Below are 116,629 nucleotides of genomic sequence, written 5' to 3' on the forward strand. Positions count from 1 at the left end.
GTTGGTGGAGGTTCCAAAACGGACCAGATTAGGTGGATTGATGGAGGTTGGAAGATGGAAACATGTGATAAGGAGGAAGAAGCGAGGTCGACTGGTTATGGTGACAGAAAAGGAGAGTTGGTTGCAGGTGGTTGAGAGAAATTAGAAACTAGGGGAAGTGGTGGAGAAAAATTTGTAGTCAAGAGTTGGGTGTTGAAAGATGTGGAGCAATTTATGGGAAGAATAGGTGGCAATAGCACGTGTAAAGGGGATGAGACATTGATCGAAGCGAAGAGAGGTGGACTGAATATGGATGTTCCCATTATGGGTGGAACAAATGATGTGGTGGGAGGGTGTTAAGATGGTATATCATTGGACACTAAGAAAGAAAGAGAAGTGGTGGCCGAAGAAGGGGAGATATTTTCCGAGGAAGAATGAGTGGAAATAGGAAGGGAATAGGAAAGGGAGTTTGAGGCAAGACGTGGTGAGTTGAAATACCAACTATGGAGAATGTGTAAGTTAATTTTGTCATGCTTAGTAAAAGTAGGTAGAGATGGAAACGAGGCCTCATCAAATTGAACACGTCTAAAAAAATAAAACTTGTGAATAGGCTCAAAACAAATGTAAGAGTTATGAATATTGGAGTAGCCTAAGAATAGACAAGCTTTCAAATATTGTTCAAGTTTGTGAGAGGAATATGACCACAGAAAGGGTAACGCTAATACCCAAAGATTTTCAGTTTGGAATAGTTGGGCTTAGAGTTGAAAAAACATTCAAATGAGGATTTGTTCTCAAGAACAGGCGTTGGGAGTCTATTGATAAGACAAATGGAAGTTTTAAAGGCAAAGAACCACAGGGATAAAGACAGGGAAGCTTGACGTAGGAGGGTGATTGGTTCAAAGTATTGTATTCATGATATACATTACAACCTTTAAATATATCCATGATTTTCCGAAAGACACATGAACTATACAAAGCAAATGTATGATACTCCTAAACATAAGAATTGAGCGTTGATTGTGCTTGAGTTGTGAATGAGAATAAGAATAAGAATAAGAATTGAGCGTTGATTGTGCTTGAGTTGTGGATGAGATTGGTTCTCTTCTAATAATCAAGAAAAAAAAAAAGTCTAACTAGCACCGTCCCTAAACCTGGATGCGTCATATTCAAACTATATTTGATCAACCCATCTGTCAAAACTTTTCCAGCAATCAAAATGAAACCAAACAAGCATCCTGGCTTCTCCAAATTTTTGCTAATAAAACAAAATTTACCAAAAAAAAAAAAAAAGAAAACAGAAACAACACAAACACAAGCTGTAGATCTCAATGAATCAAAATTAATTCCTTGCTCAAATCTAAATCCCTTTTAGCAATTCAACTCATTTAACCGCCATGAACTTCTCAACAATTTTAGAACTTCATGCACGAGACTTGGCTCACAGTGGCTACAAAATTAACATATAAAGATTTAAAGGAGAGTAGCAAAAATATACCAGGACAATTGTGCAGTCTGCCAGATAAGGCCCGCATGATATTGATCGCGTTCCTCTTTTCTGCTGCGAAGGACTCTGCCTTTCTTTTTCTTTGATCTCTTCTGTTAGAAAGAAAGAACCCTCCCCACCAGAATGAGAAAGACCCTTCGACTTTCTGATTTTTTTTTCGCCAAAATCTCTTCTCTCTGCCTTCTGTCATCTTTTCCCATTTTTGTTTAGCCCTTTTAGAACCTAAGATGAAAGAACCCTCTTCCAGAAAGTCTTCTTACTGTATTTCCTTTCTCAGGAATCTCCTTGGCCGGCTCCCTTTCAACCAAAACCCATTCAGCCTTTTACCTTTCTGTTTTTGTTTTCGCAGCCATTATTCCCAAAAAAACAAAGACATCACCACCTTGTGCACTGTCCCCTCCTTTCCTATCACAGTCCTCTTTTCCGCATAGCCTTCTTTCTCAAAACAATCTTCCCTCCCTCCCCTCAGTATTCGCGAAAGCCTTCACCCTCCTCCGTAAACCCCCACTCCCCCACTTCAAAAACACCCTCGGCAGCGAGAAAGAGAACAGTGCTGCTGAAAATAAAAAACTAGAAAGAGAGATCATCCCAAAACACTATCCAGTAAATCTTCACACAGCCGCCGGGAGAAAAATCCCAGAAATCCCTCTCCGTGTCCCACTTTTCCTTCACCCAAAACCACCCAGAGTTCCATCCTGCTCATCTAAAAAACTTTCCCGCTCCAAAATACCCATCAGAGCAAAACCCCTCAAAAACCCCTACTGCTGCTTAAAACTCCATAGAAGAGCACCCAAAAACCAACTTAAAACCCTGACAGAAAAGATATTCCAACCTATAATAGCCCTTTGGAAAGACTTCTGAAAAGTTAAACTTGGATTTAGAATATTCTAATTATTATAATTAGATTTAGAGTCTAAAAGTCGAGAAGAATATTATATTTGGAGTAGTTTCTTTAGCTTTTATATTTGAATGGTCAAGTTCTTGAAGGTTTCCTACAAACCACACACAAGGAAGTTGATAAGATACGAAAAGTTCTGAGTTTGAATATAAAAATTATCCGAATCAATCTCCTATTATTTTTCTAGAGTATTGGTTATTGTGGATTTACCAAAAAGAAATGGTGGAAGTTTAAATGATATTGTAAATATTTAAATATTTTATCAATGATTCCTTTTGGATTTGACATTTAAGATATGAATATCTTAATTTTGGAGGATTGAAATTATTAAGAAAAATATAGTGAGGATTGCCTTCTATAGGTGACCTAGATCAATTACATGAAGAGTGCTTACTTGGAAAATACATTTAGAAGATTTTTCCAAAAGAAGTAGAGACAAAAGCAAAGAAGGCCCTGCGACTTATTCATGTGAATGTATGCAACTTAATTCATCTAAACTCTTTTGATAAGAATAGATATTTTTAGTATTTAGTGCTTCTAAGAATTTAAAACACTAGTTGAAAAGGAAAGTGACCATAAAATAAAATGACAAGATTCAATAGAGGAGGCAAATTCATATCAAAACAAGTTGAAGAATATTGATAAAATCATGGGATTCACTAACATTTAACAGTTTCATTTCTCCATAATAAAATGGTGTAGTTGAAAGAAAAAAATATAACTATTTTTTACATGACTCTAAATATGTTTAAAAGTAAAAAGATGTCTAAAGAATTTTGGATCAAAGTGGTTGATTATGTTGTTTATTTGTCAAATCGTTCCCATTATCAAAGTGAATGAAGTAAAACACCACAATGAGCTTAATATGGAAAAAAGCGAGACATTTCATATTTGGAAGTATTTAGAAGTATTGTATATGCTCATGTGTCATATCATGAAAAACAATCAAAGTTAGATGAAAAAGTGGAAAATATATCTTCATTGGTTGTGACCCTAGCTCAAAAAGCTACAAGTTACAGAATCTAAAAAATTGAAATATCATCCTAATGCCAAGTTTAATGAAGAAGAAACTAAGATTAGAGTGCTCAAGAAGAAAACTATGATACTCCTCTCCATGAAGAAAAAGAACAAACAAAAGTAAGCAATTGCAAGAGATTGCTACTCCACTTTCATCACCTCCTTCATCAACTCGTCTCTAACAACATCATCTTCATTAGAAAACTCAAATGAAAGAACATCATGTTTAAGAAGTCTACCAGAGATTTATGAGGTGATATAAAATCAAAATGATCAAACCTTTTTTTTTTTCAAATTATGAAACAATAGGTTTTGAAGAAAGAGTTCAAGATAAAAGATGGAAAGATGCTATGGATGAGAAAAAAAAACAATACAAAAGAATAAAACATGAGAACTAAAGTAATTTTCAAAAGAGAAAAATGTAATTGAACTAAGATGGGTATACAAGACAAAGAAGAATGCAAAAGGAGAAGTAGAGTGATACAAAGCAAGATTGATGGCTAAGAGTAACAAACAACAAGGCATTGACTATGATAAGACATTTACTTCTATTACTCATTTAGAAACTATAAGATTAATCATCTCTTTATCAGCTCAAAATAATTGAAAGATTTTTCAAATGGATGTGAAACTTGCCTTTTTGAATGGTCATCTTGAAGAAGAGGTATATGTGGAACAACCCATGTGTTATGTCATGAAAAGGCATGAGAAAAAGGTTCCAAAATTGAAAAAAAAAATTAGGCTAAAACAAGCACCAAGAGCATAGAATAGTATAATTGACAAACATTTTCAAGATAATAATTTTATTAAATGTCTTCATGAACATGCTCTCTACATAAAAGTGAATGAAAAAAATGATCTATTACTTATTCTACTATGTGCGGATGATTTAAACTTCATTGGGAATAATTCAATTATGTTTGATGAGTTCAAGGAAGTAATGATTTGAAAGTTTGAGATGGTCGACATTGGTTTCATGTCATTTTATCTTGACATAAAAGTGAAACAAATAAAAAAAATGGTATTTTTATTTCTTAAGAAGTATGCAAAAGAAACTCTCAAGAAGTTTGACATTGATATGTATGTGTAATCTAATAAACACAACAATAAAACTTGGAGTTAAATTGTTAAGACAAAGAAAGGGAAAAAGTGGATCCAACACAACACAAAAGCATGGTAGGAAACCTTTTCTATATGACTAGTACAAGATAAGATATTGTTTTAAGAGTTAGACTTACTAGTTATTACATGGAAACACCAAGGTAACTGTTGGGCTATGTTTGTCCAGCCATGAGCACATATATTAGGTTATTTTATATTTGGGTATTCCCTAAGCCTAAATATGGATATATATATATATAAATAGCATTAGGCTTTTAGTATTATGAGAGAAATGGCATTTTGATTGAGATAAGGAAAAAAGATCAAGGTTGTTTTTCTGAGCATTGTTTTAAGGCTCAAGAGTGAAGTTATAGGTTCCTTTCATCAACCTTTTTCAGAAATTCCTGTGGTATGTTTTCTCCCTCATTTCTTTCTATTCATGTTTCCTAGGGTGATGGATTCCCACCTCAAGTGAGAACTTAATTATTGTATCCCCATTTATTGAAGTGGAAGAAAGTTTCTCTATGGTTTTTTTACCTCTATACAAAGGGTTTTTCCACGTTATATTTGGTGTCCTTTTTTATGGTTGAATGTTCTTGATTGTCATTCTTGATTCTTTTTAAGTTGTTATTATTCTTAAGAGGTGATTATTATTGTTGAGTGGTTGTTATTCTTGTGGAGGAATCTTTTAACCTTGACAGGTTAATACTCTAGATCTCTTCCTTCATCTTCCCAATAGTAACTCACTTGAAGACCGTTAAGTGAATTCTTCGCTACATTAAAGTTACATTTGATTATGCTTTATATTATTTACCTTCTAACAATTTTAAGCTTATTGGATATAGTGATAGTGATTGGGACATAAACTTAGATGATCGAAAGAGCATCACTGGATTTGTGTTTTTTATGGAAGATATTGCATTCACTTGGACCTTAAAGTAGCAACCTATTGTGACACTTTCAACTAGTGAAGTGGAATTTATTTTGATAATATCATGTGTATGTTATGCATTTGGGCTTCGGAATTTATTGAAAAAAACCTAATTTATCACAAAACCAACCAAATGGAGATCTCTATGGATAATAAATCATCAATTGCATTATAAAAAAAAAAAAAATCTAGTTTTTCATTATCAAAGCAAACACAATGATACATCATATCATTTTATTAGTAAGTGCATTATGAAAAAAGAAGTGTAATTATAACTTTCAAAATATCAAAATCGAAATGCTGATATTTTTACTAAGCCTCTCAAGTTTGAAAATTTTAGAAGGTTAAAAATTTTACTTGGAGTTACAAATCAAATTAAAGGGGGCATGTTTGAAAAGTTAAACTTGATTTAGAAAGTTTAATTTTAAATATTAGAATTAGATTTAGTCTTTAAAAACCAAGGAGAGTATTTTATTTTGAGCGATTTTTTTAGTTTCTATACATTGTGTGACTCATGTTTGGTCAAACTAAAAGGGTGGTTACCAATACCCACATTTACTAAGAGTTACGACATTCTCTCTATCAGTTCAGGGAAACATGCATAGTGGGACAAGATGATGATATATGGAGTCTGAACCTAGAATATATGAGAATGAGGGAAATTATTTGTTCCAAAGGTATGTGTGAGAATAGCCATAAGTTAAAAGAGTGCTAAGGGAGACAATCTCAAATGTTTTTTCTTAAGAAGATCACTATTGTTGCATTATAAGGTGTGTGCATAAAAGTTTAGTTCGTATAAGAGCCTTGAGAGTGTAATCTTTTAGTGATAGTACATCATCTAAGTCTCTTTCCCCCTGAGGATGTAAATCAAATTAATCAAGCCACAATGATTGTCTGTTTTACTTGTTTTACTTAGATTACACTGCAAATTGAATTCATGTGTTAATTTTCGCACATCACATCTTTTTGTTTAGTTTTTTCAATAGTTTAAGATTTAACACTGTATTTGAGTAGTCAAGTCCTACAAGGTTTCTATAGTTTATTATTATGAATTTCTATTTAGTTAAATGTGAATATTTATAAATAAGAGATCATGTAATATTGGAAAGAGAGATGGATATAAATTTTTAAGTCTTTCCAATTTTTTTCTTGTTTTGTAATTATTTGAGTTCCACTTTCAACCTTATTACTCCAACAAAGAAGCCCGTGCAACCTCCTCAATGTTTTTTGCAAGGGAAAACTTCACTACCAAATTCCCTTTGGAAGAAATGCTAGTAAGCTACGTGTATCCCTTTCTCCTCTCTGAAAAAAGAAGAAAAAAAAACTTTCATAGGCCAAAACCTGAGAGCCTCATCACCAGATCTATATTTCTCCTTTTTATTGGTCCATGCAACTTCCCTTTCACATCACCCCTCTCACAGCTCCATATCTTCTCCTCATCATGCATCATATTCTCCACCCAATGGTCACCACGGTGTGACTCTCCTCTTCTTCGTCTTCATGAGACCTAAAAATACATGCTGCCATGAGTACTCCATTTGATTTCCATCTCAAAATTAATCGATCATTGCCTCATGTTGCTTCCATGTGTACACAGCAATGGTGAACCAATCTAGACCGTCCACATCATCCTTCAACCTTAGATGATCGAACACCTGAAATGGGCCATACAGGTTTGGTCCTTGGCCTGGTTTACTCTTGGCAGTTTCTCAAACAGGAGGAAAAATAAATAGCTCCCAACCACAGAAGAATCGCTCAGATGTGTTAGATGCCTCCTACTGTACATAGAACTCATTCTTAAACATGTGTTGCATTCTTCCAAAGTGTGTTGATGCATGAGAGATGAAATTGTTTTCTTTTCGGGGTTTTCTTTTTCTTTTTCTTTTTAAATTATAATAGTAGCTACAATGAACTGTGGGAATAAAAAAAAAATGGAAAATGCACGAAGATACGTGAAGAAGAGATGTTTTATTTCAATAAAAAAATGGTTTGGGTTCAATGTGCAAATTTGCCTTGGCGGAAATAGATGTAATGCATGGATGCTTTGATGGCAACATTATTATCAAGAGAAGAATAAAAATGAGTGGTAGGGTAGAGGACATAGAAATTATAGAGAAAAATATGAGAATTGAAAAAAAGGAAATGGTCAAGAGTATAACTTTTTCTATAATAACCTCCTTTCCACAATTAACTAAATCATTATCACAAAGTAATCAACTCCCATTTCTTTGAGTGAGTCCACATTAATTCTGCTAATTATTTCTCATCCTAGCAACCCCTGTCTCTCTAATTTTGCCATGTCTGTAGTCTAGGTTACTAAAAATTTCAATACCCTCGGGCCATCACTTACGATTTGCCACCGTCTATCCCATCTTACATGTCACTGCAAACTCCCTCTACCATGTGAATTCCAAACAAAGCACCTCATCATTTTTATTTTTATTTTTATTTTTGGAATTTTGAAAGGTAGTACAGTGTGAACTCAACTATCAAATCAGGTTTGTTTTCACTTTGAAGACTCCTTTCCTAAAATTACTTCCCTCATTTTATGGCTTTCTTCATCTTTCTAACCTTAATTTTACTGCCTTACTATTCCATTGTGTGATCTTCAATCACTTTTTGTAATCAAATACTAATGATTCAACCTCTAAGAAGGTAATTCCTCCCTCCTCAACTCTTGGCATATCCTCCTTGCTTATTTTTCTAGACCAAGGTTGGAATGTGTTAGAGCCTCACTTTACTCCAAAGATTCATCTTTCTCTACTTTGTACTTTTCTCTTACACCGTGCCAAGTCCCCTCCCTTTTTTGGGAGTTTCATTTTATTTTTTTTTTTGGTGTGTTTTTAAGAGTTGAACCAACTCTCTAGGTGAGTGCTCAACATGGGTTGATCGAGTTTTAGTCTCTAAAGATAGTTTTGGAGGAAAAAAAAAAGACAAAAAAAAAAAACAAAACTAGGTATCTACATGTCATGTCATCATCTTCTACAAGTGAGATTCCTAGGAAATGATGTTTTGATCCATTCTACGTTGTGTTTTTAGTCTCTTACCATGAATGCCTTCGTTTTTTTGGTGTGGTACACTGTTACCCTTGATTTTTTTAGATGTTAGTGTATTCCTAGCCTCCTAAACTTGGATGACCATGTTAATACAGACCATGTGCCTATCCATGTTCCTATTGATATTTCAAAGAAGGCTAAATTATCATATTCCAACTTGTTTTTGGCTCTACAAAGGCACTACTATTGTTGCCTCTAAACTTTCCATTGGCCATGAGTAAACATTTGGCCCTTACTTTCTCTCTTTCTTATATTGATTTGATGTATCTTGTCTTTCGTGATAAAGACCTAAACTTACTTCAATGGGACCAAATAAGCTCATTTGTGTGTTTTGTAAATAAAGTCGTAAAGTTGTGTGTGTCTATATATATATATAGTCAAGTTTGATTAGTTCGAGTTACCTAAGCCAATGGACCAAGCCCAACTTGAATTTAAATTGGGTTGATAGAAATGAACCCAAGCCCAACCCAAGTCACATAAAAGGGTGTCCAAGCCCACCCAAACACTAGGTTGGGTTTGGGTTATATCAGGCTAACCCACCAAAGTTGCAACCCTAAGTTGTGTCATCTTCATACCCTCTTGAGCAATATGAGTTTTGGCTTATTCCTTCATTGATGAATTGAAACTATCTCTTCCTTTATTGTCTTAGCCACATCCACGATCACATCTATGATTATTTTAGCTTCTTCTAGTAAAATTTTCTTCATTTTCTTTTAGTGGAAGATTTTTTTTTTTTTGAAGAACTTGTTCTAATTGTTCTTGATTCTTCCTTTTTAATCTCTCTTCATGGGCTTGCAATGATCCCTTAAGTTGATCAATAGTTATGGAATCTAAATCTTTAGATTCTTCGATGACTACAACAATATAATCAAACTTCAAATCTAAATATTGAAGTATTTTTTCAATCACACAAGTGTCCTTTAAACTCTCACCTTTTTTTTTAATAAATTCACAATAGCCAATAGTCTAGAAAAATAATTAGAGATTGACTTTTCCCAGACCTTTTCTTTGGATCCTAAATCGTTCAAAATTTAATTTTTTTGTCTTTGCTTATGTTGCATAGGATCTAGAGGCCTAAGGTAGTTTTGCATGCACCTATAGGATCCAAGGTATGGGAACAAAGAGCTTCAAGGTTCCTAAGAACCATTACTCATCAACTTGCCTAATTGCACAAGGCATTATACCTTTGTGCCACTCAGCCTTGTCATAGGCCACTTAGAGACAAAGATGTCACCCCATGAGGCCTTGGTGCCACATACTCCGAGTCAAGGAGATAACACTAGCTTAATGGGTCATTGTGTATTAATAAAGGAATGATAATAAAGTTAATTTTGTTAATTTGCAATATATTTAAAATTATCTAAGAGAAAAGAAAGGCAACCAACATGGAATTTTAGCATAAGTAATTTACCTTACAGAAAATTAATAAGGCTATAAAAAAATAGAAAATGGTTCAAGAATTTCTATAAATAAAGGTGTAGAGCCGCGTTTTCCACATGCTTCCCCACTCAATGGCGAGACTCATTTTTTATTTGTAAAAAATGATTTTTAGAAAAAGACTTGGAGTTGTCACTTATTTTTGTTTTATTTTTTTTTAAAGGAAAATAAAATAAGAAATAAAACCCTAAAAAATAACTCATGATTTGAAAAAACGTGTCTTTGAAAACTCGATTCTAAGTCTAAGAATCAAATTACCTATCAAGAAGGTATAGTAAGAAGTCATAGCACCCCCCAAACCCTAAACAGGTCTCTACTAACAGGTCAAGGTAATTATGGCAATTGATCGGGGAATCAATGGATATTCAGGAATTACTATAAAATACAAACAAGCCATGCATAAAGAATAAATAAGTAGAGTGAGGCTAGGAGCATATCTTGGCAATGAATCAATAATTTGCTATCATAGAAACAGGATTAGAGTACAAGTATACATGTATACCATAGAATAAGGCAAATTCAATCAATATCGAATAGATACAACAATTAGGATCAATGGTCACAAGAGAATATTAGCTATGTTGGGCCCTACCACTACCCAATTCACTTACATAAGTTAATTATATAAATTCCATTAATTTAGGAATTATAAAATTTATTTATATTTATTTTAAAAATAGAAAATTATTAAAAATTAAAGAAAAGAAGAAAATGCATGTCGAAAGGCAATTTGGCAACAGACAAGTTATTAAAATTAGATTTTTAGTGACTCATAATTTCTAAGAAAGACTTATAAAAGGTTAAGGAGTTAGAATTATATAATAACTGGATTTAAAAATTAAAAAATAAATAAATTTTTGAAAGTACGCTTGGAGAATTAAGGGATAAATCACAAGGCTTTAAGATTATGCACAGGAAGATGGCCATGCAAGCCATTCACAAGTGGGACCCGGGGTATAACTGAGAGTGCATTGTTTGGTGATCTCTTTGCCAGTATTGGGACCACACTTTTGGCTGAAATCCACATGTATTCTCCGGTCATAATTAATACATTATCCATCTTAAAATATACAGGTTCACATGCCTCATTGGTCTCAAAATTCCAGGATCCAAGTCAATAATAGTGGTTTCAGAAATCAATGAGACTTTACGTACCTGGAAAATTTTTGATGCAGAAAGCAGGATGGATGAGGCTATGAAACAATGATATGATTGCAGTTGGGCTCAATTCAGGAACTCTGAAATCCTTCGGGTGCAGCCAAAATAATCTCTAGTACACTTCCAATATGTTCTGAAATAAAGCGACGCATAAATAGCATTTCCCTCAAGCAGTGAGCACGAAAGTGTCCACAAGAAACTGATTTCTTGAAATTACCGGCATTTTTCTCGTTCCTTCCACTTAAACCAGAACTGTTACAGGTGGTAACCGTGTTAGCATCTCATCACAGGCATTGTCGATGTATTGTAGAGATCGATTTCGCTTGTGGCAGTGGTGCTGGCATTCCATTGGAGTCACGGGGAACCTAGCTGGACCGATGCAGTAACCATAGACCAAGTGATTAACTCGAACCCATAGGAGCAGGTGACTCGGGTGCAGGTTCAGCTCAGCCAATGTGAACTCATCCCACCAGTACCCTCTTTTTTTTTATCCAGCTGGAGGGATGTTAGGCTACCAACACAGCAAAACCCTTCTATTGCCCTCCTAAAAGGCTCATTATCAGTTCGGAAACTGATGCCTAGGGCATACTTGAGCCAATCGGGAAACCCTCTAATACCAATAATAGCATCAGAATCACCAAGAAGCACCACCTCAGCGACATGCACCATAGCACCATGAATTCTGTATGGGTTCTGCTTGCCGTCTTCTGAAAGAGAAACTTCTTTATCTAGTTCAGCAACTTCCTCGCTTATGAGAGGATGAAGATGAACTGCAGCTTGCCCCTCATGCAGATTGGGCATGTTCAAAGGGCCGAGGGATCTTAATAAGGAGTTATTCCGGTTTTTCTGTAACAAGATCTTTCATATTAGAAATGACGATACACCTTTCGGGTGGTTCCAGGTTGCTCTGTATAATCCTGTGAGAATGTAAGCATTCCATTGTTCGAACAATGCCCAGTGCAGAACCGTAGGCAAACGAGCCAGAGAGGGCCATTGAGGTGTTGGAAATTTCAACGACTGTGGCGGAGGTTGAGTCACGGACTGGTGCAGAGTACTATTGAGACATGGATCAATTACTTCACGTAAGCTCTGTAGCTGCCCTCTCACAAGTGGTTAAGTGCCAAGGCTGATGAATGGGAAGCTTGGCATTAAGGGAACAGAAAATGAGAACTCCAGAGTGTTGGGGATCATCAGCGTTACAAGAAAGAAAACCCACCAGATGCCAAGCAAGGTGTTGATGGCACAATGCTTTTCATATCAGAAGCAAATGAAGCATTATCACTAGAGCATTTATTCTGCTGGTTTCCATATGAAATAGATGTACTGCAGAGAAATGGTGAAAGGAGTGGATCAGGTGCAGATTCATTGCTCATGTTCCTGACATGGATTGTGTTGTCCAAACTTCCGCTTGCCAATATCGAGTTATCAAAAGACCAATTAAGATCCTCCACATCAGCAGTGTGGCCTCTCAGAGTCATGGCCACTTTCCAATTCTCAACATCAGCGGGCCTCCACTGCCACAATGAATCGAGTTGTCCCATCCTTTCCTAAAGAGTGATCCCATACTGCGAGTTGTAGGATGAAGAGACTGTCACGTGGAATATTTCTAAAGACTCCACTCAATGGACACGATGAGCTGTCCCATCATTAATTTCAGAGAGATGGATTGATGTTTCATCGCATCAAAATAAAATTTATATCCTGTGCTAAGGTAACTCTTATGGAATTAAAAAAAAAAAATAACAAAAGTTCCTATATTGTACACTAAATGAATTATTTTCAATAATTAAGGCTTGGCCGAGGAAAAAAAAAATATTGTAATAAAGTAAAATTGAATTAAAAATTTATAATAAAAAATCAAAATAACAATGACTTCAAATTGGGAAAAACAAAAAAAATGTAAAACAAAAAAATATTAATAAGGAAATAAAATTATCGAAATTAAAATTTTCTAAGAAAACAATCTCTATAATGAATAGATTTGAGATCTATTTTTCATCAAATTAGATTAAAAATTTAAATTGTCATCTAAACAATATTTGATTTAACTTTAAGTTTGATCTAATTTCACTTCAAATTAAGTTATTTAATCCAAAATATCAATTTAAACCATATATTCAATTTATCTTAAATCATCTTCCAATTATTCACATAATGCAATTATTTAATCTCATCAAATGGAACTTTAAGAATTTAATAAATCTACCTAGTTTGCATTGTAGTAGTCATTCAAGACAATTTAAAGAGAAAAATTATTAAAATTCAATTAATCAATCAATTGGATTAAATTACCTTGGCAATTAAAATTCATTTCTCTAATTCAATATAGATCCTCCTTCCTCCGAGAAAAACGGGAATTACTCACTCATACTTAGAGATTTGATCTCACAAGGCATGTTTGGCTAGTGAGAAAATGAAAGAAAATAGAGAATTCTATTAAAAGAGAGTTTCTAAAAAATTCTATAATCAGAAGTGTTCAAAAGGTTTTTACATGAGAAATTCAAGTTTTTATTTATAGGTCAAGGTCAAGTGGACACTTGACAACTTCTCATTGGTATTTTAGAACCTTTCGAATTCACAAATCTAAAATTTAGTATCAAAATCACCATTTTGTCTGAGCTTAGATCATTTTGCAAGAGGGCCATCATTTTCACACAACTGTGCGAAATTCGGTTGAGCAGCAGCAGCAAAGAGCTTTTTGGACTATTTTGCATGATTGTGCGAAATTTCATATGTTCATACAAAATCACTTCTAACATCCTTCTTGCCCTACAACACAAATTTCCTCTTCTGGTCCAATTCGCATAGTCATGTGAAATTTTTGCGTACTCATGTAACATCCTTCTTACCCTACAACACAAATTTCCTCCTTTTGGTCCAATTCACATAATCATGTGAAATTTTTACATGATCATGCAAAGTTGCAATATATGATTTTTGATCTCCTCTTTGTCATTTTTTTTCTTTTGATTCCAAGCTAACTACCTCCAATCAACCCAAATCCTAATCCAAACTATTTACATTACTTCTTCCATTATACATTTGGATCATCATCAATATTATTTGTCTTCTTTAAGTTGATTCATCTCTTTTGTCACTCAATGCATCAAAATCACACCTTGAAATGACTTTAAACCCATAAAAATAATTAGTAACTCTTACAAGGGCAATAACATATTAATTGGGTATTTTAGACATAATTAGCTTTGTTTTAAAACTCAAACCGGACCAACTGGTCTAATCGGTCCGACCATTGGCAGGTGACCTTTCTGGTTCAGTTCACCCTTTTGGACCGATGACCTATTGAACCGGCCTCGAACCGTCAAAACCGATGATTGGATCGGCGAATTGAGTGAACCGAGCAATTTGTAGTGAACCGAACAATTCACTACATGTCTTTTTTTTTTTATGAGAGATAGTGAGATGGTGGGAATGGGAGATTGCTAGTCGATGATTGGTAGTCATACTCGAGTTGCCGCCGACGGTTAGTTGACCCCTGGTCAGGGTAGGTATGGGTATGGTGAGAGAGAGAGGGAAAGAAAGAAAGAAAGAAAAGAAAAGAGAAGAAATGGAGAAGAAGAGAAAGGGGGAAAAGGCCAAAAAGGGGAGCAAGTGGCTGGAAGAGCAAATGGAGAAGAAGAAGAAGAGAAAGGGAGCAGCTGAAAGAAGAAATGGAAAAGAAGAAGAGAAATTGGGAAAAGGGGCGACGACTGGTGAAAAAATAGAGGGTTTTAGGGTTTTGTTTTTTAAACGAAGGGTGAAGATCAAGTACGAAAATGGAAGGTGTAGATGGCTTATCTAAAAAATGAGTGTAAATTGACCTAAAAATTGGATTATCTAAAAAATGGGGTTTTTTAAAAATACATTTATATTTATTTCTATCATTTAATTTTTAATTTTATTTTTATATATATTTAATTACTTATAAATATTTTTATTTTATTAAAATTTTAAATTATATATATTTGATTTTTTATAAATATTTTTAATTTTAATAATATTAAAATTATATATTTATGGCATCATCAGTTTGACTCCGATTCAATCACTGGTCCGACTAGTGAACCGTGAATCAGTAATTTTTTCGATTCAATGACCGGTCCAACCCGATTATGAAAACATTGATAATTAGTACTTAAAAGATGTGAAATGCATGACCCTTGTTATTTATAATATGCTATTTTTGAATAATAATCAGCTAGTCAGCTCTAAAAACTTCAAGAACCAGCTTCAAAAAAGACCCATGTCTCAACTTTTAGGGGGTCATCAGGTCCTCACTGTCTAGTAGTCTGCCCTGTGCTGTTTGATCAGTGGATTCTCAGGAAATGACGAAAATATGAGACTTTGATGGAGACTTGGGAGGGTTGCGTGGAGATGAGAGATTGAGGTGGAATGCATTTGGACTGGTAAGCGATGGTGGAGAGATAGAGAGAAAGGACCGGGCAAGAAATGGGTGAAGAGTGTGGACTACGGTTGGTGGGAGCATGTGCATGAGGAGTTGCATCGAAGGGTGACCATGCATAAGGAAGTGACATGCATGTGGGGTAGGAATGGATTTATTCCTTTATCAGATGTTGGGCCTTGCAAGTATTTATTGGCTGCCTCGAGGGATAAATCAAGTGAACCAATGGTGGCCAGCCTGTAAAAGAAAACTGTAGCTTCCAATTTACCACATGCAGACATCTTTCCTTGAATTTGGTGCAATCTATGTTTTTTCAGCTATGTGCAGGCTCTCTCCATCATCACAAGCAGGCAATCTCATTTCTCAAAGGCAATGTAAGACTTCTTTGGATTCACAAATTTTCTGGGAGATTTCCTGTTTGGAAAACATCAATGCCGCAGCCTGAATTGTCTTTCCCATACCCAGGTGACAATAGTTTCATTTAGTATTTACGCCTTTGACTGTAGTTGGGCCATCAGCAAAGTTTTTTGCTATCCCTCCTCTCATAGCTCATGGACTTGATAAAGGGGATGTAGTAAGCAGTGGCGCATCACAGATTTCTAAAGAGGGTTCTATTGGACGGAAGCCTTTCTATGAATGATCTCCCTTCCATTGGCGGTGGCCTGAATACAGGAGCCCCCTTCTACTGACCATAATATCAAGTTGGATTTTGATAACCAACTCCCTAATGCATTTCCACACACCAGCTACAGATGGATGACTTTTTGGACCCAAATTCAAACACTCTCATATGAAGAATGCACTAAGAGCAAGGGCCACTCAAGCACATATAAGGCATCAGCTTTATCTACTGGAAAGATTGACATGAAGCTTAATCCAAAATTAATGAAGACCAACTGATAGGCACCAGTCTGTATCAACATGCTTGATGTGGGGAAATCATCAAGAATAAGACCACAATCATGCAAGCTTTCTTATTGCGCCACCAGACTGCTTTGCACTATCGTACATCCATTCTTCAGCAAAATCTGAAACCCAAAATCAAGAAATATATCTTTGACCGCTAGATCCTCCATATACTCAAATGATAGGGCCTGTAGCTTAGGGTCTGATAAGGGAGAATCAAATTCTCCATGATACGTGCTGCATTCCTTTTCTGTTAGCATAATATCCGCTTGTATAGCTGTAGGGATATGCTCAATATTCATATTTGATTCTTTCCTATTATGTAGGAGTTTACAACTGTAATTATCGTGTATATAATGAAGAGTTATCTCCTCATCCGGGAAGGAGGATTTCAGTCATTTACCGTGTTTGTCAAACACCTTTATGGTATCAGAGCAAGAGTTTTTCTTTCGATTCTGACCATGGCTGTTTCGTCTTCTTCACCTCCCACCCTTCCGCTCAATACAATGGTGCATATGCTCACCATTAAACTGACCTCCTCCAATTATCTATTGTGGAGAAATCAGTTTGTTCCTCTGTTAGCTAGTCAAGAGCTTTTTGGTTATTTGGACGGTAGCATCACGGCTCCTTCTCCCATGATTACTGCCTCTGATGGCACCCCAAAATCCAATCCTGCATATACCTCTTGGCTGCATACCGATCAGACACTGCTCAGTTTACTCTATTCTTCTCTCACAGAGGAATCTATGAGTGAGGTACTGGGTTTCCGTCACTCCCACGAGGCCTGGCATGCGCTTGAAGTCTCATTTTCGCACCGATCAAAGGCTCGCGAACTGCAACTCAAGGATGAACTCCAGCTGATGCACCGTGGCTCTCAGTCCATTGCTGAGTTTTCTCGCACCTTCAAAGGCCTTTGCGATCAACTGGCTGCTATTGGACGTCCCATTGACGACATGGATAAAGTCCATTGGTACCTACGCACATTGGGACCCGACTACAACATCTTTTCTACCACCATGATGTCACAACTTCCTCTACCATCCTTTGCTGAAATTGTTCCGAAAGCTTTGAGCCATGAAATCTTTGAACGGTCAGTTTCCTATTCATTTTCCAACTCTGCTTATTTTGTGCAGCAAACTTCCAAAGTGGCTGGTCATAAGCAAGTGAAGCATCGGTCTTCAGCTTCTCCTACACCGTTTGCCAACTCAAAGTCATCATCCAACTCCTCCGTCCACTGTCAGTTGTGCGACAAAGAGGGCCACTTGGCTAAACGTTGCTGGAATTTCCTGAAACTAAAGAAGAAGCAATCGGCTAACCTTGCTGAGGCTTTTTCTGCCTGCTCGATTCAGGATTTTAATGACTCTAAATGGTTCCCTGACTCTGGTGCAACGTCCCACATGACTAGTGACACCGAAGGTGTGGATCAACCGGCTGTCTATTCTGGTAATGAACGTGTCATGGTTGGCAATGGTCAGTCCTTAGAAATCTCTCACACTGGTTCCATTTCATCTCTTGTTCCATCTAGTCCTCTTCTTTTATCTAATGTCTTAGTGGTTCCTGGAATTAAGAAAAATCTTATTTCTATTAGCCAACTTACTAAAGACAATAATTGTTGTGTTACCTTTTCTTCCTCTGGTTTTACCATACAGGATCGGGTCACAAGAGTGGTACTGGGAGTCGGAAGATGTGAAAATGGTCTCTATGTGTTGGATCGTCGTCATCATGCCTTAGTGTCCACTACTTCTTCACCGCGAGCATCTGTTCGTTTATGGCATACTCGTCTTGGTCATCCACATTATCGTACTGTTGCTTCTCTTTCTAAATTAGGATCTATTTCTTGTAGTAATAAATTGGTGAACAATGATTCTGAAATTTGTGTTGGTTGTAGACTCGGCAAAAGCCACCGTTTACCTTTTTCTCTAAATAATGAACGTTGTGCTATGCCTTTTGATCGTTTACACTGTGACCTATGGGGTCCGTCACCAGTTTCTTCCTTTAATGGATATAGATACTATGCGGTTTTCATTGATGATTGTACTAGATTTAGTTGGATATTTCCTTTAAAACACAAATCTGATTTCTTTGATAATTTCATTAATTTACAACGTTTTATTGAGACACAGTTTTCCGCCAAAATCAAATCATTTCAGTGTGATGGTGGAACTGAGTTTACTAATAATAAATTTCGCTCTCATTTGCATTCGTGTGGCATTGATCTTCGTCTGGCATGTCCTTACACTCCTAGTCAAAATGGAATTGCCGAACGTAAGCATCGTCATGTCACAGAAACAGGTCTTACTCTTATGTTTCATGCTCGTGTGCCGCTCTTCTTATGGGTTGAGGCCTTCTCTACTGCCGTCTTTCTCATTAACCGACTCCCGTCACCATCTCTTGCTGGCAAAACACCTTATGAGCTCCTGTTTGGTAAGCAACCCGATTATTCTATGCTTCGTACTTTTGGGTGTCTTTGCTTCCCTTATTTGAGAGATTACTCACCTAATAAATTGTCTCCAAAATCTACTCCTTGTGTCTTTTTAGGTTACAGTACCCTTCATAAAGGATTTCGGTGCTTAGATCGTAAGACACATCGTGTCTATGTTTCTCGACATGTGCAGTTTTATGAACATACATTTCCCTATAATGGTGATTCTATGCAAAATCTGCCATCTAACATTGACTATATTCATTTTTCTGAGTCTCAGGACTGTGTTTCTAGTTCTTCTAACGTTAGTACTTCAGATTCTTTGCCTTCACCATCTTTCTCGAATTCACTATGTCTGCCTTGCAATGATATTCCACACTTGTCTTCGACTTCTTCTCCTGGTCCTCAAGTTCCTCTTAATGAGGACTCTCTCTTGGATTCTGTTGCTACAGATTCGACCACTCTTTCACCAGTTTCGTCCTCTCCTCGTGTGACCACTTCCAGCCATCCGATGATTACTAGAGGGAAAGCTGGTATATTCAAACCACGGTTGTATCATGCTATGAATATCTCATCTTCTTCTCAGTTGTTTCAGGCTCTTCTTGCTCTCAAAGAGCCCCGAGGCTTCAAGTCTGCTGCAAAGCACCCTGAATGGCTCTCGACTATGGATGATGAAATTCACGCACTGAAGAAAAATGATACATGGGTTCTTGTACCTCGTCCTCAGCATCATAATGTGGTTGGCTGTCGCTGGATTTTCAAAACAAAGCTTCACTCTGATGGGTCTATTGAGCGTCATAAGGCACGTCTTGTGGCTCAAGGATTTTCTCAAGTTCATGGTCTTGATTTTGGTGACACCTTTAGCCCTGTGGTGCGTCCTGCTACAGTCAGAATCATTCTATCCTTGGCTGTTACTTCTGGATGGCGTTTACATCAGCTAGATGTTAAAAATGCCTTTCTTCATGGCTTTCTCCACGAAGAGGTGTACATGGAACAACCGCCTAGCTACACTGATCCACAGTTTCCTCAGCATGTTTGTCGACTAAAACGTGCTCTTTATGGCTTGAAACAAGCTCCTCGAGCTTGGTTTAATCGATTTAGCTCATTTTTGCTCAAACTTGGTTTTCACTCTAGTCAGGCTGATTCTTCGTTGTTTGTCTATCACTCCTCGCATGGTACTGTTTACTTACTTCTTTATGTTGATGACATGATTATCACTGGAAGTACTCCTTCTCTGGTTCACACCTTTATTACTCGGCTTTCCAACGAGTTCTCCATGAAGGATTTGGGTGATCTTCATTATTTTCTCGGCGTTGAAGTCCAAACTAATGAGAAGGGTCTACTTCTCAGTCAAACCAAGTATGCTCTTGATCTCTTGCAACGTGCTTCAATGATTGATGCCAAGCCTATTTCTACACCTTTTGTTGTTGGACAACATCTATCCGCCGAAGGGACTCTATTCTCCGACCCTACTCTGTTTCGTTCTCTTGCCGGTGCTCTTCAATACCTCACGATCACCAGGCCTGATTTGTCCTTCAGTGTCAACTCCATTTGCCAGTTCATGCATGCTCCCACTGAGGATCATTTTCGTGCTCTCAAGCGTATCTTGCGCTATGTTAAAGGCACTGCTCATCATGGTCTTCAACTTCACAAACAGTCCACTCGTGATCTTCTTGGCTACTCTGATGCGGACTGGGCTGGATGTCCTGATACACGTCGTTCTACTACCGGCTATGCTATCTTTTTTGGAGCTAATTTAATCTCTTGGTCTTCTAAGAAACAAAGCACTGTCTCTCGTTCAAGTGCAGAAGCCGAATATCGCTCCTTAGCTGTTGCTACTGCTGATATTGCATGGATTATTCAGTTGCTTCGGGACCTTCATGTTACACTCTCAGTGCCACCTAAAATTCTTTGTGACAATCAAAGTGCAATTTTTATGGCAGTCAATCCGGTTACTCGTCCTCGATCCAAACATATTGCAATCGACTACCATTTTGTTCGTAAACTTGTTGATAAAGGCACTTTGCACATTGATTTTGTTCCTTCACATCTACAGCTTGCTGATTCTCTGACCAAAGGAGTTACCAAGCCACAATTCTATCTCTTTCGACGCAAGCTCAGCGTTCTCCCTTCTACCACGCTCACCTTGCAGGGGGGTGATAAGGGAGAATCAAATTCTCCATGATACGTGCTGCATTCCTTTTCTGTTAGCATAATATCCGCTTGTATAGCTGTAGGGATATGCTCAATATTCATATTTGATTCTTTCCTATTATGTAGGAGTTTACAACTGTAATTATCGTGTATATAATGAAGAGTTATCTCCTCATCCGGGAAGGAGGATTTCAGTCATTTACCGTGTTTGTCAAACACCTTTAGGGTCCACAGTGTACATATCGGGGTTGCTACCCCCAGAAGCACCCCAAACACACCAGAAACAGGGGAGTACCAAAAACAGTAAAAAGAGAACAAAACAGAGCATAAATAAACGAATCAAAGATCACTAAATAGCCTTCATGGGTGCCGATGGGTTAGACACAGATGAGATCACCAGAATATGATCCATGGAAGTAAGGACAGTAACAAGATGTCCAGGTGACACAGTAAAGCTGAAATAAAGCTATGATGCTCTCAAACCAATCTCACAAGAAAAGAAATGAACCAGCAAATAATAAGCTCACAAGCAATCCGAAAATCAACATAGACAAATCCATATCTTCTAACATCCATACCCAACCAAATAATCCACAGATATAGCAAGAGAAGAGGGAAAACATATGACAATGAAGAAGAACAGGGGTTCATGACAGTCATACCTGAGACTGCTCCCATTCAACAAGATCAACCTGGCTTCAAGTGACTGTATCCCCTTCCAAAACAGGAGCTGCTAATGGACATGACACCCTCCTCCAGATCTGAAAACCTCCAGAAGTCCAAGATCTCTGGTTGCAGAAAAGAGGAATGTGCCATCATCAGAATCCTAATTCTCCTGCGGGTGTAGGAAGATAATCTAGCTAAAACCGATGTATGATGGAAGTGATCAGATGGATAGCAGAGAGCTGATCTTCTTCTCTGCTGCTTAATGGAGACCTCTCCTATCAGTATGCGATGCTGCGATGATTCTCCTGAAGCTCCCGGAATTCTCCAGACCCCAAAACGGTTGTGATGTCATGTTTTTTCTGTTTCCCCAAAATGTCCAGCTCATCTTCCCTCCACAATTTTCCACCAAGAATATCTTCCAAGTGTCAAGCCCCCTATCTGACGTGCCCTCAAGAAAAAAAGAATAAAAAAAAAAAAAAAACCAAGTGCCCTCAGGAAAAAGAGAATAATAATAAAATATATATATATATATATATATATATATATAAAACAAAACAAAACCAAGTATTAATAATTAAACATGCAAAATAAAATAGAAATACATTCACATGCAATTCCAAAAAATCAGAAAGAATTTTCAAGTAACAAAAAAAATTAAAAAAAATCAAAATTATGTGATTAATGATTAAAATATCAACCAATATATTAAATATCATAATTTCCATATTGTGCATACAAATTATCCACCACCAACTATCCAATATAAAAAATGGTCTACACATAATCAAAAATCAAAATTGATCCAAATTCACCTAATTCTAAAACTAAGAATCAAGGGTCACCAAAATTAAGGTTGAGATCTACCTAATCCCTCTGAAATATCTTTTATAGAAAATCCAAAAATAGTGATCGAAATAGTTACAATGAACCACTGATAAGAGTTCAAAACAACTCAGAAAATGATTACAAATGTACAATAGGGCAACAAAGGATGTAGGAAGACAATTTTGGATGGAATATGCCAAGAAGGCAAAATAGAGGGTTTACAAAAGGATTTATAAAAGGGAAGTGGTCTTAGAAAATAGCAATATGGTTTGATCTAGTTTAATCCAACAAAAACAAACCCTTTACCTTCTCAATTAATTTATCTTTTCACTGATAGTATTTTTTTTCTTTTCATTAGAAATAATGTAACTTAGTTTAGTCAAGGTTTTATCAATAGGAAACTATCTTATATATGTTCTTATCCGTTGGTTTCCAATTCGTGGATTAATTAGGAGGCAAGTATCTAGCCTTTGCACATGAAGATTAGGGCATCTAGTACTATTAATTAAGAGATCATGGAGGGTGAATTTCTCTAGGATCAATTATGCTACATCAACCTAATTAAGTAGAAAGATTAGTATGTAGTGCATACACCAATGGAGGGTAATTTTAAATCATTATTCATGAAAAATCTCTAGTCATCAAGTACGATCAGATCAAAGATAAATATGAACTTCTATAGTAGGAGAACCAGAACCAGGAGACTCTTGTAGCATAATCTAGTGCACTGCAACATGGTGACTTTCATGAGTGAAGAAGCTCAGTAGTGTGTCTGGGAGTGCATGGGTTACAGCCGTGCAATCTCCTTGTTTTGACTTGGCCTTTTGAGTGACTAAGGTGGTATTTGTTTTTTTCACTTAATTTTAAATAGAACCTTAATGCTTAATAGTGTTAAATATTATGATGTTTGTTTTTATACTATTTTATTTTTATTAAGTATTAAAAAGTAAAAAAATTAATATATTATTTTTTTTATTTAAAAAAAGTTACATATTTTAGTTTTTTATATTTAGTAAAAAGTTTATAATAAATCATGAAAAAATAGAAAAACAAATTACCTAAATTCTGAAAACAAATTATTTTTAGCAAAAAATCAAAAAAATAAATACCATCTAAATCTTCCTTATTAGAGGAAAGAACGTGTCATGTGTCAATGTGATTTTTGTTTAAAATAAATAAATAAATAAAAATTTGTTAGTCACTCAACAATTTTTAAAGAGTTTCGTTAAGTCTTCTCCCTATTATAAAGTAGCCCCTTCAGAGATTTTTTTCCTTTTTTTTATCATCCATTCTATCCAATTATCTCTCTCTCTCTCTCTCTCTAAGTATTTGTCTCTCACTTTCTCTTTGTTTGCTCTTTACTGCTATAAAAGGTGTAACCATTACTTGAACCATCAGTGCGTGCTACAATTAGTAGCATCACATGTTGCAACTTGCTTTTATTATAACAATTAATCACATGTCGTATCTTCCATTTGCAGCAATCACACACTGCATCTTCCATTGCAGCAACCCTTCTGTAGCATTACCTTTGCAACACCCACATTGCTACAATTATCCACTCAAGGCTACACCTACAAGTGCTACATTCAATCATACTACACCTAAGTCACTATTGGAAGCTAGTTGTAGCCTTCCAAATCTACTACATCCCTATCTAATTGCATCCCTCTAATACTTTCCTTAATTGTAGGAATTATATTTAGAATATTTTGAGTTATACTATATACCTCACCATGGGAATGCACCTAAGGCGAGGTCTTGACTATTGTATCCTAAAGGTAAGGCACTGATTACCCTTCTGCATTGAGTTCATCTTTGAAGAGGGCGAGCCTACTTTAAAGACAGTGTTTTGTCATGCTTCAATTTGATTATTCAATAAGTAACTCTTCTTATTTGTTTTGTTACTTGTTTGTTTGGTATTGGGCTAGGTCATTTTGATTAATTATTTTACACTTTGGAAACAGAAATCTTAAAGTAGGTTCCATAAATGAAGATTTCCCTAGTTCACACCTATCTTGACACCTTTAAAATAGATCCCTTCAACATAACACTCTTCAAAAGATGACAGGAAAGGTTATTTTTTGCTATAGATGTTGTGAACTTTAGACATATTTTGATTGACCCAAAACTTGAAAATGATTATGAATTTTTGCCTATTTACGAAATTGGAAATAAACAAGTTAGACATGTTATTCTTAGCTCACTCACAAATGAATTGTTTGATTTTTATTGTCAATATAAAATTGCAAAAGATATTTGGGATGTCATGAATAAAAAATATATTCTAAAAGATGTAGGAACTTAGAAATATGTCATAGGGAATTTTAGGAAATTCCAAATGACTAAGGATGGAGATGTATCATCTCAAATCTACAACTACCACCTTCTTATTAATGACTTAGCCAACAAGGACATAAAATTACATAAACCTTTTGTGGTTAGGTTTTTAATAGAGACTCTTCTAGATTCTTAGAAAAACTATACATAAGAAAACAAATGTCCTTAAAAGATGTTATAATCTATATTAGGATTGAGGAACAAAATTAAAATATAGACAAGGCTGAGAAAACTAAAGAATTGTTTTCCAAGGCTAATGTGGTAGAAGAAAAACCTAAACTAAACAATAGTAGGTCTAGAAAACAAAACTTTAGGACCAAGCACAACACAACAAACAAGGTTTAGAACCAACCATTTAAAAAAAAAGGTAACAGCTTTGTCCATGACAAACCTAGACATCATGCAACTCAGTGTCACCACAAAAAGAGAATTGAGAAGACCAACTCAAGGGAAAACCTAACAGAGACAGAGGTGATCACAACAGTAGTCTCTTCTAAGGTGCACATGGTCACCAATGCGAAGGATTGGGTGGTAGACTCTAGGGCTATGAGGCACATATGTGGCAACAAAAGTGCATTCACTTCCTATACCATGGTATAGGAAAGAAAGGAATAAGTGTTTATAGGCAATTCTAGATCTTTCCCAATGATTGGTAAAGGGAAAGTTCTCCTCAAGCTAACCTCAGGAAAAATGCTTACCCTCAGTGATGTCCTTCATGTGCTAGATATCCATGGGAACTTAGTGTCATTATCTTTGCTCGGGATAGCAAGAGTAAGAATCTTGTTCGACTCCAATAAAATAGTCTTAACCAAAAACGATGTTTTTGTTGGGAAAGATTACTATAATCAAAGTCTCTTTCTATTGAATGCTTTGGAAATTATCAATAATAATACTTTTTCTTCTGCTTACTTAGTTAACTCATATGATCTTTGGCATGGTAGACTTGGGCATGTAAACTATCCTTATATAAAGAAAATGGCTAGTCTAAGTCTAATTCTTAAAGTATCCTTAGAAAACCATGAAAAATGTGAATCATGCATGGAATCTAAAATCACAAAGAAATCTTGTAAATCCATAGAAAATGAATTAGAACTATTAAGTTTAATTCATAGTGACTTAGGAGATTTAAAAAATACAATAACTAGAAGTGGTAAAAGATTCTACATAACTTTCATAGATGACTATTCAAGGTATACACGGGTATATCTTTTGAGAAACAAAGATGAAACAAAAGATGCGTTCATCAAATATAAAAATGAAGTAGAAAATCAATTCAATAAGAAATAAAGAGACTTAGAACTGATAGAAGAGAAGAGTATGAGCTAAGCCCCTTTAACTCTTTTTGTGAAAATCATGGAATCATTCACAAGACTACTCCTCCTTATTCCCCTAAATCTAATGGAGTAGTTGAAAAGAAAAATAGGACCTTAAAAGATATGATGAATGTTATGTTGGTAAGTTCAAGAGCACCTTTGAATTTGTGGGAGGAAACTATCCCCTTCGCTTGTCATATTCAATATAGAATACCGTACAAAAAGACTGGTAAAACACCTATGAGTTATGTTCCTAATATTACATTCTTTATAGTGAGGGGAAGTTTGATAAAAGTAATTTTACCTTAACCTAAGAAATGAAAATTAGGTCTTAAAACCTTTGTAGTATCATTGGGTATGCTAAGAATAATGCGACATAAAGATTTATGGTTGTTAAATTAGAAAACAACCTTGTAGAAGTGAACACCATCATGAAAAGAATGTCAACTTCTTTGAAAACATCTTTCCCTTGAAACCAAGTAGTGAACAACAACTTCAGAGAACAACTAGAGACGAGTCTAATGAACCTTTTAAATTTGAACTAAGAAGAAGTAAAAGAGATAAGAAAGAAACAAATCTTAGGGATGACTTCTACACCTTCTTAATAGATGAGAACCCTAGATTCTATAAAGATCCTATAAAGAAGCTATAACTTTTCCTATTGCACCATTCTAAAATGAGGTCATTAACAATGAACTTGAATCAATCATGTATAGCTATACATGGGAGAATATGGATTTGCTTCTTGGTGTGAAGACTATAGACTATAAATGGATCTTTAGAAGAAAGTTAAGCCAAATAGGTCCATAGAGAGGTATAAGGCACATCTAATTGCTAAAGGCTTTAAACAAAAGAATAATATAAATTACTTTGACACTTTTGCCCCTATAACAAGAATTTCCTCAATTAGAGTGTTGATCGCTCTAGCTTTTGTTCATAACATTGTGATACACCGGATGGATGATAAAACTGTGTTCTTGAATGGGGAATTGGAAGAGAAAATTTATATGGACCAACCTAAGGGTTGCATAGTTTCAGGAAAATAGCAAAATGTTTGTAGACTAGTTAAATCACTTTACAGGTTAAAACAAGTATCCAAACAATGACATAGAAAATTTGACCATATGTTTGTATCTAATGGATTTTCCATTAATGACGCTGATAAATGCATTTACTGGAAGGTTGAGAATAACACCTGTTGTCATTTGCTTATATGTTGATGATATGCTTATCTTTAGAACTAGCCTATTGATTGTTTGTGAGACCAAGAAGTTCCTAAGATCTAAATTTGACATGAAATACCTAGGAAAGGTAGAGGTGATTATAGGGATCAACTAGAACACCTAATGCACTTAAACTTTCTCAAGAACACTATTTGAGAAAATCTTAAGGAATTTTGAATAATTTGACTGTAAACTAATGACAACTCTATATGATCCTAGCTCACAATTGAAGAAAAATAAAGAACATAGGGTTGCCCAAACAAGTATGCCCAAATCATTGGGAGACTAATGTACTAGAAAATTTGCAAGACCTAATATTGTTTATGCAGTAAGAAGATTGAGTTAGTACACCCAAGGTCCTAATCAGGATCACTAGGTTTCTATTTGTAGAGTACTTAAGTACTTGAGAGGCACCATTGACTATGGTTTATGCTATAGTGGATTTCCAAATGTCCTTGAAGGATTTAGTGATACCAACTGAATCTTTGATTCAAATACGATGAAATCCATTAGTGGGTATGTTTTAACTCTTAAAGGAAGTGCATTTTCTTGGGAATCTGCTTAGCAAACTTGCATTACTCGATCTATTATGGAGACTAAGTTTATTGCCTTAGAAAAGACAAGTTTTGAGGATGAGTAGCTTAGAAACATTTTAGCAGATATCCCTTTATGGATGAGACCAACTTTGTTTATATATATGCATTTGTGACAGTCAAGCTGCAATTACTAAGGCTAAGAGGAAAATATTTAATGGGAAGAACAAACATATACGCTTAAGGCATAATATTCTATGACAACTCTTGAAATAGGGATTATATCTATGGAATTTCTAAGCTTAGAGTTGAACTTGGTCAATCCTTTGACAAACCACTAAATAGGAAATTAGTGGAAGAAACATTGAAGAGGATGAGACTTATGCCTATTATAAAAGTCAAGAGTGATGGTAACCAAACTTACTAGAATAGAGATCCCATAAAGTAGATTCATATTATTAATAACAAATCAATTGTTGACTATAAGGTGCTCTATCAATTATGCTTATTAAAGAGTTTATCCCTATGGTGTAGACAAACATATTCTACATCGATTGAGGTTGAATATTTGCTCTTAATGAATGTCATATTCCTTATAGACGGTGTGTTTAGCGCATAACACAATTGATGGATTCACCTACATGAAAGTGGAGGTGGGGCTGCTTCCTATGAGAACTTAGGCAAATTCTCTAGAGCTCTCATGAATATCTAGGCAAGGTGCATGACCTATTAGTGTCAACCCGTTATGTACAAATCGTAGTTGAGAAACCAATGTGGATAATAGGTTCCTTGAATTATATCAAGAAATACTAGTTCATAGAAATATATTTTTCACCATGTTTCTATGACTCAATACCTACTTATTCTAAGACTAGTTCATAGCTTATGACCACTAGTACTAATGCATTAGATTCTATTTTTTTCCTCTAGTCATTCTCTTTTTCACTCATACACTTTGTGGGGGATTGTAGGAAGAGTGCATAGTGTGTGTGTGTGTGTTTTAAAGTGTTCAAGTTTGTCCCACATCGGAAAAAAAAGAAACACGTTTAGTGGGTATATATACTAACCCACTTTCCTTAGCCTCATGAACTTGTGGAGAGGCAAGGGGGAGCCTTACGTGCCCAGAGGGCCAAAACCTATTTTAGTGGAAATTCAACGCCTTAGACCAAAAACCCCTAATGCAAGACATGTCTGCACACATGTCCTGCATAGGGGGGCTGGGGAACCCACCTGCGTACGCACACGAGTCCAGTGGCTTTTTGCAAATCCAAATTATTATTATTATTTTATCTTTTTAATTCCTTTTGACTTGGTCATTTAGTTGGGCTAAGTTTTCAAAGTGTCTTCTACCCTCTCAATTTGTATTCCATTCCTATTTCTTTTTACAACTGTTTTCAGAGATCAATGAGTGTGTTTTATCTACTACTCTCCTTTTTGCCACATCAATTGTCGCTTTTTGCAATTCTACAGTTGGCTTGTGCTCCACTAATCTACTTTGCCACTTGCCTGTTGCATCCATGACCACTAGCCTATGCTCCACTTATCTGTTGCTTCCGTGGGCATTGGCCTATGCTTGACACATTGTGTTGTACCCTTACAACAAACTTCTTCCATTGCCCCTTGTCTGGAGGAATACCACTTAAATTGTATAACATCTTACCTACGAAGTGCACCTAAGGTGAGGTTTCATTAGCTATTGAATCTTGGAGGTAGAATGTTAGTTCCCTTGTGCATTGAGTTCATCTTTGAGGAGGTGGAAATGCCTTATCACACCTCAGCCGATATAGTTGGATAAGTTTTTTTACTCCTCTTTTCTTATTCTTGTTTGTTTGTTTTAAGCTAAGTTAGATTTGCTTATTTATTAGAACCTTGAACCAACATTGAATACATGATAGATGCTCTATGCCGCATGGATCTACTATTTTCTATTGATTTGATATTTTTAGGTCTAGGAATGGGATAGGAATGAATCCATGCATGCAAGAATTATTATCTTAGTTCTAAAAGAGGATGTCAATAGAAAAATAGGAGTTTCTATCCTATATTGTTTATATTTGTTTGTGAATTGAGCTTTCCAAATACTAGCTAGTCCTTATCATTTGTGCAAATATTTATTCACTACTTAACTTTAAAAACTAAAAAGTCTGCTTTTATTTAATCAACTATGTTTTCTATTTTTTTGATAGAATAATCTCTAGCTAAAATTAAATTGACTATTATTAGAAATATGACTACTTATAATAAATCCCTGTAGAGATGACCTAGCCACTAAGCTAGCTAAAAAATCCTTTTTAATTTCTTAAGAAGAGATTGTTTTGGTTTTAGATCTTTGAGTATCAACATTATATTAGTTGAATGAGTGAATTGAACTATTGAATAAATTTTTAAAGATAAAACCTTCACTAGAATTTTAGAAACTAGTAGATATATGGAGCACCATAGAAAAATCTATTAATAAGTAGTGAAATGGTTACTTCAATGCTCAAGAGGCATATAAGAGTTGAATTAGTATTTGAAAGAAGTAGTAATTAACGTCTTTAGAAGAGTTGTTACTTATGTTGCTAGAGGAGAAAAAAAAAAAAAAAGGCATCTCATAAGATTAGATGGAAAGCAATATGCAATCAACACTTGCTTTGTCAATTAATATTTGTAGCCACAAAAGTAGTGAGCGAAGTTATGTGGCTATGGAATTTGGTTGGTGATCTGGGCTTACAATACAAGATTTGACTATTAATTGAATATTGTCAAAGCGAAAGTTTCGTACATCTAATTAAAAGCTAAATGTTCAATGTGGAGACCGAACATATTGATATCAAGGTGCATTTCATCAAGGATGTGATTGCTTATGGTATTAGTATAGCAAAAAAATATTTCTACAATAAATAATCTAGTGGATATATAATTACCAAACTTTGATCTTGTAGCTAGGCTTAGACATTGCATGTACTTAATTTATATCAAAGTATGTAAGAGCTCTTTTATAGGCATGAATTTTCTTTATCATCTTCACTCATGGGGTTGGCTTTAGACCAAACCACATAAACTATTATATGCTTTATGTGTTTTTATTTTTATTTTTTTGTTTCCTTTCAAAAAAATTCTCATTATTATTTTTCTAATCATTTTTACCACCACAATAATAGTATTTTCATTAATAAAGATAATAAATTCTAAAATAGGAATACACAATAGATAACGTATTATAGTATAGTTAATTAATTTGAAATTTTCCATTGCAAGCCCATAATCAATTTTTTATTATTTTAAACTAGGCTACTTTGACGTCCTTTTGGCAATAAGAATTGAGAAGGCTTCCATGTCAATGCCTTAAAAATCAATTAGTAAGTGTCCAATCGAATACATTTTGTCTCTTTTGTTTTTAAAAACATTTAGAAGCTTACATTAAAAATTTAATGATTTTTAAAAATTAAAGTATTAAAAAAAAAATTCTTGTCTTAAATTTTAAAATTTTAAAATTAATTTTTAAAATTTTTTAATATTATTTGATCGTTGTTCTATAAAAATAATTTTTAAAAATAAAGTAAAATAGAAAATAATTTTTAAAGAATTAATAAAAATTGTTTTCATCAGTTTTTAAAACATAATAGAAAAACAGGGATTGTTTAACAATGTTGTTTTTAAATTAAAGAATAAAAAATAGTTTTTAAAAACAAGTTTCAAAAAACATGATGAAATGAACCCTTATATTTTTGTACAAAATATTCAACTTTTATATTACTTTATATATATTTAAAAACGGAAAATAAGGAGTAGCACTAAATATAAGTAATTTTTCTTTAAATGAGTGTGCATAAATAATCTATTACATTTGTGCAAATTCTTTTTTCTGCTTGTAAATGTGTTTTCGATGTGGGATGCATCATATTGAGTATTAGAAAATTTTTTAAAATAAGACATCATGGGTTTTGAACCTGGACCTCAAATCCAAAATATGCCATGTTTACCACTAGGCTGCCTATGTTTTATGTAAAATAATGTAAACAAATAATATTCTTTACAAAAAATTGTAATATTTGTATTTTAATAACATAAGTAAAATAATATAATATTTAAAAAAAATATAAATTAGAATATATAACTTTTAATATAAGTTAAAATTAAATAATTGAATTTTCTTTCATTTTCAATAAATTTATATTTAAATATTATATATATATATTTCATTTAATAAAATTTAAAACATTAATACATTGATTTAATTTGATAATATCAATAATAAAAAATAAATATTATTGATTTTTAATTTATTTATATATTTTTAAACTTTTTTAAATTATTTAAATTTTAATAATATATAAATTATATATTTATTATGTGACTTGTTCTATTGTGATTCAACCATTATTACAATCAGGAAACAGTCCATCCATAACTTTTTTTTTTTTTTTGGTTAAATGACTAATGCGAATTTTAAAACATTGGTACTACCTTGCTTCTTGCACCTTCTCTTTGAATTGAGTTCCACTCACCTAATGTAAATAGCACTAATAAGATGGTCCAAAATTCAAAGGCTGTGACTCTGAACATGTCCAACCCCTCTCTCTCTCCCAATATACATGTATATATATATATATATATAGATATTGCTTAATCTTTTTCTTTTTTCAACACCTACTAAAAGGGACTTCCAGATTCTTCTAGAGTATTGGCCTACTATTCTTGATTAACAATTGTATCAAAAGTCTAGCCTTCATCAAACTTCCTGCGCAGTGAGTCGAGCATGTTGACAAATTAACCAACAAAGCACCGCATGTTTTCGGATGCCCTTTTGAAATTTAGCTCCCTTAACTAATTGGGGGTTGCATATGCTTTGAGGAACATGAAGACCTTGGTTTTTTCATCTATTAGTCAAACAATTTGCACCTTCTTGGAAAGCTTTTCACCTTCAATTGTCATAAGAAACAATCAAAAGTAGTTAGCCCAAAGAAAACAAAAGAGAAAAAGGAAAAATATGATCACCTTGGACTTGGTGTGGATTGTCGAGTATTAAGGAAGAGGAGTAGATTTAGGCATTAGGATGATTGATTTGTTTATAATGATTTAGATTATGTTTGGTTCTTGGAAAGTATCAAAGAAAGAAAAAAAATGTTAAAGAAATTATTTTTTTATATTTGATTTTATTATTTAAAATACGAAAAAAAAAATCAAATATAATTAAAATTATTAAGGGATTTTTATATTTTTAAATTATTTAACATTTATTTTTCATTCATTCTATTTTTTTCATAGAATAAAAGTGTATCATTTATATTTTGATAAAAAACTAAAATTAGAAAATAAATTAAATTAGTTTGAGGTCAGGAGTTTGGAGCTCTATTGAAAAGTATGCAAAGGACCAATATCATGCCATTATAATTAAAGCAACATTAAAAATTATATAAAAAAATTTCGTATAAGTTACAAAATTAGATAATGTAATTCTTGTATTAATTTTTGTACAAACATATTTTTTTAAGTTACACTCTTGAAATAATATTTTCTAAAACATTTATTCACTCAAAAATAAAAATTTTCAACCCATAATCAAACACACTTCTTTTACCTCTGATATAGATACAACAAATATAAGTAGAAAATTAAGAGTATTTTTTATGGTGCTTCTACTTAAAGTGTTTTTTTTTAAGTATCCAAAAAACACTATAATTGATGTTTTATATTTTTAAAAGTATTTCCTAAAATTTGTTAAACACCTAATTATTTTTTAAAAACACTTTTTAGGTTTAAAGTACTTTATAGAATTACGATCAAACGGACTTTAAGTTTTAAGATTGAATTCTCTCATTCACTAAACAATTGTCCAAACCAACCAATTTAATTATTAATACATGATAAAATGCCTAGCATGGGAAGCCTAAATCAAAGCTCTCTCAGGACTCAATATCACTAATTTCCTTAGTTGCTGATTTAGAGTGCATTAGTGTTTCTATTTAAAATATTTTTAGTAAAGTGTTTTATGTTCGAATGTTTTTAAAAAAATATCTTATAAATGTGTCTTCAAAAAACGTTATAAGTGATATTTTAATTTTTAAAAAATATTTCATAAAATTTATCAAATACCTAAGTTTTTTCAAAAACATTCTTTAAATTAAAAATATTTCTTAGAATAATTATCATACGAATTATTAATAAAGTCATTCCTCACTACGAGTTAACGCTCATCTTATAAAATATTTTATACTAACAAAGGATTATACAATGATAATTCACTTTACCATCAAATAAGGGGAAAAAAAGAAGAGAAAAAGAAACCTCAAATCAATTATTTATGGATGATACAATTAGCCCTTCATCTCATTCTCCTTGCTCTATTTTTTAGTTAAGAATTATACAAATGGCAATTCTCTCTTCTAGTTAAGTATTAATTAACCATCACACATCCTCCACATCCTTGCAAACTTCTATTCATCATTACAGGATTTAATCTTAAGGGTACGGAGACACAGAACTGAGTTGGCAAAATTTGACTTTGAAGTCAAAAATTCAAAGTTTGAATATATATACATAGACATTTAATGGGACGCTAAATTTTATGAATTACAATTTTAGCACTGTGAATTTATAAATTATATTTTATTCTTAAGCTCTATTTGGATAAGGAGAAGTTGAATGCCATGTTTGGTTCAAAAAATTTGAGGAAAAAGGTGAGAGAAAAATAAAAAGAAAAATAGAAAAAAAAATAGTTAAATCCATAAATTATTTTTATTTGTTATTTTAAATTTATATTTTTTAACTCATTAATATAATGATTAAATAATTTTAAAATATATAAAATTTTAATTAATTTTATTTATATATATTTTTTTAAAATTCTATAAGATGGCCCACCGTGAGAAAATAATTTTTTAATATATATGTTTTTTTAATACATTTTGAGAATCAAATATTGCAAAAGAATAGGGTGAAAAAGTATCAAAGAAGAAAATGAAAAAAAAAAAGTAAAAATAAATTTAGACTAAATCTTCTTTATTCTATAATTTTTACATCCTTTGATATTTAAAAGAATTAGATTAGTATAATTGTGTCTTGCAGGCATTCAAATCCAAAAATTTAGCTGAAAATTCAAAATTTTATTTTTCAAATATGTTTTACTTTTTCAACCTCTATTTGATGTGATGCAATAATTGGCATATTTAATGGACTGCGGGAAGGAGAAGACTACGATACAAAGTCATGTCCTTCACGTACCTTCGTATCTATTGGGATGGTTTTTATGTAAGGCTGAGATGATCCAAAGAAGACTTTTTCTAAGATCTATCGTCTTCATTAGCAAAGACTCAAAATTCATGACTTGACCGGTGCCTTTCCCATTATAAAGAAGTTTCTCCCAACTAAAAAGGGCGAGACAGCTAGAGAAACAAAGAGGTGCAACAGATGATGATGAGGAGGAGCATGGATGCTGATAAAGAAGATGATCAATTTTTGTTGCCAGGGTTTCGGTTTCATCCCACCGATGAAGAGCTAGTGTCCTTTTATCTTCGCAAAAAGATCGAGAAGAAGCTGACCGCTATTGAGCTTATAAAACAGATTGACATCTACAAATATGACCCCTGGGATCTTGCAAGTATGCAATTCTATAGTTCTAACTTTTCATTGTTTTATTTCATTCCTGTTTTCTTTCGATTTCTGCACCAGTTCTTTACTTAGGTTCTCTGTTGATTAGGGCTTGGAATGATATTTAGTGCATATGAAGGAACTGGCTTCATATTTACCCAACAAAAATAGAAAAGAAAAAGAATAGGATTTGTAGCTTTTGCATGGTAAAACAAACAATAATCCAAGCACCTCCAGCTTTTATAATTCTTGGGCATGCATGTTGTAAAAACAAATCCTTTGGCACCTGTAAACTGTCCATTATAGAATTTGAGATGAGTTGAATATGGAGTTTCAGTTTATAAAAGGTTTGATAGGAAGAGGTTGTTCCATCCTTTTTCTTCTTTGATTTTTCCATCGTCAAATCCTGAGAAAATCTATGCATGCGGTTTCTCTTATATATTAAGCTTAACCATTCATTCCTTTTCAAGCCTTTTTCATCTTCCTGACCCTAGAAAATTATGTGGATATATCTTAACAGTTGGGTATTTTCTTATGACATCTACAATGAAGATCCAACTTTCTTTCTCTCTCTCTCTCTCTCTCGCTCTCACATACCTATTTTTTTGTAAATATGCAGAAAATAGCCGGACTGTTACAGACAAAGAGTGGTATTTCTTTTGCAGAAGAGGGAGAAAATATAGGAATAGCGTAAGGCCCAATAGAGCCACGGGGTCTGGATTTTGGAAAGCAAGCGGCATAGACAAGCCAATATATTCTGTTGAAGAAGGACACAGCCGCGGTGACTGCATTGGGTTAAAGAAATCATTAGTGTACTATTGTGGAAGTGCAGGAAAAGGCACCAAAACTGATTGGATGATGCATGAGTTCCGCCTCCCCGCAGACCAGAAAAATGCTACTCCCCCCACTGCCAAGGCTGCTGATCAAGAAGCTGTAAGAAAAAAACAGTTCCCAAATATATATGTGCCATTGAATTTACCATTTCCTCAAAATCTCTAGTACGTTGGTTAATTTTGTGTTATGCTTTGTGGGATTGTAGGAAGTATGGACACTTTGTCGAATTTTTAAGCGAAATGTGCCACATAGAAGGTACACACCAGATTGGAGAGAAGTACCTGCTAAACGCAACCCAACGAATTCAAAACCTAAAACATGTGATATGAGTCTAGAAAATTGGGAAGGCTACATGAGTTCTGGGGCTCCAGTTTCTCTTCATAAAGGGAAGAAGCCTGTTGGTAGTCACATTGATGAAGGGAACCCACTGCCCGCAGGCCAGGTGAGCTCGATTGTTCAAGGTTCACAACCAGAGTCATGTTCATCAAGCATTTTGAGTAACGATGCTAGGGAGTTCTTTGCACATGGAAATTGGGATGAGATCGTATCATTCATGGAGCTTTCTTTTGATCCATCATCTATAAATAATTTTAAAATTATGCATTAGTACTGAATTTTAGTTATATATGGTCTTCAACTAGGGGTGCAGTTTTACTGTTTGATGTATGCTTAAAACTAATTTCGTGGTTGAATATTGCTCTCTTTCTAGTAACTTACTGCTCATCACCTTTAGCAGAATTAGTGTGGTCGTATTGGGAAAATTAATTCATGGAAATCATGGTCACCACACAAGTTGATAGATTTTGTGGCTGCTGGGGTTTCAAGATTGGATTTGGGGGCTGATTTAATAATGTAAACCTACAAATACCTTGGCCCTGATCAGTGGCCGGCTTCACCATCTAGCTGTTAGAAACATAAATAGCTCTAGGTTTAGCTGTATCGTCAACACACACACACATAAATAGCTCTAGGTTTAGTTATATAGTCAAAACACACACACACACACACAGATAGATGTACATGTATACTGACATAGGATGCTACAGTATTTTTCTTGTTATTTCTATGTTTTCATTATTTACTATGTATCTTAATGGGATTGATCATAATGTCTTCTTAAATTTGTAAAATTTTTGGTGTCTTGTATAGTTTTCTTATCTTTCATTAGTCACACTCAATGATTAAAATATTGCAATAACGAAAATATCAATCCTTAGATTTTACATAAAAATCATAAATATCCTAAATATTGATGAAAATTTTGAAAAAAAAAAAAAAACTCAATAAAATTAAAATTAATCAAAATTTATATAAATATTATAAAATTTTTTAAGAAATAATAAAAATAATAATATAAATAGTAAAGTTATTTTACTAGAAAAAATATTGCATAGATATATTGATATAAAAAAAGAAGATGATTTACGTAATTTTTTTTTAAATGCTTATGACTTATTTATTAGTTTATATTTATATACATTTTTTTTATTTAAATTTATTCATTATAAAAATTATCACCATGTTTTTATATCATGAGATAATTAAAATTAATTGATTTATCCTTTTTTTATATATTAATTTCATTGGTTTTGGAAAAAGCTGTAAATGACATAATCAGCATATCTTTAATATATGTGATTATAAATAATTAAGGGCAACTTGCCCTAGTGGCAAGGGTTATGTTTTGCATACCCAAGGTGGGCTCAAGCAGTGGCTTGTGTTTTGAATGTGGAAAGAGGAGGGGGAAAAAACATTTGGCCACACATGGGCTGAGGCAGGAACCATACTCCTAAGAAAGACAATAGTGGTTCCATAATGGGAAAGAGACTGATGTAGCAATGATGCATGGAGGTAGTTACATTAAAAAATTTATTAACTATTATTTATCAAAATTAATTTATAATTTGTTTTGATCTTGTATGCGAAATAACATTGAATCATAATATAATGTAATTACAATTTTTAGTTATATTGACAATTTTATTTCATTTACCGACTTTGTATATTTTTATATGATTTATACTACTTTTATAGAATCGAGGTTGTTGCAGAATCAACTTGGATTACACAAATAGGTATGATTAAGTTAATTGAAGATAATAACGTAAAAATGAACTTGTATAGAAATTAAAAATATAATTATTTTGGAAACAAATTTTTATGTACAAATTGTATATCAAGGAAAAGGAAAATAGACATTTAAAAAAATTTAAAATAGAAATATTAATCTCAGTACTTGAGCATATAGCACTCAAGCGCCCTCATAGGTTCGTCCAAGAGTTCCCAAAGCATTGCACTCAAAACACCCTCAAGGGCCACTCAAGGGTTCCCAAAGCCTTGCACTCAAGCGCCCTTAAGGGCCACTCAAGCGCTCTCCAAAGCCTTGCACTTAAGCACCCTTAAGTGCCGCTCAAGCGTAAGCTGCGCTCAAGCACCCTCAATGGCCACTTAAGCGTTTCCAGTACTCAAGCAACCTTACCAGGAGCTTAAGCATTCCCAGCACGCTGTGCTGAAGCGCCCCCAATTGCCACTTGAGTGTTTCCAACACCCAAGCAAGGTACCAAGTGCTTGAGCACTCGGCACCCTAACCCCTGAAGGCTAAATCCATCCATTTCCTCCACGAACTCAACCATCCTTACCAAGTCCAAGTTACCTCTTATCTTTTGTTTTGTAGCTAACAAATATATAAAAACTAAGGTATAAAAAATGTGCCCCAAAGTAATTAACGGAGCTAAATTTGAAAAGCCATCTGAATGCATTTATGTGGGTACTGTACTAATGATGTAGTAATAACTTTGACCTTATAAATTATGAAGAGTGGAGCAATATTGAAAGGACCTTACACTAGGTGTTGAAAAGAAAGACTAAGCAGCATCTGATCTCCTTTTAAATTCTCAAATTTAAAATCATTTTTCCAATTAATTTTATTATTTGGAAAAAAAAATTCTTTTTAAATTATCAATTTAAAATTATTTTCAAATTAATATTATTTCTAATTTTCATGTAAATCCATTACTTTTTTTATTCTCAATCATTGAACCATACTTACCTATTTAATCCCAAGTTGATTCTATAGCAAGTTTGAATCTTCAAATGAATGTAAATTATAAAAAAGTACACAAAGTCCTAAATTAGGATGATGAGAATAAAATTTTCAACTTAATAAAAATAATTTATTAAGTTGTACTTCAAAAGTTAGATGATCTTATGTTATATTGTTTATTTCCCTTTCTAGATTCAAACGAAGGCACGGTGTTATTTATTAATGGCAGATTGTCCATTATACTATTGATCATTACTAGTAGATTTCTTGCAAACTTTAATTTCAAAACCTGCTTTGACCATCAAAGATAAATCATTATTGACAAACATCTAAGTATTTCCCAAGCTCGATCAAAGTTTTCTTGATTCATATGCATTTAAATTTCAACTTTCTTTTGCAAAAGAAATTCAAAAATAATAATAATAATAATTAAAAAAAAAACTACTAAAAAATAAGGGCTCGTTTAGCTATGTTTTATGTATAAAAGAAACAATGAATCATTTTAGATCAATTTTTACTCATAAATTTACAATATTAATTGAATCACTATTTAAGTCTCAAGTTATTTTTAAAAATTAGTAGATTCATGAATGAATCCAAGATATTAAGTCTTACTTAATTTGAAGTTTATTTTCCTAATGAACATAATTTGTAAAAATATAATTATATGCAAAGAAGAAACTAGCCAAGTCATTCAAAATAAATTTTAGTGTATGACTTTTTAATATTATTGAGTTTTAAGACCTTTTAATACTAATTAAATCGGTTTTTGAGTTTTAAAACGTTTCTTAAGCCCCTTGATTGATTCTACCATAAAGGCCTAATGGAATAATTACCTATTCTATCTTATTCACTACCAATAGTCATATTCAAATTAAACTGCTATCAATTCTAAGCTTTAGTCATCTATTCGATCAATGTGTCTTTATTTTTAAAAATTGGTGAAAACAATTTCTATTTATTCTCTAACAATTGTTATCTATTTTATTTTATTTTCAAAAATTTAAAATAAAGAACAATAGTTAAATAGTGTTATGAATTTTTAAAATAGCTTTTTGTTTATATGAACAAAAAACTATTCTCTAATCACATAGCCAAATAAGCCCTGAAGAACAAAAATCAAGACTAATTACAAAAATACCTATCTTAACAATGCAAGAGGGAAGCTAGTAGTTGAAATAAGTGGGCATTGGGGCCCACTAGCCTTTCTTTTATATTAATCTATTAAAGTAGTTCCATTGGTTATTCACATTGCAAATTGTCACTTCCATAAAATTAGCAGTATTTTATTAAAGGTGGTTCCACTAATTATTCACTTTGCAAATCGTCACTTTCTAAAATAATGTATCTTCACTAACTTAGTGAACTTTTAGGTCATCACAATGTCAATTGGGACAAAAATCACATTGTAAGTGTAATCTCAACCTTAAACTCTCTTCTCCCCCAACTCTCTTACTTTCCCAGTGGAGTACAAATTGGAATTTTTATTTTATACATTGGAAGAATCCGTTTATTTATATCAGTTAATGAAAGAGCCCAATGCAAAAAAAATTACGAGCATGAGAAAGTGAAAATGGGACAAAGACACATAAACCAAAGCAAAGAATTCACACTATAAAAAATGGTACAATCTTCAAGGTGTGCTTTCTCTCGAGACACTAGAATTCTCCTAGGCTTGCATGATTTCTTTGTTTACCACTTATTGGACCGCCAACTGCTTTCCAAGATGCTACCACTTAGCCAAATGACATAGGACAAATATTGTCCCACATCAGTTAATTATCAACATTGGTTGGGCCTCATGTGGGGACTACCTCTATCCTCCATTAGCTTAGACTTTTAGGAGTGTATATGGTTCGACATCATTTAATATTAGACCGATATTTGGGTTGGCTTACCTAGTAGTTGTTGATATGGACATCAAGAACTAAATGAGGGTGTTTGACATAGGATGAATGGAAGTCAATGTTCCAAATTGATTGATTAGTGACATTGGTTGGGCCTTATATGAAACTACCTCTACCCCCCTTAGCTTTGGCTTTTGGGAGTGTATATGGTCCTACATCACCAAACCTTTAAGACAACATTTTGGACCTACAAAATCCCTCATAGTAGTTGGGAATGAGGCTTTTGGGCAGCTCCAAAGAAGAAGAGAAGTTGAGGGATTTTCAGCTACCATCCTCATGTAGTCTTTCTTATTCTCAAGCTAGCTCCCTTAGTAATTTTCGTTGCAATATTATATTTATGTAATTAGTTTTTCAAGACTTTAGTATAGTTCCTTATTGTGTAGATATTGAGCACTTTGAACTCCAATTTAATGTATATCTCAATTGCAAGTTTTGACCTTATTTTCTTTGTTCTTTATCGTTTGTTACTAGAAGTTCTTCAAAGGTAGGGAGAGTGGTCCATGAGGTCCCTTCGAGAACAATTAATACACATCATGGGAGGAATTGATATTGTCTTCACCATGTAATTGAAGATTCCCCATTGGAAGGAAAACCCATTTTGCTCCTTGGAATGAAAACTTAGAAGTTACCTTTTAAGGTATTTTAAGTGTTGAGGGTTCTAATCCTTTTTGAACTTTAGGCTACTTTGTTTCCTAAAATTTGAGGGAAAACATGAGAAAAAAAAAAGTAAAATGAGAGTAAAAAACTAAACTTAAAATCAATAAATTATATTTATATGTTATTTCAAACTCATTTCACTTATTTTAACTTTTTTTATATTAAGTTCAAATAATTAAAAAATACAAAAAATTTAATTAATTTTAATCATATTTAATTTAAAAAAATATTTTTAATGATAAAATTGAATATTAAAAAATTATTTTTCTTAATATTTTTTTTTCTTCCCTTAATCCTTGTTTAGAACCAAATATAACCTTAACACTGACATTGGCATCACAAGGACAATAAGGCTTTTAAAATGGAAAGAAGGTTAAGGTTGCAAGGCAAAGCTACTTAGACAGAATCACTTCAAATACTCTACCTAGGTATAAATGCTATTGGTTGTAGGCTTTGAGTTGTGCATTGGCTATGAAAGAAGGGACCTCATTAGACCCCCCCCCCCCCCCCCCCCCATGCTTGGCATTTAAATTTATTCGTTTTTTACATAGCTATAAATCATTGTTTTCACTTTTTCTAACCAAAGATTTCCCAGGATTCTCTCAATATCTCCTTATTAAATAACTCTCTTTCAACCATAAGTTAAAGAGAAAATCAGCACCACTTTTGGAACTAATTCACGTCATACCTCTCAATGTCCCCTGCCTGCCACTTTGGAACATTATACCTTAGAAAACCATACCTATCCTACCGTATTCTTTACTTGCAAAGACTCCCTGTACTTGGGGAATCGACACAGTCAACATTCAGGGCTTAAGAATTCTTTTCATTTTAGGCTTTTAGAGTAACAAACCCACAGTATGCAAGTAAATGGGGAAATAATTGGTGATTACAATATACAGAGAACAAATAAATGAACTAGAATAAAACAAATAAAAAAATTTCAAATTTAATTATAAAGCGCAGTCAGTATGTTAGGCTCAATATTAGAATCTAGAAAAGATCATAAGGAAAAATGAACTCAATAAAAGATTACATACAAGCAAGTCAAAAACGACCCAAAAAAATAACAGGCATTAAAGAACCACTCTAAGATGTATGAATCCACAATAATTTTGGGAACAAAAACTGACAAACTAAAATTGCAAGTATAAAGACTGAAAGTCATCTATTACTGTTTAGAAAACAAATACACTTGAGGAAGATTTAGAATCCACAACTGCTGTCGTCTCGTGTTTGGGTTTGAACTAAAGCTTCAACAATCACTCATGATAGAGATGATGGAGAATTTTGAATCCACCATCATTTTCTCAATCAGACATCCTCTAAATCCATACATTCGTTTTTGACTTTCCATGTTTCAGTAATGCATTTTATGGTTTTGAAATATGAGGTTGTCTGTTGGTTCCCAAGTGTAAGAGATTAACACTTTCATCTTCACCCTTCATTATGAGAAATTGCTCTCATATAGGCAACACCTATTTCAGCAAGGAAAGATCAATGGTATCTTTTAGGCCTTCAGAAATAAAAAGGACAGAACAATCTTTAGAAATATAAAATAAATTAATAAAACCACACTCTTCAGTGATCTTCAACATAAAAATCAGCATCTTTACCTTCTCTCGTTAACTTTGGATATAAATGAACTTCATTTATATAAGCAACCTATTGAATAAATATATCTTATTAGACTATGAGTCATGTCTTTTTTAAAATTCTTATATTAAAAGAATGGTACAAAAAGAACGAATAAGAACAATGTCTATCATATATTGTGAAAACGAACGATTCCTACCCACTTTTATATCAAACACTGAAGTGGTTTATTTTTCCTATAAAAAAGAAAAGAATTTATCATTTGAAATTCAACACAAAAAATAAAAATAAAAAAAGCTAGGCTTCAATAGTATTTCTCAATAGTTGAAACCTTCAAACTAGTGATTTATAGGTTCAACTAATATCATCAAAGCGTGTCAATAAAAGGATAACTATGCTTATAAATGTTTAGTTAAATCTAGAATCAAAATTTTAATTCAAACATTTATAGGAAAATTGTCTAATTAATTATATTAAAAGTGAACAATCTCTAGGAAAGAAAAAATAAATTGATAGAACCATACTCTTCAATGATCTTTAACATAAAAATCAGCATATTTCCCTTCTCTCATTAACTTTGGGATATAAATGAATTTCATTTCTATAAGCAACCTGTAAAATAAATATATCTTATTAGACCATAAGTCATGTATTTTTTAAAATTCTTATATTAAAAGAATGATATAAAAAGAACCATAAGAACAATGTCTATCATGAAGCCAAAGCATCAATCAAAAGTACAGAAAGGTTAATCCTCTTTCATATCAAACATTGAAGTGTTTTATTTTCCTTATAGAAAAAAGAAAAGAATTTATCATTTGAAATTCACCACAAAAAAAAAAAAAGTTAGGTTTCAATAATATTTCTCATTAGTTGAAACCTTCAAACTAATGATTTATAGGTTCAACTATTATTATCAGAGCATGCCAAGAAAATGATAACTACCTATAAATATTTAGTTAAATCTACAATTAAATTCTAATTCGAACATTTATGGAAAATTGTCAAATTAATTATATTCAAAGTCTTGAGTAGCATATCTTTTAGGCCTTCAGAAATAAAAAGGACAAAACAATCTCCAAGAAAAATAAGATAAATTGATAGAACCATACTCTTTAGTGATCTTCAACCAAAAAAAAAAAATTAGCATATTTCGCTTCTCTCATTAACTTTGAGATATAAATGAAGTTCATTTATATAAGCAACCTCTCGAATAAATATATCTTATTAGACTATGAGCCATGTCCTTTTTAAAATTCTTTTATTAAAAGAATGGTATAAAAAGAACCATAAGAACAACGCCTATCATTAAGCCAATAATAAGAATCAATCAACAGTATAGAAAAGTCACCATCCATATATTGTGAAAACGATCAATCCTACCCACTTTCATATCAAACACTAAAGTGGTTTAGTTTTCCTTTTAAAAAAAAAAAAAAAAAAAAGAATTTGTTATTTGAAATTCACCACCAAAAAAAAAAAAACATAAAAACTAGGCTTCAATAGTATTTCTCAATGGGTTCTTCTAATATCATTAGAGCATGCCAAGAAAGGGCTAACTATGTCTGTAAATGTATAGTTAAATCTATAATCAAAATTCTAATCCAAACATTTATAGTAAAATTGTCAAATTAATTATATTAAAAGTCTTGAGTGGCATATCCTTTAGGCCTTTAGAAATAAAAAGGACAAAACAGTCTTCATGAAACATAAAATAAATTGATAGAACCATACTCTTCAACGATCTTCAACATAAAAATCAACATTTTTTCCTTCTCTCATTAACTTTGAGATATAAATGAACTTCATTTACATAAGCAACCTATCGAGTAAATATATCTTATTAGATTATGAGTCATGTCCTTTGTAAAATTGTTATATTAAAAGAATGGTTAAAAAAAAAAAACCCATAAGAATAATATTTATTATGAAGCCAATAGAAAGCATCAATCAAAAGTACAAAAGGGTACTTCCATATATTATGAAAATGATAAACACTACCCACTTTTATATCAAACACTGAAGTGGTTTATTTTTCCTATAAAAAAAAAAGAGAAAAGAATTTATCATTTGAAATTCACCACAAAAATAAAAAATAAAAAAAATGAAAAAAAGCTAGGCTTCAATAGTATTTCTCAATAGTTGAAACCTTCAAAGTAATGATTTAGGTTCAATAATATCATTCTACCATTTACAACTTGTCATTGACTCATTATGAGCCTCGGGGATAGAAATGAGACTTTGTCAACCTTCATTATTATAGCTTTTTTACATTACCTAGGATGTGACTACATCAACAAATATTTACTTAATTAATCTAATATGTTACCTAGACATGTTGAAATAGTTTTTAAAGTATCTATTGATGGTTATAGGCATAATTCTTCACATAATTAGCAAATGATTTTTGCTTTTAACATAAAAATGGGAAATGAACAAAGACAAATAACTACTTTTTGTTTGAGTCGCAAAAATGATGCTTAGTGTCAAATTGTTAAATTTTCAAGTGTGGTAATTGGAAATATATTGAATCTCTTCCATGAAAAGACTCTAGTTTTAGAATAAGCTGAATATTCATTTGATCTTATGCGGAAAAACATAAATATTAAAACACTAGAAAGATGTTAAGCCTCTAAGCCATAATGTTGGAAATTTTAATAGAGTATGTTCCTATACCGATGGATATATTGGATCCTTGATGCTTTCAATATGAACAAAAATTAATGTCATATGCACAAAGAGAGATACCCTTTTGTGTAGATTGTTTAGATGTAGATGTAGTAGCATGGATATCAACTCGGGGAAATGATATCAGTATTAAGTGTTGTTGTAATTGTCACTTGCTTTGAGAGTGGTACTCACCATTAACATATCTTGAAGTTTGTCAAACTATTATCTTCAAGAATGGGAAAAATAATTCTATCAATCACCTTCAATTGAAAGAAAGAAGAAAAAGAATACTTGTTACTAATATTTTTTGTGCACTCTAGACCACTTAGATTGCTAAGCTTGAGAAGCTTGAAAAAAGTGTTGACTAAAATGTTATACCAATTCAATAGAACATGAAAATCAATGGATCAATGTTGCAAACAAAGTATACTTTTTTTTAACAAACTAGTTGAGAAGTGATACACAATAAAGAACATCAAAGTTAGAAAAAGAATAGAAATTATAAACTTGAACAATGAAGTTTATGACGGACAGTAACAAAAAAATAAGAGAGCATAAATCACTAATGCAATTGAGCTAACCTTTTCCATGGGTGTCACCCATCCATAGCTTGTCAACATTTGCCTCTAGAGTATTGAACAATGCTCAACCAAGACTAAGTATTATGTCTTTAGTATTGGCATTGATACTGAATTAATTTGCAAAAAAAAAAAAATGATTAATCCAAGTACCTTTGTAATCAATGCTTAATTATTCCAAGTAAGATATTATGGAGCATTAACAATTGATTTCTTTTACCAAAAAGCCCAAGAGACTATCTTCACTTCCAAGCATATCTACTCATGTATGCATGTCCAACCTACATGGCATGGCTAGTCTTTATTAGAACAAGACAACAATCTTAACATGATGACTATAAAAACAGTAAAGCATGAAGCCAACAAAAATGGTAAATATGGTTGGCATTGCAAACCTGAAATATTTGACAGAAGGCAAACCTGAATTAAAGAGAGCATGAGTCTTTAAGCATCAGTCTTCCCTTACCTATCAATATAAAGAGAGCATAAAGCAAACAAAAGGGTTTTCAACTTTCAAATCAAAATGCACATGCACAACTCAACTAACTTCCTAAAAATAGGAAGATAATTAAGAAATTAATATTTAAAATGAACTAAAAAAGAATGAATTTAAGCTTCAATAGTGGTTCTTAAGAGTTGAAACCTATAAACAAACACAATTCATACTTAAGTTTTCTCTGGAGAGATCTACCTATTGTAAAAAGAGAAGGAAATCATCACCATCTCATGTTCTATAAGAGAATATGAACAAAGAAGAATATATTTATATATCCTGATTTATAAACATATAAAATCCTCATAGACAAGACACTTGAAGAAAAACACACTTGTGAACAGTGATTTGAAATATGTGTCATGCCCTTAAAGCTTTATTGTTCTACTACCTATAAGAATCAAAAGATGAAAAGTAAAATAGAGTGTAACAATCAATAATAAAACATAAAGACACAAAATGAGGAAGAGATTGGAATTGTAAACTTGAATAATAGAGTTGGTAATGAGAACCTGAATTGAGAGCAGAAATCCTTAATGCACTAACCATGTAGTAACTATGAATGTGAGACGTGAGAAATTTTTAGCCTAATCCAAAACTTGTTTTATTTTGGCATCAATTTTTTCAGTTATTTTAAGCTAGGGTGATAGATGATTGCAAGCAGTAGTTTCAAACATACAAGCAACGTTCTCAAAACATTTATGACATCATCACCATTATCCAACAAAAGTATTTCTTCTTACAACAAAAAAACCTACCTTCTTAGGACAATACATGCTCAATTCCCTAACACAAATGTAAATTTCCAAATTCATAAACATATCCTTAAGATAACACATATACAACCTGTTGGTCTGTCGTATGTGAGAATTAATAAATCATAACCAAAACCAAAGTTTTTAAAGGCGAAGGCATAAGGTGAGGCGTTTTTGTGCCCATGAGGCGAGGCGTAAGCCTCGAAGCGTTGAGGTGTAAGCTTTTTGAGACCCTCATTTTATAATTAATAAATATTTTACAATATATAAAAAATAAAAATAAAATAGCATAAATTAAAAACATGAAAACAATCCATTAGAATTATAAAAAAAACCTTACTAGTTCCATACTTTCACAATAGAAAATAAAGGCAACCATACTAATAGTTCCAAACAACCATAACCAAGTCACAAAATATCAAATAGAGTTCAACACATATTACTAGAACGTTTCAACTTAAATCATCCTCTCCAATGTCATCATCATCCTCGTCCAATGTATCAATAGTTGGAAAGTTCCCACAATCAAACCCTCCCAACTCATCTAACTCCTCATCTTCATGAATTGGTGTCAAATTCAACTCCTTCCCTTTGCCTTTGCCTCCACTTTCACCTAACATAAAGTATAAATTAGGTGTAAATATTATAAGTTCATTAATAAATTTAACAAAATTTATAACTTAAATTTTGAGTACTTACTTGCAAATTCATCATGTTTTCTTTTGTTGGAATGTGAAGAAACCATGTTGTCTAATGACGCTTGAGTCTCTTGGTTTTGGGATGACACAATTCTAATAGCATCAACATTAAATAGTTCATTATCTTCAAGCGGACAAAGATCAAGCGGGAGGAGGGGATCTTCTTTCTCCGCAATCCACTCATCATCTGAATCAATCTCATCTACCAAAATTGGATCAACATTTTGTTTCCTTTGTAGACTTCGCTCTCTCAATCTAGTGTTGTACCTCACATACACTAGAGCATTTAACCTCTTATGTTCGAGTCTATTTCTCTTTTTGGTATGAATCTACAAATAATAATATAAACAAATTTATATATTAAAATTAAATTAAAGTTCTCTAACATTAGAATAAAAATGCATATACTAAAATTTTTTAAAAAGTAGAAATATTACTGATGCAAAAGTGCTCCAATTTCTCTCACATCCTGAAACACTACAAGTGAGGCTAAGGACTTGAACAACAAACTTCTGCAACTCCAGTGTGGAACCCCCAAAACTCATCCACCAACTCGTAAGACTTCTTAATCTTCGAGAATCAATTGCAATTCAGCTTCCAAATTCACCCATTCTTGGTCATATGAATCCAACTGAATGTCAGCTTTTAAACGTTCTTGGTAATCCAACATCCTATCCATGCATTCAAATAATCCCTTCCTCACCTCATCCACATCAGAGAACTTATCTTCATAGCGCAATTGCAGATTAAGATAATAATCTGCTGTATGTAAAGGCTGATGAAGTTGCGGAGTCTATCTTGCATCTATTTTTCTCCAAATTGGGTCATATTTCCTCTCCATGCCCCCACAATTAAATGCAATTTTCTCCTTGGCTAAATCCATCAAATCATAAATATAACCCATGGTTGGTCTTTCCTTTGAATCAACCTCTCTTAAGACACTTACTAATGGAATAGTGGTCTTAATACAAAAAGCAACATGAGGCCAAAAATTTGGATCGAACAATATTGCACTTCGAGCTTTTACACCTTCTACCTTTTTGGCCCATGTACTAGAACACCATTTTTCAGATGAGAACATTGCTATAAGAGCTTGTTTTTGCTTATAAAGACTTTGGAGAGTAAGAAATGTAGTAGCAAACCGTGTAATTGCTGGACGAATGAGTTCATGATTTTTTGTAAATGTTGTCATCAAGCTAAGAACCCAAGTATACCCATATATGAACTTCACCACTTGTCTAGCTCGCAAAAGTGTATTAGTATGAACATTTCGCTTCCTAACATCCTCCAACATCAAATCTATGCAATGAGCAGCACAAGGAGTCCACCACAATCTTCTCCTCTTTTCCATAAGCCTCATTCCAACATTCACATAATTAGATGCATTATCAATAATAACTTGCACAACATTCTTCTCTCCAATTTCTTCAACCACCTCATCAAGATGCTTGAACATCAATTCTTCATTTTTTATCGTATCAGATGCATCAATTGATTTCAAAAACCATGTGCCAATAGGACTATTTACCAAAAAATTTATAAGACATCTACTCTTTCCATCTGTCCAACTATCTAACATAATTGAGCATCCATATTGCTTCCAAGCTTTTTTGTGCTCTTCCATTATGATATTTATATCATTCATCTCTTCTTTCAAAATCCATGTCCTCAATTCATGCATAGATGGAGGCTTAAACCCGAGCCCAAAATTTGCAATTGCATCAACCATAGGAACCCAATAAGGATCATTCACTGTATTAAATGGGAGACATTTTGAGTATATAAACCAACCAATTTTTCTACACACTTCCTTTCTTCTAGTTTGCACTTAGAATTCAAAGTACTTTGTCTAGGTTGTGAAATTGTGAATTTATCCATGGGTCCCCTAGGTATAGGTTCCCCACTCCCATTTTCACTCCCACTACCACTTTCATTACCACTACCACTCCCACTCTGCAATGTCCCCATTGTTTTAGATAAAACACTCTCATTTGGACCCACACCAATTTCTTGGAACAATTCATTTCTTTTTTATTTTTGTTCCTTATAATTGCTCAATGCCTCTTGGCATTCGAATCTAACATCTTCACTGACTTTAGTACATGGTTTCATACCATGATGAGTTCCGGTAAGGTGATGTTTTAGTCTATTCACCCCTCCCGCGCATCTTTGATTACAAAACTTACATCGTATATAATTTTCCTTAGAGACTTCAATAACATATTTCCACATAAAATCTTTTCATGAAGCTTTCGAATCGGAGGAACTCATTCTAAAAATTAATAATAACAATAATAATTAAATTTCATTATATAATTGACCTTAAAAATAATTATAAAACACAATTGAAATATCAAACTAACAATTAAAAATTAAAAATAAAGCAAGAAAGAGTGAGAAAACAGTGTCGGGTGCCTCTTTAAAATTTTAGTGTTGTGCATTGTTTTAAAAATGGTGCAGCATCATTTAACTTTATTGCATTGTGCATGCATAAATGTTGTTGCCAGGTGCAATAAAGGCTGTTGCTGGGTGCAATTAAGGTTGTTTCAGGGTGCAATAAAGGTTGTTGCAGGGTCAACAAAGGTTGTTGCAGGGTCAAGAAAGGCTGTTGTAGGGATTTATTTGAGATGGTTGTGAGGAAAAAAAAAATAAAGGTTAAGAACCAGAGAAGAAAAAATAGTGTCGTTGAAACTATGAGAAGTTGGACAAAAAGAGTGAAAAACAAAGAGAAAGAGAAGAGGAGATGAGAAGGTTGGGACTGTGTGAGACTAAGAGAGGGTGAGCAACAGAGAGAAAATACCTACCTATTGAGAATCGAGATGAAGTCGTCGGAGTGAGAAAGACGAGTTGCCGAAGAAAAAGTCAATCTTCAGGTTGTCAAAGAAAAAGCTGATCTTCAGGTTGCCGAAGAAGAAGCTGATCTTCAAGTTATCGAAGGTACGAACCACCAAGAGCTAGGGTTAGGGTTACATTTCTTCCCCAACTTGTTCCCTTTGTTCCCTCTTCAGTCTTCAATGTGTTTGCGGGGTTATAAAGTCTTCAACGGTAAGTTGTTTCTATTTTTTTTTTATTAGCCACCTCAGCAAACCAAAGGCTCACGCTTTAGTGAGCAAGGCGTCAAAGGCATTTCCTTTTGTGTTCAACGTTGTTGTGCCAACGCCTTAAGGCGTTTTCTGGATGCCTCGCCCTAGAGCGCGCCTCTAAGAGCGCCTTTCAAAACACTGACCAAAACCATAGTGCAATAGTTTTTATCAAATTAGTTGGGAAAAGATAATGACGACATATCAAAAGCAAAATGAAAGGCCAAAAGCATTAACCTAAATAACAAAGACATATTATGGATGAGACACAAATTGAAGAGAGGTTAGCTTGAGGAGTTGATGGAAATCCACATGCAACAATATCCATGCATAGTTTTTCAACATAAATCTCTAGGACATTAACTAAAATTTGGTTGATCTTCACCACTATTCCTTTTAGATTGGCCTAAAATATTTAATAAGCTAAATAACAAAGACATATTATGGAGGAGACACAAATTGAAGAGAGGTTAGCTTGAGGAGTTGATGGAAATCGACATGCAACAATATCCATGCATAGTTTTTCAACATAAATCTCTAGGACATTAACTAAAATATGGTTGATCTTCACCACTATTCCTTTTAGATTGGCCTAAAATATTTAATAAGCTAAATAACAAAGACATATTATGGAGGAGACACAAATTGAAGAGAGGTTAGCTTGAGGAGTTGATGGAAATCCACATGCAACAATATCCATGCATAGTTTTTCAACATAAATCTCTAGGACATTAACTAAAATTTGGTTGATCTTCACCACTATTCCTTTTAGATTGGCCTAAAATATTTAATAAGCTAAGCACTTCACAATCATGGAAAATTAAAGATAAGATAAATTATCTACATAAATCTTTGATGCTATGTCTTGTATATGTCTTATGATCTCTAATGTTGATAAGAATCATATTATTAAACCCTTACATAATTTACTAGAGTACCAAATCTTATAATGTGCTAAAATCCTATATAATAGTTGATGATTTTTTTATTTACAATTTCTATAGTATCTATTTTAAGTGTTAAATTATATAATATTATAATAGTTTGTATGTTTTATTAGGAGTAGCTATGTGCACCCCCTTTCTAAATTATGTGACATTAACACTTCTATAACTACTTTCATTTAATTTTATTTTATTTTTGTGTTATTTATAATTTCCATGATTTTTTAAATAAAGATCAAAATTTTGTAAATGTTTTTTATACTTCTGTTTATATCAATATTTTGTTATTTGCTTACATCTCTAATATAGAAAACAGTTGAGGCAACTAATGGTCTCTCTCAGCCATATGAGTTTGTGATATTACTCAAGCTAGTATAAGAATGATGCCCAAACTCAGGAAGGACAACATGTAATGGGTTTCTCAAGAACCCTAAAGCCTATTTGGTAGTAAATGTAAGAACAGATTTTCCCAAGATATTTGCACCATTATCCCTTTGGCAATAGGGACACTAATTAAATTTGTGATAAATTATGTAATCTAAGCCAGCATTTCCATAAATTCTTGGAATTCAAAACATAAAATAACATGATCATTTTTTATCCATAACATTAGAAATTGGTTTGAAGATGCACAATTCTTATTGTATAAGCTATCAAATGTATAAGGTGTAACTATAAATAACAAAGCTATCTTTTGCTTCATATGTTGTCTCATGCCATAATTATGAAAGTAGAATATAACAAGTGCATATTGATTGTCAAATAATTAAAACAAGGCTAAAGAGAATGAGAAGAAAAGTTGGAATCTTAGACTTGAAATGGCTTTATGTATTAGTAGAATTTTCACAAAAATATAAATTTTTGAGATATAAGCGATCTTGGGTCAGACTTGACCAATTCCTTTTGGCATCTTTCCAATAGACATAGATAATTGTAGATTTGAGTTTCTGGAGGGTGATAAGGAATGCATCTCATCCTGCAGTGATGTCAATTCAAAGAAAGAATGAACTTGAAGCTCTATGAGTTTAAGTGATAGTAGTATTGCAAAAGCAGAACAATTGTCAATTGTGAGTGTGGAGGGTGATAACATGTTGAGCACCTCCTTTTAGAGAGATATTACGATTATTGTTTGTGTACTCCAAAGCATTCCAATCCCAGAGGTCAAGAAACTCAAGTGAAGGGACGTAACTAGATTGTCATATGAATTGGTAAGATGTGAAACTCACTCAAATTGTTGGTGTTCTACTGCATATGAATCTCAGAAAAAATCAGAACTCCAAACAAAGTAGATCAATTTAAACAAAATGAATGGGAAGTAATAAATTAAATATTAAGAATTCTGAACACGCTTGCATATGCATATGAGAATCAGGAAAACAGAACTATAGAAAAAGTATAACACTCTTATAACATTGTAAAATAATAACAAGAAAATTTGAAGCCATCAAAAAATAGGAAAAAGACTGCATTGTAAACCTGAAACATTGTTGATGGCATGCTCAAATTAGAGAGACTAGGAGTAGTTTATGAATCAGCCAATCTTTGCTAGTCGATATCTCAAGTAGGCCCTTTGGTGTAGTTCTAGATTCTCTTGGATAAAAATTTGAACTGAAATGAGCCTTATTGCTCCAACCACTCCCCTAACCACAGGATTTACACATGGACAGGCTAACCCTTCCATGTTTATATGACACTTATAACACAATTGCAGGAATTATAGAAATCTTAGGCCAGTCTTAACCTTTTCCTTTTGTCATGTTTCTAGTAAGTATAACAACAGTGGATTGTGACTTTTTGTAAAGTGCTCATAGGCAGATCCCTTCTCACCACCATTTCAATCAGAGCAGTTAGCAATCTAAAGCCTCAATTTTCAAGACAACTTAAGGCTTAAAGGGTTGTAAGACAAAGAAATTAGGCTACCCCCTCCCCTCACTACCATTTCAATCAGAGCAGTTAGCCATTTAAAGCCTCAATTTTCAAGACAGCTTAAGGCTTAAAGGGTTGTAAGACAGAAAAATTAGGCTACCTCCCCTCTGCATTTTCAATAACGTGGGAGAAATGAGGTGCTAGATAGTAGGAGATATATTAGTCTATGACAATTCTCACTTTCTAGTTACCTTAAAAGGTGAGGTGGCAACACTAGGAGACATATTAGTCTATGAAAATCCTCATTTTCCAATTCATTTAGAGAGTTGAGACAACAGCTTCAATATCCAGTTTTTCTTTGACTTGGCAACAATTACATCTCAAATAAAAGTTAACCCAAATTTCCAAAACTTGTAGAATGGTGAACGAAGTAACAAGATCTTATATTGACTTATAGTCATCCAAGTACAAAGCACTAGCAAGTTATATCTTTGAAGATACAAATTTCTAAATTTACCAATCTAATGAATTAATGAAAGAGGTGAAAAATGACAAAAATTACACAATTACTTTATCCAAAAACTATTAATTAACAGAATTAGACTCTTAACAGATGTTGCTCATTTTCAATACTTGGTTAATGATTTCTAGCCAAACGATCCCTATATTGCTCATAAAGGGACAGTCCTATACCTAAAAAAATTACAAATAGGGTGGAATAATAAGGAAGTCTTTTGCCTAGTTTTGTTTGGTTAGAATGACATTTTAAAAATAATTAAAGGCATAGTGATAGACTTTTGTTTTGTCTATGCTAATACACATAGGGAAAAGACAAGAGAACTACTCTACAAATTTACACTTAATGTTTGTGACTTGTTCAATTTGATTACAGTCCTAGTAAATATGAGAAATAACAAATGAGCACAACAGTCTTAACAGATTGATAATTAAATTAAAAAATTATACAACCATCCATAGTGGGGATATTACCTAAAATATATGGTACAAAGCATCTAGGATTGAAAAAGATAGCAGGAATTCTTTCTACATCAGACATCTATAAATATGAATTTCAGGGGAATGAGAAATGTTTAAGCCAGTTCAAAACTTGTTACCTTCTTGAAGTGCTTTCAAGCTCAAACAGGCTACTGTAGGGAGTGATTTCACGTTGGGCCAAGGACTAATCACAAGCTTCTTAAGTAAGGTGCAATCTGTGACAAAATACTAAATAAATCAACCTTAGCATTTTCCTAAACACTCAGAAAGCAAAAATTAAAGTAACATAATTACTTGGTACATGGTATAAGTATTTGATTGCATAAAATGCAAACATAAATAACAAAATTGTTATTTTCTATACATGCTAATGAATACAAAGAATTGTCAAGGCAGAACTGTAAATACAACATACTGATTGGAAAATAGTAAATATGAAGCTATAAAAATGAGATGACATCTTGAGAATTTAGACCTGAAGTAGCTTTCTGTATTAGTCTTTGTAGGGCGCTACGGGAATGAATCTCTTCTGGCAGTGATATAAGGGCAAGAATAAATTCAAAGCTCCATAGGTGCTATAAGCCTGCCTATCCAATCTGGTAATGTTATCAATTGAGACCAGTGAAGAAAGAGTCTGATGCAAGTAAGAGAAGTCTTTACCTTTGCACCAACCCTCAATAGCTTTTTTCCAAGGCATGGGCAATATTCAGCCCATCCTCCTCATCATCCTTATTTGCAATGGCATATAAGAAACCTTTGGGCCAATGAATAACCATGAGTTTCTTACACAAGGTGAAATCTGCAAGAAAATAGTAATCAAATCAACCCTAGCATTTTCCCGAACTCTTATAATGCAAAACTTAAAGAGTAATATGATTAGCTTGGTCCTCAATGACCATTTAATGACTTGTCTAAATTGTACATTGATTTAATGATGCAAACCTTTCAACTTAGTGACTTCTTCAAAATTATAATTTTATCAAATAATTGGCAGTAAATAATAAAAATTGCAGCTATTAAAAACAAGAAGAAACATTGAATTGTAAAACTGAAATATATTGTAGATGACATGCTTGAATTAAAGAATATCCTTCATGAATCAATCATCCATTACCGGTCAGTATCAATTCTGGAAACATTGAAAAACTGAGGAGCACAGTGATTCAAATTCAGGGCAGACAACATTCTGTAGCTCATTAAGAGATCTTTGGATGCTTATCCAATCTGATAAAGTTGCTAAACAAGAACAGTATTTTAAGAATTTCCAGAATGGTAACATTTTGAGGCATCAATGATGGAGGCACCAACTCAAGCTTCTGAGTCCTTGCAATTTGCATGTGAACCTCATCCCCATTATCTGACAAAAGAAGTTGCCTACAACATTTATTCAAGGTCTCAAAGTTAATATTGAATCCACTGGTGGAGATGTCCAAGCACTACCATTATCACTTTTTACAGCAAACTGAAAACAATTATGTGTAATAAAACCATTAACCTATTCCAAACATAAAATAGAAAGATCATTTCAGCAAAGAATTATAATAGTTAATTTTAACCATGAAAATAAACATCATTAGTAATTGATATCTTTAAAGATATGATTTTCAAGCCAAACAAGTTCAACTAAATTATAATACATGATGACTAAATCATAATATCAATGGACTACTATTTCTCTCTATTCTAACTCTATCAATGGCTAACATAATAATCAAGTGTATTTATCTATGTTGTGTTTTGGTTTGAGTTGATATTGTAGAAAATAGTATAAAGCATAGCAATAGACTACCATTTTGTCCATCCTAATACATACACAGAGAGTAGAGATAAGACAAGTAGTATAGACATTTTTTTCCTTTATATGATCCATTAATAAAAAAAATTATCAATGAGCATAACACCCTTAACATATCGATGGTAAAATTTATGATGCTGCAGCCATCCCTACTGGGAGAAGGATTACCAGAAATATACATGCCCCATCCCTACTGGGAGAAGGATTACCAGAAATATACATGCCCACTAGCAGACCTGAATTGAAAACAGAGCAAAAGTCCTTTCTGCACTAGTCATCTAGTAGATATGTTTTTATGGGCGATGTGAAATCTTTAGGGCAACCCAAGACTTATCCCCTTTTAGCATCCCTTTAGGCATTAAGCCAATCATAAAGCTTCTTAAGGAAGGTGAAACCTGTGACAATGGTTAAAGATGGAAAAAAAAATTCAAACTTGCTGATCTGAGCAGTTTAACAGAGCAAATATAAAGAAGTGCCAAAGCAAATGAAAATAGGGCATTCTGCATGTATGATAATAAAATTGAAAAAAAAACTAGGGAATTTCTGACCTGAAATGACATTCTGTATAAGTTCACTCTTCACTAATGCAGGTACATGTTAATTTATAGGATATAATCAATCTTGGGCCAGTTCCCTTCGACATCTTTCTGCAAGGTGCTCATAATTTTATATATTAAGGTGTGCAACTGAGGTGAGACTGCCAATCCAATGTGGTAATGCTGTCAAACCACAATAGTTGTAAATTGAGAGACGTTGAAGAGTTGAAACATGTCGACGCAGCTCATCTAGAAGAAATATCAAAATCACATATCTTCTATATGGACAAAGACTCCAATGGAGAATCAATAACAAGTATTAACTGCCACAATACCTCTTCTCTCACTGTAGACAGTAGCAATTTCTTAAGACAAGGTAACAAAGACACTTGCAAGGATGTCTAAAATAGAAAAAAGACTGTGAGCTCAGGGCATTGCGAGATCTTTAAACTAGAAAGAAGAGGAGATGAATGCAGTTCCAAGGATGCTAACTCCTTAAAATACTCGATATCTAATTGTGAAAGATAAGGAAATGAAGGAGGTGGTTGTGTTGGTAACATTTCCAGGCCCCAATACCAATAACAAGTATTAACTGCCACAATACCTCTTCTCTCACTGTAGACAGTAGCAATTTCTTAAGACAAGGTAACAAAGACACTTGCAAGGATGTCTAAAATAGAAAAAAGACTGTGAGCTCAGGGCATTGCGAGATCTTTAAACTAGAAAGAAGAGGAGATGAATGCAGTTCCAAGGACGCTAACTCCTTACAATACTCGATATCTAATTGTGAAAGATAAGGAAATGAAGGAGGTGGTTGTGTTGGTAACATTTCCAGGCCCCAATACCGGAGACACCAACTCAAGCTTCATCTTCATTATCTAACAAAAGAAGCTCACTGCAACATTTATTCAAGGTATAAAAGGTGATGAAATATTGAATCCCCTCGTAGAGATGTCCAAGCTCCACCTTTATCCCTTGTACATTCAATTGACAACAATTACATCTGCAATAAAATAGTTCATCTAAGAAATTTCCAAACATGAAGAATGCAAACACAAAATAGCAAGATCGCTTTAGCAAGAAATGATGAGCTAATTATAATTATGAAAAGAGACAACATTAAAATTGACATCTTTAAAGATAAGATTTTCAAACTTTACTAAATTATGATAAATGACAGCTAAATCGTAATATCAATGGACTACTCTGTTTTTGTCTATGCTAATGCTATCAATGGCTGACATAATAATCAAGGGTTTTTGTCCATGTTGTGTTTTGGTTAGAGTGATATTTTAGAAACTAGTACAAATCATAGCAATAGACTACTATTTTGTTTATGCTAGTACATACATAGAAAGCAGAGATAAGACAAGAAGTATAAAAATGTTTTGCTTGACATGATCCATCAATAACCAAAATTATAGATGACTCTGACATTCTTAATAGATCAATAGCACAAAGTACAAACAATGATAATGATGATGCAACCATCAAAGGTCAGAGGAGGATTTACTAAAATTTATGTCTGATAGCACACCTGAATTGAAAAGAGAGGAAAGGTCTTTTTTTGCATTGGTCATGTAGTAGAAATGAATTTCTGGCAGTGATTAATCTCAAGGCATGTAAATGATATCAGGCTGCCTAACTAGAACAGTCCTAAATGATAAGTCTGCAGGGTATTGAGGGAATGCATCTCTTCTAGTAGTAATGTCAATGAATGGCAAGGATGAATTCAGAGCTCCATAAGTATTGAAAGGCTTCCTATCTAGTCTAGTGATTTTGTCAATTGAGAGCAGAGGAGAGAGTACGTTGTAAGTGAATGGAGTCTTTTCCTTTTCACCAGCCCTCAAAAGCTTGTTCCCAAGGCATGGGCAATATTCAGCCCATCTTCACCATCATCCTTTTTTACATTGGGATATTAGACACCTTTGTGCCTATGAACAATCAGAAGTTCTTAAGCAAGGTAAAATCTGCAAGAAAATATTGATTAAATCAACCCTAGCATTTTGCCAAACTCTTAGAATATGAAACTTAAAGTATAATGATTAGGTTGGTCCCAAACTACCAATTAATAACTTGTCTAATTGTACATGATTTGATGATGCAAAATTTTCAAAAACTTAGTGATCTAAAATCAAACATTATAAAAATTGAAGCTATTAAAAACAAGACAGAACATTGGATTGCAAACCTGAAATATATTGTCAATGACATGCTTCAATTAAAGAACAAAAATCCTATATGAATCAGGTACCATTGCTAGTCAATATCAATTTTGGGAAAATTGAAGTGTTGAGTGACACATCCCTTCTGGCAGTGATTGCAATTCAAGGCCAACAGCATTTTCAAGCTCATTAAGAGATGCCAGACTGTCTTCTAGTTTGATTAAGTTGCAAAACTAGAGAAATTGATGATTGTAAGGATTTCCAGAATGTTAACATTTTGAAGCCCTAATAGTGGAGGCACCAACTCCTTATTTGACAAAAACGCTCTCTGCAATATTTATTCAAGCTCTCAAAGATGATAAAAAATTGCATCCACTGATAGAGATGCCCAAGCCCCACCATCATCCCTTTTTTACATTGAATTTACATCAATGACATCTGCAATAAAATAGTTAACTTGAGAAATTTGCAAACACAAAATAGCAAGATCATTTTGGCAAAACAGAACTATGAATTGATATCTTTAAAGATACATTTTTCAAATTACTGTTACATGCATGCTTTCAGGCCACAAAAGTTCAACTAAAGTATAATACATGACAACTAAATTGTAATATCAATGTAACATTGTATCCACTGATAGAGATGCCCAAGCCCCACCATCATCCCTTTTTACATTGAATTTACTGCAATGACATCTTCAATAAAATAGTTAACTTGAGAAATTTCCAAACACAAAATAGCAAGATCATTTTGGCAAAACAGAATTATGAATTGATATCTTTAAAGATACATTTTTCAAATTACTGTTACATGCATGCTTTCAGGCCACAAAAGTTCAACTAAAGTATAATACATGACAACTAAATTGTAATATCAATGTAACATTGTATTTTCCCTATGCTAACCCTATCAATGGTTGACATAATAATCAAGTGTCTTCGTCTATGTTGTGCTTCAATTCGAGTGATATTTTAGAAAATAGTATAAAGCATAGGAATACACCACTGTTTGGTTTATGCTAATACATACACAAAGATCATAGAGAAGACAGAGAGTAGAAAATCAATGATGATGCAGTCATTGATGGTGGGAGAAGGATTACCTGAATTCAAAAGAGAGAAAATTCCTTTTTGCATGTGTCATCTAAGAGATATAGCTTTCCGGGCCATGTAAAATTTTAGGCCAATTCAAGACCGGTCTTCTTTGGGCTTTAGGTCAATCATAAGCTTCTTTAGGAAAGAAAAATCTGAGACAAATAACATTCAAATCAGACATCAGTATTTCGTAAAACTCTTAGAATGTAGAACTCCAAGTAAAATGATTAGTTTAGCACACAACACAAGCAATTGGTTAGATAGAAATAATTTTCAAACTTACTGATCTGAGCATTTTGACAAACATATGATGTGCAAATATAAAAGCAAAATGAAAACAAACTATTTTGCATGTAAGAAAATAAAATTGAGAAGAAAGTTGTGGGATTTTGCACCTGAAGGGCTTTCTGTATCAATTCATTTCTTATAATCGTAGATATAAATGTATGGGATATGAGCAATCTTGGGCCAGTCTTTACTAGTTCCCTTTCTACATCTTTCTGCTAGGTGCTCACATTAGATATGTGAAGGTTTGTAAGTGAGGTGAGGCTGCTTATCCAGGGTGGTAACGTTGCCAAACCAAAACATTCGCGAATTTTTAGATATTGAAGAGTTGAAGCATGTTCTACTTAGCCCATGCGGGAGAAATATCATTTCATCTATGATGCAAATATACAGAGACTCCAATGAAGAAGCAGTGACAAGCATTAATTATCGTAATACCTCCTCTCGCTTTATGCAGTCCTAGTGTCTTAAGACAAGGTAACGAAGACACTTGCAAGGATGTCAGCTTAGGGCATTCCCAGATGTATAAACTAGAAAGAAGAGGGGTTGAACGCAGTTCCAAGGATGCCAAGTCACCACAATTCCAGATATCTAATTGTGAAAGAAGAGGAGAAGGATATTAGCTAGTAGACACCATAGCCACCTAGTAGATATACAAATGATCACAAGCTGCTTAAGCCATATGAAATCCATGGGGAAAAGAGTAATTAAATCAGCCACGACATTTTCCCAAGCTCTTAAAAAATGCAAGAACCTAAAGTAATGATGGAAAAGGCTTGCATTATGTGTTATATGACTGTCACATGTATAACACAAGTGATATCTTGAACAACTAAAGGCACATCATACGACTTTGGCTCCAAATTTTCTCTTCATATGTACAAACATTTTCTCTTAGCACTTTAACTGCAATGTAATAAAAAAAATGAAGCCATCAAAAAAGGGAAGAGAGTTTAGATCATGGTCTTGAAATAACTAAAGAACCTATGAGTCCATGAATTAGGTAATATCAATATAAGGAACATAAGAGTGCTAAAGGTCATATCCATCCAGGGCAGGCAGCAAATTGTAGTTCATTAAGAAATGTGCATGAAGTGGTCTTTTGCTAAACCAAAACAACTGATGATTTTTATAATTTCCATAACAGTAACATGTTGAAGCCGTAATAGTAAAGACAACAACTCAAGCTTCTAACTCCTTGGGATTAGCATGCCAACCTCATCCTCTTTATATAATAAATGAAGCTCTGTGCAAGATTCATTCTAGGATCTTAAGGGTGATGAATTGTGCAATCAATTGATACAAAGACATTACTTTATCTCGCCTTTGAAATTTAAAATACTTGATAGAGTCAAGTGTGGAAGCCATTGATATCAAAACATTAGTCCATGGAAACCCTCAATTTTTAGTTACTCAAGGAAGTTAAGTGTCCAAGCCACACATGCTTATCCCTTTCTGCATTGACTAAATCTGCGATAAAATGCTTTACTGAAGAAATTTCCAAAATATAGAATGCAAAGATAAAGTAATAAGATCATTTTAGTAAACAATCGAAATAATTGATCAGATGTAACTATCGAAGTTCACAACTTTAACAATTGACATTTGAAGATATGAATTTAAAACTTTAGTCATCTATAAAACAGGGAAGAGCAAAATGAGATAAGCAATTTGTTTACCACCTAATGGTTAGCAAAATAAAATAAGTTTCTAATTCCTTGGGATTAGCATGACAACTTCATCCTCTTTATATAAATGATGAGGCTCTAAGCAACATTCATTTTAAACTCTTAAGATGACATAGAGAATCTATTGATACAAAGACATTATGTTGTCACATCTCTGAATTTTCAAATACTTGAAAGAGTCGAGTATGCTAGCCACTGATACAGAATACTAGTCTAAGCAACCCTTAATTTCTAGTTACTAAAGAAAGTCAAGTGTCTAAGCTCCATGCTATGAAAACAATCACATCTACAATAACATAGTTAAACTATGAAATTTCTCAAATATGAAAAATACACAAAAAATGGACTTCTGTTTTGTCTGTGCTAATAAACACAGAGCAAATACAAAGGAACAAAATTTCTGCTTTACATGTTTGTTGTCCCACACGATATGTTACTATGAGAATTAAAAAACCAAATTTTAGTAAGTATGACACTTTTAACTAATCAGTATCAAAATAAAAGATGATGTAGCTATTAATAGTGGGAAGAGAGTTATGGTAGATTGCACACCTGAATTTAAAAGGGAGTAGAAGTCTTTCCTACGTACATTGGCCATCTATATGAATTTTTGGGCCATGAAAAATCCTTAGACCAAACTAAACTTTTGGCAGTGATTTTATGCTGGGGAATTGAAGAATGCAGGTAGTGATTTCAAGGTGGGCCAAGGAATAATCATAAACTTCTTAAGTAAGGTGGATCTGCTGTAGTAACTAAATCAAGGTCAATCTATGAAGTATAACTTTGTACCGTCAGTAGCAATCTTTAAGGTTCATCAAATGGATAAGGTGTGAACGTAAATAACAAAATCAAATTTTGCCTTATATGAGAATATAATATAAACTTTTGCTTCACATGAATAACCTAAATAGAATTCATGTTGTTACAGGATATTGATTGTAAAAATAATAAAAACTAAAGCAACAAAGAATGAAAAGAAAGGTACGTTTCAGACCTGAAATGGCTTTCTGCATCAGTTCGTTTCTGAACTAATTTCTGAGACACGAGTAATCTTGGGCCACTCATTTCCCGAATTGTTAACAAATGATTTCGACTGTGTAACGCCTCTCTTCCGGCAGTGATGTCAATTTAGGGCATTTACAAATTCGAAGCTCTTCAAGTGAGGAGAGGTTGCCTATCCAATCTGGTAACGTTGTCAAACCAGGCCAGTCGTGAATTGTGAGACTCTTGAGGATTCTAAAAGAGCACAATTCTTCTGGCAGTGATTGTCAATTCAGGGCAAGGACCAATTTCAAGATCAGTTAACGAGGTGAGGCTGCCTATAACCAGACCAGTCGTGAATTGTGAGACTCTTGAGGATTTCAAGAGAACGCAGTTCTTTTGGCAATGATGTCAATTGAGAGCAAGAACAAATTTCAAGATCAGTCAGTGAGGTGAGGCCACCTATCCAGTTTGGTGATGATGCCAAACCATAAGAGTAGTCAATTGAGAGTGAATGTAGGTTGGTGAGGGAGCGCATCTCTTGGGGCAATGATGTCAATTCAGGGCAGTATCCGATTCCAAGCTCTGTAAGTGAGGTAAGGTTGCCTCCAGCGTGGTATTGTTGCCAAACGAGAGCAGTCCCAAATTTTGAGAGTTTGGAGAGTGGAAACATGTTGACGAAGCTCGTCTGGCAGAGACCTCAAATCATCTATGCTTTCAACAGACACAGACTCCAATGAAGAAGCAGTAGCCAACATCATCTCCCGTAGTACCACCTCTTTGACTTTACATAGGTACAGCTTCTCAAGGCAGGGAGATGGAGGAAATAGTAAAGATGTCAGTTGGGGGCAATTCCTGATGTCTAAACTAGAAAGAAGAGGAGACGAATGCAGTTCCAAGGATGCCAAGTCACCACAATTCCGGATATCTAATTGCGAAAGAAGAGGAGAAGGAGGCAGTCGCAGGGATGTCAGCTTAGGACATTGTGTAATCTTTAACTTGGAAACAAGAGGAGATGAATGCAGTTCCTTTTTCTCTAATGTGTTTGGACAAAAATAATTTCTTTAAAACAATAATATCATAAAATAATTTGATTCTCACAATAATTTCAAAACTATTATGTCTTATTCCTTCGAATATATAAATTATATTATTTTTATTTTTATAATTATTTTAATTTCAATAATATATAAATTATATATTTATGAAGTCATCGATTCAATATCTTGAACCAATAACTTTTCCGATTCAATAATCGGTCTGATTCTAAAAAGTGGAGGTGGAGGTGGAGGTGGAGGTGGAGGTGGAAAAAGTGGAAGTGGAGATGGAGGTGGAGGCAGAGGTGAAGGCGGAGGTGGAGGTGGAGGCGGAGATGGAGGTGGAAAAAGTGGAAGTGGAGGTGGAGGTGGAGGTGGAGGAAATAGTCGAGGGCAAGTCCTGATGTTTAATTGTGAAGGAATAGGAGAAGGCAATCGCAGGGATGTTAGTTTATGGCATTCTTTAATCTCTAACTTGGAAAGAAGAGGAGATGAATACAGTTCCAAGGATGCCAACTCATCACAATTTGTGAGTGTTAATTCTAAAAGACAAGGAAATGAAGGTGGGTGTGTTGGAGATAAGTCCCTCCTCCACAACTCCTTTAACTTTGGCATGCGCTCGAGTTCAAGGTACTCAAGTGATGGGAAGAATGGCCTTTCGGATGAACAGTAGTCCATGTACTCCACCTTTTCTAAACACTGAAGCTTCAGAGACTTGAGGTGAGGGAGTTCAACAAATGGCGGTAGAATCTGGCATCCTAAACAACTTTTCAAATTAATTGTGCTGAGGTTAGGGAGTCTGCATCTCAAACCACCATTCATCATCCAACTTGGAAACCCCTACCTCCATATCCTGTTATAAAAAACTCCTTCAGGTTTCGATGTGGTCGTAGGCCTACCATCACAGACTCAGCATCCTCACCCGATTGAGCTTGAGCTTCTTCACCATATGACCATTCTAATTCCAAGGACTCAATGTATTGTTTTCCCCCAAATTTGCTTCCTCGGATTCTACGTTAGCATCCCTTACGTTTTCAAGCTTTTTAATCCATAGCTTTCCTCGAAGGTTGTTCAACCTTTTCAATTCACTCAATCTGCCAACTTTACTCCCAGTTCCAATAACAAACAGTGGTAGGCTTTCAAGCAAAGTCAACCTCCCTATCCCACATGGCATATAACTCAAACTTTCACACCTATCATTCTCCAAGTGCCTAAGATTAATCAATTCCCTTATGTCTTTGGGAAATTCTTTTAGATTTCTACAATCAATAAGTTTTAATGTTTGCAAATTATATAACCTTGTAATAGCATTTGGGAGTACCTTGAAATCATTGTATGAAAGATTGAGATATCTTAGATGACTCAATTTACCTATAGATTTTGGTATCTTTTTTGCAACGGTTCCATTTAGGCTCAACACACGGGAACACTTAAAATTTGGAACAAGTGTATTGCGAATTGAATAATTAGCTTCAACCCATTTATCAAATTTCAAAATGGTCCTTATGTGTTTCAAATCCTTCCAATGGATATTCAACATCATAAAGAATGACACATGATAAACTCTTTCTGATATCTTCTCTTTCTCCACATTTTCTTTTAAAACGAGGAGCTCAGATCCAACAATAGATTGTGCAAGATCATGTATAAGATCATGCATTTTACAACTTGATATATTATTATAAGCATCTTTTTTAGCCTCCTCTAGTAATGATCTAGACAATAATTCCTCAAAATACCGATCTCCTATGTGTGAAGCTTGAATATATCCTTGTGCCATCCACAATTGCACCAACAATTTTTTCTCAATTTCATAGTCTTTTGGAAATAGTGCACAATAAGCAAAACATTGCTTCAAATGGAATGATAGATCATCATAGCTTAACTTGAGCACGGATAAAGCCCTATCATTATTTCCACCTTCCAATAGCAACAAATTTTCATTGTTTCTAATGGACAACCACGGATGTTCCTCTGTTTTAAAGCGCAATATTGCTCCTAGTGTTTTGATGATAAGAGGAACTCCATTACACATATTCACAATCTCTTTTCCAATTTCTACAAGTCTTGGATACATTCTCTCTTGTCCTTCTTCAAATGCTATTTTTGAAAATAAATTCCAAGACTGGTTTTCTTTCAAACCTTTCAAAGAAAAAGGAAAATGATCAATACCCATAGTTGATGCAACGTTTCTATTTCGGGTGGTTACTAGAATCTTACTCCCTTTAGCACCAACCATCAACAAGGTCCTCAATCTATCCCAGTTTTGGAAGTCATCATTCCAAACATCATCTAGTACTAGCAAGTATCTCTGCTGCCTTAGTTTTTCATGAAGGGAAACTTTCAAAACTTCCAATGACTCAGATTTTTCTACAACTCCACTTAAGGATTCCAAAATTTTTTTAACCAGCAACTTTACGTCAAAATCATCAGAAACACAAATCCATATCTTAGGCCCAAAAAAGTCTACCACTCTCTCATCATTATATACCAGCTGAGCAAGAGTGGTCTTGCCCAACCCCCCAATTCCAATAATGGCAACAGCAGAAAGATTTTTTTCATTCCCAGATGACACCAACAATTTTATTATCTCTTCTTTATCTTCATCTCTTTCTACCATTTCAGAGGTCAACACAAATGAGTGAGTCTCTCTCCAACTACTCTCTACCTCCCTCTGAACTATGTTCCCTTGAACAAGTTTTAGCAGATGGATTTCTTTTACAATTTCATCAACCTCTTCTTTGATATTCTTGACTCTACTACTCATCTTAAAACGAAATACAAGTTGATTTGAAGATGAGAAGAAGTCACTGACCTGCCTTGCTACTCCTCCACGCTGCAGCTGATGGGTTGCAAAGTCATCCAACAAGTCATCAGCATCATACACGACATCTTTGAGCCTCCTCACCCAAGTTTTTACTGCATGGCTTTTCTCCTGCTTCTCCTCAGCATCAAGAAGTACACCTCTGATAGCGTCCAGTTTCTCCGTAAGCTTCGTTAACTCTTTTGCCACACCAAACGCAGATCCAATTTGTTGAATAGCCGAGGAGCCTAACTTGGTTAAAACGTCAGCTATAATATTGAATGGGATTTGTTCAGCCATTTTTTGAAGAGCTGAAACAGGAGAAGACCAAGAAAGTATGGTAAGAGAAGGAGAAGTTGAGAGAATTGTAAGAGAGAATACCACCAGACAAGTAGCGATGACATACAGAGAGCTAGTGAGAAGTCAGATGCAGTGGGCCTAATATGATATACTTTGATTAGTCAAAAAGCAATGTGAACTTATCATATGCTCATCAACTAATTTCTAGAAAGAGATTTCAATGTATTATGATTATAAATGAATATTTATATAGTAATGAGGCACATGCTCTTCAAATTTATGATTTTCAGGCATGCATTTTTACATCACATTATGGCATTATTTTATATTGATTAGTCACACTCCTTCTATTAAGGATGAATTAAGATAAGATAATTATATATATAATTGGTCACTTGTTAAAGCTCAAATAAATTGGTGATTTTATATAAATAAAATAAAATAAATATTGATGATTGGATTTTATGAATAGAAATTAATCAAAAACTTATGAAATATTAAAAATATTTTAAAAAATAAGCAATGAAGTAATAATACGGATGTGGAAGTACATGATAAACCACATAAAATTATATCCAATGAAATCAAATATTTAACTAATATTTAAATTGAATTAATTAATTATAGAGTTATCTCAATAAGTAAATAATTAAATTTATAATAATGAAGCATAAACAATGAATTTAAATTTAATATTAAAAAAATTGAATTAATACTCAAATTGAACAATAGTTGTAATTTACCGACATACCTTAAGTAGTGGTTGACGTTGATTCGTAATGAATCTGCAGCAGCTTCAACAGTCTCAAAATTATAAAATTTTGAGAGAAAATGAGAAAAAAAAACAATTGATGCAATAATTAATACGAGATCAGGATGGCTTTCAAGTGGAATGGAGAGGAAATGGAATAGAGATGAAAGCATTTATACTGGAAATCAAAATAGCCGTTAGGAAATGTGTTTGATTGTTGGATCACATTCAGATCGAAATCTGACCGTTGGATCATGAAGGAGCCGTTGAAAACCGTTCCTGACCATTGGATGGTATCAGGGATCATTACGGCCGTTGGGAGGAGCGGGTCAACGTCTCCTTTGCGTGTAACAGAACACGTTTTTCCCTTTCATTGTGGTGTTTGGAATTAGGGAAAGTGCGTGCATGTCAGCGTTCACATGCCAAACTGACCTTCCATCACATTAATTTTTATTTTTTAATGCTTTGAAATCATAATAAAGCATTTGAAGGACAAAAAGGTAAAATCATCCAACTGGGAAAAATAAGAAGGTGAACAGAAGATGGGATTCTTATGTACACAAACATGTTGATGGAATCATACAAGAAATTAAGCTTGTCAAGACTCCTCTTTTTTTTTTTATTATTATTATTATTATTATTATTATTTGACATATGTATCAATGACATTTTGACAAAAATATTATTTATTTTTAAAATATTTAGTGAAATATGATAATTTTAGCATTCTTTCCTAAGCTACAATTTTGTTTTTTTTTAATTATCATCTTAAAAATCAATTTCCATATTCAATTGAAAATTCAACTTTCAATTGAATTTTTTTCAACTACAATATATTTAAAAATATTTTTTCAATTATCATATTTAATTTTTTTTATTTAGATTATGATATTCTTTTAAATCTCATGTATTAACGCCGGGTTCAAAAATTAAGTAAATATAAAATCTCATACAAAATACTATGATTTTTTTTTTTACCATAAATAAGGTTAATTCTCAAGAAAATGATCTTTTTTCAATTTTGAGTGGGGATGGGAAAAAGATAAATTGAATCGACCTTGATCAGACCAAATCAATTTGATTTTTTATTTATAAAACTTTAAATTTTATAAAATTAATTTAAGAAAAAATTAATTAAAAATTTCAATTTAATTTATTACCTTAAAGGTTCAATAAAAAAATATTAAATATTAGTCAAAACTCTATATCAATTGTAATATCATAAATAATTATAAAACTAACAAAGTCATTTTTAAATTATTATTAGAAACTACATATTAATGTTACTTGTAAGTTGTAATTGTAATTACTATTAATTTTTTACATTTTGTTTGAGTATGATAAAATTAAGTATATCAAATTCAATTCTATAAATATATTAATATTCTATAAATATATTAATATACATTATTTTATTTAATGTATGTTAACACCTTTGTGTTAGAAATCAATATTCTCTTGCTTATCCATACACATGTTACTCCAATCAAAAATACAAAATAAATGAAATAAAAATAAAAATAAAAATAATGATATTGGTCCAAACAAATAAAATCACTATATACCATTTCATTATTCTTATTTTACATCAAATAAATTTGTTTAAATTATATTTTCTGCTCATTACAAAATTTTACTGTGGTAATTAACTTAACACTTGAAATGTATTTTCATCATAATTTACATATTTATTTATTTTGCTTGTTTCACGCTTTTTGAAGCTTCAATCTTAAAATTCCTTGATTTATTTTAGAGTTAATTAAATATGATAAGTTTATGATAATGAATGACACATATTCATATTTTTATAAATATAATGTTATGATTTTGTGAAAATGTTAATAATAGTAATATTCTAGTATCGTATATCAATTATGGATGAAAATTTCCAAAAATTTCGATAAAATTTAGTCGAAATATCACGTTTCGATAGTCATGAAAATGAAACAGGGGTCAAAATTTCAAAGGGCATAAATATCCAAAAAAATCAACATGTTTTGCCGAAATTTGGGCATTTATTGATTAATATGTGAAATAGGGAAAATATCTCTTGTTGGCATTTTTTCGACAAATTGTTGCCAACTCCAATCAAACGGAGTCAAAACTCACCTTATTTTTTGCCTCTGGCTCCAACGTGGGTCAGACGATCAAACGTGATCAAAGCTCACTTTATTTTCTGCTTGGTTGAGGAGTCCAACTCATCTTATTTTAAGTGGTGTACAAAATCCCTCATAGTAGTTGGGAATGAGGCTTTTGGGCAGCTCCAAAGAAGAAGAGAAGTTGAGGGATTTTCAGCTACCATCCTCATGTAGTCTTTCTTATTCTCTCAAGCTAGCTCTCTTAGTAATTTTCGTTGCAATATTATATTTGTGTAATTAGTTTTTCAAGACTTTAGTATAGTTCCCTGTTGTGCAGATATTGAGCACTTTGAACTCCAATTTAATGTTTATCTCAATTGCAAGTTTTGACCTTATTTTATTTGTTCCTTAACGTTTGTTACTAGAAGTTCTTCAAAGTTAGGGAGAGTGGTCCATGAGGTCTCTTTGAGAACAATTAATACACATCATGGGTGGAATTGATATTGTCTTCACTATGTAATTGAAGATTCCCCATTGGAAGGAAAACCCATTTTGCTCCTTGGAATGGAAACTTAGAAGTTGCTTTTTAAGGTATTTTAAGTGTTGAGGGTTCTAACCCTTTTTGAACTTTCATTGAATTTTCGGCTACTTTGTTTCCTAAAAGTTTGAGGGAAAATGTGAGAAAAAAAACTTATAAAAGAAGAGTATAAAGAAAGTAAAAAATTAGACTTAAAATAAATAAATTATATTTGTATGGTACTTCAAACTTATTTAACTTATTTTAATTTTTTTTTATATCAAGTTCAAATAATTTAAAATTTTATAAATTTTTAATTAATTTTAATGATATTTAATTTTTTTTAAATATTTTTTATGACAAAATCAAACATAAAAAACTCAGTTTTCTTAATATTTTTTTTTCTTCAATACTTTTTTGGAACCAAATATAACCTTAATACCGACATTGGCATCACAAGGACAATAAGGCTTTTAAAATGGAAAAAAGGTTAAGGTTTCAAGCTAAAGCTACTTGGACAAAATTACTTAAAATACTCTACCTAGATTTTTCCCTATAAATGCTATGAGTTGTGCATTGGCCATGAAAGAAGGAACCTCATTAGACCCTTAATGCTTGGTATTTGAATTTATTCGGTTTTTACATAGCTATAAATCATTGTTTTCACTTTTTCTAACCAAAGATTTCCCAGGATTCTCTCAATATCTCCTTATTAAACAACTCTCTTTCAACCATAATTTAAAGAGAAAATCAGCATCACTTTTGGAACTAATTCACCTAATACCTCTCAATGTCCCCTGCCTGCCACTTTGCAACATTATACCTGAGAAAACCATACCTATCCTACCGGATTCTTTGCTTGCAAAGACTCCCTGTACTTGGGGAATCGACACAGTCAACATTCAGGGCTTAAGAATTCTTCTCATTTTAGGCTTTTAGAGTAACAAACCCACAGTATGCAAGTAAATGGAAAAATAATTGGTGATTAAAAAATACAAAGAACAAAAAAATGAACTAGAATAAAACAAATAAAATAATTTCAAATTTAATCATAAAGCGCACTCGGTATGTTAGGCTCAATATTAGAATCTAGAAAAGATAATAAGGAAAAATGAACCCAATAAAAGATTCCATACAAGCAAGTCAAAAACGACCCAAAAAAATAACAGGCATTAAAGTACCACTCTAAGATGTATGAATCCACAATAATTTTGGGAACAAAAACTGACAAACTAAAATTGCAAGTATAAAGACTGAAAGTCGTTTATTACTGTTTAGAAAACAAATACACCTGAGGAAGATTTAGAAGCCACGACTGCTGCCGTCTAGTGTTTGGGTTTGAACTAAAGCTTCAACAATCATCCATGATAGAGATGATGGAGAATTTTGAATCCACCCTTCCTTTGTCAATTAACCATCATCTTAATCCATACATTAGTTTTTTACTTTGCATGTTTTAGTAATGCATTTTAAGGTTTTGAAGTGAGGTTGTCTGTTGGATCCAAGTGTAAGAAATTAACACTTCCATCTTCACTCTCCATTATTATGAGAAATTGCTCTTATATAGGCAACACCTATTTCAGCAAGGAAAGATCAATGATATCTTTCAGGCCTTCAGAAATAAAAAGGACAGAATAATTTTAAGGAATATAAAATAAATTGATAAAACCATACTCTTCCACGATCTTCAACATAAAAATCAACATCTTTCCCTTCTCTCATTAACTTTGGGATATAAATGAACTTCATTTATATAAGCAACCTGTCGAATAAATATATCTTATTCGACTATGAGTCATGTCTTTTTTTTAAAAATTCTTATATTAAAAGAATGGTATAAAAAGAACCATAAGAACGTATATCATGAAGCCAATAGTAAGCATAAATCAAAGGTATAGAAAGGTTACCCTCCATATATTGTGAAAATGACCAATCCTACCCACTTTCATAACTGAAGTGATTTATTTTTCTTATAAAAAAAGAAAACAATTTATCAATTGAAATTCACCACAAAAAAAAAATAATGAAAAAAGCTAGGCTTCAATAGTATTTCTCAATAGTTGAAACCTTCAAACTAGTGATTTATAGGTTCAACTAATATCATCAAAGCATGCCAATAAAAGGATAACTATGCTTATAAATGTTTAGTTAAATCTAGAATCAAAATTCTAATTCAAACATTTATAGGAAAACTATCCAATTAATTATATTAAAAGTCTTGAGTAGCCTATCTTTTAGGCCTTTAGAGATAAAAAGAAAAGAACAAGCTTTAGAGAAGATAAAATACATTGATAAAACCATACTCTTCAATGATCTTCAACATAAAAATCAGCATCTTTCCCTTCTCATTCACTTTGGGATATAAATGAATTTCATTTATATAAGCAACATGTCGAATAAATATATCTTATTAGACTATAAATCATGTCTTTTTTTAAAATTCTTATATTAAAAGAATGATATAAAAAGAATCATAAGAACAATGTCTATCATGAAGCCAACAATAAGCATTAATCAAAAGTATAGAAAGGTTATCATTCATATATTGTGAAAACAATCAACCCTACCCACTTTCATATCAAACACTGAAATGGTTTCTCTCTCTAATAAAAAAGGAAAAGAATTTATCATTTGAAATTTACCAAACAAAATAAATGATAAAAGCTAAGCTTCAATAGTATTTCTCATTAGTTGAAACCTTCAAACTAATGATTTAAAGGTTCAACTAATATCATTAGAACATGCCAAGAAAGGATAACTATGCCTATAAATGTCTAGTTAAATCTAGAATCAAAATTCTAATTTGAACCTTTATCAGAAAACTATCAAATTAATTATATTCAAAGTCTTGAGTAGCATATCTTTTAGGCCTTTTAGAAATAAAAAGGATAGAACAATCTCCAGGAAAAATAAAATAAACTGATAGAACCATACTCTTCAACAATCTTCAACATAAAAATCAACATTTTTCCCTTCTCTCATAACTTTGAGATATAAATGAACTTCATTTATATAAGCAACCTATCGAATAAATATATCTTAATAGAAAATGAGCCATGTCTTTTTTAAAATTCTTATATTAAAAGAATGGTATAAAATGAACCATAAGAGCAATGTTTATCATGAAGCCAATAGTAAGCATCAATCAAAAGTATAAAAAGGTTACCATCTATATATTGTGAAAATGATCAACCCTACCCACTTCCATATCAAACATAGAAATGGTTTATTTTTCCTATAAAAAAAAAAAAAAAAAAGAATTTATCATTTGAAACTCACCACAAAAATAAAAATAAAAATAAAAATAAATAAATAAATAAATAATGAAAATACCTAGACTTCAAATAGTATTTCTCAATAGTTGAAACATACAAACTAATGATTTACGGCATCATAGCATGCCAAGAAAAGGATAATTATGCCTACAAATGTTTAGTTAAATCTAGAATCAAAATTCTAATTCAAACATTTATAGTAAAATTGTCAAATTACTTATATTGAAAGTCTTGAGTAGCATCATAAGACATTTTATGTATAAGAAATACTAAAATACTAGACCCATGAACTCCAATTAAGTAATTCCTAGTGCTCATGCAACTTGTTGATATTCTATTGTATATAAGAACCATTGTCTTAAAACTCTAAGAAATTCATAAAAGTTCTTAGCAAATTGGTTGCAAATTAATGGATGATAATAAATACAAATTATTTGCAATGTACAAAATAAATAAAGATATCAAAGGATAGGGAGTATGATATACTTAGGCCCATGCACCCACCATTTACAACTTGTCATTATGAGCCTTTGGGACAGAAGTGAGACTTTGTCAATCTTTATTATTATAGCTTTTTCTGCATTAGCTGGGATGTGACCACATTGACAAATATATACTTAATTAATCTAATCTGTTACCCAGACATGTTGAAACAACTTTTTAGTAATTTGACATACAAGTATCTATTGATGGTTATAAACATATTTCTTCACATAATTAGCAAATGATTTTTTTTTTCTTTTAATATAAAAATGAGAAATGTGACCAAAGACAAATAACTACTTTTTGTTTGAGTCACAAAATGATGTGTAGTTCCAAATTGTAAAATTTTCAAGTGTTGTAATTGAAAATAAATTGAATCTCTTCTGTGAAAGATTCTAATTTTAGAATAAGATGAATATTCATTTTATCTTATGCGGAAAAACATAAATATCAAGATGCTAGAAAGATGTTAAGCCTCTAAGCCATAATGTTGGAAATTTTCATAGAGTATGACATGTTCCTATACTGATGGATATATTGGATCCTTGATGCTTTCAATATGCGCAAAGAGAGATACACTTTTGTGTAGATTGTTTAGATGTAGATGTAGTGGCATGGATATCAACTCGAGGAAATGATATCAGCAATAAGCATTGTTGTAATTGTCACTTGCTTTGAGAGTGGTAGTCCTCCTTGACATATCTTGAAGTTTGTCAAATCTTCAAGAATGGGCAAAATCATACTATCAACCACCTTCAATTGAAAGAAAGAAGAAAAAGAATACTCATTAATAATATTTTTTATGCACTCTAGACCACTCAGATTGCTAAGCTTGGGAAGCTTGAAAGGAGTATTGTCTAAAATGCTATACCAATTCAATAGAACATGAAAATCAACGGATCAATGTTGCAAAAAAGTATACTTTTTTTTTAAGAAACTAGTTGAGAAGTGATACACAATAAAGAAGATCAAAGTTAGAAAAAGAGTAAAAATTATAAACTTGAACAATGAAGTTTATAGTAGATAGTAACAAAAAATAAGAGAGCACAAATCACTAATGCAATTGAGCTAACCTTTTCAATGGGCATCACCCATCCATAGCTTGTCAACATTTGCCTCTGGAGTATTGAACAACACTCAACCAAGACTAAGCATTATGTCTTTAGTATTGGCATTGATATTGAATTAATTTTCAAAAATAAAATAAAAATAAGATTTGATTAATCCAAGTACTTTTATAATCGATATTTAATTATTTCAAATAAGATATTATTATGGAGCATTAACAATTGATTTCTTTTACCAAAAAGCCTAGAAAACTATCTTCACTCCCAGGCGTATCCACTAATGTATGCATGTCTAACCTACATGGCATGGCTAACCTTTATTAGAACAAGAAAACAAACTTAACATGATGACTATAAAAACAACAAAGCATAAAGCCAACAAAAATGGTAAATATGGTTGGCATTGCAAACCTGAAATATTTGATAGAAGGTAAATCTGAATTAAAGAGAGCACGAGTCTTTACGCATCGGTCTTCCCTTACCTATCAATATAAAAAGAGCATGAAGTAAACAAAAAGGTCAACTTTAGAAAATTATGATAACTAATTTAGAATACATTAGTGAGGTAGGATGTCAAACCATTTTAAAATGAACACTTTTTTCGACTTGCAGATTAAATGCACAACTCAACCAACTTCTTGAAAATAGAAAGATAATTAAGAAATTAATATTTAACATGCACTCAAAAAATGATGAATTTAGGCTTCAGTAGTAGTTCTTAAGAATTGAAACCTACAAACAAACACCATTTATACTTGAGTTTTCTTTGGAGAGAGGTACCTATTGTAAAAAGAGAAAGAAATCATTACCATCTCATGTTCTAGAAGAGAACATGAACAAAGAAGAATATATTTATACATCTTGATTTATAAACATATAAAATCCTCAAATACAAGACACTTGAAGAAAAACGCACTTGTGAATAGTGACTCGAAATATGTGCCATGCCCTTAAAGCTTTATTGTTCTACTACCTATAAGAATCAAAAGATGAAAAGTAAAATAGTGTAACAATTGATTGTCAAATAATAAAACATAAAGAGACAAAATGAGGAAGAGATTGGAATTGTAAACTTGAATAATAAAGAGAGTTGATAATGAGAACCTGAATTGAGAGTAGAAATCCTTTATGCTCTAACCATGTAGTAAATATCAATCTGAGACATTGAGAAATTTTTAGCCCAATCCAAAACCTATTTCATTTTGGCATCAATTTTTATAGTTATTTTAAGATAGGGTGATAGATGATTGCAAGCAGTGGTTTCAAACATACAAGCAATGTTCTCAAAATATTTATAACATCATCATCACCATTATCCAACAAAAGTATTTCTTCTTATAACATAAAAATCTAACTTCTTAGGATATTACATGCTCAATTCCCTATCACAGATGTAAATTTCCAAATTCATAAACATATACAATCCTGACATTGAGATTTTCACAAATAAATTATGGTATGTTTGCACTTCCCTAAAACTTAGAGAAGATTCTCTTGCATTATATAGATGTAGATCGTTAAGATAAAAGTAAGTCACATATGAGAGCTTAACCCTTTGGTCTGCATGTGAGAATTAATAAATCATTAACAAAACCATAGTCCAATAGCTTTTATCAAATTAGTTGGGAAAAGATCATGACAACATATCAAAAGCAAAATGAAAGGCCAAAAGCATTAACCTAAATAACAAAGACGTATTATGGATGAGACACAAATTGAAGAGAGGTTAGCTTGAGAAGTTGATGGAAATCCACATGCAACAATATCCATGCATAGTTTTTCAACATAAATCTCTAGGACATTGACTAAAATTTGGTTGATCTTCACCACTATTCGTTTTAGATTGGCCTAAAATATTTAATAAGCTATCAGTCATGGAAAATTAAAGATAAGATAAATTGTTTATATAAATCTCTGATGCTATGTCCTGAATATGTCTTATAATCTCTAATGTCGATAAGAATCATATTATTAAACTCTTACATAATTTACTAGAGTACAAAATCTTATAATGTGCTAAAATCCTATATAGTAGTTGATGATTTTTTTATTTACAATTTCTATAGTATCTATTTTAAGTGTTAAAATTATATAATATTATAATAGTTTGTATGTTTTATTAGGAGTAGCTATGTGCATTCTTCCCTCCCCATAAATCATGAACTTGCAAATACCTCTCTCTAAATTTTGTGACATTAATACTTCTATAACTACTTTCATTTTTTTTTTTTTTTTTTTGTGTTATTGATAATTTCCATGATTTTTTAAATCAATATCAAAATCTTGTAAATTTTTTTTTATGCTTTTGTTGATATCAATATTTTGTTCTTTGCTTACATCTCTAATATAGAAAATAATTGAGGCAACTAATGGTCTCTCTCAGCCATATGAGTTTATGATATTACTCAAGCTAGTATAAGAATGATGCCCAAACTCAAGAAGGACAACATGTAATGGGTTTCTCAAGAACCCTAAAGCCTATTTGGTAGTAAAGATAAGAATAGATTTTCCCAAGATATTTGCACCATTATCCATCTGGCAGTAGGGATACTAATTAAATTTGTGATAAATTATGTAATGTAAGCTAGCATTTCCACAAATTCTTGGAATTCAAAACATAAAGTAACATGATCAATTTTGATCCATAACATTAGAAATTGGTTTGAAGATGCAATTTTCAAACTTATTGTATAAGCTAATAAGATGTATAAGGTGTAAATATAAATAACAAAGCTATCTTTTGCTTCATATGTTGTCGCATGCCATAATTATGAAAGTAGAATGTAACAAGTGCACATTGATTGTCAAATAATTAAAATGAGGCTACAGTGAATGAGAAGAAAAGTTGGGATCTTAGACCTGAAATGGCTTTATGTATTAGTAGAATTTTCACAAAAATATAAATTTTTGAGATATAAGTGATCTTGGGTCAGTCTTGACCAATTCCTTTTGGCATCTTTCCAATAGACATAGATAATTGTAGATTTGAGTTTCTGAAGGGTGATAAGGTATGCATCTCATCCTGCAGTGATATCAATTCAGAGAAAGAATGGTAGATTATGAGTTTTTGTAAAGTGCTCATAGGCAGATCCCTTCTCACCACCATTTCAATCAGAGCAGTCAGCAATCTAAAGGCTCTAAGGGTTGTGAGACAAAGAAATTAGGCTACCTCCCCTCTGCATTTTCAATAACTTGGGAGAAATGAGGTGTGCTAGACAGGAGGAGAGATATTAGTCTATGACAATTCCCACTTTCTAGTTACCTTAGAAAGGTGAGATGGCAGGCACTAGGAGAGATATTAGTCTATGAAAATCCTCATTTTCAAATTCATTTAGAGAGTAGAGACAGCTACTTCAATATCTAGTTTTTCTTTGACTTGGCAACAATTACATCTCAAATAATAGTTAACCCAATAAATTTTCCAGCTTTTAGAATGGCAAATGAAGTAACAAGATCATATATTGACTTACAATCATCCAAGTAGAAAGTGATGGGGTCCAGCCCCATTAATGCACACATGTGGAGAAATAGCATTTCGACAAAGGCTGCCCACCCTTGTTGGAAACATAAATTGAAGTTTTTTCTTCAGTTCACACACCAAATAAGCATCCAGAATACGCCTATAAATAGGGGCGTTTAGGGAGCATCAAGTGCAGAGCATTAGCTCATCTCTGAGCAACACAACCACAAAGAGTTGTGAGAAACAGCCAGGAAGAGTTGTGGGTATCACACCAAGGAGAGTGTGAAGAGAAAAAAATTTTGAGTGCTCCACAGAGATAGTATTGAGTTATAAAATTGTGAGGATTGTGATCATACCCTGGGGTGTGAGAAACTCAAGTAGTGGCAACACTTGAGTAATATTGTTATACCAATTTTGTCACATAGTGGATTTATTTTTTCATGGAGGTTTCCCTCACATTGAGAGTTTTACCACATTCAATTTGGTGTCTTTACTTGTTATTTAATTTTCTATGTGTGGATTGGCTTTGCCACCCAACTGCATATTTATTTTTGCCGTGGATTGGCTTTGCCACCCAACTGCATATTTATAATTGCTGTGGATTGGCATAGCCACCCAAATATTGCATAAATATTACTTGCTGTAATATTTAACAGGTCTTGCTGAGCTGGAGGAAAATAGTAAATTACTATCCATTTATCACTATCACGGACACTACTTACCTATAGGCAATTCTGCTTGCACCCCAACACAAAGCACTAGCAATTCATATATTTGAAGATAAGAATTTGTAAATTTACTAATCTAACGAGTTAATGAAAGAGGTGAAGAGTGACAGAAGTTACACAATTACTTTATCCAACATCTATTAATCAACAAAATTAGACTCTTAACAGATGTTGCACATTTGCAATACCTGGTTAATGATTTCTAGCCCAAATTATTCAGATATATTTAACATTAAAGGACAGTCCTATACCTAAAAAAAGTACAAATATGATGGAATAATAAGTCTTTTGCCTAGTTGTGTTTGGTTAGAATGACATTCTAAAAATAATTAAAAGCATAGTGATAGACTTCTGTTTTGTCTATGCCAATACACACACATAGGGAAAAGACAAGAGAAGTAGTCTACAAAATTTACATTTAATGTTTGCGACTTGTTCAATTTGGTTACTATCCTAGTAAATATGAGAAATAACAAATGAGCACAACACTCTTAACAGATTGATAATTAAATTACAAAAATAATATAGCCATCCATAGTAGGGAGATTACCTAAAACATATGGTACAAAGCATCTAGGATTGAAGAAGATAGCAGGAATTCTTTCTACATTAGACATCTATAAATATGAATTTCAGTGCAATGAGAAATATTTAAGCCAATTCAAAACTTGTTACCTTCTTGCAGTGCTTTGAAGCTCGAACAGGCTACTGTAGGGAGTGATTTCACGTTGGGCCAAGGACTTTTTCACAAGATTCTTAAGTAAGGTGCAATCTGTGACAAAATCCTAAATAAATCAACCTCAGCATTTTCCTAAACTCTCAGAATGCAAAAATTATGAGTAACATAATTACTTGGTACATGGTATAAGTATTTGATCACATAAAATGCGAACATAAATAACAAATAAGGATATGTTATTTTCTATACGTGCTAATGAATACAAAGAATTATCGAGGCAGAACTGTAAATACAACATACTGATTGGAAAATAGTAAAAAGGAAGCTATAAAAAACGAGAAGACATCTTGAGAATTCAGACCTGAAGTGGCTTTCTGTATTAGTCTCTGTAGGGTGCTAAGGGAATGCATCTCTTCTCGCAGTGATGTAATTGAGGGAAACAATAAATTCAGAGCTCCATAGGTGCTGTAAGCCTGCCTATCTAGTCTGGTAATGTTATCAATTGAGAGCAGTGAAAAGAGAGTCTGATGCAAGTAAGACGAGTTTTAACTTTGCACCAACCCTCAATAGCTTTTTTTCCAAGGCATGGGCAATATTCAACCCATCCTCACCATCATCCTTATTTGCAATGGCATATAAGAAACCTTTGGGCCAATGAATAACCACGAGTTTCTTAAACATGGTGAAATCTGCAAGAAAATAGTAATCAGATCAACCCTAGCATTTTCCCAAACTCTTAGAATGCAAAACTTAAAAAGTAATATGATTAGCTTGGTCCTCAAAGACCATTTAATGACTTGTCTAAATTGTACATTGATTTAAAGATGCAAACCTTTCAAACTTAGTGACTTTTGCAAAATTATAATTTTATCAAATAGTTTGGCAGTAAATAATAAAAATTGAAGCTATTAAAAACAGGAAGAAACATTGAATTGTAAAACTGAAATATATTGTAGATGACATGCTTGAATTAAAGAATAGTAATCCTTCATGAATCAATCATCCATTACCGGTCAGTATCAATTCTGGAAACATTGAAGAACTGAGGAGCACAGTGATTCAAATTCAGGGCAAACAGCATTTTGTAGCTCATTAAGAGATCTTTGGATGTTTATCCAATCTGATGAAGTTACTAAACAAGAACAGTATTTTAAGAATTTCCAGAATGATAACATTTTGAGGCCCTAATGATGGAGACACCAACTCAAGCTTTTGAGTCCTTGCAATTTGCATGTGAACCTCATCCTCATTATCCGACAAAAGAAGCTGTCTGCAACATTTATTCAAGGTCTCAAAGTTAATATTGAATGCACTAGAGGAGATGGAGCTTTGACCCAAAATAGTGCTTTTAAAAAAAAAATTCCAAAAAATAAAGTTGTTTTGAAAATAATGCCCGATCTAATGCGTCTGTGCCACATAAGCTGCCACGTCATAAAACCGTAGTTGGTGACTACGGCTTTGACTTTTTTTTAAAATGGTCAAAGCCGTAGTCACCAACTGCGGTTTTAACTTTATATTTTAATTTAAGTTCATAATATTATATCGATATGATAATAATTTATTTATAAATTTAAATAAATATGCTAAATTTTAAACTTAAATTAAACTTTTATATATATATATATATATGTGTGTGTGTGTGTGTGTGTGTGTGTGTGTGTGTGATATTATATACTACTTACATATAATATATAAAAAAATTATTAATTAATATAATAATTTATATTACTTTTTTATTTTTCTAAATAGACATTTATAATTTATTTATTTTAAATAAATATAATTTATTATATTTTATTTTAATTAATTAATTATATTTATATTAAATATAGTGCCTATTGTTTTAATAAAATTTAAAAATATATTTTTATATCAAATTAAAAATTTCAATTATTTAATTTCATATATTATTATTTTTAAAATAATGAAATAAGTATATTTAAAATCAAAATAATATAATATTTTTATTAAAAAATTAAAGTTATATATAAAGTTAAAACCGCAATTGGTGACTACGGTTTTGACCATTTTAAAAAAAAGTCAAAGCCGTAGTCACCAACTACGGCTTTAAACTTAAAGTTAAAACCGTGATTGGTAACTACGGTTTCTAACCACTTTAGAAAAATAAAACCGTAGTCACCAACTACAGTTTTATGACATGGCAGCTCATGTGGCACAGACGCATTAGATCGGACATTATTTTGAAAACAACTTTATTTTTTGAAATTTTTTTTTTAAAACACACTATTTTGGGTCAAAGCTCAGAGGAGATGTCCAAGCACTACCATTATCACTTTTTACAGAAAACCGAAAACAATTATATCTGCAATAAAATCATTAACCTACTCCAAACATAAAATAGCAAGATCATTTCAGCAAAGAATTATAATAATTAATTTTAACCATTAAAATACACATCATTAGTAATTGATATCTTTAAAGATATGATTTTCAAGCCAAACAAGTTCAACTAAATTATTATACATGACGACTAAATCATAATATCAATGGACTGCAGTTTCTCTCTATTCTAACTCTATCAATGTCTAACATAATAATCAAGTGTATTTATCTATGTTGCGCTTTGGTTTGAGTTGATATTGTAGAAAATAGTATAAAGCATAGCAATGGACTACTGTTTTGTCCATCCTAATACATACACAGTGAGTAGAGATAAGACAAGTAGTGTAGACAATTTTTTCCTTTACATGATCCATTATCAATAGTAAAATTTATGATGCTGCAGCCATCCCTACTGGGAGAAGGATTACCTGAAATATATATGTCCACTAGCAGACAGGAATTGAAAACAGAGCAAAAGTCCTTTCTGCACTAGTCATCTAGTAGATATGAATTTATGGGCCATGTGAAATCTTTAGGGCAACCCAAGACCTGTCCCCTTTTAGCATCCCTTTAGGCATTAAGCCAATCATAAGCTTCTTAAGGAATCTGAAATCTGTGACAATGGTTTGAAAATGGAAAAAAATTTCAAACTTACTGATCTGAGCAATTTAACAGAGCAAATATAAAGAAGTGCTAAAGCAAAATGAAAACAGAGCATTTTGCATGTATGATAATAAAATTGAGAAGAAAGCTAGGGAATTTCTGACCTAAAACGACATTCTGTATAAGTTCACTCTTCAATAATGCAGGTACATGTTAATTCATGGGATATAAGCAATCTTGGGCCAGTTCCCTTCAACGTATTTCTGCAAGGTGCTCACAATTGTGTATATAGTGACTAAGTGAGGTGAGGCTGCCAATCCAGCGTGGTAATGTTGTCAAACCACAACAGTTGTAAATTGAGAGACGTTGAAGAGTTGAAACATGTCAATGCAGCTCCTCTGGAAGAAATATCAAATCATATATCTTCCATATGGACAAAGACTCCAATGAAGAATCAGTAACAAGCATTAACTGCCGCAATACCTCTTCTCTCACTTTAGACAGTAGTAGTTTCTTAAGACAAGTTAACAAAGACACTTGCAAGAATGTCTAAACTAGAAAGAAGAGGAGATGAATGCAGTTCCAAGGATGCCAACTCATCACAACTCCCTATCTCTAATTTCGAAAGAAGAGGAGATGAGGCAGTAGTAAGGATGTGAGCACAGGGCATTGCGAGATCTTTAAACTAGAAAGAAGAGGAGATGAATGCAGTTCCAAGGACGCCAACTCCTTACAATACTCGATATCTAATTGTGAAAGATAAGGAAATGAAGGAGGTGGTTGTGTTGGTAAGTCCCTTCACAATTCCTTCAACTTTGGCATTCGAGTAAGATTGAGTTTTTGAAGAAATGGGACGAATGGCCCTTCTGATGAACATTCCATGTATTCCACCTTTTCCTGATCATCAAGCTGAAGAGACTTGAGGCGAGGAATTCAAACAAAGCATGGCAGAGTCGAGCATATTAAACATCTTTCAAAATTAATTGTGATGAGTTTAGGAAATCGAATTAAAGAATAAAAATCCTTTATGATCATTCGTTGATGGTCAATATCAATTTCAGGAACATTGAAGTGCTGAGGGGCGTATCCCTCATTTAGCAGGGATTTCAATTCAGGGCCAATAGGATTTTGAAGCTCATCAAGAGATGTGAAGCTATCCATCCAGTCTCATAAAGTTGCTAAGCAAGAGCAGTTGACGATTTTAAGAATTTCAAGAATAGTAACATTTCCAGGCCTCAATACTGGAGACACCAACTCATGCTTCGGAGTTCTTGCAATTTTCAGGCCAACCTCATCCTTATCTGACAAAAGAAGCTCACTGCAACATTTATTTAAGGTATCAAAGGTGATGAAATATTGAATCCCCTCATAGAGATGTCCAAGCCCCACCATTATTCCTTGTACATTCAGTAACAACAATTACATCTGCAATAAAATAGTTCATCTAAGAAGTTTCCAAACATGAAGAATGCAAACACAAAATAGCAAGTTTGCTTTAGCAAGAAATTATGAAAAGACATAACATTAAAATTGACATCTTTAAAGATAAGATTTTCAAACTCTACTAATTACAAGCATTCTTTCAAGCCAAGAAAGTTTGACTAAATTATGATAAATGACAACTAAATCATAATATCAATGGACTACTGTTTTTGTTTATGCTAATGCTATCAATGGCTGACATAATAATCAAGTGTTTTTGTCCATGTTGTGTTTTAGTTAGAGCGATATTTTAGAAATTAGTACAAATCATAGCAATAGACCACTATTTTGTTTATGCTAGTACATGCATAGAAAGCAAAGATAAGACAAGTAGTATAAAAAAGTTTTGCTTGACATGATCCATCAATAAACAAAATTATAGATGACTGACATTCTTAATAGATCAATAGCACAAAGTACAAACAATGATGGTGCAGCTAACAAAGGTTAGAGGAGGATTTACTGAAATTTATGTCTGATAGCACACCTGAATTGAAAAGAGAGGAAAGGTCCTTGCTGCTCGGTCATGTAGTAGAAATGAATTTCTGGTAGTGACTAATCTCAAGGCATGTAAATGATATGAGGCTGTCTAACTACAATAGTCCCAAATGATAAGTCTCTGTGGGGTATTGAGGGAATGCATCTCTTCTAGTAGCAATGTCAATTAAGGGCAAGGATGAATCCAGAGCTCCATAAGTATTGTAAGGCTTCCTATCTAGTCTAGTGATGTTGTCAATTGATAGCAGAGGAGAGTTTATGTTGTAAGTGAATGGAGCCCTTTCCTTTTCACCAGCCCTCAAAAGCTTGTTCCCAAGGCATGGGCAATATTCAGCCCATAACCATCATCCTTTTTTACATTGGGATATGAGACACCTTTGTGTCTATGAACAATCAGAAGTTCTTAAGCAAGGTAAAATCTGCAAGAAAATATTGATTAAATCAACCCTAACATTTTGCCAAACTCTTAGAATGTGAAAAAGTATAATGATTAGGTTGGTCCTAAATTACCAATTAATGACTTGTCTAATTGTACATGATTTGAAGATGCAAAATTTTCAAAAACTAAGTGATCTAAGCATTTAATCAAACGTATAGACAGTAATATAATAAAAATTGAAGCTGTTAAACACAGGACAGAACATTGGATTGCAAACCTGAAATATATTGTACATGACACGCTTCAATTAAAGAACAGAAATCCTATATGAATCAGGTACCATTGCTAGTCAATATCAATTTTGGGAAAATTGAAGTGTTGAGTGACACATCCCTCCTGGCAGTGATTTCAATTCAAGGCCAACAACATTTTCAAGCTCATTAAGAGATACCAGGCCATCTTCTAGTCTGATTAAGTTGCAAAACAAGAGAAATTGATGATTGTAAGGATTTCCAGAATGTTAACATTTCAAAGCCCTAATAGTGGAGGCACCAGCTCATTATTCTGCAAAATGCTCTCTGCAATATTTATTCAGGCTCTCAAAGGTGATCAAATATTGCATCCACTGATAGAGGTGTCCAAGCCCCACCATTATCCATTTTTTACATTGAATTTGCAGCAATTACATCTGCAATAAAATAGTTAATCTGAGAAATTTCCAAACACAAAATAGTAAGATCATTTTTAGGAATTGATATCTTTAAAGATACAATTTTCAAACTTGACTAATTACAAGCATGCTTTAAGGCCACAAAAGTTCAACTAAATAATAATACATGACAACTAAACCATAATATCAATGGAACATTTTATTTTCTCTATGCTAAATTGCTAACTCTATCAATGGTTGACATAATAATCAAGTGTTCTTGTCTATGCTGTGCTTCAGTTTGAGTGATATTTTGTAAAATAGTATAAAGCATAGGAATATACTACTGATTTGTCTATGCTAATACATACACAGAGAGCATAGAGAAGACAAGGAGTGTGGAAAATCAATGCTGATGCAACCATTGATAATGGGAGAAGAATTGAAAAGAGAGAAAAATTCCTTTCTTCATGAGTCATCTAAGAGATAATTTGTGGGCCATGTGAAATTTTAGGCCAATTCAAGACTGGTCTCCTGTGGGCATTAGGCCAATCATAAGCTTCTTTAGGAAGGTAAAATCTGAGACAAATAATATTTAAATCAGACCTCAGTATTTCGTAAAACTCTTAAGAGTAGAACTCAAAGTAAAATGATTAGTTTAGTACACAGTACGACCAATTGGTTAGATAGAAAATTTTTCGAACTTTCCGATCTGAGCATTTTGACAAACATATAAGAAGCAAAAATAAAGAAGTGCCAAAGCAAAATGAAAACAGAGCATTTTGCATGTAAGGTAATAAATTGAGAGTGAAGTTGAGGGATTTCGGACCTACAATAACATTCTGGATGAATTCACTCTTCACCATCTTTGATATAAATCTGTGGGATATGAGCAATCTGGGGCCAGTCTTCACCTGTTTCCCTTCGACATCTTTCTGCTATCTGCTTACAATCACGTATATCAAGCTCTGTAAGTGAGGTGAGGCTGCTTATCCAGTGTGGTAATGTTGCCAAACCATAACATTTTTTAATTGAGAGACGTTGAAGAGTTGAAGCATGTGCAAGCAGCTCACGTCTGAGAGATTCCATATCATGTATGCCCTCCATATACAGAGACTCCAGTGACGAATCAGTGACAAGCATTAACGGCCGGAATACCCTTTCTCTCACGTTACACAGTTTTAGTGTTTTAAGACAAGGTAATGAAGACAATTGCATAGTTGTGAGCTCAGGGCAATGAGAGATGGTTAAACTAGAAAGAAGAGGAGACGAAGACAATTTCAAGGATGCCAAGTGACCACAATCCTCAATACATAATTGTGAAAGTGATGGCAGTTCCAAGTATGCCAAATCACCGCAATGCAAGATGGATAATTCTGAACGAGGAGATGGAGGCAGTAGCAAGGATGTTAGCTTAGGGCAGTCATAGATCCATAAGTGAGAAAGAAGAGAAGAATGCAGTTCCAAGGATGCCAACTTATCACAGGAGCTGATATTAAATTGTGAAAGAAGAGGAGATGGAGGCACTAGTAAGGACGTGAGCTCACCACAACAGCTGATATTTAAACTAGAAAGAAGAGGATATGAATGCAAATTCAAGGATGCCAAGTCAGGACAATTGAAGATATGTAAACTAGAAAGAGGAGAATCAAGAGATAGAGGCAGTAGTAAGGATGTCAGCTTAGGGCAACCAGAGATCTCTAACTTAGAAAGAAGAGGAAATGAATGCAGTTCTAAGGATGCCAACACTATACAGCATTCGATCTGTAAATGTGAAAGACGAGGGCATGAAGGAGGTGGGTGTGTTGTGTCCCTCCTCCACAATTCCTTCAACTTTTGCATTTGAATGAGAAGGAGTTTTTCAAGACATGAGAAGAATGTCCCTTCTGATGAACACCCCAAGTACTCCACCTCCGACAGATCAACAAGCTCTAGGGACTTGAGTTGACTCAACACACCATTCCTCATCCAACTCGGAAACCCCATACCTCCATAACGTCCTATTCTGAGCTCCTCCAGGCTTGGAGGTGGGTGTAGGCCTTCCATCAGTTTCTCAGCATCCCTGCCAGACTGAGCTGATCGGCTCTCCCATCCCAAGCCCAAGATCCGAATGTATTTTTTTTCCCTCAAATTTGCTTTGTCGGATTCGTCCACGACATCCCTCACATTTTCGAGTTTTTGAATCCTTAGCTTACCTTTGAGGTTGTTAAGCCCTTTCAATTCACTCAATCTACCAACCCCTCTCTCATTTCCAACGACAAATAGTGGCAGGCTTTGAAGCATAGTCAACTTTCCTATTCCACATGGCATACTCAAATAGCCGTCATACTCCCAGTGCCTAAGATTGATCAATTGTCTCATATCTTTGGGCATTTCTTTTAACACATAACATCCAATAAGCTTTAGTGTTTGTAAATTTTTTAACCTTGTAATACTATTTGGGAGTACCTCAAACTTATTGTGGGAGAGATCGAGATATCTTAGATGACTCAATTTACCTAGAGATTTCGGTACCTCCTTTACTTTGAATCCATTTAAGCTCAACACACGTAAACACTTAAAACTCGAAAAATATATATTTGGAATTGAATCATCTTTGTACCCACGTATTGGAATGCTTAAAAAGGTCCTTATGTGTTTTACCCTTAAAGCCTTCAACTTGAGATTCATCGAATTAAACAACGATACATGACGAACTTCTTTCGGGATCTCCTTCACATCATCTTCAAAAATAAGGACTTCAGATCCTGTAACTGATTGTGCAAGGTCATGCATGAGATCATGCATTTCACAACTCAATATATTATTAAAAGCATCGTTTCTAAACTTCTCCAACAATGATCTTGACAATAATTCCTCAAAATATTGATGTCCTACTTTCTCATCTAAAGGTTGAATATAACCATGTGCCATCCATAATTGCACCAACATGTTTTTCTCAATTTTATAATCTTTTGGAAATAACGCACAATAAGTAAAACATTGCTTCAAATAGATTGGCAAATCATTGTAGCTTAACTTCAACACTGATAAAACATTACCATTTCCAGCTCCTAGTGATAGCAAATTTCTATTATTTTTTATGGACAGCCAATGACTTTCTTCTGTTTTCAGGCGCAATATGGCTCCCAGTGTTTTGATGACAAGCGGAACTCCCTTACACATATTTACAATTTCTTTTCCTATTTCCACCAACTTTGGATGCACTTTCTCTGGTTCTTCTGTGAATGCTATTTTTGAAAATAAATCCCAAGCCAGGCTGTCTTTCAATCCTTCCAAAAAAAAGGGAGAATTAATTCCCATTATTGATGCGACTTTACTAAGTCGGGTGGTCACCAAAATTTTACTCCCCCTTCCAACAACCATCCACAAACTTTTCAATTGATCCCATTTTTCAGGATTTTCATTCCAAACATCGTCCAGGACTAGCAAGCATCTCTTTTGACTAATTCTTTTATGAAGGAGATTTTTTAAACCATTCAACTCCAACCATTCTACATCTTGCTCACACACTTCTTTTAAGATTTTTTTAACCAACGACTTCACATCAAAATTATCAGAAACGCAAACCCATATTCTAGGCTCAAAATATTGCACCACTTTCTCATCATTGTACACCAACTGGGCAAGGGTGGTCTTACCCAACCCCCAATCCAACAATGGCAACCATGGAAAGAATTTCTTGATTATCAGATGACACCAACGACTTTATTATCTCCTCTTTGTTTTCTTCTCTTCCCACAATTTCAGAGGTCAACACAAATGAGTGAGTCTCTCTCCAACTACTCTCCACCTCCCTCTGAACTATGTTCCCTTGAACAAGATTTAGCAGATTCATTTCTTTTACAATTTCATCAACCTCTTCTTTGATATTCTTGACCCTACTACTCATCTTAAAACTAAATACGAGTTGATTCGAAGATGAGAAGAAGTCACTGACCTGCCTTGCTACTCCCCCACGCTGCAGCTGATGGGTTGCAAAGTCATCCAACAAGTCATCAGCATCATACACAACATCTTTGAGCCTCCTCACCCATGCTTTTACTGCATCGCTCTCCTCCTGCCTCTTCTCAGCATCAACCAGTACACCTTTGATGGTGGTCAGTTTATTCGTAAGCTTCGTCAACTCCTTTGCCATACCAAACGCAGATCCAATTTGTTGAATAGCCGAGGAGCCTAACTTGGTTAAAACGTCAGCTATAATATTGAATGGGATTTGTTCAGCCATTTTTTGAAGAACTCAAACTGCAGAACGCTAACAAAGTATGGTAAGAGAAGGAGAAGTTGAGAGAATTGTGAGAGAGAATACCAGATAGGCTAGTGAGAGGATGATAGCAGAAGTCACGTGGAGTGGGCCTAATAAGTCATACTTTTGACTTGTCAAAGGCGGTGCCGTGGTGTGAACTTATCATATGTTTGATATTGAAATAGGACAAAGCCAATCAACTTTTCTCTGGACAAATCTTTGGCCGATTTAATAATTTGTATTAGATGAAAAGATGAATGTTAACATTTTCCATTTTTTAAAATCTAAATTTTTTTAGAATGAATCAAGCTATTATTTCTTTCTTTGATACTTAAAGTTGGAGGGGTATAAATTCTATACTTTCTCCTTATTAATTAAATAGATCTATAGGAAGACGACAAAAACGGGAGTAGAGATTAGGCTATTTTTTGTGGGCCTAACTTATGTACATGGGATGTAAACATATTTATGAGTAAGTTGGAAAAAAAAAAAAGTATTCTGATTGTGTTATAAAAAATATAAAATAAAATAAAATAAAATAAAAATTAATTATATATTAATGTATTTTTAAATTATTTAATATTTATATAAAAAATTAAAATAAATAAAATGAATTTAAAATAGTGTATAAAAATAATTTATTAATTTTATTTTTTTATTTTTTTTTATTTTTCTCCCTTTACATTTTTTCTCAAATCTTTCAAAAACTAAATATAACCTAAATATTAGATGATATTATTTAGATAACATTAATAATGGGTTTCTTTGTAATTTTATGAATATCAAATTTAACCTTCTAAAAAATGATTTCCATGTACTATCATTATAAATATTTATATATTCATGAGGCAAATGCTCTTCAAATTTATATTTTCTCGTCATGCATTTTTGCATTACATTAGGACATTCCTTTTGATTAATTAGTTATATTTTTCTATTAAGGATGAATTAAGATAAGATAATTATAGTTTACTTTATCTCTATAATTTCTATTGGGAGGTTATTTGAACAACAGAAGAGGATATTAGAAGAAGTTGTAGGTGGTAGGTGGGAGGTGGTGGTGACATTAGAAGTGGGTAGACTAAAAACTAAAAAGAGAAGTTTTAACTTTCAACAAAAGTGATTGAAGTTCACATAAAGAAGATGTCATGTCGTGGGGTCTTAATAAAAATAAAACAAAAATAAGTGGCGACTCCAAGTTATTTTCTTAATAAATAAAATCATTTTTCAAATAAAAATCGAGCTCGCCATCGAGTGGAAACGCATGAGCCGAAATGCGAGGTCTACAAAATGGCAACTTCGCTGGGGATCGTTTAGAGGGTCAAACTTGAACTTAGGATGAAGCAAATGTGGCATTTGATGGGTCGATAAGTGGATACCTATCTCTTGACTGCACATTGAGGGTTCTTGATGTCATTGGATGCATGCATGGTTGTCGTTTTCATTCGGGACATCGACATGTTGGTCATGACGATTGATTTATCTTGATTAAGGATTCTAATATAGCAATTCTTTTTGTGTTTCATTGATATATTTATTTGAGACATTTGACATGCTGATTATGATGATAGATTTGTCTTGGTTGAGGATTCTGAGATATCTATTTCTTTTGTGCTTCATTGCCATGTTCGTTTGAGACATTGATATGTCGGTTGTATTAATCGATTAACTTACATTGTTTAGCATAGTGACTCTAATTTTGCCATGTTTGTTCTAATCACTTCACATGTATAGACATACCATTGTATATCACTTGACTTGACATGTTGATTCACTGGCTTATGTATTCTCTTGATCGTCTTTGAGCATGATGTTCGTATCACTATTTATCCTGATCCCCATAGTTTGTATGTGTGCATGAGAGATATATTATATACTCTGCTTGACTGTATGTTGCATGACTGCCCTCTTTTTGTGTGATTACATGTCGTTTGTCCATGTGGGCCGCACATCTATCCCTTTACCTCTAATTCTCTTGGTTTCGGTCATTCCCTTCATTCTAGTTCTCACTTTTGCAAGTGTGAGGCCTTGTGTGTGTTTAGTACTTTGACCGAGCCAGAGATTAGGAGTAGGGTCTAATGACGGGTATATCGATGTTTGAGAGCATTTTGGAGGTGACCGACACATTGTGTCGATTGGAGTCCGATCATTGAAGACCTATATAGCCTGAAGCTAGGTTTCATGGATATTTATGCGATGAGTGTGTTTCATCTTCCTGTTTTATCTTCATAGGGTTTTTGGATGCACCCACACCCTCACTGCGCACTCTAGCTGACCATTGAGAGTTGAGAGTTTTGAGAGGTTTCACCATAGGAAACCCCCTGGGATGTTGAGGCAGTGCATGTGTGGAGGTGATGACCACCTTGCATGGAAACGCCCTGTCTCTTCAGAGGCATGCAGAAGGTTGTGTACCATTGGAGGGTATGATCGCTTCTGTTAGGGATCTTTTAAAGTCCACCCATATCCATTTAGAGCCACCTTGACCTCGTAGGTTGAGTTGAGCCATAGATCCTTCGATTGGGACTTCCTCCCTACACGTGGGTGCATCTAAGGGTTTTTAGAGCCTCTATGGTCATAGTTCAGATTCGACACTTCCTCTTTTTAGTCTCCAGTTGAGAGTGCTCAGAGATCGGTATGAGTTTGAGTATCGGTTGGATCACCTTTTGTCTTGTCGCCTTAGTTTATTTTTTTCACTCGATGAGTTTAGTATGTTTTCTCTTTAGGGTTTTCGTTCTCATTTCTTGGCTCGACACACCCCTTCACTTTGTTGTCACTCACTTGATGCTTTGGGATATGTTCATTGATCCTCATTTTACACTGTACATCTATCATGGGCTCAGTACCTCATTCTTTGTTTGATCCTTGGTTCGATTTTCGACTCGATGCTCATATTTTCATTACAGAAATGCGAAAGACATGTTTCACATTCACACCTTTTTCGAGAGATTCTCTTTGATCATCTTATCATTTTTTTCACTTATGGAGCTCGAGTTGAAGGTTGATTCAAGAATATGTGGTTATAGATGGAGTATTGATCTTGTGATAGTGTGTTCTTCACACCTCTTTTATCTTGGATTATTGATAGGGATTCTCTAGTCACATTTGTAGCCATCTCACAGTGGACACCTTTATGACTCCAGAGTTCTCATCATACATCCAAATTTCGGATTGCCATCTCAGGACCATATGCTTGCATGTTGTACGGTTGTTTTTTTAGAGTTTTATCTCATGTCCTTCATCCATTTTTTTTTTTTTGCATTGTAGGGAGTCAGTTTAGGAGTTGGTTGAGTTTAGAGTCACATTCTTGGAGAAGATTTGGAGGTCGATTGATCAGATGAGATTCACATCAGAGTTCAAACAGTTCAGTTGAGATGTCGGACGAGCTAGCTGCTACACTTGCGTCTATTCAGGAGTTCATGTATTACTATTTCTGAGTATCTTGCCCGTATTAAGGAATTCTTTGATAAGTATTCTGCCATGAGTGAGCCATTATCTTACAGAGATAAACTAATGCATACCCTGAATGGATTGACCGAAGAGTATGATGGATTTGTGACCTCCATCTATAATAGATCTGATAAGCCTTCTTTAGAAGAGGTTCATAGTCTTCTTTACACTTATGAATATCGGTTGGAGCAAAAGAATACTGCACAACAAATTCAGTTTCCTCAGGTTAACCTCACTGCTTATTCCGACTAAAACAAATTTCACAAAATCAGTAACCCAATTTTCCCAAATACCCACAGAGTTCATATTCATCTTTTCCAAACAAACCTATTAATTTCTATCAGTCATTTCGTCCAAACTCCCAGTCTAGCATTCTTGGAAAACCTCTAGGACAACTGCAATCATCTTCTAAATGGTTTTAGAAACAAGGAACTAGAAATTTTGGACCAAGGCCACAATGTCAAATTTGTGGGAAGTTGATTCATGCCTAATTGGTGTCTCAGCTGATTCGTGTCCAGCTGGTGCTCCTTGATTGAGGGATTAATCAACAAAATTTATACCTATTACACCATATACTAGGGTAGCAAAGACAAAGCTACTATAGCATAGTGGCTCTAGGATCGTTCACTGGGATGGGTTTTCACTTCATAAATGATATTAATTCAAAGCTGAATTGGTGCCTTTTCAATTCAAGGTTAGCTTCAAAAGAAAACATAAAGATGTTTGAATGAAAAAGGATTGGTTTTAAGCTAACAAAAAGTAGTAACTGATTTTACTTATAAAGAAAAGTGTTTCTTGGAGTTTCAGATCACTAGGCTCAGATTCCTCATACAAAAAGGGAGTTCCGGTCACTTGTTTCTTTCCTCGCATTAGAGAATTAACATATAGTTCCTTCTCCAACCGGTGTTGTACAGATGCTTCCCATTAATGGGTTCAAAAACTAAATCCCTCTCACTGATGCACTTTGCAATGGCTCATACCTCTCACCTAGCACTTGCCATTCAAGGTGATCTTTAACCTTGGATTACCCGTCAAAAGCTTGCAAGAGATAACTAATGGATGTCTCCTTGGAGTCCAAAAGCTTACCAAGTGTTGGCAATTCTAGAAAATCCTACCTTCAAGCCACCTCCTAAAGGCTCGCAAGGGGTAAACTAGTGCATCTCCATGGATGGAGATCACTTGCCTTACCAAGTGTTGGCCCAGGTGATTAAAAGGAGTTTTAAGTTAACTAAAAAGATAAAAACCATTAACGGGTCACACTTTCTCTTCATTAACAACTAAAACAACAAAACTTCCAATTTATGCATGAGGAAACTCACCCGGTTACCTTAGCTCCAAGAGACAAAGAGCCTAGCCTCTCATCCTCTGAGAAAACATCTCAGAAAATGTTTGGCTAGCAAGAAAATGAAAATGAAAGAGAAAACAAAAATATATAGAAGAAATAGAGCAAATGCTCTGTTTGTTGCTTACATATATCTATGATGGATCTCCTGGAACAACCTCCCGAGAGTCACCCCCTGAGAGTTTATATAGGAAGGTAATTTACCCTTCCTTGGATACTTTCTAGCTAAGGAATTACATGAGTGGCTGAATACAAGGAGAAAATGGAAATTTAGACACAAAAATATCAGAAGAAAAGATCTAAAAGAGTCGGTGCACAACTATCGGGAAGCTTCAGGACCGTTTCGCAGGTGAAAATGAGGTCTGCGAGATTTTGCAGATGCATAAGAAGGGCTGCGAAATTTCTTTGCAGCAAAAGGCTGATTCAACACCTTTGTGAAGCTGGCTTACATCTTGTGGTGTTTGGCTTCCATCGCGGCGTGAAGCTTCAGGGGAAATCCATAGCACTGTGCAAAAAGGCTGCGAAATCACTTCGCAACAAAATGGTGATTTCGCAGCACTTTTCTGACTCCTTTCTTTAGCTTGGAGCAGTTACCTTCCAAAGGCTGTAACTTTCTCATTTCAGTTCCAAATCGTACACGGTTTGAAGCATTGGATTGTTGACTTCCTAAGCTTTTAAATGGTATATAGCATGCATAAATTGGACATCAGGAAGTGCTCCAAAAGTGGCTGCAGTGACTGTCATCAAGAGTGCTCCATGGCTGATTTCTCTTTGTTTCCCCTTTGCATTTCCACTTTGCTTATGGCAAAAGAGCTTCAAAGCTTTGATTCTTCATGCCTCTGAGCTTCCCATTGCTTGCCAAGGATTCCATATAACTCTCCTCAATCTCATAATGCTTTGGTGATCAAAATACTAACAAAAACACCAAAACTTACACAATTTGATTAGAATTGATTGAAAGGGGCCTTAACATGCTAATTGGGTTAAAAGGCACTAACTACTACTCAAAAGTGTTTAAAAGGATTAATTAAAAGCTATCAAATAGCACTTTTTGAGTAGTAATCAGAAGTTCAGTCATATAACCTTAAATTGTTATCATCGAGCCAACTTAAACTACCAACCACAGTTTCCAAATTCTCAACCCAAGCCTCAACCTCCAAATCCCATAGTTGCAATGCTCACTACTTCAACATCTCCTACTATGCCCTCTAATAACTATGATACTCCTTGGTATATGGATTCTAGCGCAACACATCACTTTACACCAGAGTTTAGCAACTTAACAGATTCTTGTGTGTTTATTGGTGATAAGCAGACTATGGTGGGAAATGGTAAGTCAAATGGAATTTCACATATTGGTAATGCTATGATTTCTAGCCCTGTGAAACTGATTCATTTAAAACATGTCTTGCACACTCCTCAAATCTCCAAACAACTCATTAGTGTCACTAAGCTTTGTTATGATAATCAAGCTTTTGTTGAATTCTATTATTCTCATTTTCTTGTGAAGGATCAAGCCTCGGGGAGGGTACTTCTTCAGGGAATACTTGAAGATGGACTCTACAAAGTTTCATCATCAGTCAGTACTTCACCATCCCTTGCTGTCTCCTCTTCATCAGCTTCACTTTCAGTTCTTGCTACTCAACTATCCTTCAATCGTGCTCAAGCCTTCATCACTCAGCATAATAATACCGTATTGTGGCATAATAGACTAGGACACCCTGCTTCTAATGTAGTTACTCAAGTTATGAGGAGTTTTAATTTGAAATTTTCTAAATCTTTTGATTTGTGTTCCTCTTGTCAATTGGCTAAGAGTCATAGATTACCCTTTGTATTTTCAGAATCTAAAGCAATGAAACCTTTTGATTTGGTTCACTCTGATCTTTGGGGTCCTTCTCTTGTCTTATCTGTCACCGGTGGTAGTTACTTCTTTCTTTTTATTGATGATTACTCTCGCTTTACTTGGTTTTATTTGTTAAAAAGCAAAGATGCAGTTTTCTCCTACTTTCTGAAATTAAAAAATCTCATTGAAAATCAATTTAACACAACTATTAAGGCATTGCAAACTGATTGGGGTGGTGAATTTCGCCCACTTAAGTCTTTTCTTGAAAATCTTGGTATTCATCATCGCCATCCTTGTCCTTATATTCCCCAACAAAATGGGCGAGTTGAGCGCAAAAATCGCCATGTTGTTGAAGTTGGCTTGTCCATTGATTACTACTCAAAAAGAGCATATTTTAGATAATAATTATCATGAGTTTCACATCTTTTGAGTAATAATTATGCCTAAAACACTCAATTAGCATGTTGTTGCCCTTGCAAGAATTACTAACAAGTTTATGAAGTTTTGGAGTAATTTCAAGGTATGTTTTTTATAAATTGGTGACAAAAGAGATGAATCAAATTGAAGAAAATAAATAAAGTTGATGATGATCCAAATGCATAATGAAAGAAGCAATGCAATCGGTTTGGATCGGGATTTGGAGTTGATTTGGAGGTAGTTGAAGTGGAATCAAGAGAAAGAAATGAGAAAAATTGCAAAGAGGAGTCGAAAAAGCATGTTTTTCAATTTCGCATGACCATGCGAAATTTTCGCATAGTCATGCGAAATGAAACGGAGTAGGCTTGGTTGTAGCACATAAGGGAAATGTGATAGTGATTTCGCATGACCATGCGAAATTTTCACACAGTCATGCGAAACGCTCCAGCAAGATGAAAATGCAACTGATGGATTTCCCATTTCGCATCATCATGCGAAATTGCTGAGGCTTGTGCGAAAATGTATTTTTCTCCAGATTCCTTGATGAAGAAGCAATCGGAAGACCTCTTAGATTATGCAAAGTGTCCTCTTGACCTTGGCCTATAAATAGAAACGTGATTGACTCATTTAAGGACTTTTGATACATTTTCTAATTGTAGAACTTTTCAGATTTCTTTTCTCTATATAATTCTCTACTTTCCTTCATTTTCTCTCATTTTCTCGATAGCCAAACATGTCTTGTGAGATCAAATCTCTAATCATGAGTGGCTAAATCTCGTTTTTCTCGGAGAATGAAGGATCTAAAGGCAAGATCTATGGTGAATTAGAGAATTGAGCTTGAATTGCAAAGGTAATTTGATCCAATTGATTGATTAATTGAAATTTGAGGATTTTTCTCTTCAAATTGTCTTGGATGGTTACTACAATGCAAGCTAGGTAGATTCATCAAATTCTTAATGCTAGATTTGATGAGATTGAATAGTTGCATTGTGTGAATCATCAGAAGATAATTTAAGATGAATTGAATATATGTCTCAAATTGATCTCTTGGATTAGATTACCTAATTTGAAGAGAAATTAGATCTATACCTAAAGCTAAATAAAAAATTGGTTTAGATGAAAATTTAGGTTTTCAATCTAATTTGATGAAAATTAGATCTCAACACCTATTTACCATGGAAATTGCTTTCTAGAAAATCCTAACTTCAAGAATCTCACATCTTATTAATTTTCTTCTCTTTTACACTTCATTTTCCTTTCAATTTGAATACATTGTTATCTTGAGATTTTATCATGCAATTTCAAGTCAATTTCACTTGATCACAATCATTTCTTATCATCTCATTCAAGCCTTAATTATCGAGAATAATCCATCCTTGTGGATGATACCTAAATACCACTATACTATAGTAGTTTGTACTAAAACCACTTTTTGATCGGGTATAAATTGCTATAGAATAGTGAATTAAGTTATAAATTTTGTTTTGATCCAACAAACGACAAAATCCAAGCGATCATCCATGTTAGCACATTCTTCTATTCCTACTTCCTATTGGCCATATGCATTCCAATATGTTGTGTACGTAATCAACAGATTACCTACTATTGTCTTGAATAACAAAACTCCATTTGACTTGCTTTATGATAAATCTCCATCTTATTCTTCATTTCGAGTGTTTGGCTGCTCATGTTTCCCATTTTTAAGACCTTTGAATCAACATAAACTTCAATTTTGCTCCACTGAATGTGTTCTTCTTGGGTTTAGTTCTCACCATAAAGGTTATTTGTGCTTAAATAGACAAACATGTCAGATTTATGTTTCTCGTCATGTTGTTTTGAATGAGTTTTCTTTTCCTTTCTCTTCTTCTTCTTCATCCTCTCTTCCTCCTTCATCTATGTTTACTCCTAATATCCTCATTTCCCTTTCCTTTCCTTCATCAACCACTCCACATCTCATTTATTCTTCTTCTCATTTCCTTCATCAATCTACATTCCCATTGTTTTCTCATTCTCCTTCTTCTCTTCCCACATCTCTCTCTCCTCATCTCTCAAAGGACACTCATCCCACTACTTCAGTATGTCCAATTCCATTTGTTGTACTTACTGACTCACCAGAATCTACTCTTCATCGCTCCCCACCTCCAACCAACACTCATTCCATGGTGACTAGATCTAAGGCTGGGATTTATAAACCTAAAACCCTTGTGGCAACACTTGATGTCCCTACTGCTCTTGTTCTTTTTTAGCCTACTTCTTTTCACCAAGCAGTCAAATATGATCACTGGCAAAGGACTATGACTATAGAATATGAGGCCCTTATTAGAAATGATACTTGGACATTGATGCCTCTCCCACCTGATCACAAAGTAATTGGCTGCAAGTGGGTCTTTAAGGTCAAGCTCAAACCGGATGGCTCCCTTGAAAGATATAAAGATCGGTTAGTTGCTAAAGGTTTTTAACAAACACTTGGCTTGGATTATTTTGGAACCTTCACCCCAATTGTTAAGCCCACTACTATCCGAATTGTTTTAAGTTTAGCTCTGTCTCTTCAATGGCCCATCAAACAGTTGGATGTCCATAATGCATTCTTAAATGGTGACCTATCAGAAATTGTTTTCATGGAGCAACCCCTTGTTTTATCAGTGCTACTAATCCAGGCTATGTTTTCAAGTTGAACAAGGCCTTATATGGCCTTAAACAAAGTCCTCGTGCATGGTACACAAAGCTCAGTACTTATCTGCTATAGTGTGGTTTCCAAGGCTCCAAATCTGATACTTTAATGTTCTTCTCCAACAAAGGCTCCTCCATTATTGTTTTGTTGATTTTTGTGGATGACATTATTATCACAGGTAGTCACTCTGCCTTGGTGAACTCCTTGATTGACCAACTACATAATTAGTTTGCTCTCAAGGATTTGGGGTATCTCTCTTATTTTTTGGGCATTCAAGTTACTCGTACTCCATCATCCTTGCATCTATGTCAACATAAGTATATTGTTGATCTACTTCATCGGGCACAAATGTTTGACTGTAAGCACGCTTCTACTCTTATGAGCACCTCATATTCTTTGTCCTTGTATGATGGTGAGCCTATTTCGGATCCATCTTTGTACCTCAACATTGTGGGGGCTCTACAGTATTATACTATCACCCAAATTGACATCAGTTTTTCTGTCAATAAGGTCTGCCAATTCATGCATTCTCTGACCACAACTCATTGGCAAGTTGTGAAGAGGATTCTTCATTATCTCAAGAGTACAATTTATCATGGTATTTCTCTTCAACCATCTACTAACCTCTCTCACTTGTTATACTGATGCTGATTGGGCTGGCTACCCGGATGATCGAAAAAGTACAAGTGGCCATTGTTGTTTCCTTAGCCCTAATTTGATTTCCTGGTCTTGTACTAAACAAAAAGTTGTTTCTCGTTCAAGTGCTGAGTCCGAATACAGAGGTCTTGCTAATGCCGCTTCAGAACTTATTTGGATTGAAACATTTCTCACTGAACTACATATTCCGTTCTTCACTCCCTCAGTCCTCTTTTGTGATGATCTCAGCGCCACCCATCTTGTTGCTCATCCCATTTTGCATGCTCATACGAAGCACATTGAAATCGATTATCATTTCATTCGTGATCGTGTGCTCCATAAATCTCTGTTGGTCAAATTTACACCTTCTGAAGAGAAAATTGCAGACATCCTAACCAAGCCACTACTTGCATCTCACTTTCAAAGTCTCCGAAACAAGCTGATTGTGCTTCACAACCCTCTCAGCTTGCGGGGGGATGATAAATAATGTAATTAGTTATACTCAGCTGTAGGTTCAGCCACGTGTATGGTGGATTTTATCTTTCCTTCACTATATAAATGTGTCCTAGGCTCATTTTGTGCTGGGTTGGAATTCTAGAGTACTCTCTGCTTTCTTCCTCTCCAGTCTCCATGTTTTCTCTATTATTCTCTCTTTGTCTTGCCTACATTTCATCTCATCAGAACCAGCGACGTCATATTGAAGCATGGAAAATGAGCTAGCCGGTCCTTTACATCTAGCGTCTAGTACATTTGATTTTGATCAAAAGTCTGAACAGTCAAAGGGTGCTAAATAGACCGATAATTCTCGGGCTGTTAGTGAACAAGATAAACCATGGCAAACTTCTCCCTCTCTTTCAAGAGATGTTCAGGGAAAAGTTTCGAGTACTTCAACGAAGAGCTTGAGAGAGCTATCTTCAATGCCAAAGAGGGATTGTGCTTGTGATCACTATGATATCCGCATTGAGAAACGGAGAAAGATGTCTTGTTGAAGGGTCTGAAAGTGCACAGTCTTCATTCGATGGAGGTGGGGTAGAATGAGCAGCTGGATATTGAAAAATAATATGCATTTATTCAGTGCAACCGAGTTTGACTTCCAAAATTTCTGATGTTCTGAGTTATGTTAATGGCCATTTCCGGTAATTTTGTCTACAGTAAAATGGATGATGTTAATAAGGAAGTGTTTGAAGCCAACGGATCATCCACCATTAACAAACGGGAAGTATTCAAAAGATGGATGAAACTTCATCGATGGCTCTACAGATTTTTGAGAGAGTGAAATCCAGATCAAGCACTGAGAAATTTTAGATTGAGTCTTACCCGTGGCTAAGCGATGAAATTCCAGCACATTGGATGCTCTACATGGTGACTGAGATGAGGGGTGGTCTTATGGTCATGTTTAGAGTTGAAGAGCAAGCAAGAGATTATAAGAAGATGATATAGTGAGGGGTACAAGGCTGCATTTCATAGAGTTGTACATTGGCTGTTTTCCATGCTTACTCACCTTCTTAGTATGGGACTTTCAGTGATCATGAGTGATGGGAGAATTCTATGCAGGTTCAATAGAGGAAACAAGCTTAAAGACCTTACTCAGTAGAATAAGCTTATGTCCTCGCCCCCACCACTCTACCTTGAGTCACGTGTTCTTTCTTTCATTTTTTTTTACTTTTAATTTTTCACCATTTTTTATTTTAAAATAACCCTCTAAATTCCAGATTTCCAATATTTTTTTATTGCTAAAATCTACATATAATTTTCACTTTTTCAAAATTTCATTCTTAGATTTCTTTTAGGCCTCAAAAATCCATTTTTCCAATAAAATTTGCTACCAATTTTCTTCGGCATGCAATTTTCACAACTTCCATGTTTCTTTTTTAAAATGTTTTAAAATAAACATGAATTTAATTTTGTAATTCCAAATAATGGAATCTATGAAATTAATTCACACAAAAAATAATCCGGCTTTGATGGGGCCCCACATACGTGATTTTATGATTGATTGATCCGATTGTCATGCATGATTGATTTATTCTGCTCTGTGATATGCATATATTCATCCTATATTAGTTCACTAACCTTTGCTTCTCATGAAATAAATCAATTCCTCACTCAGGTATGTTCCTGGCCTCTCGTATTCATTTGAGTATTTTGTTTTAATTTTCATTCAGTATCCATTGATTTACTTATCCATCACTGTGTTTGCTTCATTTTATTAGTAGAAACCCATTTTTAGGGACTTAGAGGGGTGCTACGGTTTTTACCGTACCTTCCCAATAAGTACCCTGACCCTCGAGCCTCGATCCGATTTTCACAGGCCACCTTTTCCAAATAAGGAGTCACACTTAGGGTTTTCTTTCTTATTTTGTTCATCTTTTAAAAATAAAACAAAAATAAGTGGTGACTTTAAGTCATTTTCTTAATAAATAAAATCATTTTTCAAATAAAAATCGAGTTCACCATTGAGTGGAAGCGCATGAGTTGAAATGCAGGTTCCACACAATGGTTTCCTTATGTTTGGTTTTTAATACGGGAAATACAAAAAAAATAAAAAATAAAAAATAAAAATCATATATTATTTCATGGAGTAAATTAATTATTTGATGTTCACTCATTTCATCTATATTTCATTCATAAAAACTACTACCATTATAACCAGTAGTTATTTGATAATTTCTTTCTTCTAATTGAACGTCAGGAAAAAAGGGTTTTGAATAATAATTTTTTCTACTTACAAAATTATTAGAAATCACATAATTATTGAGGGAGGTTTAACTATTGAATTTGGAGACAATTTGAATTGTTCTTCTATTTTATTGACTTTTGATTTTCTTTTTCTGATAGTTTGAACTTGATTTTTTTTTTTTTATTAATGTCATTAATACTAAGCTTATCTAATCTAAGTTGTATTTCTTTTAATATTGTTTCCGTTGGTGTAGCTAATTGTATATTTGATTTTCTAGCATTTATAGGACTAATAAAAAGTTGATTTAGAGACTTAGCAGAATATGATGATGATGATGATGATAAAGTTGAAGAAAAGTTTGAAGAAAAAGTTGATTTTGATGTTTCTCCTATTTTCCCTCCCGAGGCAAAAAACAAATAAAAATTGAGAAATTTTTGTTGTTTGTTGAGTTAAATGTTGAAGATAATGATTTGGATAATTTAATTATTGTTGAACTTGTCTAATATCTTTGTAAATTATGGGACTTTGTTCATCTTTGGTTCTTGGAATTTTGAAGGGTGAGACAAAAATTGAATTATTATCAAAATTAAATTGATGATTATTTAAGGGTGGTTGAGAACGTAATTCTGAGGTTGTTGTTGAAATTTTTTTTTGAATATTTTCTGAGTGTTTTATTGTCAATTGATGTCCTTCTTTATTTCTTAAAGTTATGAGTTGTTTCCTTTGTTTTCTAAGTTTGAAAAACCAATAGAAATAAGGAATAGTCATTTTCTTTTTATTCATGTATTTTTCATATTGTTTTCTTAATACATTTCTAGCTTGAGGAGGAAATGTTTGAAAATAAGCTCTTTTAATACTATTGTAAGGGGAAAAATAATATGATTTTATCCATTCTACATTAGGAGTAAAATGAGTCTTTTTATAATTTTTTTTATGAATAATATTAACTTAATTAGGATATATATCGAAATGAGTAGGTGACACAGGAGAAGATTCTTGTTGCTGATATATAGGAATAAGAATTTCTGGAATAAAATTGACACTCTTTAAATTTGAAGTTGAAGTAGAAGATCTTATAGAAACAAAATCTTGATTAAATGAATATTTTGAAGTTGGACTAAATTCTATTTGAACAGTACCATCTAAATGTTATATAATTTTTGAAGGAGTTGTTAAAAGTTTAATTGGTTTTGGATTGATTAAATCTTTTAATTCCCATTGACCTCCTTGAGTAATTTAATTTCATTTTAGTTTTTTAGGAACAAAGGCTTGAGTATTGTTAGGATTATATTGTAAAGACGAAAATATTAAGTTTCTGCAGGGCTGCTAAAGGTGAAAAGGCCATGTATCTTGCACATTTTGTAAAATTGCCAACTTTTACTATTTACACACTATTTAGATACTATTTATCACTATTCACTACTATTTGAATTTTTTTTTTCTTGTGTTTTATACGCATTATTTTTTACTTTTTTTACTGGATAAATACAAGGAGACAAATGTACAAATGTACAAAACATTCTTGAAATATTTTATCTAGATTGACCCATAGGTCCGCCATATAGATTCTTGAAATCTTTTATCTAGATCGGCCTATAGGTCCGCCATATAGGATGAATTCGGGGTCTACATATGAATCATTTGATAAAACTGTATCTTCAGTTTCTTCATTATCTTGATTATCACCAAACTATTTAAGAGTTTGAATAAGTCCTTGACGATATTGTTCTAAATTTATAGCAGTTACTAATGAAGTTTGACATTTGCTTTTTAAAGTTAGGAATTTAGATTGAGTCGGTCCTTGAGAAGAGCTTGCTGAATTTTTTGAATTTGATGATCTCGAACTTGAAATTATTTGCAGAATTATTTGTTGACACACGAACTCGTGATTGAATTTGTCCCACCATTTGATGTTGAATTCTCTAGAAAGAGATAATGAAAAAAGAGGAGGTTGATCTTAGTTCTTGATAATATTCCATGTAAGAATCCATGAAATTCTTAATCTGGAACAAAACGTTATTATTATTAGAAACTACATATTAATGTTACTTGTAATTGTAATTACTATTAACTTTTTACATTTTGTTTCAGTATGATAAAATTAAGTACATCAAATTCAATTCTATAAATATATTAATATTCTATATTTTATTTAATGTATGTTAACACCCATGTGCTTGCAATCAATATTCTTGTACTTATCCATACACATGTTACTCCTATCAAAATACTCAATAAATGAAATAAAAATAAGGATATTGGTCCAAACAAATAAAATCACTATATACCATTTCATTATTCTTATTTTACATCAAATAAATTTGTTTAAATTATATTTTCTACTCATTACAAAATTTTACTATAGTAATTAACTTAACTTGAAATGTATTTTCATCACAATTTATATATTTATTTAATTTGCTTGTTTCACTCTTTTTGAAGCTTCAACTTAAAATTCCTTGATTTATTTTAGAGTTGAATAAATATGATAACTTTACGATGATGAATGACACATATTCGTATTTTTATAAATATAATGTTATGATTTTGTGAAAATATTAATAATGGCAATATTCTAGTATCCTATATCAATCATATAGGCCTTTTCTAATGATCATTTATCTACATAATTTAACTAACTTTTAGTTTATAAGTTCTTATAATAATAAATTTTGAATATTATGAGTGTGAAAAATTAAGTGAATAAATACAAGAAAAAGAATATTAGCTTTGCAAACACAATAACGTGAATAGTTGAATTCAAATAGAGTGGTCCAAATATGTTAAAAAGAACAAATAAGTAGTTGGTGTTTGGACTTTGAATTCCCTCCACCTTGTTTTTCAATATATATATTTGGGTTTAATTATGGATTCAATTTCTTTTTTTTTTTTTTTTTCCTTTTTCCTTTTTGATTTGAAGCAGCAGTAAAATTCTTATATTTCAATTATTATTTATGAATAAAAAATAGCTTCTAAATTCAGACCTTTAAAAATATTTTTAAAATTGAGTAGTACTCTAAATAATTATAGAATTAACATAAACATTATTGATGAATAGAAATTTTATGAGAAAAATTATTGTTTTTCAAGTTAAAAATAAATGAATATTAAATAGTAATAAAATAAAAGATTATCATATGATACTAAAAAATTATTTTTGGTTTCATTTATATGATAGCATATTACACATGAACCAAATGATCTTATTTCTTTATTTCTTTCTATACATATCAACCACTAAAGTATAAAATAATCTCATTTCTTTTTGTGTCTTGTTCTACTTATCAATATAGCTCATATTTGAATTTTGTTATGTTACCCATTTGTACCTTTGAATTTTGGTTGATTTAATAATTTGACTTAGACGAAAAGCTGGATGTCTAATATTAGGCATAATGTAGGAAAATTTTGAAAAAGCAGGCGAAAATTTACAAATATATGTTTTTTTAGAGGAAAACACAAATTATTATTTGCTTGATAAAAAGTGGTAGTGGCTTATTTATTTTTTAAGGGTTAGTAAATTATTAACAATTTCCAAATTTTAAAGTTTAGAACTTGTCAGAATGAATCAAACTATTAATTCTTTCTTTGATACTTCAAATTGGAGGGGTATAAATTCTATACTTTTTCTTATTAATTAAATAGATCTCTTGGAAGACAACAAACATAGGAGTAGAAATTATGCCATTTTTTGTGTGCATAACTCATGTACATGGGATGTCAACATATTATGAGTAATTTTAAGACTGCTCTTGGTTCCAAAAGTGTTAAGAAAAGAAAAAAAAATGTCAAAAAAAATGATTTTTTCATATTTAATTGTATTATGAAAAATATCAAATAAAATTAAATATAATTAAATTAATTATATATATATATATTTTAAAAAAATTATTTAATATATTTATCAAAAAATTAAAATAAGTGAAATGACTTTGAAATAATATATGAAAATAATTTATTAATTTTAAGTTTTTTTTCCTTTTCCTATTATTATTTTATATTTTTCCTTAATTTTTTCAAGAACCAAACATAACTTAAATATTAAATATTTTTAATTTTATGAATATTAAATTTTAACCTTCTAAAAGAGATTTCAATGTATTATCATTATAAATATTTATATATTCATGAAGCACATCCTCTTCAAATTTATGATTTTTCTAGGTTTGCATTTTTAGATTACATTATGACATTATTTGATATTAATTAGTTACATTTTTTCTATTAAGGATGAATTAAGATAAGATAATTATAGTTTGCTTTATCTCTATAATTTTTCTTGGGAGGTTATTTGAATAATAGGAGAGGATATTAGAAGTGGTAGGTGGTGGTGACATCAAAAGTGAGCTTTCAACAAAAGTAGTTGAAAGACAATTCCCATGTAGTGGGGTCCTAATCATCTTTGGATTCTTGAAATAATCAAACAGGCAAAGCAAAGTGATACACGGCAGCTGGTGTAAAAGTAATGTGAACGCAGAAAGGGTAAGTTTAGATTTTAGTCAAAAAGTAATATGAACCTATATTTCCTTTGATGGAAAAATAAGTCGTGGGGCTAAGAAGAAAACATTGCATTAAATTACTCATTGAAAGTAATGTCAATTATAATGCATTTTGCGTAAGAAAGAAAGAAAAAATCATAAGTGGTGAGGTACTTAGAAAAAGTTGTTTTGAATTATTTTGGCTCACGGAGAGAAGCTTATGAGATAAGGATGGAACAAGCAAAGTATTATGCAGCTGCAACGTAAGGGATAAGGTCACAATGCCCATGCCAGTGACAGGGGAGGTAACACCATTAGCATTGGCAATATTGGTACGTCGTGGTGAAATCCGTAGCAGTAAACGTCATATAGTCAGTTGCGCCGGAATCCAGTAGCCATGCACCACGATAACCATCATTAGTCGAAGTATAACAAGCACAACCACAGTTACCTGAGTTCGGCATTGTCATCTGTGGTGTGAATGAGAGTTGAGGTTCGGTAGTAGCCACAACTGCTATAGCGAAGCCTTCATCCTTAGTGCCCACGTCATGACCCTTCTTAGCCTGGAGATCATTCCACCAATCTAGATACTCGTGCAGTTTAAAACACGTGTCACGAGTGTGCTTCGAATTGCCACAATGAGAGCATCTCAAGCCCTCTAAAGATGTACGAGACTTATGCCTATCATTGTGCACGGTAGGAGGTTGGATAGATGAGCCAAGTTTGAGACCTTTAGTTGTGAGAACAACGCTAGAAACCGCATCTGCACTGCCAGTGATCATAACAGATTGACGGAGAGCTTTGCGGACGCTTACTCCACAATAGGGAATGGACGAAGCTGTAACATGTCGCCCCGAATCTTATCTAGTCAATCATCCAGGCCATCCAAGAAAACATACACTCTGTCATCTTGAAGAAGAAGATTATAGTTGTGAATATCAACTACACACTCCATAGGATTAGGGCGGCGGAAGTCAATCTCACGCCACAACCCTTGGACGTCATTGTAGTATTTCTCAAGGGAGCCCCTAGCCTGTTTAAGCTACGTCACACGACGTTGAAGATCATAGACCTGAGACGTGTCACTACCATAGTGGTAGCAATGGAATCCCACACCAACTTAGCTGTAGGAAATCGAATGAAATTGCCTATCAAAGAGGGATCCATGGAGTTGATCAACCAACCTTTGACAATGGCGTTGTCAGTGCGCCATTTTTGAAATGTTGGATCCATCGAAGGTGGTTGTGGTATATCACCATTGATATATCCCAACTTTTCTTTGCCAGAGATATACATCTCGACAACTTGGGACCAGAGAGCATAGTTGGTTCCATCCAGCTTGATGCCGATCGGAGCAATAGAGGGTTTGGTGGTCAGAGTCGGTGGTTAGACTTTGGTAAAAGCTTTGGTCATCTTAGCCGTGAATTCGGAGAAGAGAGAATCGGACTGAGACGTAGCAAGCTGGGGTTCTGCATCGGAGTTCGACGACATGGTAGGCGAGGTGAGAGACGCAATGTTTAGGGTGGGTGGGTACTAGGGTTAGGCTTTGATCCTATGTCAAAAAGTTCTTTTTTTTTTTTTTCCAAAATCGTTCTTCCGTTACTACAACCCTATGAGTATATATCAGAATATATTTTCTATTCTAAGCTATACAGGTTTTGCTCCTATAATTAAGCTAACATGTGAATGAAAGAAATCCCACTTTCTATAATTACTCTAATTTCCTTTTAATATACAACTCACGCCAACACTTCATACTATGGTGACTCTTCTACCCAACCATCCCTTTGGGGTCCAATGTTGAGTCCATTAGGCAGGCATGTAGCCCCTTCGCCAGGATCTTTATCTATACACCCTTCCAACTTGGGGAACCATCCCATCCAACCAGCTGCTCAGTACCAGGCAAACCCATCAGCCATGCCTTCGGCACCTTGGCCAGGATCTGATATTCCATCTTCTAGCTCTGCTAACTATGGGTATCAAGCAAATCCATCGACCACGCCTGCAATATCTCAATCAGGAACATGTCCTACACTTTTAGAGTACTATACTCCACATGTAGTCTATCACGACCCTATCAGTCCAAGCTTTTCTTATCAGGCGAATGAAACAGTCATGCGTCTAGCATCTCAACCAGGAGCTTACCCCATACCTTTATTCGATACTACTAATAACCCTCCTACCCATGCTACCACTCAATCTCAGACAACCACATCGAGCATGCCTTCAGAATCCTCATAAGAAATTATTCCGGTAGCATAATTACATCATAACAATCCTATCCAACCAAAAGCTAGGGATGAAGCATACTCATTGGCCATGCATGCATCCACCTCGAGAAAGCGCCAGAGAAAATGATAGAAAGTTTAATCCCAGGAACAGTCCCACTGCATTAATCACCAGTTTGCAATCAAATAACTAGTGGAATTTCACTACTTCTATTATTAATTTAGAATTTAGCAGCCAGTAGCAGTTAAGGTCATGTCCTGCTAGAAACTGTTTGTCTTGCAAATCGAAGGTAGTGCTGGTACAACCATTTGGCGCTATTTTTTTTCACCTCCATTTAGTAGAAAAGACAAATACTCGTAACAGTGTTGGGTGATAAACTAGGGTGTGATGTAAATTCTATGGATAAGATTTTCTTCAATGCTATTGGAGGTGCAGGCTTCACCAGTATGGACGGGTTCCTCATTTTCTGCTGATATAAGCCAAGTAGACAGGTAGACTGTGCTCTGAATTTGGCGCATTTGGTGGAATTGTGAGTAATGATATGACCTGTTCATGCTAACTGCAGCAGCTACCCATAAGCACTAGATTTAGCGCACTAGTAAAGGTTGATGATCAATTACTAAGCTTGAAATCATACAACTTACAAGGCACCAAACTTTATGATAACTAATATGAAAAATATTTAGGCACATGCACATGATTATAACGACTTCAATTAACATTATAGTTATAAGGCCATAAAAAATTATCTTCGGGTGGATACAATAGAGTTAAAAACTAAATGTCCGATAATGATTTTAGGAAACATTTTTAACCTTAAAAATGTTATATTCTTGATATTAAGTAAGGGTAAACTTAATCCAAGACAATAAAAACAAAATAGTTTGGGATAAGCTTAGAGGAGTTATGTCAAAAGCAAATTAATTACTCATAATTAAATAACTACTTATGGACCCCGCATTTCGGCTCATGTGTTTTCCACTCGATGACGAGCTCGATTTTTATTTGAAAATGATTTTATTTATAAAAAAGAAAAAATTACTTCGAGCCGCCACTTATTTTTATTTTATTTTTAAAAGGGTAAACAAATAAGAAAGAAAACACTAAGTGTGACTCCTTATTTTGGAAAATGTGGTCTGTGAAAAATCGGATCGGGCTCGGGGTCAGGTTACTTATCGGGAAGGTACGGTAAAGACCGTAGCACCCCTCTAAGTCCCTAAAGTCGAGTCTCTACTAATAAAATGAAGTTGACATGACAATCAATAGGAAAATCAATGGATACTCAAATTGATCATGCACATATGGGAATCAACATGCATAGAGAATGACCAGAATGGGAGTGGATGCGTACCTGGGCCACGAATGAGCAATGCGCTATCATAAATATGGGGTCAGTGTATAATAAAGAGCACAAAAACATATCACATGCATCACCAAACAAAAATTAAAATCGTTCGAGGGAAAACTGGATTTTTAAAATTTATTTGAAAATTGGAGTCTTAGAGATTATTTGAAAATTAGAGTTTTAGAGATTATTTAAAAATTGGATTTTTAGAAATTAAATGTAAGAATGAGAATTTTAGAAATTAAATTTGAAAGAAATTGAAAATTTGAAAATTATTTGAGTGATTGGGATTTAAAAAAAATAAATTACGAAAATTGGGACTTTGGAAATTAAATTTTGAAAGAAATCAGAATTGAAAATTATTTAAGAAGTAGAAACTATGAAAATTGAATTATAAAAATTGGAAATCTTGGAAATCATTCGAAGGCGGAATTTTTAGATATGAATAAAATGATAATGATAATAATAAATGAGTAACTGATTAAAATGTGAGAATTGGAATATTGAAAACTGAAAATTAAGTTCGGAGATAGGAAAATTGGAATTTCAGAGAACTAAATTTGGAAATCGGAATTTTGAAGAATTATTTAAAGATGGAATTTTAAATAAATGAATGAGTGAATAAATAAATGAATGGAATAATAATAATGACAAAATAATAATGATCGGATAAATAATTGCGAAAGTTAGAATTTTGGAAATTGAAAATTAAACTTAGGGATTGGAAATTTAAAGAATTATTTAGAGATGGAATTTTAAATAAACGAACAAATGAATAAATAAATGAATAAAATAACGAAAATAATAATGATTGGATAAATAATTGCGAAAGTTAGAATTTTAGAAATTGGAAATTGAACTTAGGGATTGAAAATTTAAAGAATTATTTAGGGATGAAATTTTAAATAAATGAACAAGTGAATAAGTAAATGAATGAAATAATAATAATAACGAAAATAATCGTTAAACAAATGAACGTGAATAGTGAAATTTTTGAGATTAGAAATTAGATTTTGAAGTAATAACGAAAATAATACTTAAACGAATGAATGTGAATAGTGAAATTTTTGAGATTGAAAATTAAATTTGAAAAACCGAATTTTGAAAAATTGAACTTTAATGATTGGAATTTTTAAAGGAAATACACAAATAAATAAATGAAATAATGATAATAATAACGAAAATAATATTTAAACGAATAAACGTGAATAGTGGAATTTTTTAGATTGGAAATTAGATTTGAAAGTCAGATTTTTGAATAATTGTTTAAAGACGGAATTTTTTTTTAAATAAATAAATAAATGGAATAATAATAATAATAACGAAAATGATACTTAAACGAATGAACGTGAATAGTGAAATTTTTTATATTGAAAATTAAATTTTGAAAACAAAATTTTGAAAAATTGAACTTTAATTATTGGAATTTTTAATGGGAATCGGAATTTTAAGAATTACTTAAAGATAGAATTTTAAAAGTAAATAAATAAAATAATAATAATAACAAAAAGAATAATGATTAAATAAATAAATACGGAAATGGGAATTCCGGAAGACTATTCTAAAATGAAAGCTTTAAAAATTATTTGAGAAGTGGAATCATGAAAGGAATTTTGGAAACCTGGAGTTAGGAAAATTATTAAAATAATAAGAAAAATAAAAAGTCAAAAGCTTACTGGGGCCATATGCTAAAGTGACCACACTTAGAGGTGGCCAAGGTGGGAATTTTCAAATGATGTTTGAACATCCTAGCAGCCCAAAGAAAAATAAAGCAAAGTCCTGCAACGTGCGCATCATGAATTTACATCTAGGTCCCACCATCAACCACAAGATATTTTCAATTGTAATGACTTAGATACTTTCTAGCATGGCTACAACTGCTCTCTTGGCCTTCCTATTATTATATTCCTCTTTTCTTTTTGAACCACGACCCCTCTTTTTTACTTCAACAATTTCACTCCCTTTCTCCTCCACACGATTAAATATGATGGAATCCATTTTTATTTTTTTTCAGCAAAAACTCTGAGTACAGCTGGGTCTATGTTAGAAGCTCATGCAATTTAGTGAAATGGCTGTCATTCAAGTGGGAGGCCTCCTGAGATACTACTTGTTCAACATCCTCTTCCTTCACCCGTTCTTTCATCAGCATCTCTTCTTCCTTTGCCATGGTTCTGGATATAAGAGAAGAATCTCCATTTTTTGCATCAAGGGGAAGAACTATGTCATCCTCCATCTTAACTTTAATTTTCTCCTCATAAATACCCTCATCCTCTAGGACTGAAGTCGGAGAATCTACAGAGGCGTCATCCTTTACTTCGTTACCAGATACCATTTTCTAACCCTAACAATCTTGAGAGTTGCGGTGTTGGTGGTCACAGAGCAACATACCACAACTGACAAGAGAAGATGGAGTATTTAATACCCAGAAATGGTCAAGATGGATCGTTTACCAGGGACTCGGTGGCTCACTCGCTGAGCTTCCAGATTTATCTTTAAAGTGCATGTCAGGAGAAGATGACAAGGAAAACAAAGCAATAATATACCCAAGTAACAAATGCAAGCTAGAAAATGACTAGATAAATGCATGAGAGCGATATAATAGGGAAAATGGATAGGAAATCTACAGTACTTGTACCTGGAAGTCTCTTCTCTACGCCAGATGTGCTCGCCTTTCAGCACTCGTCTAAACGCAGAAGTACTCCCTTCCTCCTTGGCTTCCCACTGGTTCCTCATTTCTCAAGCCAACTTTTTCTTTTTCCCTACCGTCCCCCCAAGGTGTCTTTTCTAAGCTCTCTTTGCCTGTCAACCCTTCAGACCTACTCCTTACTGCCCTCTCAGTTGTCTCATCAAGCCGCCCCTAAAATGCTTACCCATCATGGTGGTTAGAAAAAGAAAAATAAATAAATAAAATAAATAAAAACCTTCTCATTCGAGAGGGTTTAAAAATATGCCCCTCTTCGGTAGAGTTCATAAGTGTAAAGAATATGAACACTAGAGTGAAAAGAAAGTGTGAATAGTGATTGGAATGAAGTGAACTTTACCGAAGAATGAAGGAGACCCCCAAAGGGACACTAGTAAAACATGAACTCACTCAGGTCAACAGACGAACAAAAGGGCTCTAATCCTCAAGGAGGGGTGACTATCTCAAAGTGCCTCTAAAGCTACATTAAAGACCTAGACTCCCTCTAAAATGTCTCCAGAAGTGACTCGAAAATCAATGTCAAGGACAAGTAACGGTCGTACCACCTTAGAGCATAGGAATGAGTATGAAGGGGACTACCCTATGATAACTACATGAGAACACTAAGCGTAGGGTGCCCATCAACATGATCGAGATATGTGTCGTGAACTCAATGGACCATGTCATGTGCAAGGGAAGGGGAAGTCTAGAAAAACATGATGAATAAGCGATAAGCACAAGATAATGAGGTATGGAAATACCAAGGACGAACGCAAAACCATGAAGGTAATGCCGATGAATATGAATGCCAATGAATATGAATGCCAGGAGCTATGACTTTAAATGATAAGGCCAAGGAAAAACGGTTCTGAATGCCAAAAAGGAGGAAAGATGGTAACTCTAAATGCCTGAATGAGTGTGTATAACAGCGTTGAACGCCATAACTAAAGGAAGATGGTGACTCTAAATGCCTGAAAGAGTATGCACAACGACTTTGAATGTCAAAACTAAAGGAAGATGGTGGCACCGAGTGCCAAGCTAGACAATGGCTCTGAATGCCAAAATGAAGACACAACTCTGAACGCCAAACTAAAGAAGATGATGGCTTTCAATGCCAAATTGAAGACATGGCTCTGAACGACTAGCTAAAGATACAACTTTGAACTCCAAGCTATAGAGAGATGATGGCTCTGAACGCATGAATATGAATGGCGACTTTGAACATCTGAATGTGAATAATGGCTCTGAATGCCTGACTGCAAACAACGGACTCTAAATGCCAAATCGTAGAGAGATGATGGCTCTAAACGCCGAAACAAAGAATGATGATGACTTTGAACGCCAAAACTGAGAAGCGATGATGGCTCTGAACGCCAGAACTG

The 116,629-nt window shown here is 33.4% G+C and overlaps 3 protein-coding genes, 4 long non-coding RNA genes and 1 pseudogene across 8 annotated transcripts; 1 reads left to right on the plus strand and 7 right to left on the minus strand.

Moving 5' to 3' along the window:
* The first annotated feature begins 35,275 nt into the window (after positions 1-35,275).
* Positions 35,276-36,878, plus strand: LOC117908311 (transcription factor JUNGBRUNNEN 1-like). Its single transcript, XM_034821916.1, has 3 exons — positions 35,276-35,447; positions 36,057-36,370; positions 36,477-36,878. Exons 1-3 carry the CDS (start codon positions 35,276-35,278, stop codon positions 36,876-36,878), a joined length of 888 nt encoding a protein of 295 aa, XP_034677807.1.
* Positions 36,879-42,872: 5,994 nt separating this feature from the next.
* Positions 42,873-43,492, minus strand: LOC117908881. Its single transcript, XR_004650267.1, has 2 exons — positions 43,457-43,492; positions 42,873-43,356 (listed from the first exon to the last, which is right to left on the minus strand). It is a non-coding gene; the product is annotated as an uncharacterized LOC117908881 (long non-coding RNA).
* Positions 43,493-48,422: 4,930 nt separating this feature from the next.
* On the minus strand, positions 48,423-50,636 carry LOC117908312. Its single transcript, XM_034821917.1, has 5 exons — positions 50,513-50,636; positions 49,518-50,420; positions 49,276-49,394; positions 48,670-48,997; positions 48,423-48,583 (listed from the first exon to the last, which is right to left on the minus strand). Exons 1-5 carry the CDS (start codon positions 50,634-50,636, stop codon positions 48,423-48,425), a joined length of 1,635 nt encoding a protein of 544 aa, XP_034677808.1.
* Positions 50,637-51,088: 452 nt separating this feature from the next.
* On the minus strand, positions 51,089-61,188 carry LOC117908878. Its single transcript, XR_004650265.1, has 10 exons — positions 61,156-61,188; positions 60,077-60,488; positions 58,490-58,888; positions 57,898-58,220; positions 57,559-57,744; positions 56,669-56,928; positions 56,215-56,353; positions 56,030-56,137; positions 55,674-55,769; positions 51,089-51,889 (listed from the first exon to the last, which is right to left on the minus strand). It is a non-coding gene; the product is annotated as an uncharacterized LOC117908878 (long non-coding RNA).
* A 1-nt stretch (position 61,189) lies between these two features.
* LOC117908876 (putative disease resistance protein At1g50180) lies at positions 61,190-68,334 on the minus strand. Its single transcript, XM_034822677.1, has 3 exons — positions 67,954-68,334; positions 64,115-64,901; positions 61,190-61,299 (listed from the first exon to the last, which is right to left on the minus strand). The coding sequence occupies exons 1-2, from the start codon at positions 68,239-68,241 to the stop codon at positions 64,662-64,664; spliced, it is 528 nt and encodes a 175-aa protein (XP_034678568.1). The 5' UTR covers positions 68,242-68,334; the 3' UTR covers positions 61,190-61,299; positions 64,115-64,661.
* Positions 68,335-76,630: 8,296 nt separating this feature from the next.
* On the minus strand, positions 76,631-77,262 carry LOC117908880. The gene is made up of 3 exons (XR_004650266.1): positions 76,992-77,262; positions 76,824-76,894; positions 76,631-76,709 (listed from the first exon to the last, which is right to left on the minus strand). It is a non-coding gene; the product is annotated as an uncharacterized LOC117908880 (long non-coding RNA).
* An 88-nt stretch (positions 77,263-77,350) lies between these two features.
* On the minus strand, positions 77,351-84,854 carry LOC117908877. Of its 2 annotated transcripts, XR_004650264.1 has the most exons (7): positions 84,390-84,854; positions 84,051-84,235; positions 82,290-82,549; positions 81,641-81,968; positions 81,276-81,372; positions 77,517-77,604; positions 77,351-77,385 (listed from the first exon to the last, which is right to left on the minus strand). It is a non-coding gene; the product is annotated as an uncharacterized LOC117908877 (long non-coding RNA). The 2 variants fall into 2 exon arrangements; XR_004650263.1 differs by lacking the exons at positions 77,351-77,385; positions 77,517-77,604 and having other exon boundaries at positions 81,081-81,372.
* Positions 84,855-87,060: 2,206 nt separating this feature from the next.
* Positions 87,061-91,616, minus strand: LOC117908875 (annotated as a pseudogene).
* Between the last annotated feature and the right edge of the window lie 25,013 nt (positions 91,617-116,629).

The sequence above is a fragment of the Vitis riparia genome, chromosome 19 (assembly GCF_004353265.1).
Source record: "Vitis riparia cultivar Riparia Gloire de Montpellier isolate 1030 chromosome 19, EGFV_Vit.rip_1.0, whole genome shotgun sequence".
NCBI lineage: Eukaryota > Viridiplantae > Streptophyta > Magnoliopsida > Vitales > Vitaceae > Vitis > Vitis riparia.

What these genes read in the sequence shown, in the direction of transcription:
- LOC117908311 (XM_034821916.1), top strand. Translation starts at nt 35,276, where the DNA reads ATGGATGCTGATAAAGAAGATGATCAATTTTTGTTGCCAGGGTTTCGG. An exon ending in TGACCCCTGGGATCTTGCAA is followed by an intron (nt 35,448 to 36,056) that starts GTATGCAATTCT and finishes GTAAATATGCAG; the next exon opens with AAAATAGCCGGACTGTTACA. An exon ending in AGGCTGCTGATCAAGAAGCT is followed by an intron (nt 36,371 to 36,476) that starts GTAAGAAAAAAA and finishes GTGGGATTGTAG; the next exon opens with GAAGTATGGACACTTTGTCG.
- LOC117908876 (XM_034822677.1), bottom strand. Translation starts at nt 68,241, where the DNA reads ATGGCTGAACAAATCCCATTCAATATTATAGCTGACGTTTTAACCAAG. An exon ending in GTGGAGGAGTAGCAAGGCAG is followed by an intron (nt 64,902 to 67,953) that starts GTCAGTGACTTC and finishes TGCCTTGAGAAG; the next exon opens with CTGTACCTATGTAAAGTCAA.
- LOC117908312 (XM_034821917.1), bottom strand. Translation starts at nt 50,636, where the DNA reads ATGGGGACATTGCAGAGTGGGAGTGGTAGTGGTAATGAAAGTGGTAGT. An exon ending in GGAGAAAATTGCATTTAATT is followed by an intron (nt 49,395 to 49,517) that starts GTGGGGGCATGG and finishes TGCGCTATGAAG; the next exon opens with ATAAGTTCTCTGATGTGGAT. An exon ending in AAAACATGATGAATTTGCAA is followed by an intron (nt 48,584 to 48,669) that starts GTAAGTACTCAA and finishes ACTTTATGTTAG; the next exon opens with GTGAAAGTGGAGGCAAAGGC.